Source organism: Leguminivora glycinivorella, chromosome 24 (assembly GCF_023078275.1).
Source record: "Leguminivora glycinivorella isolate SPB_JAAS2020 chromosome 24, LegGlyc_1.1, whole genome shotgun sequence".
NCBI lineage: Eukaryota > Metazoa > Arthropoda > Insecta > Lepidoptera > Tortricidae > Leguminivora > Leguminivora glycinivorella.
The window spans coordinates 10,967,851-11,075,066 of NC_062994.1; the positions used below are offsets into that span (position 1 = coordinate 10,967,851).

A 107,216-nucleotide genomic window follows, 5' to 3' on the forward strand; every position below is an offset into this window, starting at 1 on the left:
ATCTTTTGTGCAATTATCCCCTTCGATCCTAAGATCCTTCAGGTATTCAGGAGCTTTTCGACCATCTCCACGTATCGGATGATGAGGCTCATGGGTAGCTCTCTGATGTCCTTTGGCACTAGGTAGCCTGCTCCAAAGTTCTTTATTCTTTATCTGGCGAGGGCGTGACATTCACACATTAGATGTCTGACGGTCTCTTCCTCTTCGCCGCACATGCGACAATCAGTGTAGTCAGCGTGTCCCATCTTGGCCAAAATTCCTTTGATCCCGTAATGGCCTGTGAACACCCCCGTTATAATTTGGAGTTGTCTTTTGCCTAGCTTTCCTAGCTTTTTGCTCCATCCAGAGTCTACCCTCCGCATAAAGAGCTTTGAATGCTTCAGACCTATCAGGGCATCCAACTCTTTTTGGTGATTAGCCTTTGTTTGGTCTTTCATAGCCGTTTTAATGGTTCCTTGTGAATGCGCAAAGGCCCACAAAAGGTTCCGGACCTATGAAGTTGTCTTCAGATCTGGCCTTGGCAAGTTCATCAGCATTTTCATTGCCAATGAAGCCTTCGTGCCCCGGTATCCATACCAGTTGCACCTTGTTTTGCCTTCCAAGCTTGTTAAGAGCTTGGATGCCGTTTAATATCAGTCTAGAGTCAACTCTGGGCGATGTGAAGGCTTTGAGTGCCGCCTGACTGTCGCTGAGTATATAGATATTCTTTCCTTGGGTTTGTCTAACTATATTCTTATATACACAGGTAATTATTGCGTATGTCTCGGGCTCTCGGCTTGGAAGACAGTGGCATAATTGCCCATGCTGATACTACCACTGTAGTCACTAGTCATTTGCATAAATGCCTACGCCCGTGCCAGATGCCATCTTGGACCGGATCGGATACTTAATATAAAAAGTTGAAAACTCTTTTCGTAGGCTTTAAACAAAAGCGTTCTGGTTAGGGTCTTAGAACAGGAATGAGCAAAGATATTATAGGTACTCGTTCAAAACAGAATAACCAAAAAAAGAGAAGACCAATTAGTCGAAGACACTTCCTATCCAGGTGTGGATCATTTTAGACCTTAGTTGCACAGTGGCTGCTACCAAAGTACCAATGGAAGGGGAGAGGTGATAAATAAGTAAGTAAGTAAATTCTTTATTGTACCACCAACATAAAATATACAAGACATCAAATTTAAAAGAATGAAGAAGGAGGATGTAGAAAGGCGAACTTATTTAAATATTCAAATCCAAAACGCCTCAAATTGCTCGGTAGCGATTTGATGGGTTTTAGTTTCCAAGCTAATCAGTAGATCGACTAAGATTTCAAAGTATAAGTAGTAATTAGACCGATTTTTGTGTATGCATGTAACTAAGGACTTAAAAGAAAAATACCTTATATTTCTTAGTGAAGTGGAGGGAATTCTGGCGTACTAAATTGCTATGGAACTGATAACAGCTAAATTCGGAGTGAGGCGCTAAATTTCAATTTCAAAAAAACAAGGGACCAGGAAATCTAGGTATAAATCTCCCTTATTAAGTTCGGTTTTACAGATATGAAGTTATTTAGCTATTAGCAGTAATGAAAGTAGGTTGGGGTAACGTTTTCATATTAAAAAATAATAATTGAACCTTTTTCTGTTTTTTAAATCATCGAATGTTCGATAATAACTGAGTGCGTGGGGTGAGGCATTCTGCTTACTTCTTGTCCACGAATGCTTTCTTTGTTTTGTAAATATTAGTTTGATCTTGAAGATAAATAGGTATTAACTTGTTAGCAATAACATTATCCGTATTAAGAATTGATCGAAATTGGTTTCAGTGACGTCTATCTATTAAATATATTACTTATAAATAAAAAATAATGTTTATAGAAATTATCCGTTTATCCGGATAATTTCACTTGGATTATTCGAATATTTTCGGATAAAAATATTGGCGGATATTCGAATAATTCGGATATTCGAATATCCGGATTGCAAACCCTAGCGGCGCCTCTCGAACGTCGACGTCGCAGTGACGTTGGCGCATAGATTTAGAATTATTAAACTAGATTGTGGAATCACATTTTTTGCCATACTAAATTCAACCTTATCACTGAGACAGAAAGGTGATCGTATCAGACTAGCGAAAACGGTCCACATTGTTTGAACTGGTGTCCCTCTCGCACGTGTGGCCAGTGTTAATGAGGTTACCATAGTAGTAGTAATTTTATCTGTATATTACCTGACTTTATAACTTCTTATATTATTTTAGTGTTATATTCAAACTAGGGTTTCGATATATTTCAAAGAATTGGAAAATAATTATAATGTAATTATTTTGATGCCAATAAATCAAAGATTTGTATAATTAAAAATATGTTCAAATGGGTATTAGTAGATTTGGTAGTTACTTTGAAAATTGACTGGTATCCCCAATGTATGACAGTGATGACGTCACTGAATAATGTTGACATTGTCAGTAAGTGCGAGAGGGACACCAGCCCAAACAATGACCTCTCATGTGGACACACTTTTTGACCTAACTACTCATTCTGGTTTAACTGTATTTCTGTGCGTCGGCGCCGCGCCAACGCCGCGCCCGCGCAGGGCCTCCGCGAGGCCAGCGGCGACCAACGTCCAGTCAGCGTTATCTATTATTAATATTGTGTTTTTTTTGTATGTAATATATATCACGTGTTGTAGGGCAATCATGGTCGCGCGATAGATGATAAAACATCGGGCCGCATGTATATAAATAAAAAAAGTTCTCAAGTGGAAATTTTGATTTTAAAAAGTTTCTAAGGCACAGCGGGGCAAATCTCGACTGGGGGACAAATTTAACTGATCCATTTTTCCCATGTTTTACAATAGAATGTCCACCGGCTATATATGATAGGCGTGTTCAAAATATTCAAAAAAAATTCAAAATTGTTTATTTCAAAAAATACACATAGAATATGATACAGAGAATGGTGCTACCCTGTAAGCAACAAATGCCCGTGTCGGGTAACGCCGCTCTTCCCTATTTAACTATTAACATATTACATATTGTTGTTGAAAATTAATTTTAACTAAGTTATATACAATTTTACAATACCAAAAATAATAACAATCTAATGTACATATACCAAAAAGTGTGTGTGTGTGTGTGTGTGTGTGTGTGTGTGTGTGTGTGTGTGTGTGTGTGTGTGTGTGTGTGTGTGTGTGTGTGTGTGTGTGTGTGTGTGTGTGTGTGTGTGTGCGTGTGCGTGCGTGCTTGCGTAGAATTTATCTCACCATATTCTCTGTGTCATCATACGTCTTGCTTTTCAACCGTTCAGTGGATACATGTATTTAGAACTCAACATCATAGTGTAATAATGGAAAAAGTTGTGTCATAGTGTTGTGTTCCTGCCGGGGAGTAAGGCTGCCACAGCTCAACGAGGGTGCAGTGGGTTTACCCTTGAATCGCCGACAGACACTTGTTCGAATATTATTTCAAAGACAACGTTTCAAATAATTTCATTTCATCGACAGTTCATATCATAGAACAATCGACACAAGTAAAATCAAACCGTAGACTTTTATTTCGTAGATAACTTATTCCGCTTATACTTTATATCGTGATATTTCATTTCGTGTTTTTTCATTTCATTTTGTTTTACATTAAATACAATTCATTACGCATAATATTATTTCAATTATGTTTCTTTCTAAAATTATACAATTTGTAAACTGTTTGTTTGGTCACAGTTCTAACCTAACCCAAACCTACTCGGTAAGCTGGTCGTTTTTGTATGTGGTCACAGTTCTAACCTAACCTAAACCTAATTTAAAAGCCATTGGTTGTAGTGTAGGTCGCAGTTCTAACCTAACCTAAACCTACTCTGTAAGCTGGTCGTTTTTGTGTGTGGTCACAGTTCTAACCTAACCTAAACCTAATTTAAAAGCCATTGGTTGTAGTGTAGGTCGCAGTTCTAACCTAACCTAAACCTACTCGGTAAGCCGTTTGTTTCTGTGTGATCACAGTTCTAACCTAACCTAAACCTACTCTGTAAGCTGGTCGTTTTTGTGTGTGGTCACAGTTATAACCTAACCTAAACCTACTCTAGGATTTAAGCCAATGGTCATAGTTTAATTATGGACGTAAATATGTAATGTGCCACGATAAAATCGACAATTTGAAGTTTCCTAGAATAGAAACATCTATTAACGTGTAGTACGACAAATGAGAAAGTATTGTAATAATACGTCGAATAAATGAATTGCGATGTTTTGTAGATAGTTCTGCTATTTGAAGTAAGTACTTTGAAACGAATCAGCGATGAAACAATATTCGTTGAATAGTATTTATAATAACTAAGAAAATTTCAAATAAATAGTAGTTGAAACAAAATTACTCGAAACAATTTTACTCGAACTAAACTTTCGATTTTCGATGATTTGTTGTCGATGAAATGATATTCGATGAAAAGTTTGTCGGCGAAACAAGGGTACACCGGTGCAGTGTGCTGGTGACGGAAGGACCTACGGAACTAATTTGTTCCGTCTATTGTCCTTTGAGTCGTCAGCAACCCGAACCCTTCTTGGAACTTGTACACTCCTTTTTACTGTGTACGTAACACAGCACAGCAAAATGGAGTGTATAAGTTTATATTGGGTTGGCAACGCGCATGACACTCCTTGAGTTGCAGACGTTCATAGGTGACCGCTTTCCATCAGGCGAACCGTAGGCTTGTTTGCCACCGACGTCGTATAAAAAAAATGGATCATTACAATAGGTAGGGATGAAGACTACATTAAAAAATGGCATTCTGTTTAGTCCGTCAGTTAGATCGTCCAATAATACTAAACACATATTTTTCGCTTTATCTAATGAATGAATAACATACTCTTTTGACGTGACTGTTAGGTAAACATTCTATTAGGTAAAACACGCTAAACTTCAACGCACTATACCGTCGTCATTTTACGTTTGCGAGAAGAAAGAAAAAAATGTGTCCAAAATTTTTTGATGATTTAATTGACGCACTACATTTTTTTTTGTTCGTCTCGCCTATTGCCCCCCAGTCGAGATTTGCCTCTACATACCTTACATAACATGGTGTATTGTTCGGAAGCTACTTCCAGACGTAGTATTGATCGGTCCAGCCGTGTTCCAGAGGATACCACCAGCTGGTGGTGCTCTTCCCCCACGTGAAGGTCCAGGTCTTCCGCGTGTCGGCGGTGAATCGCGTCCAGCGCTTCCCGTCTTCAAACACGCCCGCTGGTAACAGACATAGTGTTCAGTATAGGAACCAGACATATAACTCCGTATAGACCGATAATGTCTAACTAACGTACCTCAAAACCGTACAGAAAAAGGTACGGTGAGCTAGATGGCGATACACCTTTGGGATACGCTCGGCTAGATGGCGCTAATATTAATATTTGACATTTTAACACATATCAAGCTAAGAATATGGGCGAAATTGTCAAAACGGAGGTACAAAAGTTTTAAGCGTGTGTCGAGAGTCGAGAGAGAGATGGCAGTCTATGCACTGTGATTACACATTTTAAAATGGAAAAAAAGATGACAAACACGCGTCATTAAAGAAATATAATACTTATTAACAACTTTCTGCAAAAAATGATCATCGTTTATCACGTAAACGATCGATCGCTCCGTGTGTGGCTGGCGCTTTCGGCGCGACAAATCGTTCACGAATATTTCCGATCAATCGAAGCGATGAATCGTACCGTGAATGTGGGGCTGCTTGAGTGGACGCTCGTTGAGCGTTCGGCGGAGCGGGCGAGCGTGCATACTATCGATGCAGCGTCGACTCAGGACACTTGTATGTAGAAGCCGTCTTACAGAAGACCGCAGCCAAATAGCACTTGACCCTACTCATAGTGTTGTGTTCCTGTCGGTGAGTAAGGCTGCCAGAGCTCAACGAGGGTGCGGTGTGCTGATGACAGGACTTACGGAACTAACTTGTTCCGTCAATAGACCTGACAATAACTGACTGAAGGACAATAGTCCTTTGAGTCGTCGGCAACCCGAACCCTCCTTGGAACTTGTACACTCCTTTTTGCTGTGTACTTAACACAGCAAAAGGGAATGTACAAGTTTCTAATGGGGCGGCAACGCGCATGTGACACTGTTTGAGTTGCAGGCGTCCATAGGTTCCGGTGACCGCTTTACATCAGGCGGGCCGTAAGCTTGTTTGCCACCGACGTAGTATTAAAAAAAAAAAAGCTCGCCGCCGCTCGCCCCATCTCGCTGCACGCCGAATATGAGCGTGCACTTAGCCCTCTGATAGGCGTTGATAGACGATAACTTACATCCGTTAATAAGAGCGTCCATCTTGTATTTCCTTTCAATCTCGTGCATCATGTTATGTAAATGCAACACCCGCCAGTGTAGTTTCTCCATCTTCTGCAGATACATCACGTGGTGGATGTAGCCGGGTTCCGTTATGTTCCTGCGGATGTCTAAAGTCGTGTTGTATAGGTCTAGCATTCTTCTGAAGGTCTCCTGAAGATACAGTATACATTATAGTTATTTGTTATACAAGGGGGCAAAGTTGTATTTTAACGCCGAGTGTGCAGAATTGAAAAACGAGCAAGTGAAAGGACTCTATAGTTGAACCACGAGCGAAGCGAGTGGTTCGAGAATAGAATCCTGAACTAGCGAGTGTCTTAACACACGAGGAGTAAAATACATCTGCACCCGAGTGTAACACAAAACTTTTCCCCTCACTACAGCGAGGAAACTACAACGCAAAAAATGTGTTTATCACTGCTTCCAGTAGTTCCCCAGGTGGTAAATCATCTTTTTTACTAGATTCACCTACTTTTATAAATTTTAAAGCAGTTAATTTGACTTTATTCAAGGTCAAATTACTTTACCCACTAGTGGATAAAATGCGTTTTTACCCGCTGGTATTAAAGGACAAAACATGTGTTTCCGAGCTAGTGAGGGGAAAAGTTCTTTAAACCATAGATTAAAATATAAGAAGATCATACCATCCCTACATTAACATGCGACCGCCTAAGAACGCGCATACACTACACCACACATAGATGGCGCCGGCGCCACAAGAAAAATGTCTTATAGCTTTCGATTATAGGTAGGTACTTGTAGATGGCGTTAAGTGTCACTTTTGACATAGATTTATGGCTCGTGTGGAGCAGTGGAGAGGTGTGTCGCATTTTAATGTATTTGATGGTATGATCTTCTTATATTTATACTTACATACATACATACATACAGTCACGCCTGTATCCCATAAAGGGGTAGGCAGAGCACATGAAACTACTAAAGCTTCAGTGCCACTCTTGGCAAATAAGGGGTTGAAAGAAAACGAAACTGTGGCATATTTATACTTATAATATTATAAATGGGAAAGTGTTTGCGTCTGTTTGTTTGTCCGTCTTTCACGGCAAAATGGAGCGACGAATTGACGTGATTTTTTAAGTGGAGATGTTGAAGGAATGGAGAGTGACATAGGCTACTTTTTGTCTCTTTCAAAAGCTAGTTTAATCTATGTTTAAATAGAGCAGAGTTTTTACACCTGGCAAGAGTTTTTCAATGCAATTGAGTACTATTATATTCCAAGATAATTAAATAAATAAATACACTATATTATTTTACATAGATACAGGAAATAGACCGGATTATTATATTAAGGTACTTAGTTATAAGATCCCCTGTTTCTTTTAATATATGTGTGCCATATTGAAATACCCTGTAGGGTATCATGTTAAACACTAATTCAAACTTTCACGATTTTTACACATATTGTGTGGAGGAGTGTTTAAAACATAGTAAATACGCGATTATTGATTAAGTCCCGTTTGCAATTTTAAATACGGGTATCATGTTGCTATGTAAGTGCGTTTTCACATTATCCGATCCGATATCGGATGTCGGAACGATATCCCATACATTACAGGCGCCATCTTGGATTTTTTTCCATTGAAATCCTTCCGACATCCGATATCGGATCTGATAATGTGAAAACGGACTAATATGTAACCATTGTACTTAGTGTAAGTTCTGTAGGTACACCAACATAAGAGGAATAATAGTACATTACGATACAAGTGCGTAAAAAAGGAAGTTCGAAACGAGTGGCGATAAATTGTGGAGTGTTTTAAAACGACACGAGTTACGAATTTCCTTTTTGCACGTGTATCGTACGACGTTTTTCAGTACAGATGAGCCTTCAAAGTTTCGACCTGCCATATAATGAACCACTTCTCGTACTAGTGCGTTAAAAAACCACTATCTATACTGAAAAATATTAATTTTATTCTATTCCAAACCAAGCGCGGATCCAGCTTCGTGCCCAGGGGGGGGGGGTCACGTGGTAAAGCCCCCCCCCCCCCCCCCCAGGCATGACCCCCCCTGGATCCGCGCGTGTTCTAAACACAGTAAACTGCCTACATACCTCCATAGTCTTGAAGACGAACCCGACCTCAAAAGAGACGCACTGATCGCTCCGCATCCGGATATCCGCCGTCCGCCACAGCATGGGATTAGACCCGTGTATGATGTCCGCCGCCGACATCATTATCATCTCCCGTTGCTGCTCCTCCTCCCCTATTTCATCAGGCAGCGGCCGCTCCGAGGGCACGCGGCCTTTCATGTACTCTTCGTCTGGGAGCTGTTGGCTCACAATCCGCCGTATCACTGTACGAAAATGTGGTTTTTAACCCCCGACGCAAAAGCGAAGGGGTGTTATAAGTTTGACGTGTCTGTCTGTCTGTCTGTGGCATCGTAGCTCCCGAACGGATGAACGGACTTTTGATTTAGTTTTTTTTTGTCTGAAAGCTGAGTTAGTCGGGAGTATTCTTAGCCATGTTTCATGAAAATCGGCCCACTATGTCGCGGTCGGGGGTTTTTTCAAAATTTTAATTTTGTGGTTAGGTTAGTTATAGGTAGTAAGTAGTAGTAGTAGTAAAACACTTTATTGTACCAGAAAATAATACAACACACAAGAAAAAGAGCTTATCACTAGTACAAGGGCGAACTTATCCCTTTGAGGGATCTCTTCCAGTTAAACTTTGTGTTATAGAGAGTGGTTTTAGACGGTCAACCAAATCTTTGCACTAAAAAGACGAAAAATTTGTACGGCTCACCGGTAAATTGTTTTCACAAAACGCGTATCTAGTTATGTTTAAACATGATTTCTATTTAATAAATCAAAGAGAAAAATATAAAGTAAATGAATTGACCGTGACTTCACTCCTCAGTATTTCATAGTAATTCCATATTAGCAAATCGTTTTGACAGTTTTTAAAAAAAAGCTGATTTTATAGTAAGGAAATTAGCCTACGCGTGATTCAAAAACGAGTTTTCAAAACCACCGCTCTGTTAAACCTAAGTCTTCTCATAAATAAATAAATAATACCTGTTAGTAAAAATATATGAACACATATCACAATGAGGAAACTACCGCTTTGCAACATCTCTTATCACGATGTTATTTCATGCCAGTTTATTTCAGTACCTGATCGCTTGTTTAATGCTTATTATATTTTAATTAACAGTGAAAATGAGGAAGTTTAGTTCTTGTAAGTGTGTATCTATGTATGTATGTGTACACCTAAATACACGTATTTTTAACCCCCGACGGGGTGTTATAAGTTTGACGTGTCTGTCTGTGTGTGTGTCTGTCTGTGGCATCGTAGCTCCCGAACGAATGAGCCGATTTAGATTTCGTTTTTTTTGTCTGAAAGCTGAGTGGTGTTGGACATTTGCAGTTTGTTTTTGTCAATTTTTGTGTAGATTCATTGATTAATTGTTTTTTAAAATAGTAATGGTAATTTTTTTTAATATTGTATAACTAGCTTTATTAATAGTGTGTGAACCTGCCTTAAAAATCTATATTATTTGTGGTCATGGTTCGTTAATATTTCTTGTATGTGGGTAGCTTTTGCACATTGTAATTTTTCCTCAGTCACCCGTTGACCACGAACGCTGTAAAGAGTTCGAAACGTCGGGATGAATTTTAAATTCATTATACGCGATTTAATCCGTTTCCATAGTTTTATTCTATGAGTAACTATCGCGGTAACCGAAGATTTAGTTTTTTTTTGTCTGAAAGCTGAGTTAGTCGGGAGTGTTCTTAGCCACGTTTCATGAAAATCGGTCTAGGTACTATGTCGCGGTCGAGGGTTTTTTCGAAATTTTAATTTTGCGGTTAGGTTATTCTATTTATGATATGGGCAGCAAAACAAGCAGATGAGCCGCCTGATAGAAAGCATGCATTGCCCATGGACATAACTTCACATAAGCAACATCAGGAGTTGAAAACCCTAATTTACCTGCTTCTGCGCAACGCAACAGCATACAGACCATACAGTCGAGTTTAGTTACACGATTAAAAATATCTGAACACGGCTCCAATCAGTATTATTATATGAGCATGACAGCTCGTTTAGATATTTTTGTTTTTGTAGATGTAACTGAACTTACCGAACTCTAAGATAATTACAGTGATCGCCGCGATATGGTTTCTCACTGTTGTGTTGTAAAAGTCAAAGCATTTTTTAGCGTTTTAAAACTGATTCCTATTGGGTTGGGTTTTCAAAGGCGTATTGAAACGGCGGGGGAACTCGTATGAGAGTTTCATTATTAAATAATAATAGCATAGAATCCATACTAATATTATAAATGGGAAAGTGTGTGTGTCTGTTTGTTTGTCCGTCTTTCACGGCAAAACGGAGCGACGAATTGGCGTGATTTTTTAAGTGGAGACAGTTGAAGGGATGGAGAGTGACATAGGCTACTTTTTGTCTCTTTCTAACGCGAGCGAAGCCGCGGGCAAAAGCTAGTATATTATATGGTTGGAAGGTCAGATGGCAGTCGCTTTCGTAAAACTAGTGTCTATGCCAAATCTTGGGATTAGTAGTCAGAGCGGACCCCAGGCTCACATGAGCCGTGGCGAATGCCGGGATAACGCAAGGAGGATGATGAGCGTAGAATATACAGGGGTGAAATAAAACAGAACGTTCAAACTTTGCACAGACAATAAGGTCATAATGATCAACCATTATTATGGCACCAATGCCGAAATCGCAAAAAAATATTGGGAATATCAAGCCGAGAATCAACCAAAAGGTGTAAAGCGCCATCTAGACGGCCATACATTTTTCTTGATGGTTACGAGCTACTTTTTTTTTAACCCCGACGCAAAACAACGGGTATAACACCCCGTTTGACGTATCCGTCTGTCTGTGGCATCGTAGCTACCGAACGGATGAACCGATTTAGATTTCGTTTTTTTTTGTCTGAAAGCTGAGTTAGTCGGGTGTTCTTAGCCGTTTCATGAAAATCGGCCTACTATGTCGCGGTCGGGGGTTTTTTCAAAAAATAATTGGGAATATCAAGCCGAGAATCAACCAAAGGTGTAGAGCGCCATCTAGACGGCCATACATTTTTCTTGATGGTTCTGACTGTTCCGACGTACGTTTTTTCTTAGGGACCATCCACACTCATAAGACGCATGTCTTGCGGCGCGCAACGGACGTCTCCGCCACGCCGCCTGAATGTAATTCAAAAAACGTCTCCTCCGTACATTTTGTATAGGAAGGACGTAAGACGCGCCCCAGGCGGCGTGGCGCGGAGACGGAGCAACGGAGACGTCCGTTGCGCGCCGCGAGACACGCGACGCCTATGTGGGGACGCTGCCTTAGACTTTATTTGTGACGTTATCTAGTAAAGGGACCTTAAACTAGGAACGCGACTGCGACCGATCAGTGTGCACGGTCTTCGGGACGTGGCTTCGGCTGACCAAAACATCCAGCGAGCCAGATTTCGATCGGACGTCCGTGCGCTCAAGGCCACGTCCACGACCGATAACTTGCACGGTTAAGTATATAGGTATTCATTGTCTAGATCCGCGTCCGCGGTCGCGTGACGGCGGACGTCCGCGTAATGTTCCTAGCTTTATTGTCGATGGCGCTTACGTCCCGCGGCGTTGTATTTGTACTCGAACATCGCTCATAACGCCGTAAGCGCCATCGACAATGTCCCTTTACCCAGATAGTGGCATGGCACATCTGTCTATACGGAGTTGTCTTTGGTACAGTATTCACCAGGGCCCGAAACTTTCATGCCCCTGACATAAATTTGACGTCACGCTGCATATAGCATGATTCAAGAGTTTTATTCAATAATTAATCATTATTCATCAATCATTTTAATCGTGAAATAATTAATACCTACTTGATACGTGAAAATTAAATTAAATTATTTGTTTACTTTTTTAAATTCATTTTATTAAATATGTTTGTTACCATATTTCAATAAATTATTAAAATAAATTAGAATTAGAATTTCACCACCCCCTTTCTTTCCGTGGGTGTCGTAGAAGGCGACTATGGGATATGAGTTAAATTGGGGCGTAGGCGAGAGGCTGGCAACCTGTCACTGCAATGTCACAGTTTCGTTTTCTTTCAACCCCTTATTTGCCAAGAGTGGCACTGAAGCTTTAGTAGTTTCATGTGTTCTGCCTACCCCTTTATGGGATACAGGCGTGATTGTATGTATGTATTAAAATAAAACAAATTGTTTCCTTTTCGTTTCACGTATCAAGTAGATATTAATTATTCCATGTATGTATACTACTTTTGAAGTGATTTGTACATAATAAAAATTGATTAATGAATAATGATTAATTGTTACAATAAAAGTATTTGAATCACCTATATGCAGCGTGACGTCAAATTGATGTCATCGGCATGAAAGTTACGGGCCTTGGTATTCACAGAATAAAAACTCACATGTAATCTTATTGTTTATTCTTAATAAACATAAATTAGATAAAACGCGACGCTCAATCACTCAATCTGGGCGCCTATCCAAAATGCCAATCGTATGTGTCTAGCGATATGGAAGAGTAAGTCGATGGTCCTGGGTTCGAATCCCGGTAAGGGCATTTATTTGTGTGACGAACACAGATATTTGACTCTATATAAGTATGTGTACATTACGTCAACGTCGCTTAGCACCCATAGTACAATTATATAGTACAAGCAACGACAAAAAAGGGTACCCCTGAAATGTATGGGCCTTTTAGGCTTAAAACTAGATGGCGCTGTTCGCAGCCTGGAAGTGGCCAAAATCATATTTTCCCCAAATATTTTTGCGTGGTTTTCTTTTCTATAACAAATGTATTTCTTTATTTTAATATCATGATATTATACGCAACTATGGGAACAAATCAAATTATTTTTAACAAATATTTTGATTTGTGTTTTTTATGTAGTCACACTACTATATACACGGTGTTTCCGGTATCACTCAAAAGCTCAGACACCCCAACTGATTTTTATTTTTTTAAACGTATCTAGAATGTTCATTTTTTAATCTGATGATTATTATTTTTTTAAATTGAGTTTTAAATTTTCTGTGCAGCTCTACTCGGCTTTTAACTCTACACTCAATAAAATAATTGCTAGCTACCATCATATACCTTCAAACTGTTTAATTGTGTACGTTACTGCAACGACATAAGGTTTACCAATAGACAGCTATGTCAATGTAAAGCACTTTAACCTGTGTCACAGTAAATTGGACAGGTGACTCAGTAAGCAAATTTAAACCTAAAATTCAAAATGACAAGGTTGTAATTAGGTACGAGTTCAATTTGTTATGACTTATGATAAACTTTAAAATTAAACTGACGCACAACGTCTATCTCGTAGCGGAAAAAAATATCGTCCAAATAACCAGCCAGTATTAATACCCTTAAATACTGAAAAAGCCTTAAGCCTTAAGGCGTTAAGTCCGCCATTTGTACTTTTTATTGATAATTTGTGCAATAAAGTTTAAATAAATAAATAAAAAGGTATACAACCTCTAACAATATGATATGCACAATGTTGTATTACAAATTTGTAGAATGGGCACGTAAACAATAACTAATAATACAAATTAAAACAAAAAATATTACCCCCATCAAGATATAGCTCAATCGATTCTACTCTCGATTCTGAACAAACAGTTTTCAGGTTTTTAGTGTTAAGTGAAACACGGTGTATAAATTAAACGCCATCACCCCTAGGCCACCTCGCCACATATGTGGCGAGGTGGCCTAGGGGTGATGGCGTTTGACCCGGATTGCTAAAAGACGCCGGTTCGAATCCGGCCTTCACCACTGGTGGTGCTCGTCATTTTTTCTTTAATATATGACATCTTATTTCGATTTTTAATTCATGTCAATACACATTTAAAAAAAAATCGGACCGGACCGCGGCTTAGCAGGCAGGGTCACTAACTCACTACCGACCGAGCCAGACCGGTCGTCAGAATGATAGATTACCGTTTCATTCGCTATGGCGCTGGCGCAAACGATTGGCACCTTGGTTAGCTCCTCAGATCTCAATATTTATCTTAATTAATAGGGTGAAATAACAAGGACCGTTCAAACTTTGCATAGTGACTTTTGAAGTCATACAATAACAGTTTTTATTGGTTCACTATTATCTGGCAGAAACTTTTTACGCCTATATTTGATTCGTATTCTTTGCAGAAGTCACATTTGGCAGAAACACCTTACGCAGAATATGCTTTGGCATAAATCATTTCGTAGATTTTTGTAAAACAGAATCGTCTGTTGTCATAATGTTGATGAGCATAATAGTCTTCTAGTCGAACAATACTTTGGCAGATAATATTTGTGCATAATATTTAGGCGGCATAAAGTTGCAATTTGCTATTTGATAGCGAGTTTCATGTGTTGGGGATGCAAGATACCTAACACTCCTCCTCGCTTCGCTCGTCGTCGCACCTAACGGTGACTCTGCGGCAGTTTTTCTTTTTTGATAGCGTGTAATATTTCTGCTAATGTAATATTATGCTATAAGATTATTAATTTATACACAATTATGCTAAATCAAAGTCGATCAAAGTAATGTTCTGTAAAACAATATTCTGCCAAATGTGTCTTATGCGTGGTAATAATGCCAACTAAATTTTCTGCAAAATTACCATTCGACTGAGAGTGTTTTTGCGAAACATGTTATGCGAAGTGTGTTTCGGACTAAAATTATTCTGCCAGATGAGGGTAACCCGTTTTTATTATGGGGCAATGCTGAAATGCTGAAATAGTATATTGTGCAACAAGGGAGGTAAGAGGGATTTTGTCGACGAGTGTTAAAACTCGCGACAGCCGCAGGCTGGAGAGAGTTTTAGACACGAGTTTACAAAATCCTTACCTCCTGAGTTACACACAATATTTTTCATCACATTTGAGAGGAAAACACAGAGAAAAAAAAAATCATAAGGCAAAACCTTCAATGAATGGCGGTGTTGTACTGCCCGTTGCTATGGCAACGCGATCGAGATGGCCGTCACAATTTCCTGCCAGATTGCAAATTATAACGATTTATCTACGTGAAATTTACAAAATATAGGTAAAATACACTGAAATAATTGTAAAACATAAATAAAATGCATTTTTCATAGAGTATAAATTTTTTTTATAGCTAAATAGTCAAATTTTAGTTGTGCAAAAAAAATCCTTGGCTGATTGAAACATCCTTTGCCTGAGGTATTGTACGGATAGTATTAATTTTTAAAACTAAATCCATTATTCCCTTGGGAATAAAATGGTATATTATGCTTCAGTACACGTAGACGCAAGGATACCTTTAAACAGCAAATGTGATTAAAAATAATTTGGCTAGCAATAGAGATAAGCAGTATCATGACAGTCGAAATGTATGAAACAGCAAATTTTTTGCGATTTCAGCGTTAAGTAGTACCTACTATTCTTCTGAGTTTTAAGTACTAACTTATTACTAGTTAAATAAAGCGTAGGTATTTGTCGTTTTGCGGGCAAGTGAAGGATCTGTTACGTTAGTAATTTATTAATAATCTGTGGCTTTGGCCCCATAATAAAAGTTGTTTATCAGCAGTTCTCAAAAACGTTATACATAGCCACGTCAGCAAATTTTAATTGATCCTATTTTGTTACCAACATTTAGTGATATAAGTCGACTTTCGTAAGATATAATTATACAAAATAATTGTTATAATTAAGAAAATATAGATACTAGAGAACCTTAATGATCAAGTAAAATCTCAATTCATTAAATAAATCTTGGTAACAAAAAAGGATTTTTTTTTTCATTTTTATACAAACTTTTCGAGAACTGCTGTCATTATGACCCCAAAAATCACTATGCAAAGTTTGAATGGTTCTTTTTATTTGACGGTGTATGTGTTTAAACAGCGACGGGGTCCGGGCGCGGCAGGAGCCCCGGATGCTGAGGTCATACACGACCTCTTCGATTTTCTTCACGTCGTATTTGAGGGCGTCGAACCGCTTGCGAAGATGGTCGTTCTTTAGGTTCAGCAGTCTGCAAATAATATTTTATTATAAGAGTTTTGAATGATTCACGGTTATTTTCATTAGACTTATATTGACCGGGATATAGACCGTGATTACCTTTAATATCGGGAGCTCGACAAAAATCAAAAAGGTAATCACGGTCTATATCCCGGTCAATATAAGTCTAATATTTTATTAGCTGTCCGAGTCTTTAAGAAAGTATAGGTACACTAGGGTGGTTGTATGGAGAAAAATAAAAATTAGAAATTCATAACGGAATAGGTGTCAAAAGTTGCGGAAAAATTTGCAGATTATATTTCTGGCATCAAATTTAAAATAAGGTACTACTTTTGGCCCTCTACCAGCCGTAAAAGCAAAAAAAATAAGGTAAAATTAAGAAATAAATTAAATATGTCTGACGTCAATTTTTATTTCTTATTATTAATTAATATTATAAAAGAAGCTGTAATTAAGTGAATTTAACCATAATAATGTTTAAATTTGTTAAAAAGTAGTAAATAATGATACTTCAAAATTTCATTTTTAACTCAATAATCACGTTATCATGCGAAATACGATAAACGAAGTAACACGTGCAGTATATTTTTTGGGTTGTATTTTATATGAAAGGACATCTTTAGATATAAATTTAAAGTTTTGGGTTTTTGCATTTTTCTTGATTTTTCCTATTTTTACATGATGACCAAAAGTGACATTTTAGGCGTTATTAGGCATACTTTGAAGCGATATAACTAAATTTTTTGGTTGGACTGATATGTTTTTTAATATGCTATGAGTTTATTTCGATTGATAGCTTTTCTGTCACATGCTAAGAATATTTTTTAAGCACGAGATACATGTAAATAGGAATTTTTGGAAAATTCCAATTTTGCTATAAATTAGGGTCTCAGAAAAAAATGTTTTAAAGTACAAAAAAATTAAATTAAAATCATTTCAGATACCAAAGACTATGTTTAATATATAAATTTAATAAAAATATGTAAAAATAAAAAAATAAATTTTACAAAAAAATATTAATATTTTTTTATTAAATCAATGGTAGAGGGCCAAAAGTATATAGCTACTCGTAGATTTTTTAAATTATTTTTCTCGTCTTCATAAAATTAGGCATTCTTTGAGTGGTATTCAATTGCATATTTCCAAAATTTTTAAATTCGCTCCACCCTAGTATACACCCTGTTTTTAACCCCAGACGTAAAAACGAAGGGGTGTTATAAGTTTGACGTGTCTGTCTGTCTGTTTGTCTGTCTGTCTGTGTGTGTGTCTGTCTGTGGCATCGTAGCTCCCGAACGGATGAACCGATTTAGATTTAGTTTTTTTTGTCTGAAAGCTGAGTTAGTCGGGAGTGTTCTTAGCCATGTTTCATGAAAATCGGTCCACTATGTCGCAGTCGGGGGTTTCTTCAAAATTTTAATTTTGTGGTTATTATTGAATTCCGTTCATTTTAAGGGAAGGTTCTTTAGATCAAATACAATTAATTTCTTTAAGAAACAAGCGACTTAACATTTACGGTTATCAAGTTATTAAAAGTAAGATAATTACTGAACACGTGTGTGACAGCCTTTAACAATTCCTAATGTTATTTGTTTTGACATGTGCCGTCAATCACTTGACACTAACTTGAATGTAATTCTTAAGGGTCTCTCACACTAATAAATCAATTTATTAAAGTTGCCGTCAATAGAAATTGCGAACAATGTAAACAAACCAGTCAATGTAATATCCGTATTCTAGCACTCTTTGGTTGTTTTAGGATCATCATGTGATGCACATTGACTAAATAACACAGTGTTAACCAGTATTTGACGAGTTATAAAGGAAATTAAACACAGTTCGAAATTTTACATTGTTCGCAACTTCTATTGACGGCGACTTTATGTATGAAAACGATGATTTTTTTTTTTGCGAATTTAACTTAAAGAGATATACAGTATGGTCCCTGATAATGAACCTAACGACGTGTCGAATTTAACGGAAAACAATAAAAACACCGTGTATGAATAACCACAAAATTAAAATTTTGAAAAAACCCCCGACATTTTCCCCATGGGCTAGCATGCAAGGATTTTTATACTACGTCGGTGTCAAACAAGCATACGGTCCGCCTGATGGAAAGCGGTCACCGTAGCCTATGGACGCCTGCAACTCAAATAAATAAATAAATAAATATTACAGGACATTCTTAATACACAGATTGACTTAGGCCCACGGTAAGCTCAAGAAGGCTTGTGTTGTGTATACGATATATACAATATTATATTTATATACATAGAAATCATCCATGACTCAGGAACAAATATCTGTGCTCATCACACAAATAAATGCCCTTACCGGGATTCGAACCCGGGACCGCGGCGCAGCAGGCAGGGTTACTACACTACCGACTGCGCCAGACCGGTCGTCAACGGGGCTCAAAGAGTGTCACTTGGGCGTTGCCACCCCATTAGAAACCTGTACACTCCCTTTGCTGTGTTAAGTAGTAAGTATTGTTTACCTGAAGCCAGCGTTGAGCTCCATGACGAACTTGGAGATTTGCAGAGGTCGCGCGTAGTCGCCCCGAGTCACTGCGTTCACGGCCAGTCGGGACTGCGAACAACACAGTATTGTAAATTTAAATAGATATCATATACGAAAGAAAAAACGACAAGGCCCACTGGTGGCCGAGCCGGGAATAGGCTAGTTTCCTATACTTAAAATAATAGTTATTTGTTATACAAGAGGGCAAAGTTGTATTTTAACGCCGAGTGTGGAATTGAAAAACGAGCAAGTGAAAGGATGCTATAGTTGAACCACGAGCGAAGCGAGTGGTTCGAGAATAGAATCCTGAACTTGCGAGTTTTTTAACACACGAGAAGTAAAATACATCTTTGCGAGGAAAGGTCAGTAGTTCCACAGGTGGTAAATCATCTTTATTACTAGATTCACCTACTTTTATCAATTTTAAAGCAGTTAATTTGACTTTATTCAAGGTCAAATTACTTTACCCACTAGTGGATAAAATGCGTTTTTACCCGCTGGTATTAAAGGACAAAACACGTGTTTCCGAGCTAGTGAGGGGAAAAATATTTTATGCAGTGCACGAAATAAAGTACCATCTAATTAGAAGAAAAATGTGGAGAGTGGTTATGTTTAAACATAATTTATCACTACATAGTATAAAACAAAGGGTCCCCCCACATCTAGCGTCTCGCGAGCGTCGCGTCGGGCCAACTGTATGGAAAAAGACGTCGCGTCGACGCGACGTCGGGCTTTGTCCATACAGTTGGCCCGACGCGACGCTCGCGAGACGCTAGATGTTGGGGGACCCAAAGTCGCTTTCTCTGTCCCTATGTCCCTATGTATGCTTAAATCTTTAAAACTACGCAACGGATTTTGATGCGGTTTTTTTTAATAGATAGAGTGATTGTAGAGGAAGGTTTACATGTAGGTATAGTACCCGTGCGAAGCCGGGGCGGGTCGCTAGTATTTAATAAGTCAAAGAGAAGGATATATATAGTAAATGAATTGACCGTGACGTCACTCCTCAGTATTTCATAGTAATTCCATATTAGCAAATCGTTTTGACAGTTCTTAAAAAGAAGCTGATTTGACTAGTAGGAAACTAGCCTATCGAACCCGGGTCTTCAGCTTACGCGGCTAACGTCTTCACCACTAGACCACGACTAGTCTAGTGGTGAAGACGTTACGTTATTTATAATTTATATATAGTAGTGTGACTACTTGGAAAAAATAACAAATCAAAAAATATACAATAAAATAATTTGATTTGTTCCCTAGTTGAACACATTATTGGTTATTTTATTAAGCCCGGACGCAAAAACAACGGGGTGTTATAAGTTTGACGTGTCTGTCTCTGTGTGTGTCTGTCTGTCTGTCTGTGGCATCGTAGCTCCCAAACGGATGACCCGATTTGGATTTAGTTTTTTTTGTCTGAAAGCTGAGTTAGTCGGGAGTGTTCTTAGCCATGTTTCATGAAAATCAGTCTACTATGTCGAGGTCGGGGGTTTTTTTTTAATTTTAATATTGTGGTTAGGTTAGGTTATTACTCTTTCGTCACAGACGGTCTCCCACAGTACAGCCTGGCATAACCTATCCACAAAATTAAAAAAAAAAACCCGACGAGACAGAGTTGCCATCTAGTATCGAGTAGTGGTACTGATCATAGGGAACATGACTGTAGTTAAAATAAAATATTTTATACCATGCACGAAATAAAGCATCAGATAAATATAAGAAAAACATGGACAGAAGTTATTTTTAAATCATTTTTCATTCAAATGAAATATATAAAGTAACTGAGTTGATTGTGACTCGATTGACTGATTGTGATTCGATTTCATATGAATTACTTATTAGCAAGTCGTTCAAAATCGTTTTGACAGTTCTTAAAAAGAAGCTGATTTGACTAGGAGGCAAGTAGCCTATTTGACGCGTGATTGTCGCTAGATGTCACTTAAGTATGCCTATACAAATAACCCGCATTTACTGATGTATGGAGTTACAACTCTTCCCTTAGGCCGTTTTCACATTATCCGATCCGATATCGGATGTCGGAAGGATTTCAATAGAAAAAATCCAAGATGGCGCCTGTAATGTATGGGATATCGGTCCGACATCCGATATCGGATCGGATAATGTGAAAACGCACTTATGGTTCCCTTTATGGTTTGGACGAAAACCTTTCGATGTGTTATTCATATTGTTATGTAATATGTATAGACACACCTCGGACACTGGCGATCAAATACAGCGTGTGTATTCCATACGGGCGAATATTTTAATAAAATAAATATAAATAATAAATAAATATTATAGGACATTCTTACACAGATTGACTGATCCCCACGGTAAGCTCAAGAAGGCTTGTGTTGTGGGTACTCAGACAACGATATATATAATATAATATATAAATACTTATATACATAGAAAACATCCATGACTCGGGAACAAATATCTGTGCTCATCGCATAAATAAATGCCCTTACCGGGATTCGAACCCGGGACCGCAGCGCAGCAGGCAGGGTCACTACCGACTGCGCCAGACCGGTCGTCGAAATAACGATTAGTATCGGACCTAAGGAGCCTAACCACATGTTTTTTTTTTTGACTAGGTGGAATTTTTTTTTTCATACATAATAATTCAGCACGCAATACGTCCACATCAATTAGCGTACCTACTTAAACGTCATTACGACACACAGACCAACCCCTATAGACATCTATTACAAGACGACTCGCGGTCGCCAGCCTTCCTATTTGCACTGATATAAGCGCGGGCGCTCGCCGTGCCCGATCAGTATCGACCAAGTAACAGACCCGAAAGCAGCGCGTGTTTTTCGCACAAAAAAATTGGAAAAGGGTATTTTGATGCCTTAAAGATGTCCACCTGTAGTGTGGAAAGGTAACAAGAAGCTCAAATTTAAAAACAGACGGCATTACATTCCACAAATAAGTCATATTTATAATTTATTCAGAGCCGGCATAGGTCAACTTACATTGGCCACTTACGCGTCAGTAGAGGGACAGTCATACTTCTGTCCCTTTTCATCTGGCGCGACTGCCCGCCGTCCTTGAAACGGCCAATCACAGCGCGCTTAACACATTCCCCGCCCGCTCCTCGCACCCCAAACACTGGTGACTCGTATCGCGAACCAAATATACAAGACTGCCACTCTATAGGAGGTTCTCTGTGTTACGACATGACGTTTATGTCATGTCAAATTAAGTTGGACAGTGTACATTGCTGCTTGATCAGATTGAAATAAAAAAAATACTCTTAATTAATAACAGTTTTTAACAAAATGATTATTGTATACGATTCGTATGATCAGATACTATAACTCAGTGTTTTTCAAACTTTATGGTGCCACGGCCCATTATGACCTCTCAAATTTTTTCGCGACCCCCATACCTCGTTTCTAATAGTACCTATAACTTACTGCTGAAAGATGTAATAAATTTTATTACATCTTTCAGCACATCGAATCGAATCGAATTTACAAATTTTATAAATAAAAGTTGTAAATTCGATCAAATCTTCGCAAACTCGTCTATTGCGAATAGTACCTATGCGTAGATATGGGTGTACTTTATCACTTATCACTCAGGGGTGAGATGGCTTTCGAGAGGAAGGGTTTTGACACGCGTTATAGAGCTTCAATCAGAATTATTAATGTTTTTACAATATTGTTGCTGATTATGTTACGATATTGAAAGTAGCATATCTTGCCGGTATCTTTGACCACTTAAATGTTATGATCGCAAGTCTGCAAAGAAAGGGACGAAAGCATAATTAGAGAAAAAGATAAAGTTAACGGATTTCTAGCAAAAATTGAGTTGTGGACTACATTTTTACACAGCATGCAGTTTGCGTATGCGTATGCAGTTTGATTATTTCCTTGCATGGCTAAAATCATTCAAGAAATATCATCAGATATGGTGGAGAGCTTGCAATGTTTAAAAAACCAACTCCAAAGTTATTTCTCAACTGAAACATTGATTGGTGATGGAAAGTTGGATTTTGAATATTTTTTTTAATATTGAGTCCGTTGAGCTGGCCGATCTCAACGCCTCGGTGAAAGAAGCACCATTTCAATTGATGCGTTCTAGGTTAAAAGAATGGCTTTATTTAGTAAAAGAAGCCCTTAAAGTTTTGATCCCATTTGCTACTTCATATTTATGCGAGTTGACGTTTTCAACAAATAAACACAATTTATTTATTTATCATAAAATTAGTTTTTTAAGGTTAACCTTTTAATTTTCAAGAATTTGACTTTTTTAAGTTAAAAAAAACATAACCAGTTTATCTTAAAGCTGAACTTCGCGACCCCCTTGGATAGATGCCGCGACCCCCCTGGGGGTCGCGACCCACACTTTGAAAAACACTGCTATAACTGGATACATTATTCGCCCGTATGGAATCCACACGCTGTATATGAAAGAGGCGCGTTCCTAGCACATATTCTAAGCTCGTGTAGGTGAACGCGTACCATGCTTGTTTGAGTGAAATATGACAGGTCGAATGTTCGCGTTTTAGATAGGCGGTAACTGTGAGGTAACCGAGAGGGGGTGGGCGGCGCTTTCAGCGGGGAGCGGGAGTGGCCATACTGTACGATAGTACTCTTTATAATACTGTGGTATAGATATGTGGGTACTTATAATATTGTAGGTATACCTTCAGCCTTGAATAAAGCATCAGCTGTGTTAACGTCCTCTCGTTGTTTTAATCAAATATCTCACATAAGCAGAGTTTTAAAAATACAAATCTCACCAGTTCAGTGCACATCTGCAGTAGACCGACCAGGTAGTCTTCCACATCCAGGTGGAACCCTTCCTTCTCCTCCACAGCACTGACTGGAAATTAAAATAGTATAGCCGGTCATTTTCACGGAATATCTACCCCAATTTCTTGCTTTGGTACTTGGTAGTTCATATAAATTCAACTAAATAATCATAAATGTGAGGTATAGCACAAGAAAAAGCGGGCCTCAAAAATGTAGATGGTACGGAGAGCAGAGAAGGGCAGCGTCCCCACTTAAGGTGGACTTCCGACCAAAGCGGCTCTATCGCAATGGCCTCAGTGTCGCAGCGGTAGCAGACGCAGGTTCGCTTTCGAGCGGCGCGACGCGTCAGTGTCAATGTCGCTGCGTTAGTGACGCCGGAGCCGCTTTGCTCAGAAGTCCAGCTTTAGGCGTCGCGTATCCCGCCGCGAGGAACGGACGTCTCCGCCACGCCGCCTGAATGTAATTCAAAAAACGTCTCCTCAGTACATTTTGTATAGGAAGGACGTAAGACGCGCCCCCTGGCGCCGGCCTGGGGCGCGTTTTACGACAGTTACGTCTTTCCTATACAAAATGTACTGAGGAGACGTTTTTAGGGTTCCGTAGTCAACTAGGAACCCTTATAGTTTCGCCATGTCTGTCTGTCCGTCCGTCCGTCCGTCCGTCAGCGGATAATCTCAGTAACCGTTAGCACTAGAAAGCTGAAATTTGGTACCAATATGTATATCAATCACGCCAACAAAGTGCAAAAATAAAAAATGGAAAAAAATGTTTTATTAGGGTACCCCCCCTACATGTAAAGTGGGAGCAGATTTTTTTTTTCATTCCAATCCCAACGTGTGATATATCGTTGGATAGGTATTTAAAAATGAATAAGGGTTTACTCAGATTGTTTTTTGATAATATTAATATTTTTGAAAATAATCGCTCCTAAAGGAAAAAAAGTTCGTCCCCCCCCCCCTCTAACTTTTGAACCATATGTTTAAAAAATATGAAAAAAATTCACAAAAGTAGAACTTTATAAAGACTTTCTAGGAAAATTGTTTTGAACTTCATAGGTTTAGTAGTTTTTGAGAAAAATACGGAAAACTACGGAACCCTACACTGAGCGTGGCCCGACACGCTCTTGGCCGGTTTTTTGAATTGCATTCAGGTGACGTGGCGGAGACGTCCGTTGCGCGCCGCAAGACATGCGTCTTACGAGTGTGGATGGTCCCAAGGACGGGTGGAGGGGCATGGATGAATGTGGTAAGAGACAGGAAGCAGTGGAAGAGGTCTTCGTCAAAGGACGAGTTGGAGTTGCCGATGTAAATAAAAAATATTTTTTTTTTTTTTTTATTAGCCTACTGTAGTGTCCCACTGCTGGGCAAAGGCCTCCCCTCGCTTCTAATATGTATGTAATGTAAATAACAAAATATCTACTAGAAATGAAACTTCGATAGTAAAGGCTATTTTTATTTTATTTCATTTTAAATAGTCATAAATATAAATAATTATGAGTTATCCCGGCATTTTGCCACGGCTCATGGGAGCCTGGGGTCCGCTTTGACAACTAATCCCAAGATTTGGCGTAGGCACTATGTTACAAATTGACGCGGTTTTCTAAAATATGATGCAATGCCAATTCGTAACTGTCTGGATCGAGCATAAATATGTATACTCGCCGGTAACAAACGATACTAATTGAGAAACCTGGCCAACAAGGATATCATGCACTGGACTAACCTTCAGCTGCAATATGGCTCCTCAGCGTGGCTGGTTCTTTCACGTTCACCCCTTCTCCTTCACACACCGGCCGGTGGTACGATAAACAGTCTCAGGCCTTGTCACGCACAATAATCACGATATAAACACACAAATATGGAGATTCAACGAGTAAAACATAATATTTCGATTTTATTCAATGGCGGTCGATGTGATCGCTCGCGGCGTCGCGGTGTTCTCCCAATCGCCGACCGAGGCGCTGCAGACGGTGTCCACGCGCATGCGCCCAAATACAGTTTAGGCGATCCTCATTGGCTAGCATTTCAAAATTCGCATCCCTGCGAACTACGGTTTGGCAGTGCATCGATAAATGGTTGGAAGCGCGCGGAATATGAATTATTATTGTAAAACTAAACGTTAAGAACGGAACATTCCGCCCACCAAAATACCAATGGGATTTTCCCGAATAAAAAAGGGACGTTACATTACTATTAGACTACGATTTATTAAGCTAATCTTAAAACTAGGAGCGTTGTTGGGAGTGATTATTCGGATGGAAGAGGACATAGTTTGACCAGGGGCCTTTTAATTAAGTTATCCTTCGCGGTTCTAACGGTAGCCACCCGAACTACTCCGTCAGGTCCGTTATGGAGAGACACAACTCGTCCCAACGGCCAATGAAGAGGAGGTCGGTTGTCGTCTTTAATAAGTACGAGTGAGTTTACGGTTAACGGTGTCGAGTCTTTGGTCCATTTTGCCCGCTGAGTTAAAGCATGTAGGTACTCATTATTCCATCGTTTCCAGAACTGCTGTTGGAAAGCTTGGATGAGTTGCCACCGGTCTAGGCGATTTAATTTGACGTCTGTGTAGTCAGAGTCTGGGACAGCAGTCAGAGGCTCTAATGTCAGAAAGTGACCGGGTGTGAGAACGTCAAGGTCGTTAGGGTCAGAGCTTAATGGGCACAAAGGCCTAGAGTTTAGGATGGATTCCACTTGGGTGAAAATGGTCGATAATTCCTCGAACGTTAGAGTCTGGTCGCCAATAATGCGATACAAATGGGTTTTCGCGGCCTTAATTTGAATCTCCCATATGCCCCCGAAATGTGGCGCGGATGGGGGGTTGCGTTTGAAAGCAATACGCTCTGCATCTGAAGCTTGTTCGATACAAGCCGCTAATTGCGAGCTCGCGCCGACAAAGTTCGTACCGCAATCAGAATGAATTACGTTACAGCGCCCACGACGGGAAACGAAACGACGTAGGGCTGCGATGAACCCATCGGTTGAAAGCGTTGACACTACCTCCAAGTGCACGGCCTTTGTGCTAAGGCAGACAAACAGGCATAGATAAGCCTTGTCGATTTTCGCACCGCGGTGAGTTCCGAGTTTGATACGGAACGGACCACCGAAATCAACGCCGACTACAGAAAACGGTTTAGCCTGGTTGACTCGGAAGGCAGGAAGGTCGCTCATAAACGGTTGCAGAGGCTGTGGATGTAGCCGATAACATCGGATACATTTCGACAGCTGATGTCGTATAGCTCGCCTTGCAGCGAGTATCCAGAATTGCTGCAGGACCAAGTAGTGAGTCGTATTTAAACCCGGATGGAAGCAATTCCGATGCACCGATTCGATTACGCGTGTCGTAAGTACACATTTTCTAGGCAATAGAGCGGGATGCTTGTGCTCAAATTCTAATCCGGAGCGCGCAAGTCGTCCGCCCACCCTGAGTATACCTTGGTCGTCGAGAAACGGATTCAGTTTGCGAAGACTACGAGGTAACTGTTTCCGCAATTTAAGTTTCGATATCTCATCGGAAAAATGACGATTTTGGAAATGCTTAACGATTTCGAGTAGCGCCCGATGGCGCTCGGTGTCTGTTATGAACAGGCTTTCAGATCGAGAAGCGTTGCCACGCGCGTTGGTGTAAAACCTACGAACGTAAGCCAGAATGCGACAGACTTTGTCCAAGGACGAGTACCTCTCTAACAGCTGATCGATGATTGACGGTTGCTTGATAGGTTCGGTTTGGCTTGTTACCAGAGTTACTCGACGCTGCTCGGAAAGTACAACGTTGTCGTTGTTACGATCCTTCGATAGATCTGTTGGCCATTCAGACGGTGGTTGGGAAAGCCACTCTGGACCCGCCCACCATAGCGTATTGGTCAAAAGTTCATGTGGCAGCTGCCCACGTGAACAGATATCTGCGGGATTCGTTCCAGAGGGAACGTGTCTCCAGCAGGCGGTAGGAACGATGTCCTGCACGTGGCTAACACGATTGGCGACGAATGTCACCCAACGCGAAGACGGAGCACGCAACCAAGCCAAGGTAACGGTTGAATCACACCAAAGGTAAGTTTCGTCAATAGGCAACCGTAGCGTGTCCTTGACGAACTTGATGAGGTCAGCAAGCAGCACTGCTGCGCACAGTTCCAACCGAGGCAAAGATTGTTTACGGAGTGGACAAACCTTCGCCTTTGCGCACACGAGATAGACGTGAACGGAACCGTTCGAATCGGTGACACGGAGATATATGACGGCGCCATACGCTACCTCCGAACTGTCGCAAAACCCGTGCAGCTGATACGTTTGAGCACCTTTTATGGTGAGCTTGCGAGGAATTTTCAGGTCCCTAATTTGAGGGAGCTGCTGGGAGAAGTTGTTCCACTGGGAGACAATTTCCGGAGGTGGAGTTTCATCCCATGATGTGCCAAGAATCCAAAGTTTTTGGATTAAGGCTTTGGCTTGGATTGTCAGAGGAGACAAGAAACCCAAAGGGTCAAAGATTCTGGCGACCTCGCTTAGAATCGTTCGTTTGGTACACGGTTGATTGGAAGGTTGAACGTTAAAAACGAACGAATCTGAAGCGGGTTCCCATTTAAGGCCAAGAACCTTAACGGTAGTGTCTTCGGCTTCGGTAAATACGACGGCCTCCGAAAGACACATTTCTGAGGGCAAGTCCCTTAGAAGTTCGGGTTGGTTGCTTACCCATTTTCGAAGCTCAAAACAGCCGAGCTTGAAAAGGTCGATAACTTGTGACTTGATGTCACGAGCATCATCCAGCGAAGAACTTCCGGTAACAACGTCGTCGACATAAATATCGGAAGCTAGAACGGTTTTGGCCTTTGGGTACTTGTGCCCTTCATCGTTGGCCAATTGCTGGATCGTTCGGCAAGCAAGAAACGGAGCCGAGGAGACCCCGTACGTTACGGTGTTTAAAATATATTCCTGAAGAGGCTCATCTGGGTGAGCTCGCCAGAGAATACGCTGGTAATCCCAGTGTTGCGGAGCAACGTTAATTTGACGGTACATTTGGCGCACGTCAGCCATAAAGACCACTTCGTGCTCCCGGTAATGAAGAAGAATCTCCGCAATGTTGGATTGTAACTTTGGACCTGTTAATTGCGTGTCGTTCAGGGATTTGGAATGCGCATCTTTAGCTGACGCGTCAAAAACGACGCGCAGCTTCGTTGTGGCGCTCTCAGGGCGCAAAATGCAATGATGCGGCACGTAATACTTCCCTTGACCCATGTGCTTAGCAGGCACCAAAGTCATGTGACCACTTTCGATGTAGTCGGTCATGAAATCAACATATTGTTGTTTCAAGTCTGGATCACGAGACAGGCGCTTTTCGATAGCATGGAAGCGTCGTAACGCTATCTCCCGAGAGCCTTCAAACAAAGGCTCAGCGTTATCTTTGAAAGGGAGAGAGACGACGTACCTACCAGTCTCGTCACGGTAATGCTCATTTGTGAAGCTGTCTTCACAGAGCCGTTCATCTGGGGTTAATCGGGAAGAATGTGGAACGGTATCGATTTCCCAGAAGCGTTGAACGATATTGTTCAGGTTTTCATCCATATTGGGTGGTGGCACACTCAATAAGGATGACGAAGCTAGTCGGGTTCTTCCGACAATCAGCCATCCGAAGACTGAGTTGAGAGCACGCGGTTTATTGACGCAGCGTTTCACACGTTGGTCGAGAAGTGCCTCAGCAAAGACGTCGGCAGCGAGCAAGACATCAATTGGACCAGGAATGTCAAAACCAGGATCTGCTAACGGTAATGTTTTGACGTTGCCCAATCCACTCGTATTGAGTCTTCCAATTGGCTGATCTGCACAAATGTGCGGTGCGACAAACATATCCAGACGGAAATGTACGGTGTCCTTGGAGCCTATATCACAGGTGACCTGGCCAGTCACCGATGCGGGTGCTCCACCAAGGACGCTTGGCCCCTCACTAGTCACGGTAGGCTCCAGCTGTAGCCGTTGAGCTGCGTGCGTAGTAAGGAAATTGTTTTGACTTCCGGTATCGAATAACGCCCGGAAGGTATGAAACTTGCCCGAAGCATCACGAATTTGGACAAGCGCGGTTGCCAGTAGCACGGTCGTGTTTAAAAGTGAGTTCGACGAAGTCCGCGGTTCCTTAGCCAGTAAGACGACTGGACTAGGTTTTCCACCCGAAGGTTCAAGATGGCTGGCAACTTCCTCTCGGTGTAACAGAGTGTGGTGCTTTCGCTTGCATTTCTGACAAGAGAAAATCGATGTGCACTGTCTGACTGAATGAGATGCGTTAAGACAGTTGTAGCACCACTTTCTCTCTGTAGTGACAGCCATGCGTTCATCTACCGATTTAGCTAAAAAAGCCTTACAGGCTGATATGTGATGATCCTCGTCACAGAAGGAACATTTTCGGACAACTTTCGGAGTTCCCGAAACTTTCGGTTTCACCTCTTGTTTCTCACCCTTCGCATGGGGGGTTACATTAACGGTAGGTGATAGCAGGGTATGCGTGACGTTATGTCGCTTCGGTTTCTGAACGGTTCCCGTTGCCTCTTTAGAAGAACTCGCGGTTTTAGAAGTAACGGCGGTAAAATGCGTATCGCGCAACATAGCTTCGCATTTCGAGTGTAAAAATGCCCTTATTTGTTTATATTGAGGCATTTCCACGTCGGCGTGTTTTTCCTCAAACTCGCGTCGCAACTTAGTATCTAACTTCGCAAGAATGTTATAACATAGGACAAAGTCCCAATGTTCCGTCGGTAATTTCAACTGTTTTAAAATAGTTAGATTTTCATCGATAGTATCTAGCGCGTGTCGAAAATCTTGAGCGTTACCTATTTTAAAACTGACATCTAAAATGTCCCGCCAACACGTAAAAGCTAAGTCGCGTTTATCCTCATAACGAGCTTTAAGCGCATTGTATGCACTCAAATAATGTTCATTTGAAACCGGAAACGTCTTAATTAACGATAAAGCGTCACCGCGTAAAACGGACACTAAATAATGAAATTTCTCAATTTCACTCAAAAGAGTAGATTCATGAATAAGCGCATTATAAGTGGCGATAAACTCGGGCCACTCCTTAATAGTACCCGAAAAGGTCGGTAGCGAAATCTTTGGTAGTCGCATGTTGCTACTATGCGAACCCGTTGTTGTGTCCTGCCTCGAAATATCCGGTTGTTGAGACGAGCACGGTAAAAATTTACGCTGCATGGCAACCACCTTAAAGTACGCTTCATCAAAACGTTCTTGAATCTCATTCTCACCTTCGTCGGCATCATCCCCCAATAGATCCGAAATGATAAGGTGAGATTCTTGAAAACTGTCAGAAATATTTTTTATTTCCTGACAATACGAAAGAAATAACTCGACTTGTGAATCGTCGGTATTGGTTAAAATACCTATCTCTAAAGCCTTCGCTATACGATTATACGCCATAGTTCGTTTACGCCGCAAACTTGGTAAGTTTTTAACAGTGTAAGTCTCATCGGTACATTTTTTACCTACGTTCGATTTTGATTTACGCCTTGTTAGGTAAGACATTGTTAAAGTTATAAAACAATGTTTACTAATACGTAAGTAATGCCTACTTGAACAACAAGCTTGTATTTAAAAACACTATACGTTAAAAGTGATAGCACAAATAAAACCAACTTCGATGTTTTTATAACGCGGCAACTATTAAAATGGGCACCCCAAGTTCGCGGAATTAATATGGTGAAATATATCAACTTAGTCAATTTATACAAAATAGAACTCAAGTAGCACTCGATACGGTCAGGGATATTCGGAATAGTCAATAGAAAATAAAATGAAGGAAGGTTCAGTATAAAATTTAACTTTAATACCACGGTAATTAATTCGAACGATTTGAATTTTCTAAAATTAAAGAATTGAAAGGTTCTATTTATTCCGATTCGAAATAGGTATACGATGGCGTAAGGTTTGCAAATTATAAAACAATGACAATTTTTTTAATACGATAAGTCGAGCGGTCAAAATAAATGAACGAGTTACAAATGTTATGCCTACGTGAACACCTGCGTATAGGAAAACGCGAATATGACCCGTGCCGCCGTACACTATTCAGCGGGCGAGGGATCAGCTTACGTGGTTAGCTCGAACAGCTGTGCGAAGTACCCGTTGCAACTTGTAGGTTTTTAAGAAATATGGTTCGATTTCTTAGAAATTCAGTTATTTATAATAAAAACGGTAACTAATTTTGTCAAATGGATTGAGACGAATAGGTATTATTTCGATAAAGTTTGAATGAATGAATTTGCGATTATAATAATATCTATCGGTACGGTATGCGGTAGGTAGCGAGACAAAATTGGCACAAAGACTTTGATTTTAACTTCGTAATTACGCGATAAATTGACGTTGCAATTCGTTTACACGGTAGAAAAAGATATTAAACGAGTATTAACGACAATGGAAGAAATATTACGAAGTAAAATTGGTAGTTGGTTGGACGATTGTGAATGAGGATCAAAGGGCGTTCCCTGGTTGTTTCGGCACCAAAAAGATGTTACAAATTGACGCGGTTTTCTAAAATATGATGCAATGCCAATTCGTAACTGTCTGGATCGAGCATAAATATGTATACTCGCCGGTAACAAACGATACTAATTGAGAAACCTGGCCAACAAGGATATCATGCACTGGACTAACCTTCAGCTGCAATATGGCTCCTCAGCGTGGCTGGTTCTTTCACGTTCACCCCTTCTCCTTCACACACCGGCCGGTGGTACGATAAACAGTCTCAGGCCTTGTCACGCACAATAATCACGATATAAACACACAAATATGGAGATTCAACGAGTAAAACATAATATTTCGATTTTATTCAATGGCGGTCGATGTGATCGCTCGCGGCGTCGCGGTGTTCTCCCAATCGCCGACCGAGGCGCTGCAGACGGTGTCCACGCGCATGCGCCCAAATACAGTTTAGGCGATCCTCATTGGCTAGCATTTCAAAATTCGCATCCCTGCGAACTACGGTTTGGCAGTGCATCGATAAATGGTTGGAAGCGCGCGGAATATGAATTATTATTGTAAAACTAAACGTTAAGAACGGAACACACTAGTTTTCACGAAAGCGACTGCCATCTGACCTTCCAAACCGAAGGGAAAACTAGACCTTATTGGAATTAGTCCGGTTTCCTCACGATGTTTTCCTTCACCGAAAAGCGACTGGCAAATATCAAATGATATTTCACACATAAAACTTATTAGTGCGAGCCGGGGTTCGAACCCGCGACCTCCGGAACGAAAGTCGCACGTATTTACCCGTTAGGCTACCAGCGCTTCTTTTTACCAGGTTTATATTTACAGAATCATAAAATTAATATAAATATTAATCAAAATGGAATCCGTACTAATATTATAAATGGGAAAGTGTGTGTGTCGGTTTGTTTGTCCGTCTTTGACGGCAAAACGGAACGACGAATTGACGTGATTTTTTAACTGGAGATAGTTGAAGGGATGGAGAGTGACATAGGTTACTTTTTGTCTCTTTCTAATGCGAGCGAAGCCGCGGGTAAAAGCTAGTAATATTATAAATGGGAAAGTGTGTGTGTCTGTTTGTTTGTCCGTCTTTCACGGCAAAACGGAACGACGAATTGACGTGATTTTTTAACTGGAGATAGTTGAAGGGATGGGTCGGTATCAAAACAACTGGATTCTCAAAACGACCAGAACCACATAAAGAGCGTATATCATCTTTAGAGAGGTAGGGCACAGCGAATGATATCCCGCTCTGTGTGGTAGGGCACAGCACAGCGTATATCATCTCGCTCGAACCTAGAGCAGAGCCCAACTGGGGAAGTACCTCCGCCTTACAGAAGACCGCAGCCAAATAGCACTAGACCCTACTCATAGTGTTGTGTTCCTGCTGGTGAGTAAGGCTGCCAGAGCTCAACGAGGGTATGGTGTGCTGACGACTGGAGGACCCACGGAACTAATAATACTGGCTTCGGTCTGTGTAGGCGCGGACTGCAGGCTCGGCTATCAGGGAGACCCGGTGAAACGGCTGACCGCTGGCCGCCCGCAGGTCAGTAGGGTTCCCGAACCCAGGGATTACCTTAATCTCCGCCTTGGGAGGCTGAACCACCAACCTGCGAAAAATCCCTGGGGTAGAGGTCGTGCCGGAGAAGGAGACCGGAGTGGACTCGGCTGCTGCCACAGGGGGGGACCGGGGGCCCTTCCGTACGCCGTGCCTGCAGACCGCACTACCTGCATAGTCCCCCGCCAGATTTGTTCCGTCTATTGTCCTTTGAGTCGTCGGCACCTCTAACCCTCCTTAGAAATAAGTACACAAAAAAAAAATGGCTCATAGAAAAAGAAAGTTTGGTCCATCAGCGGAATCTCCATCCACGCAAGTGGATTTCTGCAACATCAGGGGTATACACTCCAACCTGAACGCAGTCCACTGCTATTTGGAGACTGCGCAGCCGACCTTACTGTTCCTCACGGAGACGCAGATATCCTGCCCGACGGACACATCATACCTATCGTACCCCGGCTATACACTTGAACATAAGTTCATGAGACGCGCCGGTGTATGTGTGTACGCCCGGCGGGATATATGCTGTCGCCGTCTTCAAGCCTTTGAAGACCGGGACCTGTCAGTTCTGTGGGTGCGTGTGGACTACGGCGGCCACACCCGTGTCTACGCGTGCCTATACAGGTCTCATAGCGGCAACACGGAGACAAACCGACTCTTCGAGCACCTACAATTGACGTCCGACAGAGTTCTTGAGCAGTACCCATCCGCAGAGCTGGTGATTTTGGGGGACTTTAACGCCCATCACATTGAGTGGCTTGGTTCTCGGTCCACCGACTTTGCGGGAAGGTCTGCTCATGAATTTTCTCTGGCCTATGGGCTCTCACAACTGGTACATTCTCCCACGAGAATACCAGACATCGAGGACCATACGAGCTCTTTACTGGACCTCCTGCTGACCACGCGTCCGGACGGATATTCCGTCACAGTGAATGCACCTCTCGGCTCGTCCGATCACTGTCTCGTCCGGACTAAAGCGCCTTGCGCGCGGCCTGATCCACCGCGGCCAACTAGCCTACGTCGCGTTTGGCAGTACGGGTCAGCAGATTGGGACGGATTGCGAGAGTTTTACGCTTCGTACCCATGGAGGCAGCTTTGTTTCGCATCAGATGATCCAGACTCCTGTGCGACAAATGTCGCTGAGACAATACAGCTGGGAATGGATTGTTTCATTCCCAACTCGTTAGTCGCTGCAGGAGCAAAGAAGCGACCTTGGTTTAACCGGCCCTGTAAGGAAGCTACAACACGTAAGCAAGCCGCTTACAGGGCTTGGACCAAGGCCGTAGCTGATAAGGATCCGAACGTTACTGATGTGAAACGTAAGCTGAACGCTGCCTCGAGGTCTAGTAAAAGCTATTGCCAGAGCAAAGTTCGATTTTGTCGGCAGATTTGGTGAGAAACTCGCAGGCTACCCATCCGGGAGTCGCGCTTTCTGGTCTCTTGCCAAAGCTGCCGAGGGGAACTTTTGTCGGTCGTCTTTACCACCACTGCGAAATGCTGACGGTAATCTGGTCCATAGTGCAAAAGAGAAAGCCGATCTTCTAGGTACTCTTTTTGCCTCGAACTCGACTGTGAGCGATGACGGTAGCACCGTGCCACCTACCATACCGCGGTGCGCACACTCCATGCCGGAAATCCGCATCTCCCAGAAGGATGTTCGGCGGGAGCTACTGTCCTTAAACGTTCACAAGTCGAGCGGGCCAGACGGCATACCTGCAGTTGTGCTCAAACGCTGTGCTCCAGAGTTGTGTCCCGTGCTAACGCATCTCTTCACGCTTTCTATTAGCAAACGGGAAGTTCCATCTTCGTGGAAAACGGCCCTTGTGCACCCTGTCCCAAAAAAGGGCGACAGATCGGATCCATCAAACTATAGGCCTATCGCTATTACCTCCCTTCTCTCTAAGGTCATGGAGCGTGTAATTAACTCGAAGCTCCTTGGATACCTAGAAGAACACGATCTAATAAGCGACCGCCAGTATGGCTTTCGCCACGGTCGCTCTACTGGTGATCTTCTAGTGTATCTAACTCACCGCTGGGCTTCGGCCATTGAGAGTCAAGGTGAGGCATTGGCAGTTAGCCTAGATATAGCGAAGGCATTTGATCGGGTCTGGCATAGGGGCCTTTTGTCGAAGTTACCATCTTATGGACTGCCCGAGGGATTATGCAAATGGATTGCCAGCTTTTTGTCCGGCAGACGCATACGAGCCGTAGTAGACGGTAGCTGCTCCGATAGCATGGACATAAACGCTGGCGTCCCGCAAGGTTCTGTGCTATCCCCAACGCTGTTCTTGCTGCATATCAATGACATGTTGTCTATCGGCGACATCCATTGCTATGCGGATGACAGTACTGGGGATACATTTTACACGGGCCGTGCTAATATCCCTCGTTCAGTGGTGCTAGAAAGTCGTGAAAAGCTTGTGTCGGACATCGAGAGGATTCTGTCCGGAGTCTCGGTGTGGGGTCGGGACAACCTAGTCTGTTTCAATCCCACTAAGACACAGGTGTGTGCGTTCACCGCTAAGAAAACCCCATTTACTGTGGTTCCACAGTTTCAAGGCACAGCCCTTACCTTGTCAGGAAGTATTGGGATCCTCGGAGTCGACATTTCGAGTAGCGTCCAATTCCGTTGTCACTTGGAAGGGAAAGCTGCGTTGGCATCCAAAAAGCTCGGTGTGCTCAACAGAGCGAGGGGATACTTTACTCCGGGGCAAAGACTGCTCTTGTACAAGTCGCAAGTTAGACCCCACATGGAGTACTGCTGTCACCTTTGGGCAGGAGCACCTGGATACCAGCTTGGACCCTTTGACTCGATCCAGAGACGCGCTGTACGAATTGTCGACGATCCCAAACTCACAGGCGGTATTGAACCCTTAAGTCTAAGGAGGGACTTCGCCTCCTTATGTGTGTTCTATCGCCTGTACAATGGGTTGTGTTCTGAAGAACTGTTTGACATGATGCCAACGGCCACTTTTCATCATCGCACCGCTCGCCATCGACAGGGCGCTCATCCACACACCTTGCAACCTAAATGGTCGCGCACCGTGCGGTTTCAGAGGAATTTCCTCCCACGAACGCTCCGGCTGTGGAATGAGCTCCCTGTCGAGGTATTCCCGATGAACTACAGTATGGGCACAGATCAAATAATACTAGTACAGATACCTAACCCCATACTAAAAATGGGCGCCGTCCTAAGTATTCTAGACCTGTGTACTAAATTTAATCCACACTCAAAGAGCTAGATGGCGCCAGTAGCCACGCGTGGCCAACAAAACTCTTATCAGTATCCTACGTCGAAATAGTCATCAAACTGCAACATCTTGCGACATCTGTTTTAGCTTTCACGCACTAAACATACAACGTCATGTGCACGTTTAAAGTCAGCCATTACTAGATGGCGTTGTAGACATAGCCTACCAGTGGATTGTATGCCGCGCGGTTTGTATGTGTGCGTGCAGGTGGTGCGCAATGTACGTACGCGCTGGGTCCCCTCATCAGTGTGCGTAGTCGAATGCACACGTGCTCACGATAATATTTGTTTCGTTGTATCTATCTACCTCTAATTATAGCTCTTGCGTACTTGCGCGACAGAGCTAGACTACATTTCTGTCGGCATATGGTGTCGACAATTGCCATTCGGCTACGCCGGCTGCTGAGTAAAATATAACACGCACCTATTATTATTGGTATTATTTTGTTGAGCCGTTTTATTATGAGTCCTGTGGCACATTGTTGTTTATATAACCTCGTAAGGACGTCTTGTTAAACCAAATGTTAAAACTCCAGTTTTAAGTAGGTAACATGAATAACAAATTATTTAGTTTCACTAATCAAATTGATTGCTCTATAAATTGATATAATCTGTCAAACAAGTCTGTCAGTAAATAAGAACAAAGAAAACTATAGGTATCCTTTTCTATAGCACCCTAAAGAAAAGGACGCGTGGTGACCTGGTGACGTCTTAGAAAAGTTACTTCGTTGGGTTAGTATCGACACAGATCGACTAGAGAGAGGTAGTTTATCGATACAATAAGTTCGAGAACAGAACAGCATATTAATGCAAGTTAAAATAAATCATGTAAATAAAATTGTTATTTGTTATACACACTGTTTTTATTGAATTCCGATAACTTTAAGGGAAGATCAAATGAATTTAATGTCTCTAAGAAACTTAACTCTTACGGTTATCGAGTTATTAAAAAAATAAAGATAATTACTGAACATGTGTATGACTGCCTTTACCAAAGATAATTACTGAACACGTGTGTGACCAATTCCTAATGTTTTTTGTTTTGACATGTGCAGTCAATCACTTGACACTAACTTGAATGTTATTCGTAAGGGTCTCTCACACTAATAAATTCATTTGTTATGTATGAAAATGATGAAAAATATTTTTTGCGGATTTAATTAAAAGAGGTATACATCAGGGTGGCAAACGGCCTCCGCGCGGCTTGTATGTGTGCTCGCCGCTTAGGCCTCGCGCACACGGAGGCAACAGTTGCTCGGCGACTTTCGTATTTGTATGAAAAGTTGCGTCGCCTCGTGTGCGCACTTTCATACTAAGCCATGGTCGTGACAAAAAAGTCGCCAGCAACAGTTGCCCGTGTGCGCGGGCCCTTACGTACTCGCTCTATCCGCGACACATGCAAGCGGATGTGAATGAACAAGATTGAAGCTAGGAACATACTACGCGGACGTCCGTCGTAAATCGACCGCGACCGCGACCGATCAGTATGCACGGAACAAAACATCCAGCGAGCCAGATGTCGATCGGACGTCCATGCGCTCAAGGCCACGTCCACGTCCGTCGACCGATAGTTTGCACGGTTATGTGTAATTTCATTGTCCAGATTCCCGTCCGCGGTCGATTTACGACGGACGTCCGCGTAGTGTGTTCCGAGCTTAAAGCTAGGAACACACTACGCGGACTTCCGTCGTAAATCGACCGCGGACGGGGATCTGGACAATGAATATACACGTAACCGTGCAAACTATCGGTCGACGGATTGTCCAGATTCCCGTCCGCGGTCGATTCACGACGGACGTCCGCGTAGTGTGTTCCTAGCTTTAGTCGCGGCCCCGCGCCCAGCGCCCCTACCTACCTATACTAGTCCTATTCTACGCATCACATTTGCACTGACCTTGAGAGGCCCGAGCCCCCAATCAAAGAATGCGTTGGTTTATTAAAATTTAAAGCACTCGAAAGCAGGCGCGTAGTTAATTAGAAATGTGGGAAAAAAACCGTCGCGTCGGTGTCGTTTTTCATTTCGTGTATGATATCTATTTCAATTTATAAATATGGAAATGTATATTATTAAGTAAACAAATACATGTACTTAATATAAAAAATAAAAGGTAATGTAGCTAGGTATTTGACAAAACATTTTCTAGAGTAATATTGTCTTCGGTTACCGCGATAGTTACTCATGAAATAAAATTATGGAAACGGATTAAATCGCGTATAATGAATTTAAAATACAGTATAGAAATAAAAACAAATAGTAGTAAATATAGTATTTTAAATTCATTATACGCAATTTAATCCGTTTCCATAGTTTTATTTCATTTTCTAGAGTAATTTTTACTCATGAAATTGAGAAAAACACCGAAATTAGTTATTTACTAAAACTTGACGTTCATATGTTCATTGTAATTTGTAATATGCCTACTTGAAAAATAAATATTTCATTTTCATTTCATTTCAACACATAATTACTATTATCTGTTATGGCCTTATGGCTACCGGCCAGATGAGCCATATTTTTTTTAAAGTTGTTCACCCCTCTTTTTTTGTAACATGGGTGTTTTTTACGCGATTCATACTCAGAATCTCAAGGTATTTCGATCCTGCCTGATAGGAAGTAAAAAAAATATCTTAAGATATCCATACATTTTTCAAACCTTCCATTCCGTTACTGCCATACAAAATGTATGAAAAAATGGTAACGGAATGGGATAAAACTTGGGAGACTTTTTTCTCCTATTAGGAGTGAAAGAGCTCACGATTCTGAGTGGAAACCACATAAAAATTTCCAAATTAAAAAAAAGTCGGGTGGACGTACAACTTTGACAAAAATAAAAATGGCCCAGATAACAGTTCTAATCAACATTCAATAATTAAAATTATTTATTAATAATGAAGAACTAACACGATAAGGTAGGCAAGCACGAATTCAAATTTGTGATTTTTGTGTTTATTGCCATCGCGCAGTCGGGGGCGGTGCCGCTCGGCTGCCCGCAGAAAGCCACTTTATTTGTACGCCTGCTAACGCACACAGACGCGTCCGGTGTACTCGTGTGCGCACCGCCGCGGCGCCGGCCGGTACCCGTGCGGCACAGTGTGTTAAAAACCCCACTTTTGTCTCACCTTGTTTTTATTGCATAATACACACACACACATATTCACATATTGCTTTTCGTTTTACCAACAACGCCATTCATTCATAAGTTTCATTAACGATACCATGTGGTTACGGAGTGCACACGAGTTGAATACGGCTACGTAACCAGTCTAAAATGTGCCGTCCAGACGCGTAAGAAGATCATGGTTCCGGAGAGCGCCCTTACACTGGTGTTTTGAGCGTATGACTAGCCCGCACTCAAGTGGCTATTCTAATTATATCACGTACGTTATGCACAGTCACTCCATCTAATGACGAGAGGTAATAATACTTAGACGACTCGCAACGCGCACGTGACACCCCTTGAGTTGCGGGCGTCCATAGGTTACGGTGACCGCTTTCCATCAGGCGGGCCGTATACCTGTTTGCCACCGACGTGGTATAAAAAAAAAAAAAAGACTTGATCGCAAAACGACCACATCTGCAAAAAGCCTTTATCTCATAATAACTTTCTAGTTAAATGAGCACAATGGAGAGTGACATAGGCTACTTTTTGTCTCTTTCTAATGCGAGCGAAGCCGCAGGCAAAAGCTAGTTTAAAATAAAACACAATATTACCTCTATTTCTTCTTCTTCTTGGTTAGGGACACCTCGGACACTGGCGATCAAATATATGAAAGAGGCGCGTTCCTAGCACACAGTCTAAGCTCGTGTAGGTGAACGCGTACTACGCTTGTATGAGTGGGATATGACAGGTCGACTGATCGCGTTTTTGACAGGCGGTAACTGTGAGGTAACCGAGAGGGGGTGGGCGGCACTTTCAGCGGGGAGAAGGAGTGGCCATACTGTACGATAGTACTCTTTATTATACTGTGGTTAGGGGCTTTGTTAGGCTTCAGAGCGCCTTATGTATCACTGCGACCATTTCTGATCTATTGTGATCTACTTCTATTTACAATGCATACTTACTGCCGAGCACGTCAGCCACTGTCTCATGTGTATCACTGCGACCATTTGATCTATTGTGATCTACCTATTTACAAGCCATATGGTGAGCGCTATGAGGAAGCAGTAGCGTTGCGTCATGTGGCCAGTGGATGTACCTGTGTCATTTTGTCAAATTAGACAATTCGAGGTAGGGTGAGCGCTTTGAAAATGTACCTGATAGAAAAAGCCACTATTCGATCAATGAATTTATTAATGAATGTAATGAATGATTGAATCGTCTCTATTGTTATTATTATTTTATTTTCAATTTAAATGGTCGTGGTATATGTTACTTTTGATATTTCATTTGTTTTTGTCAGTTTAGTTTAATTTTATGCATGTAAAAATTAATACACACCATAATAATTAAACTAGAGTTGGGCCGAATATGGACTTTGCCGAATACGAATATTCGGCCGAACATTCGGTTCAGATTCGGTTACGTTACGCCATATTTTTAAAGCGGATGTTAAGTTAAAACTATTAAATGATTGAGATAATGGTTACATATGTGACTACAACTATGTTCTTATGAATTATGATTTAGTGGATAACTAAAACTTAGAACAACTCTGAACTCTTCTCAACTCTTAAACTACGGTTTTAACATTTTTCAAAACAATTGTATTTACATTTTGACGCATAGGGAATTAATTATCTCTTTTCAATAGTTCCTAAAAACGAACAAAAGATAAAGCGTAAATACAGCGATGTTTATTTTATAGGCGGTGAGCTTATTATTTCACGGGAGTGCTTATCTTTTGTTCGAATACGTACTAACTCGCGGTGGGAGATCCTCATTAGTTATTTAATTTGTTTATTCGGTAAATATTCGGCAACGCAACCGAATTATTCGGCCGAATACGAACATTGAAAAACTTGCCGAATATGCCGAATACCGAATATTTACCGAATATTCGGCCCATCTCTAAATTAAACACTTCTCGCAGGTACACCAGCGTTGTTAGACAGTAATGTATAGTATGTATATATTTTTAGTTAGTTTATGTATGTATATGATTGTACTTATTTACGTATGTATATTGATGATGCATATAGTATTTAGATAGCGACTTATATCTATTTAAATTTCTGTTTTATTTTCCGCACCAATTGTAAGTTTCTGTTTGGTCCAATGGTTGTCTGGTAGAGAGTTCGCCATTTGTACTTTATTCAATTCAATTCAATAATTTTATTTCGGAAAAAATCCATAGTGTTAGTGTTACTTTATGGTTGTGCAATAAAGTTTAAATAAATAAATATAAATAAATATAAATAAATAAAATGCAATTTTAAGAAAAGGATGGAATTAATGTTTAACAATCAGTCCCTAAAAATGTTCTGAAATGTTTTATTGTGGTTTTGGTCTATTGACAGATTTAATTGTATAACATAATAATGACCTACGCACAAAATTAAAATTCTGAAAAAAACCCCCAACCACGACATAGTAGACCGATGGCTAAGAACACTCCCAACTAATTCAGCTTCCAGACAAAAAAAAAAATTAAATCTAAATCGGTTCATCCATTCGGTAGCTACGATGCCACAGACAGACAGACAGACACGTCAAACTCATAACACCCCGTTGTTTTTGCGTCGGGGGTTAAAAATAAATTATGTCATATAGAGATACTAAAATGTTGAAGGAGGCCTACACCCGAAGGGTAGAATAAGGCTAAAGAGAGAGAGAGAGAGAGAGAGAGATACTAACTTATAGTAGTCTGTAGCCGGCACCGTCTCACGCAGCTTGGCGTACCCAGCTCGGGCCTTCTCAAACAGCTCTCTCACTTTCTGGCATGCCGGGGCAACTAAAAATAATGAACATATTATTTATGTATTATATTGATTGTAAATAATAATTATACTTTTTAAATTATTTTCTCACTGCACACACATTCGCGAATTTATGTTTGGCCCTATGGTTGACTGGTAGAGAATCCCTAAAGGCATTAAGTCCGCCGTTTGTAATTTTTGTCCAATTGTGCAATAAAGTTTAAATAAATAAATAAACATTTTGTCAATTATGTCCAAGATGCTTTTTTTTAACATGCATAGATGAATGAATGAGAATGTTATTTGTAAGCTTTTTGTACTTCCTTATGCAACTCGCTCTACAAATTGTTTAGTTTTATAATATAGGTTTACTTGCGATGAAACATCAGGACAGGGTCGCGATTTTCTGTAATTGTTAATTTATATAATAAACTTTTTCATTTTCTTTTTTTTTTCATACAGATCAAAAGATGACCCTTTTTTGGGTTCCGTAGTTCACTTACTTCCTTCCTCACTGTGGTGTATAACTTGCAGGATTGTGACCGCCTCGCGTGAGATTTGATCAACCTCCTTACACACTGTGCGTATAACCTAAAATTATTGACAAAAACACATGAAATACACCGTAAATATATAAAGACACGCTAAATGTATACTTAATAAGATACTTTGTAAACATTTTTACAATCAAAAATAGTAATTTCTTTGCAAAAATTATAAGTTTTACAAGAACATTTTTTATTTCGATCTTACCTCTCGCAGTTCTTGCTCTTCGTCAAGAGTTTTTTGAAACTCCGTAAATATGGACGTTATTAAATGATTATCACCCATTTTTAATGTTTTTCTTACTTATAAGATGTAGTTTATGTAAATAAACAAAATATGGATTGCAAACAACCGGAACCGAGTGGTGCGGCGGCGGGGGAAACAAGAGTTTGCGTTTCGTTTCACGGAACGTATATTCAGTGCGTCAACCAAACAGAATAAAGCAAAAATGTTGCCAGCGCTAATCACTGAAAATGCATTGCAAAACTTTGGTAAAACTGCATACATTTACTTTCTTTTTTTGGAGCAATACATTTACTTTTAGTGATGCGTAAAATTCATCTCAGCAGACAGCCATATTTAAGTTCGAAAATAAGTAAAATAGGCTTTATGCCCTTGGCGTCCACATTTTCATTTTTTTTGTTTTCGCTTCTTCTGACTAAAATGGCCTGTCAATTTATATTTTAATTGCTTGTCAAATACTCTCGTCATACTTTTCTTGTATTGTCTGTGCGGAGAATTGTTCAATGTATGGAATCCAGTAAATTCCACGACTCGAGCGACTAAAGTATCCTCTACAAATTAGGAAAAATAAAAACAAATGTCACATAAATAAAAACTTTATTATAACAAATCTAGCCCGGGGGCCATTTGAGCTGGCGGCCGCCGAGGATGTGGATATGCAGATGGTAGACGCTCTGGGCGCCGTTCTTGCCGTCGTTGATGACCAGACGGAAGCCAGACTCGTCCAAGCCAAGCTGCGCGGCCACCTTGCGAGCCACGATCAGCAGGTGTCCTGGGAAATTTAAGTTGTTTACCTTCAATAACAAGTTTAGAGGAGTTGCCAACTTTATAAACGCAAATATTGGTATACTTCATTCGGCACCCAGTAAGTACTGAAATAGTTATTTGTTTTACAAGCAGGCAAAGTAAAAAAAAAATAGTAATTGTTCTTGTTTAACCTCACATTCATACCCGAGCAAGAGAAACTAACGAAAGATTTAAACATTGAACCGCAAGCGTAGTGAATTGTACGCATCAACAAAATACTAACTGTAAAACATCAAACTAAATCAAATCCATCAATTCATTCAATATTTATGATTCAAAATAATCATTTATAGGTATATTCTGCCAGCCAGCTTAAAACTTAAAATTTGTATGAAATTACTTTGCACTCTTGTAGATAAAATGCAATTTTGCTGTTTTCGAAGAATCAAGAAAGACTTTACCAGTTAGTCTGATGAAAAATATGTTTCGTTAAAACTTCATTAAGTAATAAGTTTTTTTTTTACCAAGTAACTGTTCATCAGAATCTTCGGCCTTTGAAAGCTGAGCGATAGGCTTACGCGGGATCACCAGGACGTGCGTAGGAGCTTGCGGAGCCACGTCGTGGAAAGCTACGCACTGAAAATAAAACAAAAACATAAATTTGTGAAATTCGTAACAGTTCGGAATAAAGGAACAGGCTGGCAACACTGACCTAACCTACAAAATTATGATTAATTTTCTACAAGTTCTTGATTTATCTACCGCTATCTGCGATTTTCTTTAATTTCAAGTAACAATACAGCAACAGTATGAAACTACGAATACTACCGAGAAAAATAATAATAACAATACGAATGTTTGAGCTAAACAGCTGACAGAAACGTCATCACTAGGCTTGTGTCGTTCACGAACTATGAACTGTTAGGAATAAAATCCCATCAATGACCGAAATGAACTGAATCTTTCCGTGGTCTGAGAATCGGTCTTTGCTCATTTAGTTCAGTATAGGATCGGCGAGCGCGAGCGGTTTGGATCGAGAACGAATGTGTGACTGCGCCGACCGAGAGCGAGAGCTACTTAGCAGAGCAACCAAAAAAGTCAAATTTTCATATTAAACTTCGGTTACTTAGAACCTTTCGTCCCGGAATGTTACTATCTGTGGACTATTCGTATCATTTTGACACTATTCGGTCCCATTCGTTCTGATCTTTCCGACCGCAGTGGTCGCTGGTCTGACTGAACTAAATGAGCAAAAGACCTAAAAGAGCGAACTAGTTCGTGGGAGCGATTGAACGAGATCGGAGCGCTCCGATCAACGAACGAAACGGCACAAGCCTAGTCATCACGTCATGAGCCGGTAAGAGGTCGAAACCGGCCGGAATGATCATAAAATTAACGAAATACATACCTGATCATCTTCGTACACGAATTTCGCCGGGATTTCCTTCCTGAGGATCTTCCCGAAAATGGTATCGCCTCCCGGGGCAGCAGATTGCGCGAGTTCGACTTCTCCGCCCGCCATATTTCTTTACTTTGTTTTTTTCTCGGTGACACTTGACAGCTGGCTGACGCATTACGTTCCGTTTTTCGAAATTTGAAACATGACCAAAAAATTTAAAAAGTTTTAATCAGGTTTTTAAACAAATAGTTTCCTATAGCTGCATTTTATTTAATTTAGTTCTAATCTAAATTAAAAATTAAACGAAATACACATGACTTGAGTATCGTATCCATCTACTTAATTGAAACATTAAACATTAAAAGCAAAACCGAAAAATTGCAAACAATAGTTTGATAAAGTTTTATCAAGTGTTATCGTAACTATCGCAATCAATGTCTTTATTCACGATGACTTGTTTAATGATAGCAAACATGAGTAATTTGTACTAATTTGTAATAATGTGTTAATGAACTCACTAGTGCTTAAACCAAATACTAAAGTAACTTTTAATAATGGCTACAAAAGAAAGTAAAAGTAATTCAAACAGATATTGTTTTGGTGTCAAGCCTGCACACTACATTTACGAAGACGATTTGGTATGTTCCTAATAAAAAGTACCTTTTAAAATAATATACTCAGTAGTCTATTACTATAAAATTTTGCCTCTTTTAAATTTTAAAGTTCTATTTTTGAAAAGTATGAAAAGGACCCTTTCTTTTTAAAAATATAACATACTTGTAGTTATCGTGTGATATTTTGTGAAGTTTTCGCCGTTTTAAAAAATACTGTCTTTTCCTTGAACACTTTCCGCTGATCGGGACACGGGACAAAATAATTCCTTGCTTCGACCTTTTATTATTACTCATCACGATCAAAGTAGTAGTACCTACCGTACTTAAATAAGAAACATAATTTAGGTATATAATCTGTTACAGTGCTACGTTTTCGACGAACAATACAATCCACAAGCGCTGGTTCACTACGTGGTTGCACCGAAGAAGAATATCCCGAGACTGTGCAACGCTTCAGATGAGGACGAGAAAATTCTTGGTAACTTCTAAAAGTGTTACCACACTGCGACCTTAGGATATTTCACGTAAGTGAAAGCGAGAAACAAATAACTCTTTCTCGTTCTCACTTACAGGATATATCGTGTTCGTTGTCAACGAGTGACCCCCGGGAGTAAATTAATTAAATAAATATTGGGGCACACCAAGAGGGCACACCATACACACATCAAGCCAAGGATACACTAGGGGACAAATGTCCCACGACATGTGTCGGCGACATGTCAAGCGAAGCCGGCCGATTTCGCCTGACATATCTGGCGACATCGCGCGACTTATATCCGCAGCGATGTCTAACGAAGTCGTACGACTTCGCCCACAGACCTATCATTTCGCTTACGCTTATTGTCATCTTACTGTCATCCTATTTCTATGACTTCGCCTGACATATCTGGCGACATCGCGCGACACCCGATGTCACTGCCCACACGTGTCGCGCGATGTTGCCAGACAAATCGAGCGAAGTCTGACAACGTCGCGCTACTTCACCCGACGTCGCTGGCGACACGTGTCGTGGGACATTTGTCCCCTAGTGTATCCTTGGCTTCAACCTAGCCCCAAACTAAGCAAAGCTTTTACTATGGGTGCTAGGCGACGGATAAACTTACTTATATAGATAAATACATAGAAAAAATAAATAATCGAATAGAATAGAATAGAATAAACGTTTATTCGTGAACACACTATGTTTTATTCTGTTCCAGGTCACCTCCTGATCGTAGCTAAAGACACGGCAGCACTCAGAGGCCTCAAGGCCGGTTACCACGTGGTGGTGGACGAGGATTGCCGAGCGGGGGCTTCGGGGAGGCTTCGGGCGCTCCATGTGTTCGGGCGGGCGCTGCACCACATGCTATGGCCGACCGGGCCGGGAGCCCGGCTTTGACACACACACGCTCGCACATATACATACACATTTAAATACATAGCTGTATGTAATAACCTCGTAAAACTCAGACCAATTTTAAATTTGGAATTTTTCGGCTTTGATACACACAACATTCACACGCGCACTCGCATATACAGACATTTGATACATAATATACATATATTCTGTCAAACAAGTCTGTCAGTAAATAAGAACAAAGAAAACTATATGCATCCTTTTCTTTAGGGTGCTAGAGAAAAGGATAGGTACCTATAGTTTTCTTTGCTCTTATTTACTGACGGACTTGTTTGACAGGGTTTAACAGTGTCTATACTCTGCCGCAGGTCCCGTGATCGGTCGTGATTTTCGTTCAATAATAACTCCACTACTAGCGATTTAAATTCTACTAACAGAAACGAAAACGAGTGGTCTTACCACTAGATTTAAAATTACTAGCCGTCCTTTTCGAAAAATAGCATTTCGTCATTTTATCAACAGTATCAACAGATTAGTTCCGTGAATCCTTCCGTCACCAGCACACCGCACCCTCGTCGAGCTCTGGCAGCCTTACTCACCGGCAGGAATACAACACTATGAGTAGGGTCTAGTGCTATTTGGCTGCGGTCTTCTGTATTTTAATACATAGCTGTGTAGCCTCGTAAGACCCTGATATTTTTTTCCTTATAAACGTTCGTTTTTGAGTCAGAGGTACAGGTATACGTGTGCCAAATTTCAAGTTAATCGGTTCAGTAGTTTTGGAGAAAATTGGCTGTGACAGACGGACAGACAGACGCACGAGTGATCCTATAAGGGTTCCGTTTTTCCTTTTTGAGGTACGGAATCCTAATAAAACAACATAATTATAACAAACTGAATTATATTAAATTACAATTACATAACATACACTAAGGAATATGCAGATCACAGTCTTACACATATTATAATAAAATTATAGCTCTACTCAAAAACTGCCCTTTTTCAAGTGAAATATTACTATATATGGGCGTTTTTTAAGTTTAGCTATATCTCGAACTCGAAGGTAACGGTATAAGTTCCGCACTTAAGAAACCTTTTCCATGAGAACTACACAATACATGAAATTGCATATTAGTCACCATCAAATATATCTGAGTAGCGCTGAGGGGCGCGCCAAAAAAAAAAAATCTCAACACGCCTTAGTGCGTTTTCGCATTATCTATCCGATGGACCGATATCCTATCCACCGTGTTTTTTTATTTCCGTTAACTTCGCCATATAGTTAAGTCCATTATAAGAAACAGAATGGCATAGTTAGTTTTCTAATTCGTTTTTTTTTGTAAAAAAAACTATACACCTGTGATAGATGGTATATCACAGCAATTCCCGTCAACTTTGTACAATGCCACGTCAGCAAATTTTAATTGATCCTATTTTGTTACCAACATTTAGTAATATAATTCGACTTTCGTAAGATATATACAGGATAATTGTTATAATTAAGAAAATATAGATACTAGAGAACCTTAATGACGAAATAAAACTTAATAAAATCTCAATTCATCAACAAAATCTTGGTAACAAAATAGGAATTAATAAAAACAAATTTAACTTTTCCCTTAATTTTTGTACAAAGTTGACGGGAATTGCTGATCAATTGCCGTTGAGAAACGGGCTTTACAATTAACTCTACTAAGTGTCAAAACTATGACATGTCAATTTTATATCGAACAGACGAAGCCCGTTTCTCAACAGCAAATTATGTAACATCTATCACAGGTGTATGGTGTTTTTTAGAAAAATATACGAACTAAAAATAACTAACTATGCTATTCTGTTTCCTATAACTAACTATATGTATACCGAAGTAACTATATATCTGAATCTGAAGTAATAGTTATTTGTTATACAAGGGGGCAAAGTTGTTGTTTAACCGCACGTGCCAATATTGATACCCGAGCAAGCGAAAGATTCCAATATTGAACCGACCTGTCTGCTCGTTTGCCTCCTATCCCATTAAAAAAAAAAAACTTTGCCACCGAGTAAAACACAAACATTTTCACCACACCAACACGAACAAAATACTGACTACAAAACATCAAACTAAATCAAATCCAGCAATCTATTCAATATTTAAGATTCAAAATAATTATTTGTAGGTAAATTCTACCAGCCAGCTCAAGGCATCAAGTTAAAATTTGTATGAAATTACTTTGCACTCTTGTGGATAAAATGCAATTTTGCTATCCGTTTTCGAATAGCAAAATTGATGTTTAACAGTTGGTGTGGTGAAAAGTAATGTTTGATTTTGTACATTTTTTTGGGTAGATAGACAATTTTTCTGACGTGATATTGAAAAGTTTACAAAATTGAAAATATGCACATTTAATAAAGTCAAAAACAGTCATATTTAGTGGCATTAAGCCTTATTTCCTTGTGTTACTCAATGTTCTAAATAAAGAATTAACACTTTATTTTATACTAGCTTTTGCCAGCGGCTTCGCTCGCGTTAGAAAGAGACAAAATGTAGCCTATGTCACTCTCCATCCCTACAACTATCTCCACTTAAAAAATCACGTCAATACGTCGCTCCGTTTTGGCATGAAAGACGGACAAACAAACAGACACACACTTTCCCATTTATAATATTAGTATGGATCATGACGAAGAAAACAAATTTGTTCTTTATTTAGGATATTTGGCCGCCAGTGGTAATATAAAACATAACATAACACTGTTGTCAAAAGCGTCTTCACACCTATTCACTGAGAGAAATTTGCATTGTGAATTTAACAAGTTCGACTTGTTGCGGTTTGTCCGTTTGAATCAGCCAAACGTATGTTTAAAACAATATGTGTCAGGTTGTTTTTATAAAATCGACTTGTTGATTCAAATATATTGCCGATTCAAATGACAAGTAGCTTGTTGTTTGAACCAAAGAGCACGTAGGCGCTATTTTAACCAAAAAACTTGTTGAACGAACATGAAAACTGGTTGTATTTTCTCTCAGTGTTGCATTGTAAAATAAAGTCCATACAATACACAATATGTCGTAATAGTTATTTGTTATACAAGGGGGCAAAGTTGTATTTTAACGCCGAGTGTGGAATTGAAAAACGAGCAAGTGAAAGGATTCTATAGTTGAACCACGAGCAAAGCGAGTGGTTCGAGAATAGAACCCTGAACTTGCGAGTTTTTTAACAAACGAGAAGTAAAATACATTTGCACCCGAGTGTAACACAAAACTTTTCCCCTCACTGTAGCGAGGAAACTAAAACGCAAAAAATGCGTTTATCACTGCTTCCAGTAGTTCCACAGGTGGTAAATCATCTTTATTACCAGATTCACATACTTTTATCAATTTTATAGCAGTTAATTTGACTTTATTCAAGGTCAAATTACTTTACCCACTAGTGGATAAAATGCGTTTTTACCCGCTGGTATTAAAGGACAAAACACGTGTTTCCGAGCTAGTGAGGGGAAAATATATTCTTAAGAAAGAAAATAGTGTTTTTTTAATTTATTTCAGATGTAGTGCGAAAAGATTTGCCTTCGTATTGTTACGGAAACGTACGAACGTGTCATGCTATTTCAGTCAGTCTCAGTACAAGATGTACTGACATTGACTGAACTAGCATGGCAAATACGAACGTTTCAGGAAAAAGACGAAGGAAACCCTTTTTGCACTACATCTGTATATACCTGTGTATGAAATTACAATCATTCGTTCTTTCCATTCAACTCTCCTCAAATTACAGGTCGATTCACAAGATGTCATGGATGGAGTCATGGATGTTTTCTATGTATATAAGTATTTATATATTATATATATCGTTGTCTGAGTACCCAGAACACAAGCCTTCTTGAGCTTACCGTGGGCCTCAGTCAATCTGTGTAAGAATGTCCTATAATATTTATTTTATTTATTTATTTATTTATCTGGTATGAATCCTTGTGGTGACGGGTTAAGAATTTCACCATCCCCTTTCTTCCCGTGTCGTCGACTGTGGGATAAGGGTTAAATTGTGGCGTATGCGAGAGGCTGGCAACCTGTCACTGCAATGTCACAATTTGGATTTCTTTCAACCCCTTTGTGCCAAGAGTGGCACTGAAACTTTGTAGTTAATGTGCTCTGCCTACCCCTTTATGGGATACAGGCGTGATTATATGTATGTATGATTATATGTATGGTATGAATGAGTGAATGAAAATATGCATGTGTGTGACAGATTAACCAATAAAAAAAATAAAAAAAAACCCCCGACCGCGACATAGTAGACCGATTTTCATGAAACATGGCTAAGAACACTCCCGACTTACTCAGCTTTTAGACAAAAAAAACTAAATCTAAATCGGTTCATCCGTTCGGGAGCTACGATGCTAAAGACAGACAGACAGACACGTTAAACTTATAACACCCCGTCGTTTTTGCGTCGGGGGTTAAAAATGGCGGCTAATGACAGTTACGATCCGAATGTATACCGAATGATACAAAAAAACAGGTGTCACTCATACAATCAAAGTAGTTTTTTTAAAAGTAGTGACGGTATGTGTCTGTCTGCGGCATAAACCGATTTAGATTTAGTTTTATTTTATGGCACTGAAGCTTTAGTAGTTTCATGTGCTCTGCCTACCCCTTTATGGGACACAGTCGTGATTGTATGTATGTATGTTTATTTTGTTTGCTTTATTTGACGTTCATATGCTCATTGTAATATGCCTACTTGAAAAATAAATGTTTCATTTTCATTTGAAAGCTGAGTTAGTCGGGAGTGTTCTTAGCCATGTTTCATGAAAATCGGTCCACTATGTCGCGGTCGGAGGTTTTTTCAAAATTTAATTTTGTAGTAAGGTTATGTACATTCCATCCGTGCCAACTTTCGTGAATTGACCTGTACCTATGACAATATTTTAGAATATTTCACATTAATATTAGTGACGTCCGTGCATAGTATACAAGGTGCTCGCGAGGAACCCGCATAACTTGAACCACGCGTTTCTGAGGCAAAAAGAAAGAAAAAATGTTATCTGAATTTTAAAATTTTTCGCCAAAAAAATAATTTTTTTTTTTTTGTTTTTTTTTTTACTTTTTTGGACGTATTTTCACATAAAATTTTTTTTTTATCCATAAAGTTGGCAATTAAAATGAGTTCCTTCATTTATTTTTCTAAAAACCAAATTATTTGGAAGTTTTTCTTGTCACATTTTGACATCTATCAATGACTACTGTGAGACTATGCTCCACAATTGCGCATCAGCGCCGTTAAGAAACCTTTTCTACTGAGTAACAATACGGAAATATTTTTTTTTTATTGGCAATAACTCTGAAACTAGACGAAATCTAGAAAATATATGACATTTTAGTCTTAAAATGTGACCAAGAATATGCCGTTAAAGTTATATGGGTTCCTCGCGAGCACCTTGTATAGCCGTTTAGTTTATCTATAAGGCCTGCGATACATATGCCTCTGCAGCTTGCGCAACTGGCATGCCAGTCGCGTACAAAATTACTGGCTAATGAACTGGCAGGTACGTATTTTGTACGTGGCGTACCACTTGTACCCGGCCTGAGCAATAGGCTAGTTTCCTACTAGTCAAATCAGCATCTTTTTAAGAACTATCACAACGATTTGTTAATATGGAATTACTATGAAATACTGAGGAGTGACGTCACGGTCAATTCATTTACTTTATATATTTCTCTTTGACTTATAAAATGGAAATTATGTTGAAAAATAACTACTGTCCATATTTTTCTTTTAATTATGTGGTGCTTTATTTCGTGCACTGCATGAAATATTTTCTTTTAGGTATAGGAAACTAGCCTATTCCCGAATATAGTTTGTACATTTGGATTACGTCTCCGATTTTAATAAAAATTGGTAGGCTGATAGAGTTCATGATGCTGAGAAAGATCCACTAGGTTTCCCAAAATGTCCTAGGTTGTTTGTCTGAAACCTTCCTTTTTTGTTACCAGATTTCTATACATTTTCGGTAACAAAAACGGAAAGCTTCATACAAACAACCTAGGACATTTTGGGAAACCTAGTGGATCTTGCTCAGCATCATGGACTCTATTCAGCCCTCCAATTTTTATCCAAATCGGAGATGTGATCCAAATGTACAAACTATTAGGGAATTGCTGGCCTATGTCACTCGCTCGCGGTCCGCGTTAAGTACCTACCGTTAGCCGTTCATTCGAATGAACAAGTGGTCGAGGGGCGCCCAGCGCCCGCCTGTGTAGTCGCGTGGCACGTACCTACTATTCTTCTGAGTTTTACGTACTAACTTAGTATTAGTTAAATAAAGCGTACGTATTTGTCGTTTTGCGGGCAAGTGAAGGATCTGTTACGTTAGGCACTGGTCCCACCGCGAGCTAGTAAACTATGAGCTATCGGCTATAAAAACGAACAAAGGATAATCACTCCCGCGTAAATAAAAGAGACACAGCGATGTTTATAGTTACTCGCCCAGCGGTGAGCTGTCAATATCGCCGTGTCTCTTTTATTTGCACGGGAGTGCTTATCTTTTGTTCGTCTTTATAGCCGATAGCTCATAGCTTACTAGCTCGCGGTGGGACCAGTGCCTTAGTAACTTATTAATAATCTGTGGTTATGCAGGATACAAGCATGTATATCGCAGGCCTATTGTATACATAGTATGTCCATTTGATATTTTACTTACATAAACTTAATCAAAATATTTTTTCATTAATACCTAATACCTTTATCACTAAACAAAATCACTACAAGAAATCGACTGGGTAACTTTTATTCACCAACATCCTTGCGTTATCCCGGCATTTGCCACGGCTCATGAGAGCCTGGGGTCCGCTTTGACAACTAATCCCAAGATTTGGCGTAGGCACTAGTTTTTACGAAAGCGACTGCCATCTGACCTTCCAACCCGAAGGGTAAACTAGACCTTATTGGAATTAGTCCGGTTTCCTCACGATGTTTTCCTTCACCGAAAAGCGACTGGCAAATATCAAATGATATTTCGCGCATAAATTCCGATAAACTCATTGGTGCGAGCCGGGGTTCGAACCCGCGACCTCCGGAACGAAAGTCGAAAGTACTTACCGCTAGGCTACCAGTGCTTGAGTAACTTTTATTTATTGTTAGATCGAAAAAAGTAATAAAATATTGTTAGATCATATTAAAAACAACGATAATAAAATCTACGTTTTATTGTTTATTAATCATTGTCATATCTAAATGGACATACTATTTAATTAAATTTATTAATACATCATTTTTTTCTCACAATTCATATTAATTATAATTTAATTACATTTATTAACCTAAATATTATATTGGCATGTTTTATTTTATACACATATATACTGGCAAATTTAAATTTTGTGACATATTTTATATCGAGCCAATGCTTATCAAATATTAATACAATTACACAAATATTTACATATAATTATTATATACATGTTTTAATGTCTCCACGGCTGGCAAATAGTTATTTGTTTGCCAGGGGGCAAAGTAGTTGTTTAACCGCACGTGCCAATATTGATAGCAAGCGAAAGAAATTACGATACACGTGCGAAAAGGAAACTTACTATTTTTGTCGCAGGTACGTTTTGCCAGCCGCAGACACAGGTTGAATGAATGGCTGAAATTGTATAAAATTGTAAAATAGTGAATATTATCTAAATGCACATGTTACTTACAATTTACATATTAAATAAATTAAAATTAAAACAAGTTACATTTGCGTTCTCACAGAATTTGTCTACTGCTCGTATTACATATCGATCAACATATAGACAAAGAGTTATCAATTGTAATAAAACTGTAAAAAAAATCTTACAATATTGAAATGTTACCTATCATCCTCCTTTGGTTATCCCGGCATTTGCCACGGCTCATGGTAGCCTGGGGTCCGCTTTGACAACTAATCTCAAGGTTTGGCGTAGACACTAGTTTTACGAAAGCGACTGCCATCTGACCTTCCAACCCCTTTCCATCGAATTTATAAAATACCGGGTGTCTATCATTTTGCACCATTTATTTCAGTTTTAGTTAAAGGATCGATTTTTCACAATTAATAACTCTTTGTTATAAGTTAGGTACTAAACGTAATAAATTAATAACTAAAATATATCTCCATTCAAATAGAGAGTCAGGTATTTTGTTACATTTTTGAACTCAGGCAAGCACGGTCGCGTGATAAACGATGGAACGTCAGGCCGTCCTTTAAGTTAAATAAATATACATTATCTGTAACGTTTGTCCTAAAATAAGAACATTCGGTTACTTGGTTTAAGCGTATCTACGCGCATTAGTTCGCTGAAATAACAACGCAGACTCAAATAGTACATTACGATACAAGTGCGTAAAAAAGGAAGTTCGAAACGAGTGGCGATAAATTAAAACACGACCGAAGGGAGTGTTTTAAATCGACACGAGTTACGAATTTCCTTTTCGACGTTTTTCAGTACTGATGGCCATCCGAAGTTTCGACCTGGCATATAATGAACCACTTCTCGCACTAGTGCGTAAAAAACACCATCTGTACTGAAAAAGGATATTTTATCGTTATCTTTTTGAGATAAATTATCTGTCCTAAAAAAAGGTCAATGGGTTACATGGTACGCGCGTCTATGTTCGCTGAAATAACGATCCCGCCCCAGAAACGACATTTTGTAGTCAGAATCTTTAACATAAATAGATAAATTATTATTTACTTGTTTTAATTTGGTACGACCGAGACCATATTTTCTGATTTTCAAAACACGAATATAATTTGTACTTGTACAAGTACATTTATTTTAGCAATTCCCGTTTAGTTTGTACATTTGGATCACGTCTCCGATTTTGATAAAAATTGGTAGGCTGATAGTCCATGATGCTGAGCAAGATTCACTAGATTTCCCAAAATGTCCTATGTAGTTTGTATGAAACCTTCCTTTTTTGTTACCAGATTTCTATACTTTTTCGGTAACAAAAAAGGAAAGTTTCATACAATCAACCTAGGACATTTTGAGAAACCTAGTGGATCTTGCTCAGCATCATGGACTCTATCAGCCTACCAATTTTTATCCAAATCGGAGACGTGATCCAAATGTACAAACTTAACGGGAATTGCTGATTTACTAGGTTAAGGCTATCTACGCGTGTAAAGGACATTTTGTCACCGGAAAAAAATATGTCCTAATAAATTATGTCCTAAGTAAAGGACAATGACTTACTGTGTCTAAGGCCGTTTTCACATTATCCGATCCGATATCGGATGTCGGAAGGATTTCAATACAAAAAATCCAAGATGGCGCCTGTAATGTATGGGATATCGGTCCGACATCCGATATCGGATCGGATAATGTGAAAACGCACTAAAGCTAAGTCTCTACGTTCGCTATCCCCACGTCTCAACGTGCACTGGACTACGCCTCGGCACGGTCCGGGGTGTTAGGTCACACATGGTGCAGCCGCCAGATATATCTGAGCGGACGGAGCGCGCAAAAATATCTGAACACGCCTTGTATTGCCATATTTTTATGGAATTTTAGGTCAATTGTACTGAATCACGAGCACTTTCTATCTAAATAGGAGACAAGGTGTCCCAGAATTTCCATACACTTTTGTTACTATACAAATTGTTATTCTTTTATGTGATATTTTAGCTGTTTGTTGCCCATTACCAATAAATAAATAAAAAAATGTATGGAAATGGTAACAAAATAAGAAAAAATCGTATGGGACACATCTTTTACCTATTATTTAGGATTGAAAAAGCTACTGATTCTGAGTAGAAATCACATAAAATTTATCAAAAATGTCACATTTAAAAAAGTGACAAAAAAAACGATCAGCTGTCTTAAAACAAAAACATTTACATTAATTAAGGAATCTAACTCACGTTGATATATCGCTATTGCTGCGACATGTTTCGGGCCAATTCGGAGGCCCCTCTTCAGGCATATCATATAGGAGTTCACGCGACGGCTAAAGTCCGCGGACTGGACGCTTCGATATAATAACGAGAGTACAACCGTAGATTCATTAATTATTTGAATATCACGAAAGTTTAACGTGTATAACATTTAAATTACTTGGTTTAAAGACTATCTACGCGTGTCTTTAGGACGCAGAAAGAAATTGTCATTTTTTTAAATAAATTATGTCCTAAATAAAGAACATTAGGTTACTGTGTCTAAAGCTACTCGTCTACGTTCGCTATTCCCACGTGCGATCGTACTGCGTCCACACGAAGTCCGGCGCGAGGTACACGCGGCGATCCTTCACCGTACACTGGACTACTCCTCTGTAAGCCGTTCGCGGTATACCGCTCTGAAAAAAAAAACAGAGTTGAAGTTTCATCTTTCGACTTTCTTAATTATGTCAAAGAGGATCGAGTATATGGAGAGTTACTGTCAAAGTAAAATGTGTAATCACAAACTTTTGAACATCAGTTTTGACAATTTGACCTTATTCTTAATTTGATATGTGTTAAAATGTCAAATATGAATACTTATTAGCGCCGTCTAGCCGAGCGTCAACTTAAGAGGGCTTTCGTGTGAAAAACAGTGAAATCGCAACCGAGCGCTTGATCATATCGTGTGTGGTATCAAATTAAAGGGCTTTGCGAGTAGTTTACAAATATATATCACATTATAGGACTTTTTCTACTTGGTCTAACAAAATATGAGAAAATGGCCAAAAGTGGTAATAAACCGGTGAAGGCTCGTTTTCAAAAAATTGCCAAAAATAAATTATAGCAATTTATAATCACTAAGGTATAACAGCAATTTAAGTAAACGTTGCAGATTAATTAAGTACAAAAATTATTTCGATGTGATGTAGATTTTCAAAGAAATTGTCAAATTTTAGGTAATTTCTGAAAAAAATTGAATTCGTCTTAGCCTCGTTTACTCTTTTTTAAAACCTTATAATAAAAATGTAGTCTGAGAAGTTTGTAGAACAGGGTATACGAATTATAAATTTACCTGTTTTAGTAATCAAAATTGTCCAAATTTTACAAATAAGATCGACTAATTCAGCTCTATACGTGAGTTTTTCTAAACTAAACGTGCATTAGAGAAAAAATCATAATTAATTTAGTGACTTGGTTTTCAAAAATCCAGTCTTATAAAAATCAAGATAATAAGATGCTCTAACTGAAATTTTAATTAAATAAATCTATTGGATAACGGAAAGTGTAGTATTTCACAGACTAAATCTGTCAATTTTACATTCTTTTGACGTTTTTTTTTAAAGCAGCCTTAAGGCTAAAGACTAAAGCCTGTAGCTTACCCAGAAGTCGTCCATAAGGCCGAGTCATTTGGTAGCCTTGTGGTAAGAAGGTTGAAAATGGAACGAATCAAAACAAATGCAACTCAATTCTATTTCAAATTTCATCGTAGGTATTTGGTCCTAGTATTAGGACAGTGGGCCCCAAGGGGGTGAAGCTTACCCGGAAGTCGTCCATGAGCCCCAGCCTCTTGGCAGCCTTGTGGTAGGTGCGAGGGTTGGTGTACGCAACTCGCACGGCGGGCGCGGGCGCGGCGCCGCTCATCACCTCCTCGGCGGTCGCGTTCGGGAGCGAGTACACGTACTTTGTGAAGTTGTGGTCGTAGTTTTGCTAAAAATCGAAATGGTTGATTGAATTTAAGTCGCAAATCGAAATAAACATTACTAGTATAAATGCATTACTAGTATAAGTTGTGGACGTAGTTTTCCTGGAAGAGATAAATAACCACAACATTTAAATTTTGAAAAAAAAAACCCCGTCATAGTGGACCGATTTCCATCAAACATGGTGTAAGAACACTCCTGAGCTTTCAAACAAAAAAAAATCGCTTCATCCGTTCGGGAGCTACAATACAGACAGACACACACGTCAAACTTTTAACACCCCGTCGTAGTGGGTTAAAAATGAAAAATTAGACAAAATAGGTACCTATTTAACAAAAAACTTACTAAATATTTAATAGAAAACATGTTTTATAATATGCAAGAGTTTTTGACAGTTAAGCTACATTTTAAATAAATCCATTACTATTAAGTTTATGCAACTAATTAGAATTTAGATAGTAAGCTAGCTAAGGATATAAAGCAGTACCCTTACAGAGTTAAACATTACAGTAATATCCCATGCTAAAATTCGGTTAATCGAGAAATAGGTGTGAATTATCCTGAAAGTTACCTTTAATAAATAAGTGAGATTCATTTTTGTGAACTCGACATAGTCCTGGTTGAGTACGATGTAGCGCAGATGGTTGTCGAAGAAGAGACCTTTGCTGACGCCCGCCTGTAAACATTTCGGCATATTTTGAATATGTCCTTTTAAAAGGACATTGGGTTTTAACAGAATAGGTATAGGTAGAGGATAAATATGTAAAGCTGATCAATCAATCAATCAATCAAATAATTTATTTCTTTGAATATGGTACATTGGTACAGGTTGGTAATACATTTTTTGATCAGAACATCCTGCCACATACGGCATAGAAATAATAATGCATGCATGTCATAAAATAGTCACTAACTTATATAAAAATTGTTCTCTAAATATCATAATTATTAATTTTAAATAAAGTTTCATTATACCTTAGTTTGTTATTTAGTTTTCATTAAAAAAAAATACATTTATAATTAGTTACTACGACCATTCCTGATGACCGGTCTCGCTAGGCCAGATCGGTCATCAGGAATGCCGGGATAACGCATGGAGGATGATGATTACCTTCCCAAATGAGTAGGTCCTGGATATCTCCGGCCGGATGCACGCGCGGCCCTGCGTGTTCACCGGATCTCGGAGCCAGTCGTCGAAGAACCTGCAAAAGACATCATCAACATCATAAACATCCTTCCATGGCTATAGGAGATCTTATCCCAGCTTCTGTGTAGTAGCATAAATTAAATATAACAAGATCATACCATCCCATACATTAAAATGCGAACGCCTACGAACGCGCTTACACTCCACCACACATAGATGGCGCCACAAAAAATGCCTTGTTGCCACCGATTATTTGTAGATTGGCATTAAGTGTCAATTCCGAGCCGTAAATCTATGTCAAAAGTGACACTTAACGCCATCTACAAGTATAATCGAAAGCTACAAGACATTTTTTTTTTGTGGCGCCATCTATGTGTGGTGGAGTGTAAGCGCGGTCTTAGGCGTTCGCGGTCAATTTATGCATGGTAGTAGTCAATATCCGCCATCTCGGATTGGCCGCTATCTTGCGGCCATCTTGAGTTGGCAATCATAGTTTTTTCACTTTGCAAATAGAAAGTTTTACAAAAAAATTATTCTAAAATGTCATCGTAGAAGCTCAAGAAAAGGACCCATAACCATCCTAAAAGCCGGCAACGCACCTCCTAGGCTTGTGCCGTTTCGTTCGTTGATCGGAGCGCTCCGATCTCGTTCAATCGCTCCTACGAACTAGTTCGCTCTTTTAGGTCTTTTGCTCATTTAGTTCAGCCAGACCAGCGACCACTGCGGTCGGAAAGATCAGAACGAATGGGGCCGAATAGTGTCAAAATGATACGAATAGTCCACAGATATTAACATTCCGGGCCCAAAGGTTGTAAGTAACCGAACTTTAATATGAAAACTTGACGTTTTTTTGTTGCTCTGCTAAGTAGCTCTCGCTCTCGGTCGGCGTATTCACACGCTCGTTCTCGATCCAAACCGCTCGCGCTCGCCGATCCTATAGGTACTGAACTAAATGAGCAAAGACCGAATCTTGGAGCCTGGAAAGATTCAGTTCATTTCGGTCATTGATGGGATTTTATTCCTAACAGTTCATAGTTCGTGAACGACACAAGCCTAGCACCTCCAACTTTTCTTTTTTTTTCCAATTCGGCTGTTCAGTCCATAGACGGCAGTGATCGCTTACCTACCATCAGTCGACTTGTCTGTTTGTTTGCCTCCTATGTCATAAAAAGTGCAATCAAAGTTTAGTTTGCTGGATAAGAACTTACGCTTTAGGCCAGTTCGGCTACAACCGGCCCATACAACCGGTCAGCTAAAAATGTTAATGATCAAGAATTAAGAATAATAGGGCACACATATGAGTGTTTACATGTAAATAAAAGGAATTGTATTTGTGATAAGTTACAATATGTAAAAACATTTAAATATCTTGGTCTAACAATCGACACTAATTTTAATTGGAAACCGCATGTGAACGATATTTGTAATAGGTTGAGGGCGGTATTAGGGAAGTTCTACCAACTAAACGGAGCATTAAATAAGAAAACCTTACATGTTGTATATTACGCTCTTGCTGACTCCTTGATTAGTTACGGATTAATAGTATATGGTCGAACGTTTAAAACTTATATTAACGACATCAGAAATCTACAGATGAGACTGCTCAAGTTCCTAGTTAGCAAAAAAGATAAGGATAGTTGTAATAAAAACTATGATCTATTATTTTCTTTATGTAAAATATTACCGGTTGATAAGAAAGTGACATATTTAGTAGGATTAGAATATTACTTTCAAGATTGCTATAAACTAACGGTAACAAATAAGTATAATACAAAAAGTGTCAGAGAAAAACGATTAATACAGCCGAAGGTAAATAATTATTATGGAGAGAGAATGTCCCAATACGTAGTACCTAACGTTGATGTAAAATGAGCGTTGATGTAAAAAACACGATATTATGCTCACTGTGCAAAAATAGATATGAATTTGACTGCGCTGGCTATTCCGAGAATTTATATCGCTTACTGACCAAGGAGTCAAAAAATGCATGGAAATGTAAATCTTGCAATTTATTAAAAAAAGATAACAAGACACAAAGTAGACCCACTAAAGTGATTCTGAGGAACAGGCCACAGCAAAAACGGAGCGTCAACATCACACCTACATCCTCCAAACCATTGACACCACATGTTTCGCCTATAAATAAAGTACTGAAGCCTAGTTTGCCTCCAAAAGGTAACAACGTACATAGCATATCATCTAAGGAATTGGACCCTAACCTGCAACCTGACAATAATATAATGCAATCTGAAAAACCGGACGAGATTACGTCATCAACTGCTAAGACAATACCATCACCTGCTAAGACAACATCATCACCTACTAAGGCAATAACATCACCCCTAACGACAACATCCTCACCTATAAATACATTTTTAAATGATGAACCAGAAAATGAAGAACTACAGAAAAAAATACTGAATGAATCCGATGGCTCACTGACATCAGATTCCGCTAATGACAGTAAGAACACAGAAGGGGACTCACAAGAGTCTTCGTCACAGCCTTTATCACCATCCGATAAATTATGCATGAGCGCGGACGGCCTAGTACGAGAGACAGGCTCGCAGAGTCATGACCTTATCGAAAAAGTTTCCACACTTGAAGTCGCATTGGCTAGTACTGAAATGGAACTCGAAAATAAAATAATCGAGAATAATGAGCTTCAAAGAAAAGTCGACAAATTATCATTAGAAATAAAAGTACTGCAGTCATTGTGCTCTTCACCGCAAGGAGAAAGTAAAAGTAAAACTCGCAAAAATCAGAAACAATCGCTAATAAACAATGAATCGTCAATACTGTCTTCACCGATTACTGGTAAATCAGACAAGAGCTTTGACCACAAAAATTTCCAAAGGTTGGAAAAGAAAATCAATGACCTGGAAAAACTATTAATAAATATGGAAAATGAAATGATAGGCATAGGAGATCGAATAGGTACTCTGACAGAAAGTCTTCACCGAACTACGGATATTGACAGCAATAATTTACATAGGTATGAAAACATAACCCCAATCAATACCTCGACAGTTGACGAAGAGCAAGTCCCTACTACTCCAAAGATTTTATCATTATCATCACTACAACACTCGAAACTCTGTGTGATTAGCAACCACTCGAACTATATGATAGAGCGAGTAAAACAGGCATTTTCCGGTGAAAACGCGTGTGTCTACCTAACCCCAGGCGCAGGAACACGTGAGCTGTTTCGAGACTTACAAACCAAACTGCAAGATTTTACTCTATCTGACTTTTGTATTGTGTATATTGGAGATAAAGATTTCAAAAATAGCGTCAACTATTATAGTTTAGTGAAGTACATACGTGAACAACTAAGTCTAGTTCAACATACAAATATTGTGATATGTCTACCTACATACAAACTCAACAATTACGCAAACTTGTTTGTTAAGCGTGTAGAAATATTTAATGACCTACTGTATGAAGATAATTTAGAACATGGCTATAGTTACATTCTGGACTCTAATTCTCACTTGTCATATGACAGTTATATGTTTTCTCGCCTAGGGAATCTAAATCGTCGGGGTTATACGACAATATTCCACGCTTTAATTGAACTATTGAATGCAATACTGACTTCCACTTCTCTTGAGGATGAGCATGAGGGTCAGCATGAGCAGTTTTTTCGAGAAAACGACCCTAAGTAACTTTACTATCATGCATCAGAATATACAGGGTGTCTTAAATAAATTAGATGTTATTGATATTTCAGTAAAAGAACTAATTAAAGATGGACTTGACATTGACGTACTCTGCCTATCGGAAACTTTCATTCGAAAAGGGACAGAGAGTAATCTCAAGCTTGCGGGGCTCAAACTAGCATCCCATTTCTCCAGATCTAAAAAGAGAGGGGGTTCTTGCATCTTAATAAAACATAAGTACAAATATACACCGTTACAAATCTGTAAGGACCTCGCAATTACAAACATTTTTGAATGCTGTGGAATTGAGATCCCAAACCTAAAACTAATAATTATAAATATTTATCGGGTTCCCAAACACACATATGAAATACCTTTCTTGCAACAACTTGAAAAACTTTTGCAATATGTGACTACAAAAAAGAAAAAACATAAGATTATAATTAGCGGCGATTGGAATTTCAATACTTTGAAAAAGAACAAAAATATCTTAGAGTTAATAACCCTGTTAAACAATTTTAGTATTCAAATGCATATTAGAGTCCCAACTAGAGGTAAGTCGTGTATTGATCACATAGCTAGTAATGCAAAAAAGGCCACAGCAAACGTGCTTCCACTAGCCCTCTCTGACCATGAGACTGCTCAATTACTAACAATAAAACTAGTCAACACAGTCCAGCGCAAATTCTACTATACAACTAGAAGAGATTATAGCTCTGAAAATATAAATAAATTTAAAAGCTGTATGTCGTCTTTATCGTTTGCTCAAGTTTTAAATGAAACTGAGACGGATGCAGCCTTCCAAAACCTCCATGAACTATTAGGCCTGTTTAATGATTTGTGCTTTCCGCTAGTTAGACGAAAAATTCATAACACACATAACACGAATAGATGGTTAACCCGTGGTTTGCGACGTTCATGCTTTACTAAGAGGAAACTGTACCTAAAATACCTGCAAGATCCTGGAAACAAACACCTAAATAAGCGTGCATACTGTAAATACACAAAACTGCTCAGGAACTGTATACGTAAAGCACACCAATTTCACAATAGTAGATTGATTAACCACGCTAAATCGAAATCGAAAGCAACTTGGCAAATAATAAATGGCCCCTCGTACAAAGAACCACATTCCATTAACTGTATCAAGGACGATCAAATAAAGTACACAGACCCCCTAGACATAGCAGAATTGTTCAACAACTTTTTCATTAATATTACAAACCTATATACAACAAACAGGGGATCAGAGAACCAATCATATTTAAACAATCCTGTAAACGCTAAAACCATATTTCTTAAACCTTACGAGAAACAAGATATATACAAAATTATAATGTCCTTAAACAATAGCAATGCAGTAGGAGTAGACAATATAGCAACCAAAATACTAAAGTGTTGTGCAGAAGAAATCGCCCTTCCCCTCACACACATAGTAAATTTATCTTTCGTACAAGGTACATTTCCCGTCAATCTCAAACGCTCAATAGTCAAGCCCATACACAAAAAGAATGACAAAGACATAATGGATAACTATAGGCCTATTACTATTATTCCGGTAATATCTAAAGTCCTAGAAAAAGCCATGCACGAACGACTGTTGAACTTTCTCACCTCATACTCAATATTAAGTAAAGAACAGTATGGCTTCCGTAAGGGAAGTTCAACTACGCTGGCTTGCTTTAATTTGGTGAAACTGGTAACGGAATCAATCAACAGCGATACTCCTGTAGCTGCGGTCTTTTTAGATCTTAGCAAAGCGTTCGATTTTGTAACCCATTCGATACTACTGAACAAGTTGGAAAGGTCTGGAGTAAGAGGTAACGCTCTGAATTGGATACAAAGTTACCTTTCTGAAAGGGAACAATGTACAGAAATACAACAAATCATTAACAATGAGCTAGTGTCCGTTAGATCGCAATATAAACTTAATCGATGCGGAGTGCCACAGGGGAGCATACTTGGCCCATTATTATTCCTTATATATATCAATGATTTGCCCACCCAAATACAACATAATTGTATAATGTTTGCAGATGACACTACATTGATAATAAAATCTGACAATCTTAATAATTTTAATAATGATATAAAAAACTCGCTAAATAATGTAATTCGTTGGCTCAATATTAATAATTTAAAAATAAATATTAATAAGACATGTTTAATGCAATTTAGAACATACAGAGGCACAGACATCGATTTAAATATTCAATATGAAAATGACACTGTTGAAGAAGTAGAACACACTAAGTTTTTGGGGATATATATAGACAAATTTTGTGACTGGAAAATTCATGTTGCTCATGTATGTGACAGGCTAGACAAATTCGTCTTTGCTCTAAGACGACTTAGCAGCATTTCTTCCAAAGCTGTAGCCTTAACAGCCTACCATGGACATGTGTCATCTATATTGAACTATGGACTATTGATCTGGGGCAACTCTGTAGATGTTCATAAAGCATTCCTGGCTCAGAAAAAATGCGTACGAGCTGCCTGCAATGTCCATTACCTAGAGCCATGCAGACCGTTATTTCAAGCAACAAAAATTCTTCCGTTGCCATGCATGTATATATTACAGGCATCCTTGTTTGTGAGAGAGCACCCTGAATATTTTGACGCACATAGTACCTTTTTTCCTCGATCGACCAGACACAGAAACGAAATATTCTTGCCTAGAGCAAGAAAAAATGTTTTCAAAAATAATGTATATTCAATGGTCATCCAAATTTATAACAAATTACCAAAAAGCATACTAGAAATAGATCCGAGATTGTTTAAAAATGCCCTCAGAAAGTGGTTGCTGGGGCGCTGTTACTACTCAATCCAAGAATTTATGTCTGATGAAAACCCGTAATGCTCATTGATTATTTTTTGCTTAATTTTGACATGTGTAATTTTACTATTATTGTTCCTTTTTTTTTTCTTTTTCAATCTTCGTTATTTCCATTAATGTAAAAATAAATTTAAATTATTTGTTGACTGCTAAATTAATTCAATAATTCTAAAATCGTATTGTATTTCAAAATTCCCTTACTATAGACTTTATCATTGTGATATGCTTTTAAATTATTTAGGTTTTTAATAGAACTGTTTTTGCATGTTAGCTTTATATTGCATGCCTATCATAGGGTAGAACATAAGGACCTCCTTAAATGTAACACCACACTGACTGTAACAAAACTATGTTCTTGCAATAAATATATTTCTATTTCTATTTCTATTTCTATAACACTTTTAATAAAATTAGTATATTGAGACAAACGCCTAAATTGTCTAAAACAATGCTTAAGTCGAAACTGAGGTCTTCTCTCCTCGATAACAAGCCAAGGTCAACAGGTGCAAGCTATTAGTAACGTAAACATAACAGCCGACGAGAACGCCGCACGCATGTTATCGAGGAGTGAGTACCTACCTTATCATTATTTAATTGATTTAGCCTACGCGTAAGTTCCTATAGTATGTATGTAATTATGTAAATAGGTTAAGATATACAATTTAAGATTGTTTAAAAAATGAGCGCATCTTGCCATTAAACGTAACAGTTTGGCAAGTTAATTCATGTACAAAATTAGTTTAAGTTGTTTTTTTTTTCAAAAAAAAAAAAAAAAAAAAAAAAAAGGCTCTAGCCCGGCCCAGGAGTTAGCACGCAGCATCCAGCCAGTAATGTTCCACTCTGATACTGTAGTTGGGCTATCGGGATATCAACTTACGCTTTAGGCTAGTTCGGCTCTAGCCCGGCCCAGGAGTTAGCCCGCAGCATCCCGCCAGTAATGTTCCACTCTGGTGTTGTAATTGGGCTATTAACTTACGCTTTAGGCCACTTCGGCTCTAGCCCGGCCCAGGAGTTAGCCCGCAGCATCCAGCCAGTAATGTTCCACTCTGGTGCTGTAGTCGGGCTATCGGGCTATCAACTTACGCTTTAGGCCAGTTCGGCTCCAGCCCGGCCCAGGAGTCAGCCTGCAGCATCCAGCCAGTAATGTTCCACTCTGATACTGTAGTTGGGCTATCGGGCTATAAACTTACGCTTTAGGCCAGCTCGGCTCTAGCCCGGCCCAGGAGTTAGCCCGCAGCATCCAGCCAGTAATGTTCCACTCTGATAGTAGTTGGGCTATCGGGCTAAGGACTTACGCTTTAGGCCAGCACGGCTCTAGCCCGGCCCAGGAGTTAGCCCGCAGCATCCAGCCAGTAATGTTCCACTCTGGGGCTGTAGTTGGGCTATCGGGCTATCAACTTACGCTTTAGGCCAGCTCGGCTCTAGCCCGGCCCAGTAGTTAGCCCGCAGCATCCAGCCAGTAATGTTCCACTCTGATAGTAGTTGGGCTATCGGGCTAAGGACTTACGCTTTAGGCCAGCTCGGCTCTAGCCCGGCCCAGGAGTTAGCCCGCAGCATCCAGCCAGTAATGGTCCACTCTGATAGTAGTTGGGCTATCGGGCTATGGACTTACGCTTTAGGCCAGCTCGGCTCTAGCCCGGCCCAGGAGTTAGCCCACAGCATCCAGCCAGTAATGTTCCACTCTGATAGTAGTTGGGCTATCGGGCTATGGACTTACGCTTTAGGCCAGCTCGGCTCTAGCGCGGCCCAGGAGTTAGCCCGCAGCATCCAGCCAGTAACGTTCCACTCTGGTGCTGTAGTTGGGCTATCGGGCTATCAACATACGCTTTATTATTATTATTTCATATTTCATATTTATTTATTCAATAACAATATTACATTGTGTTTGAATCTTAAATCTAGGCACACAAAAACAGAACATAATATTTGATCTGTAGTTGGGCTATCGGGCTATCAACTTACGCTTTAGGCCAGCTCGGCTCTAGCCCGGCCCAGGAGCCGGCGCGCAGCATCCAGCCAGTAATGTTCCACTCTGGTGCTGTAGTTGGACTATCGGGCTATAAACTTACGTTTTAGGCCAGCTCGGCTCCAATTCAGTCCAGAAATTCGCTACATTTTCATTTTCTAAAACTTTTACCTAGACTATGACCTTGGTAGAAGCTCTAGAGTAGACATTTTCAGTCAACGCTAGCGTCTTCATACTATCGAGCGATTTTGGTAGGCTAGAGTCCTCCTTAGAGTAGACTTTTCAGTTAACAGAGTGTGGCAGTTTCACACTTGGGCGCATCTTTAGTTTACTTACGCTTTAGGCCAGCTCGGCTCTAGTTCACTCACAGAAGCATGGTAGTGAGCTTAGAATGTGTGCGTAGGAACGCGCTTCTTTCATATATTTGATTGCCATTGTCCGAGGGCAACTTTAATTTACTTACGCTTTAGGCCAGTTCGGCTCCAGCCCGGCCCAGGAGTCAGCCCGCAGCATCCAGCCGAGCCCCGGGAAGAAGTCGGTGCGGTGGAGGAGTTCGGGCCGCGAGAGATCCACCAGCTGCTTCTTGCCGTTGTCGTTCCAGGCTGACACACACCTGGGAATAAATATCCATACTAATATTATAAATGGGAAAGTTTGTGTGTCTGTTTGTTTGTCCGTCTTTCACGGCAAAACGGAGCGACGGATTGACGTGATTTTTAAGTAGAGATAGTTGAAGGGATGGAGAGTAACATAGGCTACTTTTTGTGTCTTTCTATCCCCCCCACTTCCCTAAAATGGAGGGTGGAAGTTTGTATGGAACATTCTGCAATTTTTGAATTTCTCGCGATCGAAGCCACGGGCAAGAAAGCTAGTAATAAATAAATAAATATTACAGGACATTTTTTAACCCCCGACGCAAAAACGGGGTGTTATAAGTTTGACGTGTCTGTCTGTCTGTTTGTTTGTCTGTGTGTGTGTCTCTGTGGTACCGTAGCTCCCGAACGGATGAACCGATTTAGATTTAGTTTTTTTGTCTGAAAGCTAAGTTAGTCGGGAGTGTTGTTAGCCATGTTTCATGAAAATCGGTCTACTGTATCGCGGTCGGGGGTTTTTCAAAATTTTAATTTTGTGGTTAGGTTATACACAGATTTACTAAGATACTGAGTCCCACGGTAAGCTCGACAAGGGTTGTGTTGTGGGTATACTCAGACAACTCAAATGTGATTTTAGTAATGGAAACAATTTGATAGATTTTAATAATGAATGTGGGTTAAGAACTTCACCTACCCCTTTAGGGAATACATGCGTGAATTTATGTAGATTGTCTGTATTTCATAAATAAAAATACATACCATATGCTATGATCCTTGATCAAGAGAGGATATGTGCCTAGGAAGTACTCGTAGAAATCCGGCGAAATGTCCAGATCATCTGCAACAAAAGGATTTCTTAATTAAAATATTCGAAAATTAGAAATATTTACATCTAACCGCAACGCAACGGGCCGAGCGGCGAGCGACGTGGGCAGTACACGAAGTGTAGCCGCCGCGAGCATTCCTTGGGCAAGTGGTATCTCTGAGACAATCTACTGAAAAGGGCCATCCAGTGCAAGATGCCCAACATTCTTACAGCGTTGCTGAGTTAAAATTGTTTTTTTTACTCACCTTCAACGAAGCACGAGCGAGGGGTATCTCTTAGATGAATGCTAAAACAGGTCTCTTCAATCTCTTCATACAACCTTTGGTGCAAAGGTGCCCATTATACTAGCTGCGTTGACCCGTTAAAACTAACTTTTACCTTCAACGATGATCACAGCTTGATGCCTCAAAGTCGTGAACACATGGTTCAGGGCAAACTTGAAATGCCTCGCTATTTTATAGTAACCCTTATATTTGATATCAGTGCGGGCGAGTGGTATCTCTGAGACAACTACTGAAAAGGGCCATCCAGTGCAAAGATGCCCAACATTCTTACAGCGTTGCTGAGTTAAAATTGTTTTTTTTACTCACTTTCACTGAAGCTCGAGCGAGGGGTATCTCTTAGATGAATGCTAAAACAGGTCTCTTCAATCTATTCATACAACCTTTGGTGCAAAGGTGCCCATTATACTAGCTGCGTTGACCCGTTAAAACTAACTTTTACCTTCAACGACGATCACAGCCTGATGCCTCAAAGTCTGGAACACATCTCTCTCTCTCAGTCTCTTCAACCTTTTAACCTCTTCAACCTAATACTGAAACAGGTCTCTTCAATCTTTGCTGCACTGCAAATGCGTTGCCTCATTAAAATGGACTTTTACTAACCTTCAACGATGATCACAGCCTGATGCCTCAAAGTCGTGAACACATGGTTGAGGGCGAATTTGAAATGCCTCGCTATTTTATAGTAACCCTTATACTTGATATCAGTGCGCGCGAGTGGAATCTCTGACAGGTCGGGTTGGCGCACTACGGTGATTGACGGGTCTGCGTCGGTGAAGGATTTTATTACTTGATATGTGGCGTTATGCCCGCAGTCCTGGAAAAGATAAAATGTAGATTTTGATATAGAATAGGGCTGACGACTACATAAAAAAATGGCATTCTGTTTAGTCCGTCAGTTCGGTCGTCCAAAAATACTGAACACATATATTTCGCTTTTTCTAATTAATGAAAAAATACAAAGATATAAGGTAACGGACCCAATCATGGACAGTTTAAGGAAAATTTTCGCCTGTTTTTGATATTTTACTCATAAATGTGAGAAAAATTCTACCGCTACAAAGCGTGTTAAATCTTGAATGTCCTATCCTTCAAGTGTTTACATTTCAAGCGTATTGCAGAATGGATACTCCTATTAGTTTCTTCATACTTACGGAAAAAAAATTAAAAAAAATTAAATCTCGAAAGGTGTTTTTTTCTCCAATTATGGACGGCAGTTCTCCAGTAATGGATCCCCCATTATGGACAGTGAAATAAGTTTAAAATTTTACTTTTAAAGCCAACTGATACTCAATGAGTCAATTTTATATACATAAATACAATTAGTTTGAGTTATTTTAACATAGGATTGTTTCTTGTAAATTTTGGTTTTGTATATTGTTCCTTGTCCATCATAGGAGGTAGGCAGTTTTTCGATTCCAGTAATGGACACTCGCAAAATAACGCCATATCTTTGGAGCAACAAACTAGTATGTTTTATACCTTATCTCATGCTTAATGCAGTAAGTAAAACGCATTCAAGTTTACACCGAGTATTATTTTTTTATTATTTTATACATGAACTCAACTCTCTTAGCAACATTACTAAGAATTCGTCTTGATTTTTTTTTCAGTAAACTGATGAATTTTATCTTGTCGCCAAATCCTTCAGAAATAACCGAATTAATTGAAACTTCAAAATGAAACAGCTCTACAACTCTAGTTTATGGTACATAGCCGTCAGTTTTTAAAAACTAATTTTAGATACTTATTTTTAAGGATTTGTGTTTTTTTGTCCATAATGGCATCACCGTCCATTTATATGGGGTATTTCACCTTAGAGCATCAAAGTTGCGGAATGGGGGCTTGTGACGTCACTTCTAAGTAAAAATTGTACCTAGGCGTGACGTCACGCGAAACTTCAACGCACTGTACCGTCGTCATTTTTCGTTTACGAGAAAAAAGAAAAAAATACGTGTCCAATATTCTTTGATAATCTATTCTTTCTTTCTTTCTTTATTGCACCATGGTAATTACAATATGTTTTTTACATGCGAAATAGTCAGTACCTCATGGACCCAAGATGGGTATGGCAATTTAAATCTTAAAATTAACTTATGTGCTAATACATATGTGCATGTATATCATTAAAATTAATTAAGAATTACAATGAATAAAATTTTAAATATGAACATAATTATTTAAATACTAACATCATTATTATTAGCAACATACTTTAATTATTACAAATAGTACCGAATGTGATAATCAATTTCATAGTATTAAAATAGTAATAGGTATAATTAATCAGTGCTCATGTCATGTCATTATCATTCATAAAATCCTTAACAGTATAATAGTTTTTATTGATAAGAAATGTCTTCAACTTATTATGTTATCTAATCGACGGACTAATTAGTTTTTTTTAATCGTCTAACCTATTGGCAGTGAGTAAGCGGGATAAAAATGATGTGGATTAGATATTTTGATGCTAGTTTTTAAAGTTCCTAAGTGCCCGAGAAAAAAATCATCTCACATACACTGTTAATGTTGAGAAGTTGAGAGGAAGTAGATTAGCATGGAATAGGCATGTAATGCGCAGGGATGAAAGCAATGTTATAAAACTAGTGGTAAATATGAAGGTGGATGGACACAATGGTAGTGGAAGGCCTAAGAAAAGATGGATGGAATGTGTGAACAATGATATGAGAGTGAAAGGGATGGAAATGACGGCTGATAGAGAGGAATGGAGGAAGATGATCTGCTGTGCCGACCCCAAATAATGGGAAAAGGGTAAGGGAATGATGTTCATGATACACTGTTAATGCTAAAAAATGGAGACCTATTCCGAAACATCAGACGCGTCTCTAAAATTACTTGATATAAACTTTTTTTTGTGCTAAAGTGAGAACTGAGAATACCAAACTATTCCCAAGAACATTGGGTTGGATCCAAATTTTATTTAAAAACGCAAGCCGAACGAAGTTAACCCTTAAATGCATGGTGATGTATATATGCATCATATATTTGATGGCCCGTGGCTCGATATAAATGTTTTTTTTTTAATTAGAAAATAGTTGATATTAATCGGTATGACATCCACTTAGGTTTAAGTTTGACATCTTCAATTATTTCATTTGTTTGTAACGACCTCTGATATTTTTCTGATGTTTAGTTTGAACCTTGTAATGTACTAGTTATGAGTGTATATAAAATGATATTTTGTATCTACCGCATAAGCGCCTTGGCACCCTAGCTGTAAGTTTATGCATGAGTAAATAAATAATTGAGAATGTATGTATGTATGTATGTAAACACTTTATTGTACATAAGACAAGAAATATGTAGCTGTCCAAAATCACCTTTATTTCATAATTATTATTCATTATTTATTATTATTTAATACACAATTAAATAAATTAAATAATATAATAATTTACTATTTATTATTTAAGGATTAAGATGAAATGGCGGAAAAGTGTGAAAAAACAGGACGATGGCGATTTTTAGTATGTCATTTAGGCTGATTTTTTCGGAGTTAGTAATTAGTTTATGTTTAAACATTTTATCATAAAGGTTTCACAAATAGTGTACTTTTTTAAAAGTAGTATTTTTTTTTAAATAAAACTTACCAATCACGATATATTTATATAAATAACATTTACAATTTTTGCATACAAGATTTATTTGTTATTTCTATCTTTCTAAACCATGTTTGTACCTATAGTTATAGTTTTTAAGCATTATTTAAGAGAATTGTGATCGTTTTAAATTTAGACATTTTTCTATGAAATAAATTTTATCTTTTATCTTTATCTTATCTTTTATTTGGCCTATTTAACTTCTAACACTGATTTAGTATCAAAATCGATCCTAAATATTTTTTTTATTATTTTTCCCATAGTCAGAAAACCATTGTCTATCACATATATTAATATCTCGTTAAAAGAAAAATTCATGCATTTAAGGGTTAAATTATATTTCCAATTTTACATAAGTACTTTAGGTACATACCTGACTGACTATGATAGGGAACGTCTTCTTACTGGGTCGAAACTTGATCAGGTTGTCTAGACACCGTTTGACTGTGACACGGTCACACGCGATCACTAGGACGGGCAGCACTGTTTCTGAAAACACAACATATAGAATTATTAAATTGTATGTTTTTTTTTTGGGGGACACCTTACACAGATCAACTTAGCCCCAAACTAAGCAAAGCTTGTACTACGGGTGCTAAGCGACGATATGCATACTTAAATAGATAAATACACGTAAACTTGTTAAACTTATTATCAAATTGCCTTAAAATTACGTAGCAGTATCATAATGCCCGGGCAATGTGATAAAAAATGGCGTTCGGGCAAATTTGTTAAACTTATTATTAATTTGCCCAATGGTCACGTAGCATTATCATAATGACCGGGCAATGTGATAAAAAATGGCGTCTAGACAATGATTAATCACTTTGCCCAATATGGCTAGGCATTATTCATAATGCCCGGGCATTATACATAATGCCCTTTTTAATCACTTGGTCCATAACATATACATAGAAAACATCCATGACTCAGGAACAAATATCTGTGCTAATTACACAAATAGATGCCCTTTCCGGGATTCATGCCCGGGACCGCGGCTCAGACCGGTCGTCTTATTACAGAACAATGGTCTTTCTCATGTATTGGGCGAGCAGCGGGGAGGGTGTGCGGCGTGCATGTCAAACAATTGAAGTTCATACAAGTGTCCTGAGTCGACGCCGAATGCTTCGCTCTAACGGCCCGGCCACGACATTGGTCTAAGCGCGACAGCGGTGAGCGGCAGCCATACGTGCGAATGAAAAGTCCCATCGCTGTGTCTCGCAGTTTTTCTTTTTATCAAAATCGGTGACATGGTTCCTTAGAACAAATCTTCGTATGTCTTATAGTTTCAGACTTTCCCATACTGACCGATTTGAATGGGCCACCCTGTATATGACATAGTCTTACAGTGGCCTAGGGTTCCAATTGGTTGACTGTACATACCTAAATAAATAAAAAATGCATTCATCGCATAATAATTATTTCCTGAATCTGTACAATCGGAAGAGATAAAACGTAATTTCCCCTTAAACATATTTAGAATAAAGAATATAAATTAGGTACTACAGTTTAAGCCCGGGTCACACAGAGGTCGTGACCGAGACGCGATTGATAAAAGTGAACAAACATTACAGGCATTAAATTGCAATTTATTGTACGAATACAATTAATTTCTATACAGAGGGCGAGTAAATGGTAAATAATATTGTTTTTGTAAATAATAACGCGTTATTATAATTACAAAGTTATTGTGTTTATAGAAATGTTTCAAAGAACATGTGTTTTTATTGTAATCATTTAAATACATACATATATTCTCAAAAGGGCCAAAAGGGGGGAACAGAGCTCATGAAACGAAATTGTGATATAACAGGTTGCTAGCATATCTCCTCACAATTGAACCCATATCCCGTAGTCGACTTCTACTACACCCACGGGAAGAAAGACCCCCTCTCCTTTAGTACTAGGTTGGGAAAGGTGAAATCCTTAAGCCGTCACCACACGAGCATTTGCGGGTAATTTAAATAATATCAGGGGCGGCTCACTCCGCATTCTATCGCCACGATAACAAGTACATATCGGCGGCCGCGTGTGGCGAGTTCGTAGCTCATTCAGTGGTTTAATAGCGGCATTTTGTGAACATCAAAGGAGTGAGCCTTCTGTACTTGTACTAATATATATTCTGTGATCATATTTTGAAAAGCATAAGGCATGCTAGGTATGGGCAAAGAGGATCGAGTAGTATAGAGAGTTACTGTCAAAGTAAAATGTGTAATCACATCAGTGCATAGACTGCCATCTCTCGACACAGGTTTAAAACTTTTGAACCTCAGTTTTGACAATTCGGCCCATATTCTTAGCTTGATATATATGTGTTAAAATGTCAAATATTAATATGAGCGACATCTAGCCGAGCGTCCCCCAAAGGTGTATCGCCATCTAGGTCACCGTACCTTTTCCTGTATGGTTTTGAGACTTTTGAGGTACGTTTTTTTCTTAGACTTTAGCTGTCTATACGGAGTTCCATATGTCTTTGGTATGGGGTATGCGTGTGGGGTCTGTCGTGATAATCCGGAGAAGGATAAAAATATCAAACACGTTGTTATTGAAATATAAACGACCGAAAACCCAATAACGAGAGCAAAATTAGATAGCAGCATTATCAACGGTGTTCAGCTTATAGCCATAATCATAATTCGTCGCACATGGCTTTGATATGAGCATTGAGTAATCGGCCTAACGTCATGGAAAATGTTTTTTTTTATCTTTTTTTTGAGCCTTGGTCCATGGGACTACGCCGGCTCCGTTAGGCCACTTCATATTATTAACAATAAATATACAAACTCATTATAAAAAATAAGTCAAAACAAAAGTAGAAAAATAACAACCGACTTTGTATATCCATATTAATAGCTTAGTCAACGAGCGATTCTAGATGGAATGGCCGAAAGCAGAAAGTTTCAATACGGGATGTTGTTAAAATTTATAGTTTAAAAAAACTAGAAAAACACGCTTTTTTAAATGCACGTAAAAGCCAAAAATAAATTATGGATCGTTCAAGTTGTCTCTATTTCTGGGATGAAGAGTAAACTATGTGCTTTTAATTATAATATTTGATTATAAAAGCGTGGGGCACTGTAACAGGAAAAACTTTTTGTATAACTTGCTGAGAAATCAAGTTAAGCTATGTTACGAGAAGCAGTTTACACAGATTGGCGCATTAACTGGACTTGCAGCACGACTGAAGCGCCCCACGCTTTTACAATCAAATATTATAATTAAAAGCACATAGTTTACTCTTCATCCCAGAAATAGAGACAACTTGAACGATCCATAATTTATTTTTGGCTTTTACGTGCATTTATAAAAGCGTGTTTTTCTAGTTTTTTTAAACTATAAGTTTATTTCCTCTTAAGGGTCTCAAGAAAACCCTATCCCAACTTATTTTAAATACTACGTTGATCTTTCTTTTTTGCGGAGGGCTTCGCCCCCCGAGCCCGCCTTTGTTTCCTCTTAAGGGTCTCAAGAAAACCCTATCCCAGCTTATTTTAAATACTACGTTGATCTTTTTTTTTTTGCGGGGGGCTTTGCTCCCCGAGCCCCCCTTTATTTGCTCTAAAGGGTCGCAAGAAAACCCTAACCCAACTTATTTTAAATACTACGTTGATCTTTCTTTTTTGCGGGGGCTTCGCCCCCCGAGCCCCCCTTTATTTCCTCTTAAGGGTCTCAAGAAAACCCTATCCCAACTTATTTTAAATACTACGTTGATCTTTCTTTTTGCGGGGGGCTTCGCCCCCCGAGCCCCCCTTTGCTTGCTCTTAAGGGTCACAAGAAAACCCTTTCCCAACTTATTTTAAATACTACGTTGATCTTTCTTTTTTGCGGGGGCTTCGCCCCCCGAGCCCCCCTTTATTTCCTCTTAAGGGTCTCAAGAAAACCCTATCCCAACTTATTTTAAATACTACGTTGATCTTTTTTTTTGCGGGGTTCTTCGCCCCCCGAGCCCCCCTTTATTTGCTCTAAAGGGTCGCAAGAAAACCCTAACCCAACTTATTTTAAATACTACGTTGATCTTTCTTTTTTGCGGGGGGCTTCGCCCCCGGAGCCCCCCTTTATTTCCTCTTAAGGGTCTCAAGAAAACCCTATCCCAGCTTATTTTAAATACTACGTTGATCTTTTTTTTTTTTTTTTTTGGGGGCTTTGCCCCCGAGCCCCCCTTTATTTGCTCTAAAGGGTCGCAAGAAAACCCTAACCCAACTTATTTTAAATACTACGTTGATCTTTCTTTTTTGCGGGGGGCTTCGCCCCCCGAGCCCCCCTTTATTTCCTCTTAAGGGTCTCAAGAAAACCCTATCCCAACTTATTTTAAATACTGCGTTGATCTTTCTTTTGCGGGGGCTTCGCCCCCGAGCCCCCCTTTATTTGCTCTTAAGGGTCTCAAGAAAACCCTATCCCAACTTATTTTAAATACTACGTTGATGTTTGTTTTATGCGGGGGGCTTCGCCTCCCGAGCCCCCCTTATTCTTACTCTTCAGGGTCACAAGAAAACCCTAACCCAACTTATTTTAAATACTACTTGATCCTTTTTTTTTGCGGGGGGCTTCGCCCCCGAGCCCCCCCTTTATTTGCTCTTAAGGGTCTCAAGAAAACTCTATCCCAACTTATTTTAAATAATACGTTGATCTTTTTAGTAGTTCCAGTTCATATCTTCCGGCTCCATCATCAGACCTTGAAACCTAATCGTAGTCAAAGTTCATTACAAGACTTTTCTAAGAAACGCAAAAACAGCTATGATACGATGTTCCATCATGTAGTTCCAGTTCATATCTTCCGGCTTCATCATCAGACCTTCAAACCTTATCGTAGTCAAAGTTCATTTCAAGACTTTTCTAAGAAACCCAAAAACAGCTATGATACGATGTTCCATCATGTAGTTCCAGTTCATATCTTCCGGCTCCATCATCAGACCTTGAAACCTAATCGTAGTCAAAGTTCATTACAAGACTTTTCTAAGAAACCCAAAAACAGCTATGATACGATGTTGCATCATGTAGTTCCAGTTCATATCTTCCGGCTCCATCATCAGATCAGTTCAACAGTACCATATTATTGTATTGTCATCAAAACTACATAGAGCTGCCAATTTTCATTACGCTACGATCCTTGGAAGATGGTTAAATTAGCCTCCTTAGATTCCATTACATAGTTACATACACGACGACCTAATAAAAGCGTGTTAAAAAATAAGTCAAAACAAAAGTAGAAAAATAACAACCGACTTTGTATATCCATACTAATAGCTTGGTCAACGAGCGATTCTAGATGGAATGGCCGAAAGCAGAAAGTTTCAATACGGGATGTTGTTAAGAGCGCTATGACAAAAAAAGGCGATATATTGTAAAATGCACAATATTTATCGACAAAATTGTACACTTTACTCATACTAAAAGACAGTGAAAGTACTTGTTTCAGTTAGAACATCTTATTAACTGTCGGTTAAATAAAAAACATATGAAAAAAAAAGCTTTTTCAATTAGTAATGATTGTTTTTCTGATGCTCGTTTAGGAAAAACCGCGTGAAGCACAGAATTCGGAGCTCTTATTATGTACAATTTGATAAGATCACTCTCATAAATGAGGTAAATTTAAGTTCCAAATATCTTGTACTTAAGGCCCATTAAACAATATTTATCATTTAATCCTTTGAAATTGAGAAATTGAAAGTAAAACGAACTCAATTTTGTCTTGAAAATACATCGAAACAAGTGATCATTTCTCCGAAAATCTACATGTTATCGAAGTTATTTTAGTATATAAATAATCTGCACAATGTGCTTAAACTGCTGTTATCCATTTGTCGTTATAATATTTTATCATGATTTTTTGCCAATTTTTTGAAAACTAGCCTTCCTGTCGCTATTTTACCGGCGACGGACGCCTGCGATTTCAGTGCCGCGCCGGAGCTCGAGGAGGGAGGACGTATGTCGCTTTGGTCTCCGAGTTTTCATCGCAAACGTCGAGAATATTTATTGTTGTGTGGGTCGGACGCCTTGTTTCTACACGGGCTATCCTCGCATTGTGTGTGTGTAAACAGCGATCAACGAATTTGATCCTAGATCCGTAAATATTTGCTTTTGTAATACTTTGTTATGTTTAAATGTTAAAGTATTACAACGTTGTGATGATGTGAAATTACAATACGGTCAAGATGATAAGACACATCAAGATGGTACTCGGGATCTGATGATGGAGCCAGAAGGTGGTCACCAGTACCAGTGAACCATGTAAGTAAACGACTTCGTGTTTAGGCTCGTTGGGTTCGTCTCAACAAGACCTTTGACAAGAGGTGGTACTCAGGGTCTGATGATGGAGCCAGATGGTGGTCACCAGTACCAATGAACCATATAACTAAACCCAGAGATGGGGAAATCGTAATCGATTCCGGATTACACGATTACTTGATTTTACTTTGTAATCTGACACTACTGGGTGTCAGATTACTTGTAATGTAATCAAGTGAAACGGTAAATTACCATTACATGTAAAGGAATCACTAATCATCTATACAATCATTACTATTACCAATAATTCGGAATCATAGTCGATTCAAAATAACTGAAATTATTGACTTGATTACTTTCAGATTACGAATATGTAGTACCTCAGCCGACGTATCATGCTTCCAATTTTATCACTTATCCACGTGGATAAGACAACTGTCACTCTCACACTGACATACTTGCCTAAGCGTGACGGATGCTTTATCCACGTGGATAAGTGATAAAATTCGAAGCATGATACGCCGGCTGATTGCTAACTGTCACTTTGACACAAAAGTCGTCATGGGTGTCGTAAAATAGGTTTTAGGAGGTGCTGATTCCAAAATTAATGACTAATGTTCAATCTGACATTGCTGACTGTCACTCTGACACAAAAGTCGTCATGGGTGTCGTAAAATAGGTTTTAGGGGGTGCTGATTCCAAAATGAATGACCAATTTGGAATCTGACATTGCTGACTGTCACTTTGACACAAAAGTCGTCATGGGTGTCGTAAAATAGGTTTTAGGGGGTGCTGATTCCAAAATTAATGACCAATGTGGAATCTGACATTGCTGACTGTCACTTTGACACAAAAGTCGTCATGGGTGTCGTAAAATAGGTTTTAGGAGGTGCTGATTCCAAAATTAATGACTAATGTTCAATCTGACATTGCTGACTGTCACTCTGACACAAAAGTCGTCATGGGTGTCGTAAAATAGGTTTTAGGGGTGCTGATTCCAAAATTAATGACCAATTTGGAATCTGACATTGCTGACTGTCACTTTGACACAAAAGTCGTCATGGGTGTCGTAAAATAGGTTTTAGGGGTGCTGATTCCAAAATTAATGACCAATGTGGAATCTGACATTGCTGACTGTCACTTTGACACAAAAGTCGTCATGGGTGTCGTAAAATAGGTTTTAGGGGGTGCTGATTCCAAAATTAATGACCAATGATCAATCTGACATTGCTGACTGTCACTCTGACACAAAAGTCGTCATGGGTGTCGTAAAATAGGTTTTAGGGGTGCTGATTCCAAAATTAATGACCAATGTTCAATCTGACATTGCTGACTGTCACTCTGACACAAAAGTCGTCATGGGTGTCGTAAAATAGGTTTTAGGGGGTGCTGATTCCAAAATTAATGACCAATGTTCAATCTGACATTGCTGACTGTCACTTTGACACAAAAGTCGTCATGGGTGTCGTAAAATAGGTTTTAGGGGGTGCTGATTCCAAAATTAGTGACCAATTTGGAATCTGACATTGCTGACTGTCACTTTGACACAAAAGTCGTCATGGGTGTCGTCAAATAGGTATCCGGAGGTGTTTGAAAACTAATGACCAATTTGGAATCTGACACTGTTGACTGTCACTTTGACACAAAAGTGATCATGGGTGTCTTCAAATAGGTTTTCATGGGTACTGATCTCAATATTAATGATCAATTTGGAATCTGACATTGCTGACTGTCACTTTGACATAAAAGTCGTTATGGGTGTCGTCAAATAGGTTTCCTTTCCAGGGGTACTGTGCAATGTCAGGTTCCAAATCGGTCATTACTTTTTAAATCATTTCATTAATTTTGGAATCAGTGCCACCTAAAAACTGTTTGACTAAACCCATGATTCCTTTTGTGTCAAAATTACAATTAGCACTGTGAGATTCCAAAATAGTCGTTAATTTTGGAATCAGCACCCCCGGAAACCTTTTTGAAGACACCCATGACGACTTTTGTGTCAAAGTGACAGTCAGCAATGTCAAGATTCCAAATCGGTCATTAATTTTCAAATCAGCACCTCCGGAAACCTATTTGACGACACTCATGACGACTTTTGTGTCAAAGTGACAGTCAGCAATGTTAGATTCCACATTAGTCATTATTTTTGGAATCAGCACCCCCTAAAACGTATTTTACGACACCCAAGATGACTTTTGTGTCAAAGTGGCAGTCAGCAATGTTAGATTCCACATTGGTCATTAATTTTGGAATCAGCACCCCCTGAAACCAATTTTACGACACCCATGACGACTTTTGTGTCAAAGTGACAGTCAGCAATGTCAGATTCCACATTGTTCATTAATTTTGGAATCAGCACCCCCGCAAACCTATTTGACGACACCCATGACGACTTTTGTGTCAAAGTGACAGTCAGCAATGTCAGATTCCACATTGGTCATTAATTTTGGAATCAGCACCCCCTAAAACCTATTTTACGACACCCATGACGACTTTTGTGTCAAAGTGACAGTCAGCAATGTCAGATTCCACATTGGCCATTAATTTTGGAATCAGCACCCCCTAAAACCTATTTTACGACACCCATGACGACTTTTGTGTCAAAGTGACAGTCAGCAATGTCAGATTCCAAATCGGTCATTAATTTTTAAATCAGCACACCCGAAAACCTATACTCGTGGTATATGCACTTGAAATGTGAAAGTGAAAATGCTAGAATGACATGTAAACCACGAAGTTGTATAGTCATATTGTTCATTGGTATTGGTGACCACCATCTGGCTCCATCATCAGACCCTGAGCACCACCTTGAAGTAATTAGAATTGTATTTGTCTTATTTTATCATCATATTAATATAATTATACTTTACTCTAATACTTATCATATAACAAAAGCAAATATTTGGGATGGGATCTACTTTTATAATTATTACTTAAATTTTTTAAATAAATTTTAACATAATTGATATTATTTCGCGCTATATTCTCGTATTTTCGTACAAAATAATGTTTATTAGAAACCAAAAGTTTATATCGAGATAGTAGATTGTGGTTGTTATCAAAATTCCATATAAAGGATCAAGATTGTTTTGTCCATTATTGTAGTGCGAGCGAGTGATAAGACGTGCTAGAAAGGGTCGGCATATTGGGCTCGCGCGGCGGGTAAAATACCTAATTTCGCCCGACGCCGAAATGTTATAACGCTCTTAAGGTGCGTTTAAACGGCGCGTGTTCACGATCTTACGCGAGCCGAGCCGTCCGTGTAGATGCGGCTCGGCTCAATACGAACGCGAGCCTGTGCGTTTACACAGCGCGAGGTAGCACGATCCTACGCGAGCCGAGCCGTCCGTGTAGAACTGTAGATACACGAACGCGAGCCTGCTCGCGCGGCGTGGCGGCACATCGCGCTGTTGAAGCGCCGTCCGCTTGTCCGTTCTGCAATACGAATAAACAAAAACGCCTTGCTCCAGCAGCAGCTACTGTTATTTTGCTCGGTAGTGAACATTTACTACAAAAAGAAAGACGAAGAAGACGATGGTGGATTCGTGTCCACGCATCGTGGACATTGTTGCGATTTTTGTGCCCTAGATGTTTTGGGTTCCATATTGATGGTTCCTCTTCATATAATTCAATAAAGCTTTGAATCATATCGCGCGCCGTTTAAACGCACCTTTAGGGATAGTCAGGATACATACTAAAAGTCCTCGGACTTTGGACGTGAGCTCGAAGAGGGGGGGGTGAATAAGGTACCATTTTTTGGTTTTTTGCTCATATTTCAAAAACTATGCGTCATACGAAATTTTGGTTTACTACACTTTGAAAGCTTATAAAATTCTCTATAACTTTGATCTAGAAACTTGTTTTCTATTCTTAACCTATGATATGAGCTCCTAAAAACTGTTATTTTTTTAAAAATCGTCCCCCCCCCACTTTTTGCTTCATACATTGCTCCATATCTTGAAAAATATTTATCTTAGACAAAAGTTTTCTTAAAAAATCTTGTAGATCATTCAAGTACCTTTCATAATATGTGTACCTACATATGCTTCTGTGTCATGTACCGTTGAATAATTATACGACTTTAAAACGAAATGAAACAACAAATGTATGTGATAAACATGTAAAATATGTATTTCATGACTATGATTGTATTACGATACTGTATAAATGCATTGCATTGTCGCGCGCGAGTTCATACATCAAGCGCGACTTCAAGTATTTATTTATATACCTACTCGCGCGCGACAAGGCAAATTGTGCTAGAGGGGCTGGTATATAAAGGCACTCTTGGTCGGAAGCGCGCAATGCACTGCAAACATGCTCGCTTATTAGATTGTCCAACAAACATTTATCGCTAAGCAATAAAGATTAGTTACGTTTATACTTCGTTAGTACGGACTATAAACTTTTAATTATCTATGACCGCGGCTTTAATGGCCACGCCGGAATAAATGCGATCTCAATCTCGCACGAATAACGGCCCAGCCACGACATTGGTCTAAGCGCGACAGCGATGAGCGGCAGCCATACGTGCGAATGAAAAGTCCCATCACTGTGTCTCGCTCCAATTAGTGTTGTTATAAGACTAGTCTTGAAGACTTTTAAACCTTAAAGACTTGCAAACCCTAAAGGTTCACGCTTTAAAGACTCAAGCGTTAAAGGTTTTAGCTCAGAAACGGTTCAGAACCTTAACGACTCAAGCTTTTTATGAGCTCTTAAGAGTGAGTCTTTAAGACTTGGGCTTCATAGAGAGCTCAAGCCCCCTAAACCTCGAAGGCCTGTGTCAAGCTTTACGAGCTCAAACAACGAGCTTTATAGGCAGATAGTAATTATTTTTAACCCTTAATTTGACGTGTCGGTTTGGTAGATTTTAGGGTTCCGTACACAATGGGTAAAAACGTAAGTCTATTACTAAGACTCAGATATCCGTCCACCCGGTCACGTCACCACGCTGTATCTCATGTATCTCAGGATACTAAAAAGTACGGAGCTCTCAGTGGGCGAGTCCGACTCGCACTTGGCCTGTTTTATTACTTCTGTTGACCTTAGGATCTAGTTTATTAAAAGCTCTTAAGACTTAAATGCTACAAACCTTATAGACTTAAACCTTCAAAGCTTAGGAGTATTTAAAGCTTGAGGACTAAAGACTCGAGGATTCTGTGCTCGTAAGCAGCAACGCAAACTTATAAGGTTGAGGCTTATATGGTCGAGGCTTTAAGGTTCGAGGCTTTAAGACTCAGAAGTCGCGACTCGAGTTTTGTAGTTTACGCCTCAAAGCTTAAATTCACAATAGTCATAGGGCTTACGGCGAAATTATGGTCAAAAGCTGCACTTTATGCAGAAAGCAAGCCACTTTGCACAGTGATACTAGGGACCAATACAAACGTTTTCATCCGAGGAAACACGATTTTCATCCACTAGAATTCAAGATGGCGGACATTTTCCAAAATGGCGGCCGCATATTTTTAAAAATTTATAGAATCGTAACGGCTGCACCGATTTTGATGGTTGGGGTGTTTATCGCATCGTATTGAAGAGTTCATTAATATAAAAAAATAAAATCATAAAAAAGGTAAGATGGCGGCCAAATAATAAGAAAAATATGAAAATTTCAAACTTTTTTTTTTCATTCTCGTGCAATTTACCAATAAATTTTCTATGATATGGTCACATTTTTATGTATTTAAATTAAACCTGATAATATTATCTATATAATAAAATAAAAATCATGAAAATCTGTTGAGTAGTTTTTGAACTATACTCATTTGAAATGGAGCGCGCGGATTTGAAAGACGTTTTCGCACGTGATGTAAACAATTTTGGAATCATAACGGCTGCACCGATTTTAATGGTTGGGGTAGCTATCAGTTTGTATTAAAACATTTATTTATATAAAAATTAAAATCATTTAAAAAATAAAGATGGCGGCCGAATAATAAAAAAAATATGAAATTTTAAATTTTTCTTTTATTCTCACGAAATTTACAAATAGTTTTTCCACCATATGGTCACATTTTTATTTATTTAAATAAAATCCGATATTAACGTCTACAAAATGAAACAAGAAACATTAAAATCCGTTCAGTAGTTTTTGAACTATACGCATTGAAAATAAAGCGCGCGGGTTTGAAAGACGTCTTTGCACTTGATATGTGATGCATCGTATCGTTTGGTACCGCTATACACGCAAGACTGATTATTTATTTTGGTCTCAACTTACTATATTACTATTCAGAATCAATGGTTTTAGTATTTATATATATTATTAGTTTTTTATTCCGAGTTTAGGTATATTTAGACAACCCCCGTAAACTTGACCATCACATAATTTTTATTTTAATACGTAAAAGAACTTAAATGCACATAACATAACATTTGTATTAATAGCAATTGTCCTTTCCGAGGACTCCAGAGATAATTTTCGACAACTTCTGTAGGGCCCCCTACAGAAGTTGTCGAAAATTATCTCTGGAGTCATATATACGGAAACATATATTAATACAAAACATATTTTTTACTTCTCGTCTAGGTTATACTGAAAGATAAAAGAGATACAAAATAATATCAAACAAGGAAATAATGATAACATAATAATTTATAGTAATAGCATAGTGGATACCCCCTCCCAACTGAGGGGGACTGAAATCTTCTCGAGGCTGAGGCGTAGGGTTAGAGCCGGCGTAGCTTTATTTGACATTCATATGCGCATTGTAATATGCCTACTTGAAAAATAAATATTTCATTTTCATTTTTTCATTTTTTTTATAATATCATTTTTGCAAAATACTTTTTATTTTGGCAGATCCCTTTGCAAATAAAACATTATTAATACATTGCATTATTTGCATTGCGCCGCGCAGGGTAGACCCACAACACGTACAGCGTATTGTTTCGCAGCCTTTTTCACAACCGCAATTGTCCAAGTATACATATTCATACCATATCTCCCTGTTTTCAGACCACTGCAGTACCCAACTATCGTTGTACGTCTTCCAACCCCAGGATGATGGAAGTAATATCCAGAATATGGGGCGTTGTTATACGACACGGAGTGCTGCCGATGTTGGTTAGGTACTAATTTATTTTCGGTGGTAAACAGTTTCATGCTCACCAAGTTGAACTGGAGTGAACTTTTCAAGCATGGCGATTATTCCTCCCGGAAGACTTTGTAGTTACTGCGATGTTTCTATCAAAGCTGGTATAACTTCAGTGTGTGTGCAAACAATGTTTTAGAACATTTTTTCCTTTTGTATTGAAAAAAGAAGTGGTATCAGACGTAAAAGCGTAAAAACCACGAATAGCAGTAGTACCTTATACTCCGGTAGGTTATTCTCATTTGAAGTCTTAAGAAAATATACTAGATAAGAATTGGAAATTTCCCAATATAATTAGCTCCAAAGATCACATTCTTAAATGCCAAATTGGGACCGTTCTTAACACATATTTTAGTGAGCAAGCATGGACTCAGGCCTGTTTACCGGTATGGTTTGGCGGCTGAGGCACTCGTAAAGTGTCATTTTGCCGTCATTCCTGCCTCCATTTACATCACGTCCGATCTCGCACGTAACGCCCTGAAAGCCTCCACGGCTACAAACTGCGAGATAAACTCAACGAAGGGCATTGGACACTCTAGCATCCGTTACCACCCTGAACTCACTCGAGGTCTCACATGAGGCAAAGACCTTTCGAGGCTCTAAGCTAGGTCCAAACCCGAATCTGGCCTGACTTTACGTCTATCCTTCACCCGAAGACTCCAGTGGTTTTTATTTAAATACCAAGACATCTGTATCGGAAGATGTGAGGATACGCGTGAGTCCCTGTTCCGCCATATCTTTTGCGCGAGGTACAATGAGGCTATCAGCTTCTTCCGGTTACGTTCCTATGGTTTACCCTGAAATAGCAGAGCAAATGTTCTCTGAGGAAGTAAATTGTTTAGAAAAAAAAATCACCACATTTATAACATCAACAGGCTATAGTTTCTCGAAAAAGTCTTGTTGGTTGTCATGCTGAACAGTGTATTCCTGGAGGAATAATGGCCAAGCTTGAAAACTTGATCCGCAGACTCAACATTTATAGGTTAACTTGGTGCGCAAGGAACTGTTTCCAACCAAAATTAATAACCAGCATCCCACCAACATCGCCAGCACTACAAAAACATACGCTCCTTGTCACAGAAAACAAGTTATTTTATACATAGATATTTCTGAAGCCCCCTACAGAAGTTGTCGAAAATTATCTCTGGAGTCCTCGGAAAGGACAATTGCTATTAATACAAATGTTATGTTATGTGCATTTAAGTTCTTTTACGTATTAAAATACAAATTATGTGATGGTCAAGTTTACAGGGGTTATCTAAATATACCTAAACTCGGAATAAAAAACTAATAATGTATATGAATACTAAAAACATTGATTCTGAATAGTAATATAGTAAGTTGTGACTAAAATAAATAATCAGTCTTGCGTCTATAGCGGTACCAAACGATACGATGCATCACATATCAAGTGCAAAGACGTCTTTCAAACCCGCGCGCTTCATTTTCAATGCGTATACATAGTTCAAAAACTACTGAACGGATTTTAATGTTTTTTGTTTTATTTTGCAGATGTTAATATCAGATTTTATTAAAAAAAATAAAAATGTGACTATATGGTAGAAAAACTATTTGTAAATTTAGTGAGAATAAAAAAAAATGAAAATTTCATTTTTTTTTTTATTATTCGGCCGCCATCTTTATTTTTTAAATGATTTTAATATTTATATAAATAAATGTTTTAATACAAACTGATAGTTACCCCACCCATTAAAATCGGTGCAGCCGTTATGATTCCAAAATTGTTTACATCACGTGCGAAAACGTCTTTCAAATCCGCGCGCTCCATTTCAAATCAGTATAGTTCAAAAACTACTCAACGGATTTTCATGATTTTTATTTTATTATGTAGATAATATTATCAGGTTTAATTTAAATACATAAAAATGTGGCCATATCATAGAAAATTTATTGGTAAATTGCACGAGAATGAAAAAAATAGTTTGAAATTTTCATATTTTTCTTATTATTCGGCCGCCATCTTAATTTTTTTTATGACTTTATTTTTTTATATTAATGAACTCTTCAATACGATGCGATAGACATCCCAACCATTAAAATCGGTGCAGCCGTTACGATTCTACAAATTTTTAAAAATATGCGGCCGCCATTTTGGAAAATGTCCGCCATCTTGAATTCTAGTGAATGAAAATCGTGTTTCCTCGGATGGAATCATTTGTATTGGTCCCTAGTATCACTGTGCAAAGTGGCTTGCTTTCTGCATAAAATGCAGTTTTTTTCCGTAAGCCCTATGACTACAACACTAGCTCCAATGTGTGGCCGCCGCTCACCGCTGTCGCGCTTAGACCAATGTCGTGGCTGAGCCGTAAGTGAGGCATGCGGCGTGCATGACAAACAATTGAAGCTCATACAAATGTCTTGAGTCGACGCTGCATAGGGTGGAGGCACGCTCTGCTCCGAGCGTCCACTCAGGCCTTACGCCGTGTCTTGCGTGGGCGACGGTCGCGCGACCGTCGCCGTCGCGTCTCATACTTCCATATCGATAAGGTTTGATTTCGTATGCGTCGCATCGCCGTCGCGCGACCATCGCGCGACCGTCGCCCACGCAAGCCACGGCGTTACACTAAAGCCTCCGCCACACATAAAGCGTTTTGAAAGCGCAGCATTAGCGGAGCGGAATGCGCGTTGAATGCGCATTAGCTCGTTAGTTCCCGCCGGCGTCCGCTGGACGCAACGCCAGCGGTCGTCCGGCGCACCGGTATCATTGCGCTCCGCCAGGGGCGGCTCACTCCGCGATTTTATCGCTGCGCTACAAAACTCTAAATTTGTTAATCAGTAACTTTCAAAATATATTCTAGAAGGCCAGGAAGGATATACGCCAAGCTTAAATTACAATCTTCCCTACAATCCCTACTGTTAACGCCATGACTGGCAACACTGTCCAGGACAGCCAACCTCCGGTCACCCCGCTGATCCAATGAGCAGCGGCCAGCGCCTCGACCTGCCGGACCAATAAGTATGAAGACTGAAGCGCCAGTTTCCCCCTTTCGTGTCACTATAAAAGCAAGGTGCCCGGCACCAGTGTCCCTTCTTTTCTAACCAAATTCTCTCTCCGTTACGTGTCCTAGACTAGAACCTCTCACTGTACTAAAAATCCATTAAAAATGGTAATATTTTAAAGCTGTTTTATTTAATGTCTGGGTTCCGGCTCAAACACCTACAATCTTCTCTGCTTTGCCCAAAGGTTGACTGGTAGAGAATGCCTCATGGCATTAAGTTCGCCTTTTGTACATTAAGTTGTTCTTTTGTGCAATAAAGTTTAAATAAATTCATCCTAGCGTCCACTGTTATTTCGCTCTCTGCATTTCTTATGATATGACACTGCGTCAATTTAGTCCATTAGCGACGCGTCGCGTCGAATCGCATTCAAATGTATGATGATTCGATGCGATTCGATTCGATTCCGCCTTAGTGGACGCCAGGCATTATTCCACCCACTTTTCAAATCTGTTTACGTTACATGACACGATATACTGAAAACATTGCTATCGAGACAGACGAAAAACAAGCTTATAATATTGGTATTAAGGTCCAAACCTCAATATGTTTTGTTGTTTATAAGCATTTATTAAAAGAATGTTTGGTTTGGACGGTTTGGTACAGTCAAATACAAAAAAATCTTCACAAGCATTGTTCTAATAATATAGTTCATACGAATCTTGAGACAAATTTCGCCTAGTGTATATGTAAATGTTTGTAAACTCTTTAAGTTCCTGTGTTTTGAAAACACATTTAAAAGGTAAAATAATGTTGGTAATAATAATAAGTAATAACCTAACCACAAAATTAAAATATTGAAAAAACCCCCGACCGCGACATAGTGGACCGATTTTCATAAAACATGCATGGTTAAGAACGCTCCCGACTAAGTCGACTAACTCAGCTTTCAAACAAAAAAAAACTAAATCCAAATCGGTTCATCCGTTCGGGAGCTACGATGCCACAGACAGACAGACAGGCAGACAGACAAACAGACACGTGAAACTTATAACACCCCGTCCCGTCGTTTTTGCGTCGGGGGTTAAAAATGAAATAAATTATTTTTCAAGTAGGTAGGCATATTACAATGCGCAAATGAACGTCAAATAAAACTACGCCGGCTCTAACCCTACGCCCCAGCCTCGAGAAAAAAAAAGAAAACCTTCCTTTTGAAAACCTTTTGAAAAGAAGCGGCCCGCCGAGTTTCTTGCCGGTCTCATCTCATATAGTGGATACCCCCCTCCAACTGACGGGGGACTGAAATCTTCTGTTATGTTTTTTTACAAATGGCGGACTTAATGCCTGTTTTTTCCTCATTTTAAGTACTTGTTGATTCCACGAGCATGTTTTTATATCATTATCGTTTAATTCCAGAGCCAAACGCATGAATTACGCGGTTCACTGAGTTTTTAACGGCTATATATCGCAATCAGGCGGATATTTTATGTATGTTCCGGTTTAGACGTATTTTGTAAGGAATTCTTATCTACTTTAAAAACAACATATTCAAATACAATACGACATCGGATCGGATAATGTGAAACCGCTCTAATGCCTAGACAATACAGGCGTGTACAGATATTTATGAGCACCTCAACCGCTTTGATATATCTGATGGTGACTGTGCCATAGGAAGTGCATTGTTAATATTGTTATCAAATAGATCCAGTTACGTTACCCGTCACGGCCTAGCCACGACAATGGTCTAAGCGCGACAGCGGTGAGCGGCGGCCATACATTGGAGCAAGACACAGCGATGGGACTTTTCATTCGCACGTATGGCTGCCGCTCACCGCTGTCGCGCTTAGACCAATGTCGTGGCTGGGCCGTTAAACCTAGAACCGCCACGCTTCAGTCTTCAAAAGTACATAGACAGAATAGTAGATTGCAAAGAGGATCGAGTATTAAAGAGAGTTACTGTCAAAGTAAAATGTGTAATCACAGTGCATAGACTGCCATCTCTCGACACAGGCTTAAAACTTTTGAACCTCAGTTTTGACAATTTGGCCCATATTCTTTAGCTTGATATGTTTTAAAATGTCAAATATTAATATTAGCGCCATCTAGCCGAGCGTACCCCAAAGGTGTATCGCCATCTAGCCCACCGTACCTTTTTCTGTATGGTTTTGGGGTACGTTTTTTTCTTAGACTTCATCTGTCTATACGAAGTTATATAGGTCTTTGTAATTGTGTAGCAAGGGATATTAGGGTCAATACGGGTAAGTGTGTCATAAGACTCATAAGGAAAAGCGTGTCTGACCTTCAAATTAGCATAACCTAACCAGAAAATTAAAATTTTGAAAAAACCCCCGACCGCGACATAGTAGACGGAGTTTCATGAAACATGGCTAAGAACACTCCCGACTTACTCAGCTTTCAGACAAAAAACTAAATCTAAATCGGTTCATCCGTTAGGGAGCTGCGATGCCACAGACAGACACACACACAGGCAGAGAGGCAGACAGACAGACAGACAAATACGTCAAACTTATACCACCCCGTCGTTTTTGGGTCGGGGGTTAAAAATGCGACCGACCACTACATCACCAGTTACACCACACATAGATGGCGCCACAAAAAATGCTTGTTGCGATCGATTATTTTGTACATTGGCGTTAAGTGTCACTTACGTGTATAAGAGTCGCCATCTACAAGTATAATCGAAAGTTACAAGACATTTTTTTTGTGGCGCCATCTATAGATGGTGTAGTGTATGCGCGTTCTTAGGCGATCGCATTTTAATGTATGGGATGGTATGATCTTCTTATATTTAATCTATGGTATTTATGACAATCAGCGCCACTCTGTCACATACGATGCCAAAAGAATCTAAGTTAGGCTTGTGCCGTTTCGTTCGTTGATCGGAGCGCTCCGATCTCGTTCAATCGCTCCCACGAACTAGTTCGCTCTTTTAGGTCTTTTGATCATTTAGTTCAGCCAGACCAGCGACCACTGCGGTCGGAAAGATCAGAACGAATGGGACCGAATAGTGTCAAAATGATACGAATAGTCCACAGATAGTAACATTCCGGGTCGAAAGGTTGTAAGTAACCGAAGTTTAATATGAAACCTTGATGTTTTTGTGTTGCTCTGCTAAGTAGCTCTCGCTCTCGGTCGGCGCAGTCACACACTCGTTCTTGATCGAAACCGCTCGCGCTCGCCGATCCTATACTGAACTAAATGAGCAAAGACCGATTCTCAGAGCACAAAAAGATTCAGTTCATTTCGGTCATTGATGGGATTTTATTCCTAACAGTTCATAGTTCGTGAACGACACAAGCCTAATCTAAGTGAGTGAAATTTCACACGGTCAGCTTACAAATCACGTATCATGTTATACAACATACATTAGTTGTCATCTACAATAGGTCTATTTGTGTAACGGTCTATGACAATAGGCCACCATGGTTACTGTACTTATACAGCGTGTTTTTTTTGTTTGCCGTTAAATTCGACAAGTCAAATAATTTTCATCGTTTTCATACATAATAAATGAATTTATTAGTGTGAGTGACCCTTAAGAATAACATTCAAGTTAGTGTCAAATTATTGACGGCGCATGTCAAAACAAATAACATTAGGAATTGGTAAAGGCTGTGACACACATGTTCAAAAATTATCTTTATTTTTTTAATAACTCGATAACCACAAGAGTTAAGACGCTAGTTTCTTAGAGAAATAAATTGTATTTGATGTTAATGAATATGCCCGTGTGGTGACGGGTTAAGAATTTCACCACCCCCTTTCTTCCCGTGGGTGTCGTAGAAGGCGACTGTGGGATATGGGGTAAATTGTGGCGTAGGCGAGAGGCTGGCAACCTGTCACTGCAATGTCACAGTTTCGTTTTCTTTCAACCCCTTATTTGCCAAGAGTGGCACTGAAACTGGAGTAGTTTCATGTGCTCTGCCTACCCCTTCATGGGATACAGGCGTGATTGTATGTATGTATGTATGTTAATGAATCTTCCCAGTTAACGGAATTCAATAACAACAGCGTGTATTGTGCCATTCATGATGGCCCACAGTCGAAATAACCCTTTGATGCCATGATATGAATGGAGACATGCGTCTACACAAATGACACTAATCTACACAAATTTGTTTCAGATAGTTCATATACCTTACTGAAAAGGAACAAGGTCTAATAATGCTTTCACAGCACCATTTTGTAGGGGCCTTTTCTTCAAAGACACATTATAATAAAATAAAATAAATATTATAGGACATTCTTACACAGATTGACTGAGGCCCACGGTAAGCTCAAGAAGGCTTGTGTTGTGGGTACTCAGACAACGATATATATAATATATAAATACTTATATGTATACATAGAAAACATCGATGACTCAGGAAAAAATATCTGTGACTCAGGAAAAAATATCATCACACAAATAAATGCCCTTACCGGGATTCGAACCCGGGACCGCGGCGTAGCAGGCAGGGTCACTACCGACTGCGCCAGACCGGTCATCGAAACAATACACTTTTTGAATAGCAACACAGACTCAATTACAGGAATTCACAAATAGAATATGGTCACGGCACATATCTACATATTTGCATTAAATCTAGAAGAGTCTGGACCAACATCTTGAGATTCTCACTAGGTGGTGAAATCAAGGGTCAGATGAAGAAGACGGTGATCTTGGCTTGGACACAACATCGGATAGCCCATTCGTTTCTCTCTCTACAGCCCTAACTACAGGCAGCCTTGGCCAGGCCCCAATACTGGCAGCACTCTAGGTTGTGTTTCTATAATGTGTTTATTAGTTGCTTTTGTAAAAACAGCTGGTAAAAATTGGATAACCACAGCCCAAGACAGACAAACATGGAAAAAGATGGAGGAGGCTTTCTACCCGAAAGGGGCCATACAATAATATAAATACATATAAACATTCAAATACGCAATAACATGTATGGAAAAATAAAAGCTATAATAATAATGTGTTTATTATATTAATTTGTAAATGTTTCTGTATTTTCATTTATAATCATTCTTTAGGTGTTTTGTATGTTGAGAAACGTCGTCATTGGCAAAATCCACCTTGGAAAAAAGACCGAGGAGTAAAAGCCATTTAAAAAAATCATATTATAAATAACCTAGCGTAAGATTTTAAATAAATAAAGGATAATAACTGTTAAAACTTACTTTTACCCGCGTCAATGTCGGGTGCTCTCAAATAATTCACTACGCTGTCCTCCTTGGGCTCCTTTTTCTTCTTAATCCGCTTCACAACCATTTGCAACAATTTGCCGCTCTCCGTCAGTTGATTGTCCATCATTTCCTCCAATTTATTTATCCTAGTCTCTATGTCCTCTACTTTGACACTTCTTTTCGATACAGGAGCATCATTCCCGTTATAAAAGAACATCAGCGATATAATAAATAATGAAACTAGACCTACTACGAGGAATTTCTTTAAATATAGTCTCATTTTGATGGCAATTACTAAAAAACACCACTATCACATATATTTAAGACGGCGATAGTAATAATAGTTCATAATAGGTCAATTAAAAAGTAACACATTTTTTAAATGTTTTTTTTTTAATTAAAAATAATTACGCCGAGTTCAAGGAAAACATTAACAATTTAAACACAATAGTTCACTGTTTACACACATTTCTGAGGCAATTTCACGGGCGCAATATGTTGCAGTTTACTCAACACTAGTCGCGTGTCCGGAACAACTGAGTAAATGTTAAAAATTCTGATAAATTAAATCACAACAACAATGCCTATTGGACACGTCAAAGAAACAATTGACGGCGGCGACCGAACGTAATCGAAGTGACAGTTGAGTTCAGGTGTTACCAGTATAATAAAGGAAAATTCCCATGATTCGCGGAAAATGAGCGCCGTCACAACCAAAAATTGAGGCGCCCTTATTTTGTTTTACTTAGAGGGTACACCCACGGGCGACTTTTCAAAATGTCTTTCTTGTCGCGATACGACCATGGGCTAATATGAAAGTGCGCTCACGAAGCGAAGCAACTTTTCATACAAATACGCAAGTCGCCGTCGCCGAGCAACTTTGTCGCCCGTGGGCGCGCCCCCTATACCACAGTATAATAAATAAAGAGTACTATAGTACAGTATGGCCACTCCCTCTCCTCGCTGAAAGCGCCGCCCACCCCCTCTCGGTTACCTCACAGTTACCGCCTGTCAAAAACGCGAACAGTCAACCTGTCATATCTCACTCATACAAGCATGGTACGCGTTCACCTACACGAGCTTAGAATGTGTGCTAGGAACGCGCCTCTTTCATATATTTAATCGCCAGTGTCCGAGATGTACTTATACTAATGATTTAGCTAACAATGAGTCTCTAAAAATTGTGACGCATTTACAAAATCCTAACAGGACCAAAATAAATTTGGCTATGATGCAGAGTGTTAGTGTTGAGTTCCTCACTCGTGAGGCACCTCATTTGTACCACTCATATTGTTAATTTGTCGCAGTACTTCACACGGCAAAAATGTATTGCATCACACTTCAACTCACCGCACCTCATTTTACTCGCTTGTGACAGTCGCAACACAAACACCTCACGCCTCACAAAGCATTCACGTACTTCAAATGTCACAAAAACGTCAAAACTCATCATCCACACGCGCGCCTCGCGGCCCTCAAATACTCGCTCGCAACAGTAGCAACACAAACACCTCATTCCTCACAGATCATGCACATACTTCAAATGTCACAAAACGTCAAAAACTCATCATCCACTCGCGCGCCTCGCGGCAGACGCGGCCCTCAAACTCCGTCGCGAGAGTCGACACCTCAAATGAAGTGATCAACCACACGTTCAGTTATCGAACTACAGACCTTATGGCCGGGACAAAAGGTCCACCGATAAAATAAAATGTATCGTTTGACTCGTTTGTACCGGAAATCGCTTTGTACCGGAAAGACAGAAGAGGCACTGTGACAACAACACTTCAAAAATCCTTTCAAAGTGAAACAGATAGTTACGTTTACCATAAGAGGGAGTGAGACAGACACACGCGGGCTTCAAATTTGCCTCACCAAAAATACGTTACACATGACTCGAAAGAAAACAATCTTATGCGCCGCAAGTTTTCATACATTTTACGCCTTTTTGATCCCAGGATAGTTAACTTGCTCGCAAAAATCGCGCGAAAAATCAGACGATTTCGCGTGAACCACATCTTTTGTCTCTGTCGCATTTGTGAAGTCATGAATAAATGCAGCTGAGATGCAAAATGTTGTTTTTCGCGGCAGGTCTTCATTTTTGAATTTTTTGATAGCTATTATTGTGCTAACACATTGACCAGTATAACGTGATCTACCGCAGCAATAGAGTTTGTATGGCTATTGTTATGTGTAATCAGGGAGCTCTCTTAGACTGGACGTTGAAATGGTAACTCAAGTGTTTTGAATATTCGGAATACCAAGCATACCAACACAGAGGGCCAACCACTGAGAAGATGCGTTTACGAAGCTTGCTTAAAAACAATTACAAGATTACTGACCGAAATATAATATAAATTATGTGAAGCATGGTAGTTTAATTAAGTATTTAATCAGTAATAGAATAATTCATTTCTTAATTCAATAGAATGATAAATAAATCCGACACGAAACGTAATTCACAGGCGGTTGACGTTGACAGTAATGACAGTTTACAGAAGAAAAGTTAGTTTGTACGTACTTAGTTGCATTAGCAATATTTGCATAAAGTTTAGTTTTGTCCTACAGTGATAATACTAATAAATGAGCCAAAATGTAATAATGGTGACAACTTTTACACAATCAAATATACCTGTGATTCTGCCTTAGTGTCATTTGTGTGCAAAAAAATAGTGAAACTGAACTGAAAAGACTTACCGGCGTCGCGAATGTTGATGGTGTTTTTAATTACTATCATATTGCTTTTAAAACACATGGAGTGGTAGGTTTGTTATTTTTATGTAAAAGTGGTACTAATTATAAAACAATACGAACTTTAGTTTGTTTTAAAACATGCAGTTTTATGGTAACTATGCTAATCAAAGTATGTTATTATTAAGCTGTTAATAATATGAAACCACTGTAATTTGTAGCAGTAATTTAAATGGAACAAACTGTAAATAATATTATTCAATGGCAAAATTAGACCCAGTTCCATAAAAACATCAAATTAAGTTGTTATGCAGGCCTCTATGACAGTCCTTGAAATATTTTTTAATTTTATCTATTTTCTCTTGTTAAATGTTCAAGTACTCATTATGACTAATGAAATTTAGTATGTATAAAGGATATTTACCTAGTACACAACTACACATACTAGTTTTTGTTGCCGATGGATTTTGTCAAACAGCCGATGCTAGAAATTATATATATATACAGATCAGTACCTCACCTCATTTGAAGTAAGACATTGTAACACCTCATTTTTGGAAATGAGGTACTCATACAAACTCATTTGAAATTGATGTCCTACCCATCACTACAGAGTGTACCTTCACGATCAAACCAATAGCAACGATGAAATTAAAAAATGGTGACTATTAGTATTATATAACTGAAACTAGATGTAGTCTACTATTATTGCGCTATTAGGCAATTGTCAATTTACAATGAAAATGTTAAAGAAAATCTTTAAAGTAGCGGTATTTGCCTTACTTGGTATCACTGAAAATGACAGTTTCGGTTCAGTGTAGCCAGACTTAAATAAATAAAAAATATTCAGAATATTTTTTTGGTTATTCCAGACACTATTTTAAACGTCGATCGAGCCGAATACATTTGCCGAATTTAAGCATGCAAAGTGTCATTGCCATTTTGAATTTGAATAGCGCGCATTTTAAACATATTTTAAACAATATATTTCAAAGAGTAATATTAGTATATTTATTGCAGTTTAAATACAACGAGATTGTGTTATTTATACTGTTAATGAAATGAAAATTGGTGCATTGAGTTCGAAAATTTGCTACAGATCAGCTCTCAAAGATTTTTTGATTTGAATCGAAATGCACCACATGATTGCTAAACTGTAATGCTGTGTTACTTTTTGATGAATAAAATATTCTGAAATACCTCTTACTCTACCCGGTAAGTGCGTCGTTGTATAAAATAATGGTACAATTAAGAGTCAAGTTTATGAGGATTCAAAACACAACGAAAAACTTCGAAAATAAATAGGTAGTGAGTGCCCTTACTTGTTGATTGATACTTACGGATTGTTAGAGGGCGCGCACACGGACGACTTTTAGCTGCAATTTTTTTGTCGCATGGACATATTTGTATGAAAAGTTGCGGGGCTTCGTGAGCGCACTTTTATACTAGCCCATGCCCACAAAAAGGTTGCATCGAAAAGTCGCCCATGGGCGTACCCTCTTAGAGACGTAAGTTAGAGTAGGTATGTCCGGAAAAAGAGGAATCATAGAATATATAGATCCTCATACATTTCACGATTCTTTTCTGGCGAGCAGTCTGGCCTAGCGGGTACTGATTCTGCCTGCTAAGCCGGGGCCCTGGGTTTGAATCCCGGTAGGGCATTTATTTGTGTGACGAGCATCTAAGGTATAATTCTGATCATGACCCATGGATGATGATGGCCTCATTGATTAGCCAACAAAATGAGGGCAGCACCAGTCAAACACAGCGAAAATAGAACGCGAAGGTAAGAGTAAAAAACTTTATCTACCTACTGTTTACTCTTAGGCATATGTTATCTATACCGGAACGGTTTTAAACAATTTAAACTAATACAAAACTTATGCCTAATTAACCAATAAGGGCATGAAATCGACCCTCCCCACATGTTAATAGTTCACAAAAACAACCATAACTTTGCAGTTCCCGCATCACTAAAATATATAAAGATTCTAGAAATTTTAAATTTCACCAACCGCATTTTAAAAGCAAATTTAAAAATGCAGTTGTAGTGGCGCTAGTAGTCTTAATAAACATGACAGTTCGTATGAAGTTATGTTAGTTCCAAATTTCGACACCCGCATGTAGTTGTTGGTGAAACCATAAATTATAGAAGGTAGCGCCATGGCGCATACCGAAGCAATTTGAAAGCGCTAAAGTTGAAATGAAAGGTCGCATGCCACAGATTAAAATATGCGGAAATGCGAACGGGAACTGTCAAATAAAGTTTGTTAGGGGTCCATAGTGACATTAATGAACCTTTAGGTTTGAGGTGTTTAAAGCAAAATATCATCATTATTATCAATAATTAACGCTAAATACAATCAAAGCACAGATATTTGTTCCTGAGTCATGGATGTTTTCTATGTATATAAGTATTTATATATTATATATATCGTTGTCTGAGTACCCACAACACAAGCCTTCTTGAGCTTACCGTGGGCCTCAATCAATCTGTGTAAGAATGTCCTATAATATTTATTTTATTTATTTATTTATTTAATTCAAATTATTCTTGTCTGGAAAATATTTCAGCTAGGGTAGTATATTAAGTTATTAGTAGCTAAGATACATACGCACGGCAGTGCGTCTAGCCAAGTTCAACGAAAAACTTTACAAAAAGTCTTATTTCAACCACAGAACTAGATTTAGATAGAAGAAACAAGTTCATATATTTGAGATTCAGAGGTTCAGATTTTATACTGAAGTTGTTTTTGCCTGTGATTTTAAATATGTCTCAGGCCCTTGAGTGTTTATAATAACTTATACTGAAGTTGTTTTTGCCTGTGATTTTAAATATGTCTCAGGCCCTTGAGTGTTTATAATAACTTATAAACACTCAAGGGCCTGAGACATATTTAAAATCACAGGCAAAAACAACTTCAGTATAAAATGTTGTTGCAATTAAATATCACGTAACGAGGCATTGTTTATGTTTTTACACTTACAAAAATTGACGCCCGAAAGCTGCAAGCTGCGAATAAAGACGTACAACTCAGTGGATTTTACTGAGTTCATTTGACGCGCTAAGTAGGTAGATACGTATGCTTGATCTATAGTATATGTAGATTGTTCTATAAGCATATACATCTCTAAGGAAAAAAGTAGATTAAGTACATCAATTTTTTTTCTTTAGTTGAGACATCAAGAGTCTTTTACAACTCTAAAGTTATTTTAGTTATCTTTTATTTGTATCAGTTCGTTTTTTTTTCTTTTCTTCATCATGTATAATTTTTCTTTTTTTTTAGATGTACTTTAACACTTAGAGACTCTATACATCTCTAACATCTCTTATTAATCATAGTAGCTTTGTACTTTGTATAATTTATTGAAATGAATTTCCATAGAGTAGGTACCTAGTCTGTTAATATTTCTTTTTTTTTTTGATGAATACTTTTGCTGATTAAATTGTATCTCGTTTTTTAATGCATGTTAATTATAAGATGTAATGTTTTGAAAAGAAGTGGCCCGCCGAGTTTCTTGCCGGTCCCATAGTGGATACCCCATAGGAAAAACAAGAAAATGGCATCGATTATAGATATGTAGCTAGGTAACTAAGTATATTCTTGAGTCATAAAAAATAGATGGTAGTATTTTTAGAACAACAACTACAGAACCCTGATTTCAAGTAACGCAGAAATACTAGTAGCACTTTTTACACTGGCTGAATGGGCATCAATCAGGGTCTCGGAAAAAAATAAGCGCCGCGCCATAGACCAGTAATTACTTATAACAAAATATTCCGGTTATTTGAAGAGGCACGAAGTTTTTGCAATTTATAAGTTTACCTTTGGCAAGTTGGACATAAATATGAATTCTTTGAGGTAATAAAAATAACTTAATGTATTTTCTAATAGGAATTTTAGGCGCCTTTTTTACCCGAGTTGGGCTGCCTATATGCTGCTGAAACGGCGGAGCGTTGGGAAGACTTATTTTATTTTAGTTCTTCAATCTAGTTTGAGCTACTTTTGAAATCATCTGTGGTACGTGGTACCTATCTTATTACATAGATATGTAATAACCTAACCACATAATTAAAATTTTGAAAAAACCCCCGACCGCGAAATAGTAGACCTATTTTCATGAAACATGGCTAAGAACACTCCCGATTAACTCAGCTTTAAGGCAAAAAAAAATAAAAAAATAAACTAAATCTAAATCGGTTCATCCGTTCGGGCACCACAGACAGACACGTCAAACTTATAACACACTGTCGTTTTTGCGTCGGGGGTTAAAAATTAATTACTTATCAGGAAAGTATTCCAATACGGAGATATGAGCGGTTGACAATATTTTTCCAAATAGAGATTTTGCAAATTTGTGATAATTTTTATTGAGGTTTTAATTCAGATCTAGGAGGAAGTGCGTATTATATCATAACATATCCATATCTAAAACGGATACTTATTTATTCAAGATATTACGTCTGGCATACATTCACCGGCTGAATGAACATCAATACTGGCTGCAAAAAAATAAAGCACAAAAAAAAAGAACAAGCGCCGCGACTCATAATTGTGACAAAATATTTCGGTTATTCAAAAGGGCGCAGACATTTTTTGTGGAGATATTTATTGGTGACATCTAGCGGGACATTTGTTTGCGTTAGTTTTTTTTGCCGGTAATTATAGGAATGGCGGTTTAATGAAGTTATTTTTGCTTAGAATGGGTTTTTGAAATCTGGTATGTATTATACTTATATCTACAGTGTGCAGTGTTAGTGTTACCTATGTAATTATTTTGCCTTTACCATCACGGAGTAGGTATGTTGTTCTATAAATTCTATTCTTTTTTCCCGTAGGTAAGTGGCAATGCATACTAATATTACCAAAACGACAGAAAGGGACACACGATTATTATAGGCTTATTAAGACGCTACGGGAGCGAAAATGCTAAAATGGAAAGGAGTCCCCCTTTAAATTTGGTAATTTTTGTTAAATATACTAGTGTTATTAACTAGATTTATCGAAAAAAAAATGTCCATTAAGAACAACTCAGTTAAAAGATATTGCGAAAAAATCTTTAAAATCGAGGTTCCTTCAAAACTTAAATAAGTTTAAATAAACGGAACGAAATTTGAAAATCTGAATAACAATGAAATAATCTGTGTCGGACTGTTTAGATTTTTTGGCTAATTGTTACCGATCTTGAGTATCACACCGTTTTTTGAGCCATATTGAAAAAAAGGCCGTTTTTAGAAATTTTTGATTGGCTCTAGCGTGTTTTAAAATTAAAATAGCAAAAAAATCAAAACGGTCCGACACAGATAAAAATAATAATAATCTGTGTTGAAAAAATCATTGCTCTATCTTCAAAAACCAGGGAAGAAATAGTCGAGAGCGTTTGTATGGAGAATTGACCTGTATCGTATCGTCTTAACTTTAGCAACGGTTTATGAAAAGGGGGCTAGGTAGGTATCAAAGTAATGTCCGCAAACATTTTTAAGTCCTAATTTTGTGTTTGTGTGCTTTGCAAAAAAGGCATTGTTGACGTTGGGGTAAAAAACCGCCAGGTTAAAGTGGGACTGGGCAGGCCATGTACGGCGTATGCATCCACAGCGGTGGGCTAAGTTAGCTACGGAGTGGGTGCCAAAACGCAAACGCCCGAGGGGAGGGGTCGGCCCGGAAAGAGATGACGGGATGAACAGGACGGATGCTGCACTTAATCGGGAGGATTGGAAATCTAGGGGGGGAGGACACCCTAATATAGGCTACCAAAAAAAATTGTTTAGCTAGCTCACCAAAAAATCACAAAATATCTCTCGAATATGCAAGAAAAATAGTAATTCAAATTAATTTGGATGCACGTTTGTGATCCCGCCAAGTCTAGAAAAATATGCATTTCAAGCTCAAGATGGCTTGTGTTGTGGGTACTCAGACAACGATATATATATAATATACAAATACTTATACCTAGAAAACATCCGTGACAGGAACAAATATCTATTGCTCACCACTGAAATAAATGCCCGTACCGGGGTTCGAACCCAGGACCGTGTGCCCAAGTAACAATTTCTGGTCCTATAGTGGTCGAGAGCACCAAATTAAATCACATTAAATAGTCCTATAAATAGTCTATATTGGTACTGTAGAGCCGATTTGGCGCAATTATGCAGCCATTTAGTGATATAATAAGGCTATAGCAGTATCATCCGTGACGTTTAAGGTCTATAATGGTGATGTGATGATGACTATTGTGCTAATTTGTTGACATAGATGACACAGTAACGCTATTATAGTATCAATTTATGCTATAGTAGCATTTGAGATTCCGTTATACAGGTTTTTTGTTCTGTAATAGCAGTTGCCGTCCCTTTTAATGCGAATGAATGAAATTTCTAAAATAATTTAATGTGTGTAATATTTAACAAACGAGGAACTTTATGAAAAGTGGCGTGTGAACTTGTGAAGTTTAGTGTCAATCAAAATAATTTGGATTTCGTATAATTCCATCATTACTGCAAAAAGGTATGCGATGAAAATTTTACCGTTAAAAGAATATTAGTTTAATGGAGTATTTTAAGTGCGCCCTCGATTTATACCTGTTTTGAATAAAATAAATAAATATAATTTAATACAATAAAATTATTGGCACCATAGTTTCTACTATGGATCCAAGAACTTTAACTATGATCCAGTTTAACTTATAAGTTCTTTATATAGAAAACAATACTTGTTTTCAATGTTTTACTATAGAAAGATCTTCTAAACAATTTTTTTTTTATAAAACATAAACGTCTTCTAGCGGCAAGGTTTCCGTGTTATTGCTTGTTTTGGTGTTGTTGTCACTGGCTACACGCAATGCGTGCGAGCAATGAGGACTTTTGTTCAAGTACCCTTTTATTACTTACCTATAATTTACTACCTGCACTCATAATCATAACAATGTTTTAAGTTATTAATGTTTTATCTCGTATAAGTGAATTGTAAAATTCTTAATGAGATTAAATAATCTTAAACCTTAAACCTTAAACCTTAAAACATATAGTAAACTCAGCTATAACGCTATTGTGTTTTAAAAGAGATACCGAAACCATTATTCCACAGTTCTGTGATATAAAAGAGTAATTGTGACGTATACGGCGATGAGATATAAAAGGCATTAGAAAACGACTATTAACGCTTTTCAAAGCTATATAAACGTATCCTGAAAACTTCATTATACAGCAAAATAGCTCTATAATGGTATTCATATCACTACTACAGTGTTAAATACTGTAGCAGTGTTTTCCAAAGCCACTATATCCCAAAATAGTGGTATAGTTAGGTTTTAATTTCTGTTAAAATACGACTACTAAAAATACTATAAGCGGCTTGTTGGGAACCTTAATAGCGCAAATTGATAGCATAACAGTGATTCCTAACACTATTATACAATAATATTGTTCTTTAGTAGGTTATTTGATCCTGTTATAGACCAGGCCTATAGCGGCTGTATAAAATGGTGATATAAACGTTTACATCACTTCCTAATAACACCTTTTAGCTGTATAACACAACAACTATAGCGGCTTGTCGGGAACCTTAATAGCGTAAATTGATTGCATAACAGTGATTTCTAACACCATTATATAATAATATTGTTCTATAGTAGTCATATTTGATCCTGTTATACATCAGGCCTATAGCGGCTCTATAAAATGGTGATATAAACGTTTACATCACTTCCTAATAACACCTTTTAGCTGTATAACGCAACAACTATAGCGGCTTCTCGGGAACCTTAATAGTGCAAATTGATTGCATAACAGTGATTTCTAACACCATTATATAATAATATTGTTATATAGTAGTCATATTTGATCCTGTTATAGACCAGGCCTATAGCGGCTCTATAAAATGGTGATATAAACGTTAACATCACTTTCTAATAACACCTTTTAGCTGTATAACGCAACAACTATAGCGGCTTGTCGGGAACCTTAATAGCGCAAATTGATTGCATAACAGTGATTTCTAACACCATTATATAATAATATTGTTCTATAGTAGTCATATTTGACCCTGTTATAGACCAGGCCTATAGCGGCTCTATAAAATGGTGATATAAACGTTTACATCACTTCCTAATAACACCTTTTAGCTGTATAACGCAACAACTATAGCAGCTTGTCGGGAACCTTAATAGCGCAAATTGATTGCATAGCAGTGATTCCTAACACTATTATACAATAATATAGATCTATAGTAGTCATATTTGATCCTGTTATAGACCAGGCCAATAGCGGCTCTATAAAATGGTGATATAAACGTTTACATCACTTCCTAATAACACCTTTTAGCGGTATAAGCTTATAGAGCTAAAAGGTGTTACTGGAGGCTTTTATACGACAAGCGGTCACGCCGAAAACCTTTATACGACATCTATAGTAGCTTTTGGCGTCGAAAACCAAAATTATAGCACTAAAATGTTACTTGGGTGGTTAGCAGGCAGGGGCTACGCGCTAGGCCAGACCGGTCGTATAAAATATAAATCCTTTAGACAACAGGAAACACAAATTACACCATAAATCTGCATTTGACTCTAATTGAGCACACCGACTCAATCGTATCAGATATTCCTTTCAACCAAGCCCAGCCAACTCGCCATCAAATAATTATCTACACATCAATAACACACGTCAAAACCCCCTCCGACGCGTCCAATTACACAAACTAACTAAATAATTATCACAATTAATGATCACGCGCATAATTCACTCCCTAAATAAATCGTCTTCGATGTCGCGCTTGCGCATGCCCACGCCCCCTCGCTCTGATTGGTCAATCCCTAATTATATCTTCATGGGCGCTCCAAGAGCTATTTGCATCGTTTAAGACCCTTCAACAAAAAATCAACTCTGTCTAAAGTTGTTGAGGTTGGAAGTTATTTGACGGGCTTTTAA

The 107,216-nt window shown here is 38.9% G+C and overlaps 5 protein-coding genes across 5 annotated transcripts; 1 reads left to right on the plus strand and 4 right to left on the minus strand.

The window, feature by feature from the left end:
• Window positions 1–4,713: 4,713 nt before the first annotated feature.
• LOC125238876 lies at window positions 4,714–8,633 on the minus strand. The gene is made up of 3 exons (XM_048146349.1): window positions 8,381–8,633; window positions 6,270–6,462; window positions 4,714–5,211 (listed from the first exon to the last, which is right to left on the minus strand). The coding sequence occupies exons 1-3, from the start codon at window positions 8,576–8,578 to the stop codon at window positions 5,066–5,068; spliced, it is 537 nt and encodes a 178-aa protein (XP_048002306.1). The 5' UTR covers window positions 8,579–8,633; the 3' UTR covers window positions 4,714–5,065.
• A 391-nt stretch (window positions 8,634–9,024) lies between these two features.
• LOC125238533 (translin) lies at window positions 9,025–43,660 on the minus strand. Its single transcript, XM_048145867.1, is given in 9 exon segments — window positions 9,025–9,041; window positions 16,027–16,301; window positions 18,789–18,880; window positions 23,565–23,647; window positions 40,935–40,983; window positions 40,986–41,058; window positions 42,661–42,763; window positions 43,232–43,319; window positions 43,482–43,660. Coding segments are annotated over 9 exon segments (858 nt in total). The 5' UTR covers window positions 43,560–43,660.
• Window positions 43,661–44,097: 437 nt separating this feature from the next.
• On the minus strand, window positions 44,098–45,830 carry LOC125238620 (adenosine 5'-monophosphoramidase HINT1). Its single transcript, XM_048145982.1, has 3 exons — window positions 45,673–45,830; window positions 44,789–44,900; window positions 44,098–44,289 (listed from the first exon to the last, which is right to left on the minus strand). The coding sequence occupies exons 1-3, from the start codon at window positions 45,784–45,786 to the stop codon at window positions 44,129–44,131; spliced, it is 387 nt and encodes a 128-aa protein (XP_048001939.1). The 5' UTR covers window positions 45,787–45,830; the 3' UTR covers window positions 44,098–44,128.
• A 276-nt stretch (window positions 45,831–46,106) lies between these two features.
• On the plus strand, window positions 46,107–49,029 carry LOC125238621 (adenosine 5'-monophosphoramidase HINT1-like). The gene is made up of 3 exons (XM_048145983.1): window positions 46,107–46,301; window positions 46,641–46,755; window positions 47,477–49,029. The coding sequence occupies exons 1-3, from the start codon at window positions 46,218–46,220 to the stop codon at window positions 47,653–47,655; spliced, it is 378 nt and encodes a 125-aa protein (XP_048001940.1). The 5' UTR covers window positions 46,107–46,217; the 3' UTR covers window positions 47,656–49,029.
• Window positions 49,030–56,641: 7,612 nt separating this feature from the next.
• Window positions 56,642–96,202, minus strand: LOC125238792 (alpha-1,3-mannosyl-glycoprotein 2-beta-N-acetylglucosaminyltransferase). The gene is made up of 9 exons (XM_048146235.1): window positions 95,597–96,202; window positions 74,506–74,621; window positions 71,116–71,329; window positions 70,165–70,243; window positions 69,276–69,425; window positions 60,313–60,403; window positions 59,773–59,877; window positions 59,041–59,208; window positions 56,642–57,917 (listed from the first exon to the last, which is right to left on the minus strand). The coding sequence occupies exons 1-9, from the start codon at window positions 95,880–95,882 to the stop codon at window positions 57,804–57,806; spliced, it is 1,323 nt and encodes a 440-aa protein (XP_048002192.1). The 5' UTR covers window positions 95,883–96,202; the 3' UTR covers window positions 56,642–57,803.
• Between the last annotated feature and the right edge of the window lie 11,014 nt (window positions 96,203–107,216).

What these genes read in the sequence shown, in the direction of transcription:
- LOC125238621 (XM_048145983.1), top strand. Translation starts at nt 46,218, where the DNA reads ATGGCTACAAAAGAAAGTAAAAGTAATTCAAACAGATATTGTTTTGGT. An exon ending in ACATTTACGAAGACGATTTG is followed by an intron (nt 46,302 to 46,640) that starts GTATGTTCCTAA and finishes AATCTGTTACAG; the next exon opens with TGCTACGTTTTCGACGAACA. An exon ending in TGAGGACGAGAAAATTCTTG is followed by an intron (nt 46,756 to 47,476) that starts GTAACTTCTAAA and finishes ATTCTGTTCCAG; the next exon opens with GTCACCTCCTGATCGTAGCT.
- LOC125238620 (XM_048145982.1), bottom strand. Translation starts at nt 45,786, where the DNA reads ATGGCGGGCGGAGAAGTCGAACTCGCGCAATCTGCTGCCCCGGGAGGC. An exon ending in TCGTGTACGAAGATGATCAG is followed by an intron (nt 44,901 to 45,672) that starts GTATGTATTTCG and finishes TTTTATTTTCAG; the next exon opens with TGCGTAGCTTTCCACGACGT. An exon ending in TTCTGATGAACAGTTACTTG is followed by an intron (nt 44,290 to 44,788) that starts GTAAAAAAAAAA and finishes TAAATTTCCCAG; the next exon opens with GACACCTGCTGATCGTGGCT.
- LOC125238876 (XM_048146349.1), bottom strand. Translation starts at nt 8,578, where the DNA reads ATGAAAGGCCGCGTGCCCTCGGAGCGGCCGCTGCCTGATGAAATAGGG. An exon ending in TCGTCTTCAAGACTATGGAG is followed by an intron (nt 6,463 to 8,380) that starts GTATGTAGGCAG and finishes CTGTATCTTCAG; the next exon opens with GAGACCTTCAGAAGAATGCT. An exon ending in GGACGCTCTTATTAACGGAT is followed by an intron (nt 5,212 to 6,269) that starts GTAAGTTATCGT and finishes GTCTGTTACCAG; the next exon opens with CGGGCGTGTTTGAAGACGGG.
- LOC125238792 (XM_048146235.1), bottom strand. Translation starts at nt 95,882, where the DNA reads ATGAGACTATATTTAAAGAAATTCCTCGTAGTAGGTCTAGTTTCATTA. An exon ending in CGACATTGACGCGGGTAAAA is followed by an intron (nt 74,622 to 95,596) that starts GTAAGTTTTAAC and finishes TTGTGTTTTCAG; the next exon opens with AAACAGTGCTGCCCGTCCTA. An exon ending in ATCAAGGATCATAGCATATG is followed by an intron (nt 69,426 to 70,164) that starts GTATGTATTTTT and finishes ATTTATTCCCAG; the next exon opens with GTGTGTGTCAGCCTGGAACG.